Source organism: Ochotona princeps, chromosome 30 (genome assembly GCF_030435755.1).
Source record: "Ochotona princeps isolate mOchPri1 chromosome 30, mOchPri1.hap1, whole genome shotgun sequence".
Taxonomy (NCBI): domain Eukaryota; kingdom Metazoa; phylum Chordata; class Mammalia; order Lagomorpha; family Ochotonidae; genus Ochotona; species Ochotona princeps.
This window is the reverse complement of record NC_080861.1, coordinates 7684107-7828285: the sequence shown is the minus strand read 5'-3', so window position 1 is coordinate 7828285 and position 144179 is coordinate 7684107. Positions and strand designations below refer to the sequence as shown.

The 144179-nt window shown below is 39.9% G+C and overlaps 1 protein-coding gene across 6 annotated transcripts; it reads left to right on the top strand.

Moving 5' to 3' along the window:
- The first annotated feature begins 35664 nt into the window (after positions 1 to 35664).
- SATB1 (SATB homeobox 1) lies at positions 35665 to 130903 on the top strand. Of its 6 annotated transcripts, none has more exons than XM_058657041.1 (12): positions 35665 to 35856; positions 58902 to 59136; positions 62781 to 62957; positions 63707 to 63833; positions 64577 to 64700; positions 82226 to 82337; positions 84344 to 84385; positions 84536 to 84990; positions 91705 to 91917; positions 100020 to 100175; positions 126848 to 127051; positions 129193 to 130903. In XM_058657041.1, the coding sequence occupies exons 2-12, from the start codon at positions 58926 to 58928 to the stop codon at positions 129688 to 129690; spliced, it is 2319 nt and encodes a 772-aa protein (XP_058513024.1). In that variant the 5' UTR covers positions 35665 to 35856; positions 58902 to 58925; the 3' UTR covers positions 129691 to 130903. The 6 variants fall into 6 exon arrangements, with proteins under 6 accessions (XP_058513024.1, XP_058513023.1, XP_058513025.1 ...); XM_058657040.1 differs by lacking the exon at positions 35665 to 35856 and adding an exon at positions 55831 to 56347; XM_058657043.1 differs by lacking the exons at positions 35665 to 35856; positions 129193 to 130903 and adding exons at positions 55833 to 56347; positions 127627 to 127861.
- The last annotated feature ends 13276 nt before the right edge of the window (positions 130904 to 144179 follow it).

Here is a 144179-nt window from a genome sequence, read left to right as displayed (position 1 = left end):
AGCTGAAAAGAAAGATTCATCTGTTGTTGATGCAACCGAAGTGATCTTAATTACTGTTTGTGACTTTGGTCTCATCTATAGATTTGGAGAACTATTTTACTTATCTCAATGGATTCTTACATTTCAAGAATTCTCCCTCTCTCTCTCTCTTTCTCTCTCTCTCTCATTCTTTCTGTGTGTTTCTCTCTCTCTCTCTCAAAGTTATGCATGAATCCTGAGGCCTAACCTGATGCAATAAACTTCTACTTAAGAATTCAAATGATGTATTCCTTCCACTATCATTAGTAAACATTGTTTTGGAGCAGGCACAATAGCAAGCAGCCTCTCGCTCAGTCAAGGAGTGTCAGGACACCCTTTGCCATAAGGTAAGACACCTGCGATCACACACCTGCAGGAGGAACAGATGGGGTGTGTTGGGGCGAGAAAGGTGAATAAGCGCGACTTGGTGACCATCCAAGCCCAAAGGAACTCACTCAGGAATTGGAACGGGGATTGAGACAGGACTATCAAGCAAAGCCAGTTTGTCCCATTGCCGTCTCCCTAAGTCCTATTTAGAAACAATAGAGAAGCTGTCCAGAGAGCCCTCTCTTAGCACTTGGTGTTTCATTTTTGTTTTTTTTTTCCCCCAAAGATCTATCAATATTCTTTTGGAAAGGCAAATTTACAGAGAAATAGAAAGCAAGATCCTCCATCCACTGGCCCACTCCCCAACGGCCAAAGCAGAGCCAATCCAAAGCCAGGAGCCAGGATCCAGGAGCCTCCTCTGGGTCTCCCACACGGACACAGGATCTCAAGGCCCTAGGCCACCCTCTACTGCCCACTCCAGGCCATCAGCAGAGAGTTGGACAGGAAGCAGAGCAGTTGGGACATGAACCAGCACCCACATCAGGTCCCTGATGGCTGCAAGAGGATTCATTTCACTAGGTTACTGCACCAGGCCCATTTGGTGTTTTCTGTTCCCCCAAGGAAATCTAATTTTTATTGCATATAATTCTGGTTTGGTTTTTGTTACCATCAGTTTATCCCAATTTCTTTTGAATTATACTGTTTTGTTCTAAAGGGGAACCTTGAAAATTTCAGCTGCTGCTAAGGTTAATACGACAGAGAATCCATCAAAGATCTCATAACCTCCATCAGAACTGTGTCCAATAATGCAACAAGAGAAATCACAGGATTCTGCAGAACATGCTGTAGTTCTCATATATATTCTCATGATAAGAATATAACTTCAACCAGTTAATATATATTTATCAGCTGTAAAACAAGGTGGGCAAGTCCCTAAAATATTTGTGACCATAACAGTTAAAACCGAATGTTCCTGGGCACCTTCGCACTCGTACCCAGGCACATGCGGGCACATCCCCTAGGTCTGAGTAAGAAGGCAGAATGAGAGTTGAAAATTAAAACTAATAGGCAACGTCTCAACAATATAAGTGTTGCTTTTGGTTTGAATCTTAAAGCAGGTTTGAGTGGTTCCTTCTCTGTTGAAAGTGGTTTGCTCATAAATAATGAAGAATAGAACACAGCTCCCATAGCTAAAGTCCCTTTCCATCCAAAACAAAATTTATGCTGACTTCAAAACTCTAAATCATTTCTAACTGTGCAAAGAAAAATATCTTTACAAGTTTTTCTTGATCAAAATTCCCCTCAGCTGGTAGAAGCACATTCCCTGTGAGGAAGGGCTACTCCTCCCCAGCATGTTTTCAATCAGATAATTTGTATTGAAAGGGCCTGCCCCATAAATGACAGGACATGGAGTACCATTCCTGACTTCTGTCCACTGCTCCAGCAGCCCCCGCAATGGAGGTTCAAAAATGTACCCAGGGGCCAGTGCCATGGCCTCTAGGCTTCCAACTGCAGCACCGCCATCCATATGGGTGCCAGTTCAAATCCCCGCTTCCAGTCCAGCTCCCTGCTAATGATCTGGGAAAGCAGCAGAGGATGGCTCAAGTCCTTGGGTCCCTGCACCCGTGTAGGAGACCAGGAAGAAGCTCCTGGCTTCATATCTGGAGACTGAATCAGCAGATGAAAGACCCCTCTCTCTGTCTCTCCTTCTCTCAGTAACTCTGCCTTTAAGATGAAAAGAAACATAAATATTTAGTGACAACTGCCCTTTGATGGAGAAGGAAACAGCCCACCTCTTCTGATCTAAGAGTTTAATTGTGGTGCGTGTATTAGGGAATGATAAGAGAGGGGATGGTAGAGTTTCTTGCTAGTGCAACCTAATTTAAAGGCAATTTCACCTTTAAGATGTCATTGTACGGGGGAGGGAGTGGGGGACAATGTCACAACCTTGAGCTTCTATCACAAGGAGTGAAGTATATTTCCCCTCCTGACAAATCCTGGTGCTGGGAAGAACTGTAACACACAGGATATGTGTTAGTGATGGCTACAGTGGGACGAAGCAAACGGCTATGGCTGGAGTCATGAAAATAGGCTTACTAGTGTCCCAAGAGATTCCACAGAGCATCCCAAGAGATTCCACAGAGCATCCCAAGAGATTCCACAGAGTGGTGGAGTCCAGCTCTGGCCTGGGGTTCAGAACTCGTGAAGTGTGCGTGGAGTCGGCGCAAAGAGAGAAAGAAAGAGACGGACCACTAGGATTCCATGATGATAGTGGACTATGCAATAATGCCGTCCACTTTATTTAAGCAGAATCAGTCAAACTCTGGCTCAGACTTTCCACGTCATGGTCAAGTGGGTGTTTCTAAGGACAACCCTGCCACCTGCTTTACCCAAAAACAATAGAAGTTCCTGCTACAATTCTTATTCTACAACTTAATCTTGTATCACAAAGAAAAGGAGAACCTAAAGATTAAGGAAAGAGGGCCCGGCGGCGTGGCCTAGCGGCTAAAGTCCTCGCCCTGAAAGCCCCGGGATCCCATATGGGCGCCAGTTCTAATCCTGGCGGCTCCACTTCCATCCAGCTCCCTGCTTGTGGCCTGGGAAAGCAGTCGAGGACGGCCCAGTGCATTGGGACACTGCACCCGCGTGGGAGACCCGGAAGAGGTTCCTGGTTCCCGGCTTCGGATCGGCGCGCATCGGCCCGATGCAGCTCACTTGGGGAGTGAATCATCGGATGGAAGATCTTCCTCTCTGTCTCTCCTCCTCTGTGTATATCTGGCTGTAATAAAATGAATAAATCTTTAAAAAAAAAAAAAAAAAAAAAAAAAAAAAAAAAAAAAGATTAAGGAAAGAATGAAACCGTAAATACAGGTCCCTTGATTAGCATAAGGTCAATGGGGACAGCCAAGACAGTAGGAATAATAGAAGGCCCTTTTGTAAGACATTATTATTGACATTAACCTCCAAGCTCACATTGTGTAAAAAGCCAGTCTCATAGTAGCAAAAATGCCTGGACAGATTAGAATTCTTCCGCAGGGTGGTCCGGTATCCATGCAAAGGAAGGTGGAGCTGCATCCAGGTGGCTGTAGATATCCCCCGGCCCTGCCTCAGCGGCAGGTTCCTTGTGGCCCTGCCAGCAATGGAACAATGTCTTCACACCCTCGTGTCCCCCACATCCACTGCACGGACCCCAACAACAGAGCATCCCAAGAGATTCCACAGAGCATCCCAAGAGATTCCACAGAGCATCCCAAGCATATATTTGCAAATAAGATGAGTTCTTAGGATCTCATTCAGCTCAAATAAAAAAGCAAAGCATTTAGAGAGTAGCCACAGTATATGAATTACAAAAGGGGAGAAGAGAGGGCTATAGGTCTCTACCTGCTTTTCTTAAAATTATTTTTATTATTTTCCATGATACATTTTTGTAGGTTAGGGATTCCCCCACTTTTCTTCCTTGCTCCCACATAACCCCCCCCCCCCCACTCTGCTCTCTATGTTATTACTGCCATGTAGCCCTCCAGCAACAGTTACAAGTTCAGCATTCTTCTACCCACGTGCGCCATGGCACTATTCTACCTGTTTTTAAAGCAGGTTAGAACAAAATCTTGCCTATTGTCAAAAGAAACAAAACATGGTGCCCTAGAAAATACAGAAATATGGGCCCACCACGATAGCATAGCAGCTGAAATCCTCGCCTTGAACGCCCTGGGATCCCATATGGGCGCCGGTTCTAATCCCGGCAGCTCCACTTCCCATCCAGCTCCCTGCTTGTGGCCTGGGAAAGCAGTCGAGGACGGCCCAAAGCTTTGGGACCCTGCACCCTCGTGGGAGACCTGAAGGAAGCTCCTGGCTCCTGGCTTCAGATTGGCTCAGCTCTGGCCGTTGGCCACTTGGGGCGTGAATCATAGGATGGAAGATCTTCCTCTCTGTCTCCTCCTCTCTGTGTATCTGCCTTTCCAATAAAAATAAATAAATAAATCTTTAAAAAACAGAGAAATATAGAAGGAAATATCCTTACATTTTTAGAAGTGTGTGTACAAGACACATTCAATCTGTTAAAAAAAAATTAAAAATTGAAATATTTGAGAAAAAAAGAACTATGTGTGATAAACTGATAAAAAAAACTTGTGGAAGTTTTATATTAATAACTTTTGACTTGGCTATTGGAAGAATTTCCCCCAAATTTCCTACCACTTACAGTTCCAGATTAGAGTTGATCAAAGGGGGATTTCCCATGAGGTACTTGACAGGTAGATGTGAAACCACAGCCATTCTGCTCTGAAGATAGTTGGTTTGTGTCCTCCCCACCCCACCTTTGCTCAGGTTTGCTTCCCAGCGGCTTAGTGGCTAACCAATGGCCACCCCAGGCCCAACAGCTCAGGCCAAGACAACAGCTTTTCATGGCCATCTCTGCCAGCTCTCCTTGCTTGTGCAACTTCAGCCCCTGGCTGTGTTCAGGCGTCATGTCAATACTGTAGGCTATTGCTTCTATCAGTAGGTCGGAGGATGGTTCAGTTTCTCATTCTGACCTTTCTGTAACTTCTCCCACATTTGTGCAAGCACTTTCTAGGGTGGGTTATGGAGATCATGATACTCAGTGTGGTGTTTCTTCTCACTTGAACTCTGAAGGACACCAGGACACAGCAGTTCAGCAAGGTGAAGTGCAGAGCAGGTGTTCTGTGAAATCACGATGACTTTTGAGCATCTTGCCTCCTTTGATTGTCTAGAGTCAATGATGATGGAAGAGCTCTTCCATGGCAGCATACACACAGCACACTCATTCCGCATCGAGTCACAAGGCATAGAAAGCCGTGGTGATCAGTCCTCCCCCTGGCTAACTGCCACTGTGAATGTAGACTTCAGAAGATACATGTTACAATGACAAACAAGGAGAATTAAGACACTTTCTGAAGAGATAAACATCTCATAGATCATATCAATATTAAAGAACAATAGCCAGCAACTTTTTTATCAGAAGTAGAGAAAAGGTAACAGTGAACATTGTGCTGAAAATGTTTATGACATTTGAAAGAAAATACATCTTGGCAATAATTTAAATACGTTTCCATGCTTGTCATAAATGTCAAAATGCCGCAAGAAAAATCTATAGGCAAATGTAACCTTGAGAGGTATAAATCAGTAAAGAGTAGAGAACTTTCTATAAGACGAATTGAAATGTGTCAGGGAGAAATAGATGCTGTGTTGTTCCATACTTGATAAAACTGGGCTTTGGACTTCTCAAAGTAGTATGCATGTAAAACTTATTATATCCATGGTATACTCCATAATGATTATAAGGAGGTCTGAAGTTATAAAAATGAGGGTGCATACCTGATTTTGAACTGTAAAAAAAGTTAACCTCAATGGAACAAGTCAAGCAAATGTAGGCTACTGATGTTCACTTACTGTTGTCTCTAAATGATTAACCCTGAGTCAAAGCAGAAGCTACAAGCAGAAGTTAAGACCTACCCCAGTGATTTTCAAATGTTAGAGTGTACTAGAAATCTCTCGGAAGAGCCCGGCGCCCTGGCTCAGTGGCTAAAGTCCTTGCCTTGCACACACTGGGATCTCCTATGGTGCTAATTTGAGTTCCAGCTGCTCCACTTCCCATCCAGCTCCCTGCTTGTGGCCTGGAAAAACAGTCAAGGACGGCCCAAAGCCTTGGGACCCTGCACTGCATGGGAGACCCAGAAGAAGCTTCTGACTCCTGGCTTCGAATCAGCTCAGCTCCGGCCGTTGCGGCCACTTGGGGAGTGAACTAGCAGATGGAAGATCTTTCTGCCTATCCTCTCTGTAAACCTGCCTTTCTGATAAAAATAAAAAATGTTAAAGAAAGAAGAAATCTTCCGGGAACTGGCTGAAAACACACTCTCTGAAACTGGCTGAACTGTCTGAAAACACACCGAGATCCTGATCAAACAGATCTGGAGCAGAACCAGACCATGTTTGTGTTTTAGAAATGCTCTAGGTTATTCTGCTATAAACAATCAAGATCATACCTTAGCAATTTTCTAGACCTACAGTGTGAGCTTCTCTCTGCTTTGCGAACATCAAATTAAAATATGTAAATTTTAAAGCGTAACATGCTGCACTTTGCTGAGGAACTGTTTGTGTTTCCCCCCAAGGAAAATGCAGGTACATTCATTGCAAGGATGCACACACATGTACATGTGTGTACGTGTGTGTGTGAGAGACAGAGAACACCCTGTACTGGCTTCAAATATACTCTCTGGCCTCCTGGCCTTGGGGGCTTTGTTTTCCCTGCATGAAAAGTCTTCCCATACCTTCTTCCATGAGTTCAATCCTGCTCTCCCTGGAGACTCGGCTCGCCTTCTGTCTCATCCAGAGGGATCTTTCTGAAGTGCCACACTCCCAACTCCGACTCTGCAATTTGCCATTTCTTCCTGTATGACCTTAGGGTGTTGGGCATTCTTCTCCCTCAGTACACTCTGACACGGATCTCTGCAGCCCCTCTGCCCCCACCAATAATGTGAGAGTTCAGTGAGGTCAAATGCCTCCCCCTGCCTGATTCTATGCATTTCTGCAGCTGAGCAAATAATAGGGGTAAGACATATCTACGTAATGAGTGGACTTTAAAAACTGAATGTTGTTTATCATGCAGTAAATTCTACTACAGCATAACATTAGTGATTAAGTTAGTTTCATGTATTTTTTTTAAAAAGCCATCAGTTGTAAGCTATGGATCCATGTCAAGAAAAGCAAACATCCTAATATTTTACACAATCATAGCAGCAAATGCGGACATCAGCTCATCACTAAGAGAGACGAGTTATATATAGTCAGTTGTGGCGAACTCATAATGTGATTAGATGTTTTTCCCATTATACTATAAGGTTCACACACACACACACACACACACACACACGTACACACACATACAAACAGCAACGTCTTCTGACCCTTTTGTTGGCTCCTTACAGGACCGAGCACGGAGTTAAACATCATCTTGATATTTCTCTTTGTATTATTAATAGGCACAATCTAGCACTATTCTTTGAGATAAGTGTACAGATTCTCCAAACTAAAATAAAAACCCAAATAAGTGCTTGATTTCCAAAGATAAGGCAAAAATGTTTTCTTTCATTGACTCATGTATTTAAAATACATCTCCACTCCTTAATCAGCACTGCTTTTTGGGGGCTACATTTGGTTTTTCTGCTTAAAACTTTTTCTAATTGTCTAATTTTTTTCAAAAGATGTATTTGTTTATTTGAAAGTCAGAGGCACACACAGGGAGAGGAGGAGACTGAGAGTAAAAGAGAGATCTTCCATCTACTGGTTTACTCCCCAATGGCTACACTGGGCCAGATTGAAGCCAGAAGCTTCTTTCAGGTCTCCAGTGTAAGTAAAGGGGCCCAGACACCTGGGCCATCGTCTGCTGCTTTCCCAGGCACAACAGCAGGGAGCTGGATTAAAAGTAGAGCAGCCAGGTTTTGAAGCCAGATACAGGCAATGGCTTTATCCACTACAGTACAATGCCAGAGCCTTAGATTGTTTTTCGTTTGTTTAGATTGCTTGTTTGTTTAATATTCCTTTCTCCCACTGCAGGTTGAGCTGTGCCACACCAATCAGACTATGATTACGAACACGAGTTTTTAACCCAGATGCCCCTCAAAAGAGAAATTAATAAAGAAACTGTGGTACATCTGCTCTATGGAATTCTACACAGCCATAAAAAGAATGAGCTATCATTTGCAACCAAATGATCCCAACTGGAGATCAATATGCTCAGTGAAAAAAGCCAGCCCAAAAAGGATAAGTAGCATAGCATATCCTCCTTGGTATAAGACAACATTCATGTGAAACACAAAGCAAATAAATACATAGGTGACCAAGTGCATACATATGTTCCCATCAATGAACTGTGTGTAATGGAGACTAGCACGCTGGGAAGTGAAGACACATTGCAGTATGCACCCCTACTCCCCAGTAAAAGGAAGACTCCTATTGAAGGTTAAATATACCTTGACTGTATGATTCTAGATTTTCTACTATTGCCTATACCTACAATGCCATGATACACTTAAATAGTAGGATATTAAATTTGTAAGTGTTGCTAAAGGACTAAACTCCTGTGATAAGATGGGGGAGAAGAGTGGAGGGGGCAAATGAGGCGGGAAGGAGAGAAAGGAGGTGGGAGGAATCCCTATATATAAAAACCGCTATCATAATGATAATAATAAAAATTTTAAAGTGGAACTGGAAAAAAAATAAAGAACTTGAGTTTCGCTTTTAGCTGACTTAAAACTCAGAAATTGGCTCAGGAAACTTGTACCTTCCTAAAAAAATGACCAAATAATGACAAAGTAGTAGTATTCTTAACACAGTGAGACAATAACCAGAAGTAATAAAAACAGATATGTTTAAATAATTAAGTGAAAAATTATGTATTGTGTGGGGAGGGCTTATTCCAATAACTCCCAAATGAATATCCTAGGAAAGAGAGAATACAAGATATTGTGCCTTGTTCGGTGCAATCAGACTGAGTCTGTCATCCGTCTATGTAACATTGAAGCTGCATTTATACCTTCAGAAAATAAATAAATAAATAAAAGGAACACATACAGAAAGGAAATGCATGTCTACGTTTCAAATGAAAAAAAAAGTTCATTAAGCAAAAAAAAATAAGGATTTCAAAAATATTGAACCCCACATTCATTAAGGAATCCCAGTCGCGGTTGAGAGCTAAGTGAATGCATTTAATCTTTCTGGAGGCATAATATCTGATTTGCTGGGATACATACAAGAAAACTTTTTTGGAAAGAGGAATACCCACACCACAGACTCTCAAATAAGTATGAACTAATATGTCAATATAAATTATTCATAAACAAGTAGCTAGACTGATGTGACAAGAAGTTCAGACTATTTCAGGGAAGGTGCTGGAATAATGTTCATTTCGGACTTTGACTAATAAAAATGATTTGCTAATTTAAGTAGGAGATACAATCAAATTTTCCTGTGAAAACAAACATCTTTTAGTAGACTACTTGGGGCAATATTGTATAATCCCACTCCATTAATTTGCCTTCCTCATGTCTTCACTCAACTGTTTCTTGCTCAATGAGGCCCATTCTAAAAACCTGCTTAAAATTTAAAATTGAAATATCCTCCCATCACCTCTGAGTCCTTTTATCTTGGTTTCTTTTTTCTCCACTGTTTTTCTTAATATTTCTTTCTATTTAAGTATATCCAATGCTTACTGCTTAGCCTGTCTTCCCATACAAGAATGCAAGTTCCTTAAGACTAGCATGTTGTACCTGATCTGTTCAGTATTTTATCACAAGTGTCCAAAGGAGAGGTTGGCACAGTTGGAAGATGAAAGATAAGTTTTAGTAAAGTCTTCTTTCTCAATTTATAAAGATGAACTTGAATATTGTTTGGCATCCATTCTGACACAAGTTTCAAACACTTGCTAAATGGTATTGTAAATAGAATACTATTTTGAAATACATTTTTGTTAATATAAGTATTCCTGAAACTTCCCTACATTAATCTGTGGAGCTACTTTGTCAGCTTACAGACTTACACATATGCACTGATGAGAAAAACTGTTTTTGCAAGAATAGCTTAACATCACATACAAGTATGAGAAGACTGAAGTCAGAGGTTCCCTTTAGAGTCAGAATTTTTAATCCCAAATACTTTATATTAAACGTGGCATTAGGAAATTCCTAAAGAAAATAACTGAAAAAGTGTTTTCCATAATACATTGTTTTACACCCACTTCCTTGATAATCTAATCTATCCCCCTAAGGATCTGCCTTTGCAGTATTTATTCATTCAGTAAATTCCAACAGCTGCTCCAATATGTCTTGCCAGGATACACTCAATACTTTGTCATACATAAGAGTACGACCAGAGCAAGAATTTTTATTAGTCCTGAGTGTTCACTTCCAATACAGCTCATGAGGCTGGGAAAACAGCAGAAGATGGCCTAAGTCCTTGAGTTCCTGCCACACACACACACACTCACACACCTACCCAAAGACCAATCCCAAACTGCTGTTAAAAAAGAAATCCAATCTTTCCTGTTTCGTAAATTTTTATGTGCCCAGAGAAAGAAAAAGCCAACCAACCAACAAAATGAAGTTGGTGAATTGTTCTGCCTGCCCATCAGAATAATCAGGGTATCAAGACTAAAGCATGATGCGTACAGGGAAACTATTGATGTTATAGATAAATATGTGTGCGATTTTAAAATAACATAACAAGAAAGCTAATAAATTCCATCCAGGGTAGCAGGATGAAAGAAGATGAAATACTATGACTCAGTTTGTAGTGAGAAAGCATGACAATTTTTACTTCTTTTTTCTGTGGTTTGAGGTTTCTACATCTATGTTTCTGATTTTAAATATATTTTTTTTAAAGATTTATTTTATTTTTATTACAAAGTCAGATATACTGAGAGGAGGAGAGATAGAGAGGAAGTGGAGCTGCCGGGATCAGAACCAGCGGCCATATGGGATCAAGGCGAGGACCTTAGCCACCAGGCCACGCTGCCAAGCCCTAAATATATTTTTAAAGGGGACCAGCATGTGGCACAAAGGATTAAGCCACCACTTGTGAGGCCAGCATCCCATAGTGGGGATGTACAGTCGCATCTGCTCCACTGCTGATGTGGAGTCTTGCTAATGTGCGTGAAAAGTCAAACAGTGACAGCCCAAGCACATGAGCCCCTAGCACACATGGGAGTCTCTGGGGTAAAGTTCCTGAATCCTGGCTTCAGTTTGGACAAAATCTGGCTACTCTGGCCAATTTGAGAGTGAACCAGCAGATGGAATAGCGCCGTATCTCCCTCACTCTCCCTTTCTCTGTTTAACTTTCAAATAAAGAAATGTTTCCAAATTAAAAATTTAAAGCTATTTTCTTACAAAAGAAAAGATTTATCTTATTTACTTAAGAGGTAGATAGGGAGAGGCAAAGGCAGAGAAAGAGAGATCTTCCAGCCACTGATTCACTCCACAGATGGTCACAATGGCCAACAGTTGTCCGCTTGAAAGCCAGGAGCCAGGAGCTTCTTCTGGGACTCCCGTGTGGGTCTGGCGGCCGAAACACTTGGGCCATCATCTGCCACTTTCTGGGATACATCAGCAGAAAACTGAATAGGAAGTTGAACAGCTGGCACTTGAACTGATGCCCATATGGGATGCTGGCATGGCAGGCAGGGATTTAATCGGCTATACCTCAGCACGGGCCCCCAAAGCTATTTTGATATTGCAAAAACAATACCATGCATAATTTCATTATATAGATTCTGTTAACTTTTTTATCTGATTTTTTCCAGTATTTTTTATACGAATGCTTTTTTTGTAGAAAGAGAATCACCGCGTTTTTAATCAGTTTCTCCCACCTTTTCTATGGCATTAAGTATTTCTCTAGTACCACTTCTATGAGTAAATATAGCATAGACTTATTTTTATTCCCTTCTTGTCTCTACCAAAAACATTTCCACCAGAATCTTACAGTTATAATTTTGCAAATTGTCAATGACTGTTTTTTATAGCATGAATTCCCCCAAAGTAAAAATGCTGATTTTAAGGGTTTATGCAAAATTTTGAGGCATTCGATAGATAAGACCAAACTGCCTTCCAGAGTGATTTCTAACATTTACAGTCTCAACAACAGCATATGACTGTGCCACTCTCCTTACCATTTGGCCAACACAAAATATACTTTTTTGCTCTTAAAAAAATTAGTTTTCTAGATATCAGGTCTCTAAAACTAGATTTAACACGAAGCTAAGAATTTTTCCATTTTACCTACCTATTCATTTATGTTTGCGGACTCAAGTACGGTGGTGATAAATACCTAAAAGCAGTCAGTTTGACTCCGTGAGAGGTAGAAATCAGAAAAATATTTATCTTCCTACTGAAGATTTTTTTTTCCCAAAGCTTTCCTTCTTTGCAAATCAGTTGCACTAAGAGAGAATTGTGTTTTGAAAATCTTGTTCCTACTGCCTCCAATGAGTCAGATTATTAAAATTTAAATATAACTAAAAATTGTGCATTGGACCTTTGTGCCATGGAGGAAGGTCAAGTTCAAGCCCCTTATTTAAAAAGACCTCTTCCTAAGAGATCACAAAAGGAAACCTATTAACATTACATCTTGCCCCTTCCTTATTTTCTTTGTTCCTTTTAAAACACAGCTAATACTAACTGGAAGCGAAAATTGTAGAAAACAACATCATGGCTTATGATATGTTGATGTTACATCCAAATTGAATGTACTGCTAGTAAATTCACTTGACACAATTGTTAGTGGAAATCCTTGATAAATTCTCCTTTCAACAAAGCCTCGCTGTGCTATTTTCTAAACAATACAGGAAAGGCCCCACTAAATATTGCTAACTTGGGCGTTTTGTGGTTTTGTTTTCAAATGAGAAACTTAAGAGTTTGGCATATAGCTGGAATTTAGTTACTCAATCTTCTATTATTCTTATAAAAGACAATGATAGATTTTCCAACAGGAATGCAGTTTGAAATGCTTTAGCACTCAACTCTACACCTACGAAATGGTCTAAAGTTAAAAAAAAAAGATATTTCTTGTGGAAAGACAAGAAGATGTTTGTTTGCCTTCATTACAGTTGTGTAGTATACATGCAAATAAAATAATAATCTACCGAGGCAAAAGATGAAGATGCTGGTTGCAAATGGCTTTGCTGTGTAAACACAGCCATACTCTTCAAATTAATTATAGTGACAGTGTTAACTTTCATTGTTCATTCGCATATAAAAATTTCAAAAATGTTACAATGCTAAAAAAAGGAGCTGAGCGAGATCAAAGAGGATCAAAAACAATTGAAACCTCTGGTGTCTTAGCAGTTATCAAAGGAAATCACGCTACTCTCAACACATCCAATACTTCTTCATTTCATTAAAAACACACCACTGCAAGAAGAAACAAGAAAATAAGGCACCATGGTTAACATACTACCTTTTTTTTTTTTTTTTTTTGCTCTGTAGTTTCATCCAGGATCTTTTCAAGTATGTAGAGACCTACCTATGATATTTGAAAAATAATTTTAATCTCTGAAACTAAATGTATATATTTTTCTACTATTTACCTGGACACTGAGCTCCAGTTACAAAAACTCCACATCAACTGTATCTGCTTCATTCTGTTTCCAGATCAGCTCTGTCAAAATAAGATGATGTTGGTAGCTTCACGTGAGCGTAACTCCTTGGAGTAACGCCACGTGACAAAGCAGATGATCAGCCATACGGAAATGTACAAAGGAAACGTGCAGCATCCTGATGAGAGATGTCCTGGACCCCCTCACCCGTCACAAAGAGATGCAAGCGTCAAGTTTGGGAGATGAAAGAGGTATGTGTGAACAGCATGGCTTTAAAGAGAACTGCACTCAAGTCCAGTTCCCAGGAGGGAGGGAGAGACACCTCTACCTCTTTGCCCAAACCTGGGCAGACAGACTTACCTAGGACACATCTCCCTTGCCTGGGCTGGGAGACAGGACTCCTGAGCACTTTCCTACCTGGGAAAAGGAACATGCCAATGAAGCAGGGTGGGAGGGTGCATTGCTGCTCTGGGAGCTCATGGTGCTTTCTCCTGACAGCAGGAAAAAGGCACCTGAATCCCAGAGTAGCAAGGTCACATCAGAGTAAATTTCAAATTCTTCCCCAAAGGACCTCAAAGCGAACCTGGGGACCTTGAGGGCGGAACACACCACCAGAGAGCCTGGGCGGAGGGGGAGTTGCTGCCCTTGGAGATGCCACCACATCAAAGGAGTTTCAGTCAGGGCGGCCCAGGGGAGGAAATACAGCTCCCCACCCAAGTGTCTGCAAGAGAAAGTGTCACAGCTACATGTCTGCTAGAGGTAGAAAGGGCATCACACTGATAGCATGGTGCCTGTTAAGCAGGTTTTGTGGGTCCCCTCTGCTTCTCTGCTCCAACCCTGGATAAGAGGAGTAAGGACCTTTACTACCTTAGCAGGTGTAAAGTCAGAATAGGGACAGGGAACAGATACAAAGTTGCTGGTAGCAATTGCATCCCAAGAGTCCCCGAGGCTGCACTGATCTAGTGAGCCTACTTTCCCAACAACTGCCAGTAATTTTTAGGGCAGTGAGAAAATGAATGGAGTTGTAACCTCGGGATCTGAAACTCAATTCAGAATTCACACTAACTAGTTGAGTCACATCTCTTAAGTCCTTAAAACTCTTTGAATCTGTTTTTTATCTAGAAACTTAAGGAGCTAGAATAGTTGATTTCTAAAACTCCTTCCTGTTCTTAATCTTATTTTTCTTGTTTGGGTTCTGCAGAAACAACATCTGAGAAAAGGATGCTAATGCAAACATGGAGGTGATCACAGCAAACTTAATAGAGAAGGTATAGGAGCCAATAAAGAACGTGCTTTCAAACTAGTTACCAGAGGGCAACAGGAGCCCAGAACTACAGGAACTCAGGGAGACAGCGTTAAGACAGGGCTGTCCAGAGGCTGGATGGAAGCCTACCTAACCGACAGCATTAAATCTTCAGTAGCCACACTTAAAATGGTTAAGAGGAACAGACCAAACTAATTTTAAGGCTGTACTTAACTCCTTAAATCCAATATCTCACATTTCAACATACAGTGAATGTAGAAATCATTCACGAGCTTCGTAAAAACATCTTAGTCATCCAAATCAGGTGTGCTTTGTGCTTATAATACAACTTACGTGGACACTCAATTTTTTATTAGTTTGTATTTATAGTTCATAAAATTGCAACTAAAAAAATTTACATTTACACAGCCAAGTTTTCCCCAAACATGTTTAAAAGTTTTCTGATAACCATCATTTAAAAATTTTGGATCGAAGTGACTTTCATTTAAAAATTTTGGATCGATTAAAGTCAAATAAAATGTAAACAATTCACTCCATCATCACACTGGTTACATACAACAGCCTTAAAAGCCTCACGTAGGTAGCGATTACCGTATCGCACAACACAGATGCAGAAACAGTTTGGAGGAGGCCCGACCGAGGGGCAAAGAAAAAAAAACCTGGGGTGTTTATGCCTTTATGGACCATCCCAGGCTAACGACACTGCTGGCAGCTGTGTGTGTGAACATGCTTGCTAACCACACAAAGCCGCACGCAGTTGGCACAGGTGTTCAGAGCCGAGAGCCTTCTGCACACACACATGAACAGAGGTAGAGCCCTGGCTGTGGCTGCTGGAGTGCATGACCTCTGCCTTGTTCCACCGTCTCCTTTTATCCAGTCCCTTCTCCTGGTCTCTTGAAAGCATGGGGCAAGTCAATTTCTTTTTTAAACACCTCTCATAATTAACATTCTCTCTTTGTTTCCATGAGGATGTTCTATCCGAGGTCCTGCCTTCTGATAGAACACACATGTACGCAATTTACCACATTTACGACAATTGCCCTATCATTTTTGTCCAATCGTTTTGGCATGCTGTCACATTTAGGGGGCTGTCGTATTTGTGGTGTAGGCACCCTTTTCCTATTATCTAGAACCAAATCTGATTTTAGGAAGAAAGTACTAAGCTCCCACTTGAATTCTGTAGGACTTGACATTGAAGCAACTCTGCACCAGCTCAGCTCGGAGTTTGATCCTCACATCCTTATGCCCTTGAGATGCATTGAAACTTGCTCAAGTGCCATAATTCATCTCATTCTCTGGTCTCTTCCTCTGAACCCCAGCTTTAGTATTATTATCTGTTTCCTAGTCATATGCAGAACACAGTCCAGGCAGCTGACTCGCCGGTCACTGAGCCTATACTGCTTGTTCCAGAGCGTTCAGTTGCCGTGGGGTCCTCCCCCCTCCCTTTTTCCTCAGTGTCCCTAGGGATTTATTGCCCACTGCCTTGGAATCATAGCAAGCTGAACTCTTAAATATTATGTTTTGTCTGCCAGAATAAACCTCCTCCTATCTTCTCCCACCTGCCTTTTGCCATCTAACTGGGAAGATATTTTCCTTGTTCTTTGCGTCTGTCACCCTACTCTATACCACTGCACTTAACCAGACCACATAATATCACAGCCTCAAAATAGGCTAGCATTTGCCTTTAAGACAAAATTAATGCACACAAGCTATTATCATTCCTCTTTCTAATCCATTCTGCACTATGTAGTCAGATTCATTTCTTCCAATCCTGTACTTGACATGTCAAAATTTGCTAAGGAAATAATTCATAACTGTCCTAGATGGAGTCAGGTGCCAGGGAGACAAAAGACGTATATGACAATGTTCCCAGCTTCAAGTAGTTTTCGAGCAAATTTGAGAGGCAAGATTCATATGCATGCTGGAGTTCACAAATTATACGGCGTGAAGATCAGTGAACTTCTCCTGTAAAGGGCCAGTTAGTAAATATTTTAATCACTCTTGTTCCAATTGTTTAACCCTGCTGTTGTAGCACAAAAGTAGCTATAGACGCTATAGAAGCCAATAAGCAGGGATTTGTTTCAATAAAATAAATATACGTGGCACTGTCAGGGCATCAAAATTTGAATTTCACACAATTTTCAATGTCATAAAATGTTATTCTTCTTTTGATCTTTTTCAACCACTTAAAAATATAAGTATTCTCCACTTCTTGGTCATAAAAAAAAAACAAGCAGTGGGCACTATTTGCCTGATTTTCACAGTTTCACAGCTCTTGTTGCAGAACAAAATTTATTACTTAGTGGAACAGACCTAATAATATAGAAGAGAAAGGAAGGGACAAACCATTGAAATCCTTCAGGGAGAAGTCAAAACTCAACACAGAAGACTTCAAAGGAATGTGGGAACTGTGGAAATGAATGGGAAAAAGAAGGTTACCAACCCACCAACCACATAATCCAAGAGAGGTGAGTGGAAGGTGGTGGCTAACTAGTGATACAATTACAAATGAAATGAAATTGCAAAGTTGCAAGGCAAACATTATTTCTCTTCTCTATTCTACCCTACAGGGTTTTTTTAAAGCTTTATTTATTTTTATTGGAAATTCAGATTTACAGAGAAAAAGAGAGACAGAAAGATCCTCCATGCAATGGTTCACTTTCCAAGTGGCCATATGGCCCAGGGTTGAGCCAATCCGAAACCTGCAAGCACATGAAATAAATAACTAAATATTAAACTCACCAGCTTTTCCCACTTCTAACTAAGACAGCATTTTTTTCACTACTAACTTTCCAAAATAACACCTCCTCTCTAGAGACTCTGATTTCCATTAGAAATAATCAATACTTGAGTATCACTTTTGTTTCCTGATCCACCTTTCTTATAGGCCTGTAGAGAAATGAATGAAAGAATAAAACATGAAAAAATAAGAATTTCATGTCTTTTCTGAGCCAATAGTTTTGCTCGTGTGATGATTAATGAAGGATTATTTGGAGATAAACGTGGAGTTGTGTGTTAATCTTTTTCTCTATAAATAGGGGTGCATTAAGTGCTCGCTGGGTATCGAGTGCTTGATATTTTGACATTTTGCTCTCATAGCCAATACATAAATACCATTATTAGGTTTCTCAAGTGGAGGTACTGGAGCCAGAGCTGTTTCGAAGCTCAAACACTGAAGGTTTTTTATAGAGGTTAAAATCCTATTTAACCTCATGTGGCAACATAAAATACATAAATCCACACCTAATTATACTATGACAAGAAGACACTGTCAAGTATCTACATAACAAAGTAATTCATGTATAATAAGAATGATCTTAAGATCACCTTTTGGTAATACTGTTTTGCACTTTGTTCCTTTTGGTCATTGATTCACTACTTGCTAAGTCAATCTTTGATCCATTATTTCAAGAGGGAGGAGGGATTTCATATTACCATTTGTTTTTCTCATTCTTCAAGTGATCAATTATGACTGGGATTTACGTGGTAGATCTGTTTTAACAGGTCGAATTGTGCAAGCATATGCCTGTTAGAAATGATTGGAGCGGGGCAGTTTCCTGGTACATTGGCTCAACTGGCTAATCGTCCACTTCCAAGTGCCAGGATTCCCTATGGGCTTCGGTTTGTGTCCCAGCTGCTCCACTTCCCACCTAGCTCCGTATTTATGACCTGAGAAAGTAGTAGATAGAGGATGGCCCAAAGACTTGGCCCCTAGTACCCCTATGGGAGACCCAGAGGAAACTCCTGGTTCTCAACTTCATATAGACTCAGCTCTGGTTGTTGTGGCCATTTGGGGAGTGAACTAGTGCATAGAAGGTCTCTTTCTGTCTTTCCTTAACTATGAAAATCTGCCTTTCTAATAAAAATAAATAAATTAAAAATAAATAAATAAATGATTGTGTGGGGACCAGTGCTATAGCTCAACTGGCTAATCCTCTGCCTGCAAGTGCCAGCATTCCATATGGGCACTGGTTTGAGTTCAGGCTGCTCTAGTTTCCATCCAGCTCCCTGCTCGTGGCCTGGAGAAGCATTAGAGGATGACCCAAAGCCTTGGGACCCTGCACCATATGAGAGAAATGCTCTTGGCTTGTTGCTTCGGATCAGCTCAGATCTGGCCGTTGCAGCCATTTGTGGAGTAAACAAGTAGATGGCAGATCTCTTTCTTTGTCTCTCCTTCTCTCTGTAACATCTATCTTTCCATTAAAAATAAATAAATCATTTGAAAAATGACGATGGAAGGTCGGAATAAAATCTTGTACTGGTTCATGGGGAGAAGTGGTTGATGACCAGAAACCCTGCCATGAGTAAGCCTGAAAGGGATAATAACTTCAACAAAAAGGGAAAACTCAAACATTGAAGCAATGTGTTGAACATTTAAGGAATCATAGAGCTGATACTTAGGGAGTTCAATCTGAGGATTTTGTCAATTCGTGTTGGGTAGTCTCAACACAGGCAGCTAAGGGGCAGATAGCATTGATGAAATGGTGGACTCACTGCTGACTATTCACAGGTGAGATCCACAGCTAAACTCCAACAACAGCTGAGAGCAGCAATGTCCTGAAAACAAAGTAGATACATCAACGATGATTGTTCCCGTAAATATATGATCTACCAACGTGCACTCCTTATCTTACGGCTATTACGTTATTTTCCCCCATTAACACCTGTCAATTTAGTTGGTGGGGGTTGTCATAAGATCTTATTTTATTAACCATTAAACAGCTAATTTTAAAATGTGTCACTTAAAATATTTATTTATTTGAGAGGGAGAGAGAGAGACAGTATGTGTGTTAGTTTCCATCTGGTTGTTCTCTCGCCAAATGACTGCAATAGCCACAGCCAAATGGGGGCTGAATTCAGAAGCCAGGGACTCAAGTCAGGCCTCCGGAACAGGTCAAGTAGTCAAGTAGCTGGTTCGATGCCATCCATGTAAGATGCCTGAACTGAGTCACAGGTTCGTGGCTTTGGCTTGGCGCATTTGTGAAGCAAACATGCAAATAGGAGATCTTTGTCTCTCTGCTTTTCATATAAGTTGAACAAACGAATTAAAGAATTTTCCCTTGTTCAGTGTTGATGATGTTAATGGCTTCAGTGGGCAGTTTTAATCACTCTTGTATGTGTGACCAGAGATTGACACAGCAGGAAACTAAACTCCTTGAAAATGACGAACATACCAGATATTTTATTTTCGTTACGACATTCTAGAAAGAGTTCAGAAATATTCACCCAACCTATTACATACAGGTGGGTTCCTAGAAACCCCTGTACTAGGGAACTCTTAATTCCTATACAGAAATAAAACTTACTGCTCCTCAATGTGTCTATCCGCACCAGCCAAGGGAAAGGGTCATTTGTCCTGGTTGCTGAGGGGCTCTCAAGCCAGCAAGTTTGGTTGTTAAATAGCTTAACAACAGGGTAACTTAAGCTTGCATGTTTTGAAGTTGTAGATATTTTTTAAAGTTAAGATTTTGAAGGGGTTTTTTTTCGTAAATTAATTTTATTTCCAAGGCAGAATGAAAGAGCGAGAGAGACACAGAGAGAGAGGTCTCCATTGGTTAACTCCTCAAGGAGTCACAACAACCAGGGTAATACAGGCTGAAATCAGGAGCCTGGAACACCATCAGGGCCTTCCACATGTGTGGCAGGGGCCCAAGTAGTTGACCCGCTTTTGCTGCTTTCCCAAGCATATCAGCAGCGAGCTGGAGCGAAAACAGAGCTACTGGGACTGGAACTGGGACTCCAGTATAGGGTGTTGTAAATTGGCAGCAGTGGCTCAAGGGGCTGAGCCGCACCACCAGTCCTTGCACTGCATTTTCACTCCTCATAATTACCTTATTAGCTGCCATTGTTATCTTCATTTTACGGGATAAACTGATAAATAGAATCAAAATGTCAATAGCTTGCCCAAAGTCACATGCCTATTAAGGGGTAATAAAAACTCTATTTCTTTTGAGATCACAGTCTTACCCAATTATACTCCACTACTTCTTAAATCTATAGATAGTGATATATTTTTTCAATTTAACAAACACATATTACTAAAATTTTGAGCAATGAGAAAAGAAACTATAGTTACTAACTTATACTTGCTTCTATCCTTTTGGGATATTTTATTTCAATGATGTTTTATGTATATTTTTCATTTTGCTGTACTTCTATGGCTTTTATTTTTTTTTCTTCACACATTATAGAACAAATATCTCCCAACTTGCAAAAAGTGTCCAGAATGCTCATTTTTAGTACCTGTAAAACATTATACATTTTGCTTATTTGGAAAAAAATCTCAACTTGTTAGATATTCGGTTTGCTTCTTAAAGGCTAGAGTAGATTGTAAGTGGATGTGCAATGTCAGGCAATATGGCACAGTAGGCTAGGCTACCGTTTGGGATAATCAGACCTCATAGTAGAGTGTCTGTGCTTGAGTCCCAGTTCTGCTTCCAATCCAAATTCCTGCTTGGATGAACGCTGGAAGATACCAGATGATGGCTCAAGTACCTGGGTCCCTGCCACCCACGGGGGAGACCTGGGAGGATGGAGTTCCTGGATCTTGGTTTTGCCTGCTGCAGCTCTGCCTACTGTAGACATTTAGATTGATCTCTCTCCTTTTCTATTTCTTTCTCCCTATCGTCCCCTCTTTCAAATAAATCAAATTAAGCAGAAAAAACTTAAAAATAGTTCTTTACATACCCTTTTATTTGAAAAAAAGAAAAAAGTGAACACAGAACCAGAAAGCCTGGTTCATATCCTTGTTTCTACACTTACTAGCTTTGTAATCCTTAGGAAGTTACTTGATCCCTTGGTAACCTTGGGTTGTTATGAGAAATACAAACATTAATTGAAATAAAGCATTTGAAACATTGCCTGCAAGGAGTTTATTAATGTCATAAATGAGTCTGTTAAGACTGTTTGTATGTTAGGCGATGTGCATTTAAAAAAAATCACCTTCTCATGATCCATTCCTGGAGGTAAGATACAGATACACTTCTTTTTTTGTTTAAATTATTGATTCACATTGCCAAAATGCTTCCCAAAGGTATAATATAGATTTATATAGCACAAGTTAATTAAGAGAGAAACATTTTTCAATGCCCATCCTGACTTCAGGGATTAACCTTAAATTCTTATTGCTTTGTTTTTCAGTTCATCAATATGTTCTTCAACTATCTCTAATCCACTCCTACAGCCAAGAACAATGCTCTTAACTTCCGTCAGTTTCTCAGTTCTGCAATTTCCATTTGACACTTTTCAAAGTGGTCAGCGATTTGCTGACATTTTCTATCTTCTCATGCAAACTTTTTTAATGATCACAGATATTTTAATGTCCATTACCCCCATACATTGATCTCCTCTAGGTATGTTTTTGGTCATTGTACCTAGTCTATTGGAATGACCGGTACTCCTACTGAATGCCAGACATCATATACGAAAAATTGCAGAGATAATTTGAGCGTCTGGAAGATTCTATCTTTGCCAAGTGATGGTTTATTTTAGTTTCTGATGGGCAGTTAGGAAGTAAGATCTCTCTGGCACTCTTGCTCTTGGGATTTTTGACCTCTCAAATTGTCTCCAAAATGCCTTTGAAGAAGCAATGAGTAGGTTTTATCCAGCTTTCCTGCTTGTCCTTGGAGAGTGAGTTGATCTAATTCCAACTGAAGTGTAAGTCTTTGACATTAATTTTAAATTATGAATTATTATAAATTATTTTCATTTCAGTGTACATTTATTTGAGTACTAACACTGGGTATTCTTACATATGTGAATGTGCTACAGTTTGGCATTTGTAAAAAGTAATTTTGTGATTACCTCAGGTATTAGATGTGTTTCTATTTTTATCTTAGGTATTGCTATTGTGAAATGATCGTATTAGCATTATATTAGTTATTAAATTCAAATAATTGCACCTAGGCTATTGTTTGCTAGTTACATAGTTGTCTTAATATAATTGAATCTATTTTAGTGTTCAATTTGCAATTTATTACAATATTCTAAGTCAATAAAACAAAATCCTATTAGACTTTGAATGATTTGAATTTTCATCATTAATTATACATGTATGATAAGTGTAAAAGTTAATTTTTTTCCAAACTGTTAAACAGCTCATGTATTATAAAATGTTTTTCTTTGCCAATGATTTGTGCTCTGCCATTATTAGATATTTCATTCTAATATATAATTTATTTTGGTCACATATTTTGCCTCATTAATCTATCTATTTTGGTGCCAGTATCACATGGTTTTAATTATTATAACTTTATAATATATTTTAATATTTGATAAGACTAGTCTTTCCTCATTACTCTTCTTCTTCAAAACTCAGTTTCGCTACTCTTGCCTACTTTCTATTACAGATTTCTTATGTCAGAATCACGTTTCCTTCACCGCTATCTGAAAAATCTAAAAAGAGAAAGACTGCTGTTAGAGTTCCACTAAATCTGTTTTCTGGACGAATTAATGATATAAAAATGTTATCTTGTTGCATTAGCTTCTCATCACTATAGCTTGAGGCAGCTAACTTTTGTTTCCATGGGAAAGCAAAGAAATAGAGACAGATGGAAATAGATCCCCTATTTGTGGAATCACCCCTGAATAGCTCAGAACAGACACTGCTAGGCTAGACCCAGACCCAACAGGTCTATGCATGAGGGCATTCATTGACTCACTGGGGGAACATCAGCAGGAAGATGCATCACAATTAGAATATCGTGTCTCCCAAGAGCACTATAACAAGGCATGCAAGCATCCAGAGTGGTAACTTGAACCACTGCACCAAACACCTGCCCTGCAACTAACTTCATAAAGAGGAAAATGTCATTTGGTTCGCCTTGTTGGAGCCAAGTCCAAGATCATGCATTTGATGGAATGCGATAGGGTGGGACCTCTTGGCAAAGTCACAGTATGTGGAAGAGCTTACGTCACCAAACAGAAAGAGACCCTGCGATCCCTTTCTGCCAGCACGCCCCTCAGGGACCAAGGATCTCCCATTAGGCTTTTACAGACCGAGGGTTCTACCAGTCCCAATTATACCACCCTGAAAAACCCTTAATCTTGGACTTTTAGGGGATATCCAAATGACAGCATTAAAACAAAAAATTAAGTCAGTCTGAGCCCAGCATGGTGACTCAGTCGGCTAACACTCCCCCTGTGAGCACTGGGATTGTCTGGTGCCAGTTTGTGCTGTGGCTGTTCCACTTCCCGTCCAGTTTCCTGCTGTGACATAGGAGAGCAGCAGAAGGTAGCCCAAAGCCTGGGGATCCTGCACCCAAGTGGGAGACTTGGAAGAAGCTCCTGACTCCTGGCTTCAATGGGCTAAGCTCTGGCCATTGTGGCCATTTCAGGAGTGAATCAGTGGATGGAAGAACTTTTTTTTCTGTCTCTTCTTAATTCTGTAATGCTGTCTTTCCAATAAAAACAAACCTTTTTTTAAAAAAATAGCAAACCTTGAAGTCTAAGTTTATAGATTGTAATTTGTCTAATTTCCTCCTTCAGGAGTTTAGATTAATTGTGAAGCTTTTCCTCTCTAATCTGATATTTCTTTCTAAAAAATACAAACTTTTGTTATTATATTTTTTCACTTAGCCATGATCTCTTAGGTTTGTCTATTCTAGCTTTATAAAAACAATATCATCTCTCCTGCTGTATAGTTATAACTGCATCCTAAGGAGGAATATTATAAGACAAGGTTTTTAAAAATACAATTACTTCAGGGAAAATTTGATAGGGGCTAAGGCGTTTCAAATGCATAATACTAAGAAACTTTTTACTGTAGTAATCTTAATAATAAGTATGTTTTTATATATCTAAATGTTTTTAATTTAAATTAAAAATAAATTGGTCTATCAGGAGCAAGCACTTAGATTAGGGATTGAAACAGCTACATTCTATATCCTATGAAAGGGTACCTGGTTTTGATTTTTTACTCCAGTTTCTAGTCAAGGCAGAGACTATGAATCAGTGGGGGTGGCTGAAGCTGCTGTATTCCTTCCATCCACATGGCAGACTCAGATTGAGTTCCTGGCAACTGGCTCCAACCCAGGCCCAGTGTTATCTATTGAAGGCTTCTAAAGAGTGAGTAAACAGAGTGCACACCCTCCTTCTCCGTCTACCTCCCTACTTTGCTACCTCTCAGATACATCTTTTTAAGTGTACTTTAAAAATTCATCCATGAATGAGCCAGCACCTGAACTAAGCCACTGCCTGAAGCCCCAGCATCCCAGAGGGCATGAGTTTGTGTACCTGCTGGTCCACTTTTGGTTCAGCTCCCTGCTTGGGAAAGCAGCAGAGGATGGCTCAAGGCCTGGGACCCCTGTGCCCCTGTGGGTGACTTAGTGGAAGAAGCTCCTGGCTCTGGGCTTCGGATGGGCTCAGCTGCAGCCATTGTGGCCATTTGGGGAATGAACCAGCAGATGGAAGACTTCTCTCCTTGTCTGTCTTTATCTCTGCAACTCTTTATTTCAAATAAATCAAAATCTTACAGAAAATTTCATTCATGAAAACCAGTATATACTACGCTACATGTTACTGACAAACGAATGCAATATTGACAGGATCATAAATAAGGAGTTTCTAGGACCGTAAAACAAATTGAATTACAGTTTAAAACTATCTATGGTAAAGAAAAGACTATCATGCTAATTGAACAACCAGCCATTGAAACAAATCCATTTTAAGATTTTTTATGAAATAAGTTGATTTTATATAAATAGATCCAGTTCTAAATAACCCATCATGTTAAAACTAATAAGAACATTGCAATGCAAATGAAGTATCTTCATGTATTATGTTATTATCTCCAATTGTATTCATAAAACTTCAGGAAGTAGGAGACATGATTGAACTCTCCTGTGGACGCAAGCAGATGCTCCAGTGCACTTTATGCAATAGGGGATTCCAAAAGCTGCAAGGAGACCCAGCTAATCAGAAGCCCAATAGGAAAAGCAACTGTTTTCTTGTGTGTGCTTCCACAAAATTTACTTTTCTGAAAGCCTACAAAGTCAGCTCCTGGTACTCACAATTAGCAAGGGGAAAACAAACAAACAACAAGTCCACAAAGAACATCTTTGTGAGGAAAATGTATTTCAAGTCACCAGTGCACAAGGCTCAAAATGGCTTTAGAAAAGGAGCTTTATGTGTTTGAGGAAGTGTGGAAAACGGTTCAGATCTAGAATAACTTTCGCTCTGCTGGCACAGGAAATAGCCAAGCCTGGCCAGGGCCAGCACAGCTCAGAAGACTACAGGAGTTAGAGACGCAATGGTTAGACAAGCACAGCTCAGAAGACTACTTCCATGGCCACAATGTATTTTCTTCTTGTGTTTTCACTGTTGAACCTAAAATTCTTCCTCAAATGGTTCTGAAGATTTAAAAAAATAAAAATAAAACAATTCAGTGGAATGATGTTCTTAGACTACAACTCATTTGGTGTCTTTCCAGCAGTCCCTTAAATTGGAATCTTAAAATATGCTTATTGGGATGAAAACCAGCCTAAAAACGGTTTCTTCTTTTCTGAGAGTCTTTTTTTAATTCAATGAATGATTTTAAAAATTAACTTCATTGTTTTTTAATTTACCATCTGCTAACTCAATAAATACGAGTTCTTAAAGTTAACCTAATTGTCTTGGAATTTGCTGTTTTTGAAGTTGATTAAAGTTATTTAAATTAATTTTATTGTACATCCATACTAGAACAAAGCATGTTTGCATTTGGATAGATCTTGGCTAATAATTTTCAAATGAATGTGCCCATCTGTAAAATGAACCACTTTCGTTTATGGTCTTTTTTATTATTTTTATTATTACTCACAATGTAAATAGAGAAGAGATACTGATATTGGACAAAGAACTAGCATACAATACACCAAAACTTATAGCCATCAAAAACAGTGACCAAGAAAAAAGAAATTCACAAATTTTATTTCATGCCTTATGAAAAGAAAACATAGGCATTAATTGTAATGCAATTTCTTTTCACTCCAAATTCCCATGGATGAAAGGAACAAGTATGTTTCTGTGAATGTTGCTCTTTGGTCAGTTCACTGAACACAGTATGGTCACAGGACTCAAGCAGGCCAATCAGGTTCTTCTCTGAGAATAGTGAAAGACAGACAAACATCCCTAGTTTGTTCTCTGGGCGGCTTGCCTGGAACATCCTGAGATGCCGGAACAATGGACAGCTGGAATTCGCTGTGCAATCTGAGAAGAGAAAGAACAAAACCATCATGAGGAAGAAGAATGCAGAGGAGCTCTGGAGAGAAACGACTGAGCAGGTTCCTAAGGCACTTCAGTGCTTTGGTTCTTCAGGCCCTAGTACATCTCTTTATTATTGAATTTATTTTTAAGATTGACTTTTTGATCTGAAAGACAGAGTTACAGAGAGAGAGATGGAGAGATCTTCCATCTATTGGTTCACTACCCCAGATGGCCACAAAAATCTAGGACTGGCCCAGGCTGAAGCTAGGAGCCAGGAACTCCATCTGGATCACTCAGGTGGATGGCAGAATCCCAGTCACGTGGGTCACCTCGTACTGGCTTCGGAGGCACATTAGTAGAGGACTGGAGCTGAAGCTAAGCAGTGAAGACTCACAATCAAGCTCATATGATGACATTACGGGAAGAAGCTTACACCACTGCAGCACATCGTGTATTAGTTGGGGAAGGGGAACTGGGAAGTCATCTGAAACTAATAACTTGATACAAAAATAAAGAAATTTATTTTACTAATGAGTTTAAGGAAATGACAGACGACAGTAGCTTCTTCACATGACCAAAAAAAGAAAAAAATTAGTAATTCGCCCATCAGAATGTACTTCTCTGAACTCAAATGTAATGTACCTAAGATATTATCTGGTAACCAATAGCAATTGAATTTTGTTCAACATTTTTGCCTGCTTACTCTTTCATTGTCAACAGAATGCGCATTCATTTATGCTCTGAACACTTAAAGAGATCAGTCAGCCTGAAATCTAGGCCGGAGCTTCCATCCATTCAACAGACTAGCCTACATTTGCTCAAGATTATTAAATAAGTCCAGACTGACAACCAGGTTGAGAAGTCAACTGATCACCTAGCTGTATAACCAAGTCAACGGTTGGTCTTGTCCGTTTATCCCACTTTTTTTGGTACCAAATCTGGAAATTGTGTATGTGTGCGTGTTTTTTTTTTTTTTTTTTTTCAAATGTATAAAGCAACCCTCAGGTTATCTTATGAAGTTCCGTTGGGGAAGAGGAATGCTTTTTTGTGCATTTGGAATTTCTACGGCAGATGAAGCCTAAGAAGGAAGTTCTGAAAGGGGAAGTCAGATTAAGAGCGAAGTGAAAACAGAAGGCAGCACAGAATCAAACAGAATCCAGAGCGGACTGGTGATGTCACTGGGCAGCTAGATCTAAGCACGCCTGAAGCAGTCCTTTCGCTGCATTTTCCAATGTATGTGGGTGAAGAGAAGGGGAGGGACAATAAATGAAACAAAACCAAAAATAAAGTCTTCCTTTGTGAGCTGGATTTCTGACTCTGCCAAAATTGAATTTCTGGGCACACAGTCAAGGAATCTGCATTTTAAACAAGTACTACTTTTAATACCCATACACACTAAAGATTGAGATCTACTGATCCAACCTCTTCAGTTTGTTGCTGAGGAAACCGAGACTTACAAAGATTAAGTGTCTTTCCCAAGATCATTCAACAACACCTATTCATTCTAGCTTTACGGGAATTATTACTGAAAACAAAAAAAGATCCCTACCCTCATGGACATTAACTAACCACTTGATTAGTAGCAGGACAAGAACCAGAATTCATTTTAGTTTTTTATGCCTTCGTGATTTGATTTCCCCAACGTCATGGCTTAATACCTTTTTCTTTATTCCAACACATTTTTGGTTTAAAATGTGAGCATTCACTAACAGCCAAGATCTAGGTAGGCCTCATAGTATATAAAAATAAGAGTTGTTTTCAAAATATTAAGGCAAATGTTATGGGTCTGCCTACTTTGCTTTTGCAAGCATTTCGACTGGTGACAGAGAAGGCAGAGGCGGTCGACACAGTACCCACTCCTACCCCAAAGTGGCAACCAGCGCAAGGTCTTCAATAAGTTTTTTTTTCTCAAAAATTCAAAGTGTTTCATTCAATGCCATTATACGTGTAGCTAATTCAATAGAAAAGCTGCTTCTAACATTTTTAAGAAAAAATAGCCAGAAATAACTATTTTAAAGGGCCACGATTATTGTTCAGCTTATATAATCCTGCACACCATAAAGTCATCCAAGAAGTTCTTACTCAAATCCTACTTCTTAGTGAATTCAATTTTTTATTCTTGTTTATATCCTAAGATTTCTTTTCTACTAGCATCACAATGACAGAGATACCATTGACAATAAGAATCAAAGCCGTTGAACACCTAAGGCTGCTTTACTTACACAAATTCATTTCCTCCAAAGTCCACTTCAATTTGCTCATACTTCTTCACTGTGTTGAAAACTCATAAAACACATCAACGAATTTTATTGTATGTATAACAGACAGTATGTCAAGAAAGTTGACTTTTAAAAAAGTTGATTTTAAAAATTAGTTTTTAATGCAGAATTACAAAACAAAGACGAGTGACAGAAAGCTCTTACACTTGTTGCTTGACTCCACCAGTGGCTGGATAGCAGGTGGACAGGGCCAGGCAGCAGCAACAGTGCATGGCTTCCTCAGGGACTCCCGTGTGGGTGCAGCAGCCCTAGAACTGGAGTAAGCTCTCCTTACTTTCCCAACTGCATCATCGGGGAGTTGGGTGGGAAGAGGGACATCCGGAACAGGCACCAGCACCCATATGCGATTCAACCTGCTGTGCTACAATGTTGGCCCCAGGTTGACTGCTTTTAGTCAAGAAAGTTGAATTTTAAAAAATAATCGTGGGACCAAAATGGTCAAGAAACTGAATGGTCTTAAAAATACGGATATGCCCATGGCAGCAAGTCTTAAAGAAACAAGATTCCAAGGTTTGGGAACGGACATTCGGTGCTCCACATTTTAAAGTTTATTGAAAGTGTTTGGGTGGGGTGGAGATACGAGTTGCTGCATTTCCAACTTTTGAGTGGCGAACAATGGCTTTAAAAGCAAGAGAGGACCTAGGGGAAAAAAGTGATGAATGAACAGAAATTTTAAAATAATAAAAATCAAGTAGTCTCAAGACAGTATCAGGCATTGGACTATGGGATAGATTGGGCTAAAATACACTCCGGTGGCTTTTAATAAGCAGCCCTTTCTTGACTAAAACAAACATCTAATAAGCTACACAAAAGCTAGGTGCAGGTCAAAACAGTGCATCACCAAAGCACTCTAAAACATAAGTAAGTTGTCAGCATTTAGTATTTCCGATTTCCAGCTTGAGAAACTGGAAGATTTGCTGTTTGGCACCCTTGGTCCATACTATCCCATTTACACAGAGAGCATAGCTGTCCTCTTCTCAATGTCTCCACTCTCATTCACGGGTTAACCTTGATCTGTTTTGCTCACCTACCTCCACATTCTGCTGCATCAGATATCAGGACTCACAATATCTGATATACAGAACAGCGTCCAAACCTGGAGGACATGTGCAAAGTCCATCACAAGTTAGAGCTGTTTGGTTTCAGTCTTCACAAAAGCTCCATGTTACTAAACTCCTGTCTCATTAAATTCCTTCTCTTTCCCCAGCTTGTTTGGTCTTCCTCGGTGTCTCTGTACAGGCTAGTCCCTCTTGGAGCAGCCTGCAACTTCCACTGCTGCCTAGAATTCTCATTTTTCCTCGAAACTAGGTTCAAGTGCCAATTCTTCTATGGAACTTTTATAAATCCTGCCAACTAGTAATCCGCTTCTTCCTCAATGTTCTCCTAACACTTTGTGCCTTTATGAGTACTGCAGTAGATTTTTGTCTGTGTGTCCAATTGGAAAATGCACATTTTGAAAAGGAAAATTCTCGATCATCTCTACATCTCCATTCCTTAACAAAGCTCCCGACCTCTAATCCCCTAGCTGTGCAATGGATATTTCTTGAATGAACAAAAAGTGGGATAAATGAATGAATCAGCAAACACTTGCACAAGAACTCTTTCTTTGCAGCATCGTCACAGGAAGCATCTGTCATTTACAATAAGAGAACTAACAAACTCAGGACCAAGGTGTGGATTTTTGTTAGAAGACTAATTTTATTGGGAAAGGTAAAGTGATACTGAGAGAGGGAGAGAAGAAGGGCAGCACGAGTGAATAGAGAGTTCTATTGATTCACTCCCCAAATGACTGCGACAGCCAGAGGCAGGTCAAGCCAAAAGCAGGTGACAGCAGTTCCATCTGTGTCTTCCGTTGAGTGTGTCAGGATCACAAGTACTCGGACTACCACCTGCTGCCTCTCGGGCACATTAACGGGAAGCTGAATCCAAAGTGTGAAACAGCTGACTTGAACCATCACCCTGACATAATATGCGCAGGTTCCAAGTGACAGTTTAAGAGCGTGCACCGCATGTCTGCCCCCAAATTTTTGAATTTTGATAATGATCACGACCTTTTCAGACAACAATTGTAAAAAAGTTCCTGTTTATTGTTACCCTTGCCAGGAAAAACAAGTTTTGAAAAAATTAAATGTCTTTGTAAGTAAAAAAAAAAAAGATGGACTTAAATTGGTAGGATGCCAAAGTTTGGTGGAGGCTGAGAGTGGTTGTAGCTCATCCAAAGAATAGTGGTAAACCAGTTTGCAACTTTTCTCCCTATAAGCTGATGGCCTGTTTGGCAGTATTTACCCTGAACAATGGAGGACTTGGGCCACAAAGCAGCAGGAACGGATGTTTAGCCAGGGTTCCTACCTCTATGGTAGTTTTTAGAGCTATGCACCCCTGGTTCTCTGCTCTTGGGCACAAGAGAAGTCGTTCTATCTGGACTCCTTGCAACGATCATATGGAACCATGCAACTAGTTCTGGTTAATTAGTTGTGAGGCCAAATGATATATGTCATTTATGGGTCTTAGCACTTAAGTGTCTGTAAAATTGCTTACAGCGGTCTTAAGTTTTGCCATAGCAACATGTAACATTCAAGACATTGACTGTTCCTTGGTCTGGGAGTGAAAAACAAAAACAAAAACACAGAGCCGATCAGCTGATCTGCAACAGACTCCTGGTACAACCAAAAAAACAACCCACACTGTCATGAACCACTGAAGACTAGAATTATTTGTTACTCCAGCGGAACATAACCTACTCTGATTGAACACAACAGGTTTGTTCAGTTTTGCTGCAGACTAACAGTTGGAAGTTTCATAAAGACCAATTCCATGCAACACAAGAAAAAAATCTATAAGATGCAGTACAGAAAGATGCAATGAACTAATTTAGAAATTATGGTAAGTAATGTATAGCTAAAATCCTATCCACAGAAAAACTGTGAGTTCCCCCTTGCCTAACATATTGGTATTTTGGGTCCCAAAGATTTGATTGAATAAATTAACCCAGAGTTTTAGGAGTTTTCCTTTGTCTAAACAACACAAAATAAACCCGGAATCTATTTTGTCACGGATTCCTTGGAGTCAACCTGTCACTGCTGCACTGAGTCATCCTAGTTTTTAATGTGGTTTCCCAGCTAAGGGGTTCCTTGAAGGCCAACACCATTCCGTCTCTCCTTGCCTCTTTCTCATATCACTTAGCAGGCAACAGTTTATGTCTTACTCTTCTAAGGAAATACTTTCTATAGTTTGTTTGATACTAACTGACATCATTTGTCTTTGGTGTTTCAGATTTACATGACGACTTGATTCAGATTTGGACTTGTGATTTATAAACAACAGACATCCATTGCTCTCAGTTCTGAAGGCTGGGAGGGCCACAGTGAGGGTGCCAGGGGGGTCAGTGTCAGCCAGTTGACGCCTGCCTCCTGGGTGGCACCAGCTGCTGTGACCTCATAGCCAAGGACACAAGGGTGCTCCCTGTGCCTTTCTACAAGGGAAGTAATCCCATTTGTGAGGGTGAGATCTGCATGAGCTGATCACTTCCCAAACCTTTAACAGGGTCACACCCAGTAGGAGGTTCCAACAACTGTAACAATTAACCTGATAAGTTTCAGCCAGAATGCCTTATGCTTCTGAAAAAAAAAAAGGCATTGGCCTTCTGCTATTGAACTTGTAGCCAATCTTATTATCTCATTAAGATCTTAACTGAGCAGCTATTTAAGGAATCCCTACTATGTGTCAGATGAAGACTTTTACAAGCGCTTATGAAACTGTGTTCCTTACTGCACTTTGCCTAGAATTACCTAATTCTGTATTGTAGTGGAGTTTATAATCTCTGTACTAGACCAAAATTCATGACAGGAAGCAAAGCACTCCCTCTGCGTAACTCAGGGGCATGTTACCCCTTCAATCCTAGAAGCTTTGTCGATGATTGAAGCAGTCAGATGAATTCTGAAGTGTTAAAGATAGAAAAAAAAAAACCCTTTATAAAAATTTCCAATGTCTGTTATGCTTCATTTTAGGCGTCCAGGAAGTGGAATCTGGTGCCTGCTATGATAAACTACTACTTAGGGTTAAAGGTTTGGAACATACATTTTTTCCCCCCTAACCATGACAGACTTTCAAGTATTGCATTTGTTAGGCAACTAAGCATTTTGGTAAATTAAGGCAGAAGGATTTGAGCTCTTTTGCAATCTGTAGGGAAACAAGTGGTCCAGGAGGGAAAATACAATTTTTTTTTTGTCAACTTCATTCTTTCGACTTTACAGAACTAGGTGTTGAGGTGATGCTATCTTAAAGGGGGGGTGTGTATGACTATTTCCTCAAAGGACACTAATGCATGAAATTTTCATATTCCCTGGTATTGTCTCTGCACAAACTGACAACGAGTAACTGAAAAAATTGGATACACATTCTGATGAATTCAATATCCATTGACAGAAAAAAAGGGGGGGGGAATATCAGGAAGCAGCATGAATACACGAGCTACTCTGCTTTATTTAGAAAAACACACAGAATTAGAGCACAGTTGATGTGTTTGTCACTAGGTCTTGGAAGTAGAATCAACCACTACGTACAAGATAAAATCAGACTGCTCGGAGATCAGGATTTTCCCAGCGTGCTTTATTCACAGGCATCTGACAGCAGACCCAGCAGAGCTTTTAGGAAACACTGACTTAGCCCACAGTCACTTTCCAGGAATTTCCCTGTGCACAGTGCTCCGAGCTGGCGGCGTGGAAGTCTGAGCACTCGCCCTCTTGCTTCCACTGCTGCATTCTCTCCAAACACAATTATTTATGAGGACTTGATGAGAGATCAAGCCTGTGTGAAGGGAACTGAACAGAGTGCAGCTTCCAAAACTACACCCAGGCAGCTCTCCAGTCCCTATTGTTACAGTCCGACCGTTCGGCAGCGCGTGTCGGGAATCCAACAACTCCACTCCTTGCCCGACACTCAGGTAGAAAGAAAAGTGGAAACTATTTCACTTTCCCCCGCAATCCCCTTAACTTTGAGTAAACAGTGGTAACGTTCTGCCGTCCTCCTCAATGCAAATTTCCCAAAGACGACACACAGGAAAAACAAAAGACTTGCTAGTTGCCTTAAAGCTAGGGGTGAGAGGTGGGGTGAGGGGGGAAGGAATGCCCGCAGAAGGAGGGAAAAGTTGCTGTAATTCCAGTTTTTCCTTAGCCCCGGGGTCCTGAGCCTCCAGGCACTCTGATTTCGCCCAGCGCTTAAAGCTGTTAGAGTTTCCGCCTCCCTCTGGAAAGGCTGCTTCGTCTCTTCTAGACCCAGCCCCCAGTTCGTGAAATCTTCATCCCTGCCCTCTTTGCCCCCACATCTTTGGAGGGACTCGAACCTCAGTTTAGGCGTCTTATTCTAGGGGGCTGAAAACTACAGGTGCTGACACAAGGTCAAATATTGAAACACTCGGGGCACACGGTGGTGGTGGGTGTCCTGTAAGACAACCCCTCCCCACGCGCCTCCTCCCGCCACGTGCTCCTCACTCGGGGTGCAGCGCTCCAGGATGGGGGGTTGAGTGGGACGAGGGTGGGAAAAAGAAAAATGCACAGGCCAGGCTGTAAGGGAAAGAGACCCTATAGAAAAGATAATCTCGAATGAACACTGACGGGGAAAAAAAGGAAAAGAAAAGAAAAAATCGGCCCACAAGCCTCTAGTGGGGACCGAGCCACCCCACGTAGGCTGGAGGGGGCTGCGTCGGGGCCTCTCACCTGACTTCCTCCTCCACCGGCACCCACACCACTGACACCCCCCTCTGTACCCTCCCAAAAGCCCAGGCAAACAACGAACAAGAGGAAGCCGCAGGCGGCAGAGGAGGGGTGCGCGTGGTGGGGCCCGGAGAGGTGAGGGGGTAGGGGTGGCGGGCGTCGGGATTCGTGCCGCGCACCCCGCGGCGCCCACTTACCCTCGCGGCCGAGGGTCCGGTCTTCGCCGCCCACCCCGGTCCTCCAGCCCCCGCCCCCACCCGGGCCGGCGTGCTGGGAGGGGGGCCGGGAGCCGTGCGCCGCGGTGGCGGTGGCGCTGGTGGCGGCGGCTCGGGCTCGGGCTCGGGCTCGGCTCGGCTCGGGCTCCCGTGCCACCGGGGACTGGCAAGCGGCGGCCGCCGAGGCTCCCCAGTCGCCGCCAGGGGGAGAAGCCGGGGCGGCTGCTGGGGAGGCGGGCCGGCACCCCCAACCCCGGCCGCCCCGCCGGGCAGCTCCGGAGCGGCGCGGGGTCCGCCGAGCGCCCCGGGGCGCAGCGCCAGCGGGCCGAGGCGCCGCGGCTGGGTGCGCGCCGGGGTGGCGGTGGCCTCCCGCGGGGGCGCCCGGCCGCCGTGCTGTGCCTGCAGGCTGCGGGCGCGGCGACCGCCGGCCCCTTCCCCCGCCCGCCCCCGCCACCCCCTCCCCCTCCCCCGTTAACATCTTCTCCCTCCCCCCCCTTCCTTCCCTCGGCCCCGCGCGCTCGCTCGCTCGCTCTTTCCTCGCCTCGCTCTCTCCTTTAAACGCCCACTTCGGAGGTGGGGGGGGGGGCGGGAAAGAAGGCAACTTGAAGTCAAGTTGCAATTAACTTCCGCGGCAGCCGCAGCTCGGCGGCGGAGGAGGTAGAGCCGCCGCCTCGGAGTCGGACGCGGGCGCGCCCGCCCGGAGCCGTTCCTGCGCTCGGCCGCACTCGACGCCACCGCCGCCCCCAGCACCCATGCCTGAGTGAGTTCTGCCCCTTTGCCTCTCTACCCCGTCACTCCTGCTCCTTCACGCCGGTGCCTGCTCTCTCTTTCCGGCAGCGACCCAAACTTCTCGGTAGCACGCACCCCCCACACCCCCCGCGCGCCCTTGGCCGGGCGGCTCCACTCACTCACTGCTCGCGGCCGGCGGCCGGTCGGGGTCTGGCGAGCGCCTTCTCTCGAACGGACCCCCGGAGGGGTGGGCCGCCCAGGGGAGGGAGGGAAAAGAGGGAGGGCGGCGGGCTGGGCACTGGCAGTGGCCGTTTGTTCTTCTCCCGGGGTGTGGACACGCGCACACACCTGCCCGGCAAACTCCTTCAGGTCCTCGGCACAAGCCCCTGGAACAAGAAGACGCGGTCATGGAAGAGACTAAAGGACGCACACGGGGAAAGGTGGTGGCTCTCCGTGCGCCCCGGGCTGGCCGGGCAGAGCGCGCTGGGGAGAGGAAGTGTCCCCCGCCGGCCCGCGCAGCATCCCTTGCCGGTCCATCCCTGCCTCCCCAGCTCCGGCCGGCGCGACTGGCCAGGAGCGGCGGCAGCGAGGGGCCTGCGAAGTTTGTAGCAACTTCTCCAGCCCGGGAGCCGCTCGGGCGGCCCGGCGCTCGCCTCGGGGTCGGGAGTTTGAAAGCCGCCACACTCCGCACGTCCCGAGCCTTCGCGGGCTGTGGCGAGGCCAGTCCCCTGGGGCTGCGGCATGGATGTAGGTTAGAAGTTCGCTTGGATACAAGCGAGGAAGTGCTGCCCTCAGAGCGGAGAGCGGAAAGGCACAGGTGCGTCCCCCTTCTGCGGCCAGGACGTGAGAGAGGCTGCCTTCTCGGATGCACCCCTGCAGAGACCCCCGGAGCGGAGGACCCCGGGCTTGGGAAACCCGGATGATGAGAGGCGACAAACAGGCAGGTGGCCGGCCCGAGCAGTGACACACGTGCGTGCGGGAAAGTGGGGTGGGGAACATGGAGTGGAACTCCTTTGAGGTGACCCCAGAAGACCGGGAGGGTTAGAAGCGCCTGGTGTCCAGGATGGTGGCCTTGGTTCTGGGGTCTACTAAGGCTTCGCAGATTTCCCCGTTGAGGTTCGCGAATGTCAACCACTTGGTCATGTCTTAGAGTGCTCTAGTGGGTGGCAACTCTGACCCCTGCGTGCATCCTGGGAGAACTTTGTCAGCCACATTCCGGGTTTCCGGGCAAACATTCCAGCTGGAACTCCGCAGAAGAGTTTAAAAAGACAAAATCAGGGAAAACGGGAAGATCCCCTGAGGCTGGGAGAGAGAGAACCTTTCTGACCTGACTCACTGGGCTAACAGGCTTGCATCCTTGGAGGCCTAGAAACCAGACATTCCCCAGGGGACAGAGCAGAGGGTAAGAAGTCACCAACGGCCGCGGGTGGGCAGGTTCTATCCTTAGCAGTCCCTGAAGTTGGCAGTATTTGTGCTGCTGACAGAGTAACTGGTCCCGTGAAACTTTATTGACATTTATTCCCTATCAGAAGTGGATTCTTTTCTGAGATGTCAGGAGTGTGATGTTTATTGTATATTCAAAGGTAGCTGCAAGATACAAATAAATAAGTGAACCCAAGCTTTAACTCAGGAGAAAGCCGAGGCTGAAGTATATGCTCTTAAAAACCTTTAGTCCCCTACGTGGTATTGGTGTTATGATTAAGCAGCCGTCCTTTAGTTCTATTGCATATTATTTTAGTGAAGCAGTAGTACATTTATATACTGGCTGCTCCAGCCTGCTGGCAAACATTAGCATTCAAGCTTACATTTTTGACAAATGTGCAGACAGGAATAGCATGAATAGGCATCTTAAATATTAACAAGCTAAGCATCTGTTGTGAAACAAATTTAATATATTTACTCTGTTTTTCTCACATTGTTAGGAAAGGTTATAATAAGTGCAGAATTTCAACTTTAGTTAGCAGAAGTAACTGGCTGTATCTTTCACTACCTCTCCAAGTGTTTAATACAATCACCAGACATAAATACTTTAATTAACTTGGCTAAGCACCTTATTAAATACACTTTAGACAATGTGCATGTCATGTATAATGTAACTGTAGCAAAATATGTATCCTATTTGTGCACATTTTAAATGACTAGACATTTTATAAATATACTTAAATATGTTTCTTTTTCATCTCTATTTGACACATTACTTCATATTTTTCTAATGGAAACAATATTTTAAATGTAGAGTTGTTCAGTCCTATGCAATTCATAATATGTAAATAGTAGCTACAAAGTCCAAAGCATTGTTAAATTTGAATATGGCTACATATAACAAGATTATACAAGAGAAACAAAATCATTGCTCAATTTTGTATTCCTTTCTGAATAATAAATACAAATGATGGATGAAAAAAGAAAAGAGGCTTCCCTCCTAAAGTACAAACTCCTTAAAATGTGTGTGCTGTGGGAGTGGGGGAGGGAAGGAAAAGAGATAAAGACCTAAAGAACTTCCAAAAGCCTGAATAGTTATTTCAGAACCAATGCATTCCTCACTTTCCCACAAGCTGAAATATGTAATAAATAATAGTTCTTTGTATGGAGAAGTATTCGAAAGGAATGCTTTTTGTCCAGTTGTTGTAATAAATTAATATATTCCTTGGTTGATAATCTACAAAACTAGCTCTTTTGTCTCCCTCCTAGCATCTTAAGCAAGAGCCAGCAACACAACGATTCCTGGCTTATGTTTGCAAAGAAGTGTGTTGTCAGCTGTGTGAACCTCTGTGTGACTATGACACGAGGTGCTGAGTGATGACTGGGAACTCATACATTGCATTAGCAAAGACTGAGCTATCTGGAGGAGAATTTCAGTTATTTTTTTTAATGTGACAGGTTGTGGATTATAAATTAGGCCTGAAAGGTCAGGTGACAGGCACCTGTTCCTCATTATTGTAAAAATCTTTTGGTTACAAACACTATTAAGCTAAACACAACATGGATATACAGCAGGGACTCTGCAAGGCACGCTAGTGATTTTTCATCTGCTCTGTAAATTTCCATAAGGGCCATATATAGATATGCCCTTTACGCAAATATGTCGCTTCTTCCATACATGTTGTCTTGGATGACTGTAATTAATGTTATATTAGTACTTAGAATTGATGAAGTATATAAAATAAATGCACATGACTGAATCAATCTTCGGATTATGTCTAGGCATAGTAAAAAAGCATGTTTTAAAACTCCCCCTCCTTTTTTTTTTTTACAAGATATTGATTAATTATAAGCATTTTTGTTCTTGTTTTACATAAGAACCTCCCCAAATTGTCTGTTGTACTTTTTAGGTGAGATGTGTTCCTGTTTTTGCTGGGTACTCACACTTAAGGATGAAATCAATTACTCTGTATCTTCATAGCTTTGTGGCACACACAGGAAAACAGCCACATTTTACATGAAAGCTGCTAGAAAGGGTATCATCATTGTATCTTCAAACCCCTGCCTCAGTCAGGGGTGTTTGGCAACATTTCCACTGGAATCAAGGAGAGTGGTTGGATTTTCATGAATGGTTTGCCCTTAGACATTTCAGAGAGTATAGTTAGCAATGCATGTTGGAAAGACCAGAGTAGCATAAGGTTGCCAAATATTCAAGGTGCCAGTTGCTTTTAATTAGTAAAGGAGAAGAATTCGGAGTGAATTAGATCACTTGGGTTATTAAACTCGGTGTTATTTAAATATGTTCTTTGTCTTTCTTGGTTTTGTGAGTTTATGGTTATTATGTGAAGCATTAACTTTTAGCATTTGTGATCAGATTACAGAGCATTCATTACTCTTGCTGTTGAAATTGATTCCGTTTTCAAACTCCAAAACTCTGTGATGATTTTTGCAAATTGGTTTACATTCTGACAGAACAGAGTTAAGTTAATTAATAGATCAGGCACGAAGAATCATCCACGGTGGGGTATATGTTCTGGTAAAATGAAAGTTACGTTTCAGCATGATGAGCATCAGGCTTCAGTAATCTGTTCTTCGGGTGGAATGAACACTTCCTCCTTCGAGCTAGCAGGCACCTACTGTTTATTTACGCTGCATTAAACTGACAGCTCAGCAATCAGAGGAAAAATATTACTTACCTTCCTGAAGTAAATACCAGTTTATAGGTTAGTACATGTATTTATATTCCTGTCACCACTAAATAACGGCTCTGTCTATGTTTTAATATCTACCTGTGCTGTAATCCAGGGCTTCAGGCTCTTCCTGGTTGGGGGTAGGAATCCAGAGGAGTTCTGAGCATTTTCCAGTAGCAGAATTTTAAAGGAGAATAATCTCATCTTGTTTCTGTCATGTGAGAACCAGTTGAGAGAAATGCTATGCACGTTTACTGTGCATACCTCAAGTATAGCATCAAACCCTGAGAGCATCTAGATACCACTTAAAAATAGTCCTCTTCAAGCAACCTCAGGACACATATGTTCAGACTCATTCAAGTGTGTGTGTGTGTGTTCAGTTAACTTTCTGCAAAGTTCCAGATAGGTGAAGCTATTTGATTTCTTAGGTAATAACTTTGACAAAAAGTGCCTTCCTTGCCAGGTCTTGCATGGGTTGTTTCAGTGTCTAATGGAGGTTTGCACAGAGGAATGGCGTGTGAAGTGGGGCTCAAGGATTGATTCCTCCTCTCGTTTTTCCACAGAAAATACACCTGCCCCTCTCCATGACTTGCCTGCTTATTAATCTGTCGTCCTTGAGATTTCTGATGTCTAAATGCATTTGTCACTTTGTTTTATCCTGAAAGTCCTTTCTCTTTCAAGATCCCCCCCCCGAACATCAAAATACTGATAAGGCTGAATTTCAGAAATCAGGATTAACTTGAGAAAATGACTATTTTCCTTTGGATTATCTGGGAAGCTCTTACATGCATTGTCTACACACGCTTGTCAATCTCTAATCACATATTCTGCTGACATCAGAGTGGAATATGGTTTTAATACAGCATAGAAATCGAATCTGTTACACAAGGTTCTTCACTATACCAAAGGAAAAGTGTCTACTATGGCAATTTACATATCGCTCCTAACTGCTGTTCTCAATGGTAAGTCTATTTAAACTTGATGTCTTCATAGAGCATGATCAGCACATTAATACACATTAGTTCATACTTTTGAACTTATGCCAACCGTACCTTTTGCTGTTTATTTTTTAAAGTCTTTTTTAAGATTGGATATTTCATCTCAGAGTAAATAGATACAGATTGTGTGTATATATATATTCAGGGTGAGAGTTAGTAGTGAAGCGTTTTTGCAGCATATTGGCCTATTTTTACTCCTTCAAGTTGCACTGTGTCACTTGCATAGTTGTTGCTGTCTGGGGTTTTGTAAGAGATTCTAATCTCTCCTTTCAATGGACGTTCAAGGATGCATTTCTGTCTATATGGTAGTGATCTAGTGAAGAGAGAAGAGAAGGAGTTAACTGGTACCCCCCAAGGATTTATGTCCCTAGTTTCTGCTGAAATTTATTCATTCCAGTGATTTGACAATTGGTGGAGATGGAAAGTGTCTTGTAATCAAAAATTAAAAGTTGATTCAGCTCTCAGTGAAGGAAGGCTCTTGTGGGATTAAACATTTAACTGTACAATATTTTATTACACTCGTCACTCATTCTAGAGCTGGCTTATTGTTGTATGCATTTTTTGAGTACATGGGGGTGCAGGTCCCCAAAACAAGGCTCACAGAAGCTGATGCCAGGCTACACCTGGTTGAACCCTAGTTTGATTGTCTGTAGACCTAAGTTGGCCCCCTCCTCTGCACCCCTTTCCCCCACCCCCAGGTGTGCAGGAAGTGGAGGGCGGTGTACCCGGTGAAGTGGGTGGACTCAACCCAGAGCTGTGACCTGATTTGTCACGCACCCTCCGAATTGCAGTAATGGTCCAGCTGCTTCACAGGCAACTGGTTACCACCTCATTTGGTGATGCTTCTGCCTTGCTAGCAGTGCCAGAGAGCACTTCATCACTGTCACCTCATCAGAGGCTACTGTTACCCTAGCCCTCTGCGGTAGGGCTAGATTCCACGATCGCCTTTGGTGTTTGGAGGGTAAGTGCCAGGGAAGTTCCTATAGTAAGCTGCAGATGGAGAATTGGGACTACAGCCACAGTGAGAGACAATTTAGTGGCCGGGGGAGGTCCCTGTTGGGATTTGACTTTTTCTCAGGGATAGCTGATTTGGGATTTGATAACCAATGGAAAGTCTTCAGTGGACATTGCTTTTTGAGGGGTGAAATGCAGGCTCCTAGGAGGGGAATTATTAGACATTGTTTCTTTGAGATGTTCAGAAAGAAGGCAGCCAGCCATCTGTGTGATGGGGAATTCTCTAGATGTGATTTTCCTGGAAGCTAGGCATGTAGTAGAGTTGATTGCTAGAGATTTCTCTCTAGTCTTACTCATTGGTTTCTGATATTCTGTTAAGAGCATGTACATGACAAGTTTGCCTTTTATTGTTTATAATATTAAGGACTGTAACATAAAAGAGGTTTTATGTTATAAACATTTTATTGTAATAATTATGATAAATAAAATGAAACCTAGTGTGGGCAGATGCCTTCTCAAATGGAGATAGACTTGAATATAGTATACCCATAATTAGCTGTTTGATGTTGAATGTAATGAGTTTTCCTGTTCCAGTGTTCCAGACAATGGAAATCATTTGGGATTAACAATAGGCCGATGGAATTCTTGATATAACAAGTCTTTCTTCTAGAAGACTTTTCACCAGCAAATGGAGATCTAACATAAAATACTTGGAGTTTTAAATTTTCAAAGTATTTATGGAGTTGATAAGATCATCTTAATTGCTTTCTATTGTATTTTTACCAACTGACATGCTATTGAGATGTGTTGAATGTTAGAGCGATTTCTGCAGACAGTGAGGAAGGAACGGTATTTTAATAACTGTGCTTTAAAGAAAAAAAAATCTTGTAGGTGGGATCCCTTTTGGGTGGTTTAAGAAGACTCAAAAACAATTTAGAGCGTTCTCTTAAAAGTTTAAAAATGACAGCTTTAGTTTGTATGGAGTCATTGTATTTTAATAATACTGTACGCTTATTAGTGTTATTAGAGCAGTAGACAGTTAATTACAGCCTTTTCTGAGACATGTTAACTGTATATTAACAATCATGCGAAAGAAGAATGATGTATACTGTTACCTGCAAGCTGATACTTGCTAAGTTCTTAAAAAAAATTCTTTTAGAATGCATACAGTTTTTTTTTTTTTTTTTTTTTGGGTCCAGAATCATCAAAGGTGTTTTACTAAAACATCTCAATTTAAATACTTTTCACTGACTTATACAGTTTCTCTCTCCTGCGTTTCTCTTGCTTTTATTTTTCTCTCTACAATTCATGTTGGCATGACAGCTTTTGCCAGTGGCATGAGGAATTGTTACCCCTCTCCATTTGAGATTTCTCATGTTATATTTTGAGACACCCACATTTTCTCCATGTTGACTACTTGGGCCAATATAAATGGCTCAAAGCTTATTGAGTACTGCTTTTTAAAGCACCTCTTGCTACTACTTTTGCAGAAACCTGTCAGTTACAGTATAGAGACACGTTAGCCAAATTGTTTTCTTAGAATTCTCTATAACCAATTATTTAAAATACATTTGAGCATTTGTTCACAGTGGTAGTTCTAAGATTGTTTCATTGTCCAAATCTCAAGCCTGGTTTTAGCATTGGCTTCTGGCATGGCAAAACAGCAGGGGATGGAACTAGCGGAGTTTGAGGCTGGACCTACCCCTACTTAGAAAATTCTATCAAATTGCCTGAGTCCCTTGGCTAATTTGAATTTGTAGACCTTGTAACCTTGTAATATGGCATTTAAAATATACTAGTACTCCCATTTTATGAAGGATATAGGTGCTGCTATTTATTTCTGCTAAACAAGAAACTATGAAAAAAAATTCATAGTTTCATATTTGTGTTACATGAACTGGGAGGGACTACACAGGTAGCATTCTGTGCCTTGTGCAGTATTGATTAAAGAACTGCTAAATTAATAGTAAAATATTGAATGTAGTTTGTGCTGATAAAGATTTAGAGGCAAAAGAGAATTGAACTGTCTGTTTTTAGTGGGGTTATCTGAATACTTACTCTACACATTCACCTGTTTGATGAATAATTTCACGTCTTTCTCCACTAACTCCCCGCTTTCACTTTTTTCCCCTCAGAGTACCTCCAGGGTCTCTGTTTTATCTTCATTGTCTGACCTTCAGATTTAGGCTGAGTATCTCTACTAAGATTCATGGTTCTTTGGGTTTGGTTGTGGTAACAAACCATCCTGGAGTCAATACAGAGCACGCCCCTGAATTCTTGGCAGGTAGGCTGCCATGCAGTGGTCTTCCATATTCCAGTACCAAAAACACTGGGCAAGTGGCCCAATTCTGGTTGACTTTTACCTGTTCTTTCCTGCAGTGATTTCTTTTTTCAGTATGCTATTAGGTAAATAAAGACATTTTTTTTTAGTGTAGCTCTCTATATTTTACAGTATTCTTCAGTTGGGGTTATGTATATTAACGAAGATTTCATTGCATTTCTTAAAACTAATAGAGTTTCAGTGAGGTGGTTTGTGCAGCATACTGCATCACATTTTGGAAAGTTAACCATCCTTTGCTTTAAAATTTGTTTTCTGTTAAAAATGTGTGCAAGCCTATTTCAAGGCAGTCCTATTTCATTACACAAAAGAAGTCTTCCCCAAGTGGTGTACTGCTGTGTGACCTATTACATTATCATGCACATTCTGTCTCTTTAAAAACAGTCTCCTCTATTTGCCCTATTAATTGTTGATATGTTGCCATCCACGAGACAAAAATTAGAGCTGTAATTAAATAATCATGTGATGCTCCTTAGTGCCAGTGAGAGCAAACTCATTTTTCCAGGCCCTGATGGTCACTGATTATTGTATTACTACTGGCTGGCTTTATTTTTTCAAATGGTTTTCTATCTGTAGATTACCTCACTACTGTCGTTTTTAAAATGAAAGAAAATAGAGAACATTCAGCCAGTTAATTGGTTGAAAGTCCTCAGGGACTTAAGGTAGACATACCTTTTTTGCTTTTGGTCACCTGGTAGGCTCTTTGGGGGTGCTACAACAGTGGTGTGGTTGCCTGCCATTTAATTTACACTGGTGTTTTGGCTGGGATGGAGGCATATGGGGAATGCCAGGAGAATTACAAAAGGAGCTGGGTATTAAAATTCAGAAATGATTAAAATTGAAATAAAAGGATGCTGCTTCTTTGCCAGTCCTCTGGCAGTCATAATGACACCCAGAGATTAGTTTCCACCTTCATCTTTTCCTTCTTTCTCATTTCCTCTTGTTTATTGTTGACACATTTTCCTTGTGTCTGTCTCCTGTCTCTGTATCTTTCTGCACCATTATGCATGCCTACTTCTCTTTCCTTAAGCTTGGAGAAGCATACTTAACCTTATTATAACAATAACAGAATAGGTTATTAATATTTAATATGCACATGATTAAAATTTCTCTCTCTTAAACATAGGTCAGCTGTATTATTATTAACCGGCATGTAATTTTTCATTTAAAATATTCTCATTCTGCCCCTCGCTGTTTCTGAAATGCAGTGTACTTTACTAGTGATTTAATATGTAATGTTTAGAAAACTGTGGTCGGCTAGTGAGAAAAGAACTTACCAGTCATGGATAATCAATTATGCATGAATTCAAATGTAACAGATGGAATCCGGTGAGTTAAAGTTTCTCTTTGCCTTAGTGGTTTTTTTTTTTTTAATTTGTTTGTTTGACACCTGTCTCTTATATATAGATAAACATCTAGCATAGCATGTGAGAAATGTTCTTCTGTGTTTTCTCTTTAAAGTGGACTTTGTATTTAAATTAAATTTAAAAAGCAGAAGATTTTTTTTTTTTAATCTGGTCTAAAGATACTGAGATTCTGTCCCATCCCGTGATAGATGTGGAACTCAAGGCTGCCTCTCTGATGAAGGCTCATTCAACATGACAAGTAGGGAAAGGGCAAAATTCAAATCCAGTTTATCCTTTCTTTTCCTACTATGTGATTTATCCTCATTTATTTAGTTGTTTATTTTGGGGGGTGGGAGTTGCTTAATAAGGGGAGTTACACCTTTATTAAGGTGTATGACTCTGTAACTGAATCCTTTAAAGGATTTCTGATGAAAATTGTCAAAGACTAATTAAAATTTTATCATATTCCCTTGCATAGCATGTAAATTTTACCTTTGTGTGTGTATCATGCTGTGCTCTGTGCATATTGCATACACATTTATTCATACTTGGCTATTGGCCAAACAATTCCAAATCTCAAATCTATTGGTAATGCCACAATTTTTTGGTTTTATATCCTGAATTGTGGCACATGCCAGTCTTAAAGATTCATTTACACTCGCTTACGGTGTCATAAATTTTTGGTGACAAGAAAACCTTTGTGCAAAGTGAAATAAAATTTATTTTTGAGAACCTTGTTACTTTCTAGAAGAGATACAAAGTTTAATCTTGATTAGATATAATAAGAATATGTACTATGTCTTCAATCCTAGGAGTAAGAGGAGAACAGGGGATATTGACTATGTTTAAGGCAATACAGTCTCACAACAGTTATAAGCTGGTCCCAGTCAAAATTTACTATAAATATGTTTGTTTCTTTCCCAAATATATTTCTGTATGTGTATGTATATGACTATTTTAATTTGTATTATATCTATATTAATATACATACAAATTAAAAAATATATTATATATTTATATATAAAATATTTTAAAAATATATGTAAAATACAAATTAAAATAGTCTTTACAGAATGAATAACAATAAATGATTAAAATATAGCATCTAGGCTCACTAGTTCTTTTTTTAAAAGTTACACTATAGCATTTTTCATCAACTTTTTGCTTCCTATCAGATGAAATTTGCATGCATATTTGTAGGTCATGTTAGTTACCTACTGAATTACATTTCACAATAGACACAGTAATAAAGACGACACCTGCAAGAAGGTAACATGACATGCTTTGGCTACAACTGTCCCAGGAAGCTGTTGTTTAATTCTGTATATAATGCTTTCCCACACAGTAAATATGTTTTTTTTAGTTTGCTTCACTTTGTAATAATAATCTGTAGTCTGGCTTATCAGAAACAGTATATTTGACTATATAGATATGAATATGAGTAATAGAATTTGTATATGAATTTTTAAGACATTAAAAACTCCATCATTAACATAAAATAAATTAATATAAAATTAGAAACAGATGATATGAAACAAATTGGACAGTATTTTATAGGCAAGGAAGATATTTCCAATTGTATGCAGAAATAAATGGTCCTTGTTAAGTAACTTAAATATGAAAGCCTTTAGTATTTTTCTAAAAACACATTTTCTTTTGTCTAAAAAAGATTCTAAAGGTTGTTTCATGAAGATAGCTAATCTTTACTCTTTTAAAAAGCATTTCAAACTATTTGCAAGTTTTCAGATTTCTTGTTTCTGTTTATGCTGTTGTCTCTCTTGCTAAGATATTGAATTGACCATAAACTAAAAGAGAACCAGCTTCTTATACTGGAGGAGCCTCAAATTGGGTGAGATGTTGGTCTCTAAGTATTAATTCATATTCATTATTCTATGCCAAGCATTCATCATATGAACTAATTATCTGGCATAGACTGGGCTGTGGTGGTTTTTGAGTATGTTCTAGCTTATTATTTTTGTGACTTTTACCATGATATTTTCATTATATGTATCTACTGATGTGAGGAATACATTACAGAATCATTTCATGTTAGATTTTTTAAAAAATAATCTTTATTCCAGTAAATACATATAGCACAAAATGTACCATTTTGATGATTTTTAAGTTTCTAATTCAGTGACATTATTGATACTCTAATTGTTTTGCATCCATTCACCACAATCTAGTCCTAGCTCTTTCCCACTAACCCAAATAGGGTATGCCTGGGTTCTGCATTAAATCCCTTCATTTCAGTAAATTTGAAGCATTATGGTAGTGTGATGACATTTTCCAGGAGTGGAATATTTGTTGCTGTTGGTGGCTTTCCTTCCTACTGGGTAATTGCTGGTCCAGCACCCGTGACAGTGGACACAGCAGTGCCATATCAGATACTCCTTTTGGCTGGATTCAGGCCCATTGTAACCTCAGTCTCTTTCTTCCTCCTTGATAGCTGGAAAGAAAGACTAGCAAGAAGATTTTCATACTAAGGGAATTCGGTTGGGATCACAGATTGATCGGGAATGGTTGTTGAACTTGATGGGAATAAGAATCCCTGTGCTTCCTGAGGTGATCAAAGGAGAAGCAGGTGTGGCTGAGATGCTCCCTTCCTGGTGGCGCCCTCGGAAAGTACAACTAAAATACTTGGGTTCTGGTCAAGTGCCATGTCCTAGCTGAAAATAAGTTGAATAGTTTCAACCTATTAATGGAGAAACCTACTTAAAGCTGAACTTTTTTTTAGGGAGAGAAAACTCACATTCAATTATGCTGCAAAAAAAAATTAGAGGAAGCTTGGATGGTTCTGGCTCCAGTAAATAATAGACTGGTTTCAGAACTATGCTGCCATGTGTAATTTGTGGTTAGTTGCATGGCTGTGATGATAAATCATGTTCCTGCGCAGGATCTCTGGCACCCTAGTAAATCTCAAGCAAGTGCCCAAATGCTAATTTATCATGGCTCCTCAGATTCACCAAATCAATGATTTAATAGTTTGCCTCTCCCTTTTTGAAACTCTTTCCTTCTTTCTTCTTTTTGGTTTTGTCACATTTTACTTGTTTGAAACAGGTGACTTGTCTGCAGCATTTTAAAATTTAGGACTACTGCTGGTCCCTAGAATAGTCTTAACTTTGACCCCAGGAATGGGTTAACGACCTCAACATGGGATATCCTAACAGGAATATTAGGAATATCCTAATAGGAAATCCTATTTGATTTCCTCTCTCCTAAACATTACCCAGTTCAATAGATGCCAAACCTGGCTGTACATTAGCGTCACCTCAGGAGTTCTTCCAAGTGGAGTGCCTAGTGGCCAGCCTCAGCCATTCTGCGTTAATTGCAGTGGGCACAGTCTGGACACCTGGCTTTGCTTGCTCGGTTTGCCAAGCAGTGTTCCTACAAGGACACACTCATACTCCCGGTTTTGTGATTCCTTCCCTGTGGTGGCAGGCACAGTGAGTCTGTAGGAGTATGTACTTCAGTGATCCCTCTGGATGCTTACAGTCTTGAAATTGGGAGGGACAGACACATTACCAGGGGAGGCCACATTGCTGGCAGAACATAACATGTGGTGAAGCATTGGGAAGCAGGCTGGAAGAGGTTTTTGGATAGAAGTACAGTCAAAGTGTAGGTACATGGGATGGGCAGAAAGGAGATCTGTGCCCTCCCCACCACCTCCGCCAGCTCTAGCGGGGACTCTAGGTGCCTTGGGAAACAGTGAGGCATCCTAGAACTATGTTGGTGCGTTCTTTGCATCATAGATGCGGCAACGGCAGGAATCCTTCCGGTTTGTCCTCCTACTCAGTTTCGGGTCTAGGCCAGGGGTGCCACTTGTCATTGAAATGATGTGTACTGACACCTGTGCAGGAAAGATCACTTTTTAAAACTTTTTGTCCAGTATTTTTTTTTTAAGTCCCAGATACTTTGTCAGTTCCCAGATGCCAACTACAGTGGCTACTCTATGGCAGATCTGGAAAGTCCACTGGAGTAATGGCCTTTGGCTGTGAATATCATGTCCTAAATTACCAATGGGTATTTATATCCACCCCAAAGTAATTAGGAAACCATTGTGATGACCAGCATCCTGACTATAACTGAAACCTAACTTATTAGGGGAAAAACAAACCAGATAAAACCCCTTTAAACTTTGTACTTAGCGTTCATTATCACCACTCCGTTATCTCCCCTGCAATATTTTCAAACTTGTTGCCATATTTATCCACAGTTCACTGTTGTTTCGTACTTGGATGCTTCCCACTTGGCCTAGGGATGAGAGGACTTCAAAAAGTTCACGGGAAAATCGAACTAAGGGTTAAAAACAAGGTCAGGCACAGCTTTTTTTTTGTAATTTATGTTATATTTTTCATGAAATTTTTCAAGACCCCTCACCTGTACATGCAAGCCTCCAAAAGAGCCATTCATATGGACAGCTACGCCTGTTAAGTCTGGAAGCCAAGAGTGTGGGGATGACGCTATAGGATACTTAGGTGCTCATGGAAAGAAGTGTTTGTTGTAAATGCATATTACTTCAAATGTGTTATGGGACTCTTTCAAGATTACATATGTCCAGAAATTTGTCTTAAATTTGTGTCCAGCAGTTACAGAAATCAGTCCGCGCAGCCTTACATTAGAGTGTCTTCCCATCTAGGTCCTGCCAGCACTCAATCACTTTTTACAGGAGTTCTCTAGGTGGGAGCTGTCCAGAGAACTCTGCAAAGAGTAAGTTTTAAGAGTTCGCACTGTGACTAAGTCAATTGTAAATTTAATTTTAGTCAAATTGAAATTCTGTAACTACCCTGTCTACTCTTCCCTCTTCCTTTGGCAATCGCTAAAAAGAATTGTCAATGATTAGTACTGGAAATCAGCTGTGACCCTGTGAACTTTTTGCTCTTATTTGTACATTCATTAATGTAAATATCATAAAGACACTACAGACGTTTCACGTAATACAACAGCAAGCAAGACAGTCTCTGTTCTCGAAGGACCTACAGGCTAGTGAGGCGAACACTTATTAAATCAGTAACTATCCAAGTTGTTAGCATTGTGATGACTGAAACTAAAGGCAAAGGTGAGATGCTGTGACAGTTGCAAAAGAGAATGCAGGATGCTGTAAGAGTACATAATGGGGGCCAGGACTCTTGCAGGATAGGATTAGTCATAGAGTTGCAACAGTATTCTAATTATTAACTAAAAAAGACAGAATGCAGTCTCCCTGCTGTAGGGCCGGCTGGGTCAGACTGGTAGCAGGACTCAGACCTCTCCAAGGGGGGAGCTAGCATGGACATGGCGTGACCTCCAAAGATATGGGATCTGTCAGATTAAGCTACACGTAAATATAACTGCAGATTTCTGGTCTTGAGCAAGTACCAATAAGCTCTTTACTGAAGGATACATGCAGCTGTGATGCTGGTCACAGATAGGATGTGATGAGATGAGTGCAAATGTTTACAGGATATTGCATTTCCTCTCCAGTGTGCGTTCTCACAAAGTTGTTTGGCCTGCAGCCCTGGCTTTTCCTCCCTGTTCTTAGAAATTGGTATTTCGTCCATTGACGAAACTGTGGAAATCAGCTCTGACATCCCAGACAGACAAAATGACAAAAAAAATATGGCTCCAATAGACATCCTTATATGGCCAACACAGACCTTATTTCCAGAAATTCATATAAGGAAAACGCCACCTGCAGCTAAAGCCAAAAACAAAAGAGTTGACATGACAAAAAGAGCAATATGCTACATAAATTGTGCTGAGTGCAGAGGTAGCCAACTCTTATTTGAAATTTAAAAAGAAAAGAAAAAAAAGCATGTCCTTAGAAAGTGATATGATGGTAGGCATTGCTTTGCTAATACTGTCACTGGCACAGACTTGGTACGTCTTAAAAGCATTCGGATTCTAAATGCTTTCTCTGTTACAAATGTATGTGTTATTCAGAATTCTGAATGTGCTTTAAGGCTTTCGGGTACCTGCCTGCATATTTATCTTAACACGTGGCCATCTGAACATGCAGCAGTCCTTTCGTTAAGTTTTTAAAAATCTTACGTATCTGTTACAGTGTTTTGTCTTTGCTTCTTTTGTGCAGCAGGTAGGAAAGCCTTCTCATAGGAAAGAAAATTGATTTTAACCCTACATCCACATGGTAAATAGTTCCTGTGTGTTGGTTGCAATATTTCATGCTCCTGGGATTTTGTATTTTAATAGATGTACGAAGTTTACCTTTTTCACCTCTGGCCTTCATCTCTGTGGCTAACTATAAGATGCCTGGATAGAATCAGTCAATATTTGTCACCCATCACGATAATTTAAACTCACAACTCGTATATGCCTAGGAAGCTGATGATATTCTCCTGCTTTGTTTTTCTTTTTTTGATATGGATTTATAAAATGGGTAATGTGCGTGGTTATAATGCATACTCCAGAGAGGTATGAATTATATATAAATACATATAGCACTTTACGTTAATAAGTCCAGTATACCACTAAGACACAAAGCTCTGTGCCATTTTATAATTCACTAATTTCTTACATAGAATTCTGGAATAAAGAATGTCTTGAGGGAAAATTAGTAAGTAGGTATGATTAATACATTTGTTGTACTATATGTTAACTTGCTAATAAAGTCATTGTTACATGTCTGTATGTTCACTTACTCTGTCATTTTCCAAGCTATATCCTTAGATGTTTTCATGTTTTGTATTTATGAATATAGCTTTGTGATTTCTGGGTAAAAGGTGCTATTCACATTTAAAACCTACCGTTTCAGTTCCCATGTTAATATGACCATTGACCAGGTCATTAAGAATCTAAGACAGCCAGGAACCATTCTTATTTATAGCCATATAAAAGGATGAGATAAATATATTTACAGGATTTTGTTAAAGTGTGTTTCTAATTCTGTTGTTCTCACTAACCTTTGTTAGTTTTTCTCTTAAATTGAAGCTATTTTGCCCAATAGCTTTCTGTCCTAAGATAGTCACAGAGGAGTTGCACGGGCAAATTCCATGCTCTTCTGCAGTCCACTGAATTTTCCTTTTATACTTTGCTGTTTAAATTTGTCCAGTATGAGACTAGAATACACTCTCCTTACTTAAATCAAGTTTCAAAGAAAAACATCATGCAATCCCAGTTTGCAGTAACTACGAAATAACCCTTATCAGAAAATTTAAATGTAAGAACCAACATTTCAAATGTAACTTAATATTGCCAAGTCTCAATCATTATATAGGCGATTATTGCTTTTAAAATCAAATCATTTTTTGTGAATTTGTCCCTTCACAATGAAAACTGCCAAAGTATTACATTCTGTGACTATTTCCATATTCTTACTGATTACATTTTGTATACGTTACTTCAACTGGCTTCCTTCCTAGGTCCCCACACTTCCCCCTTTTTAAAAAACGTGGTATCGGTTGTGCTTTTAAGACAAGATTGCCTGAAATTTCTTGCTTTTGATGGGTGTTTTATTGTCACAGATTCTTTGTTTTGCTCAAGGCATGGGTTTCTGTGTGCCAAGATTCATGGTTGCCTTCCTCGATTTTGACTAACCTTTCCGGTTTGTGGGTGAAACTTGGGTGCTATTAGAGTGACAAATTTTCACTGTGTTTCTCCTAAACTTGTCTTCCCCCAGGAGGCCATCATTTCCTACACACTTCAACTTCCCCTTTGCCTTCTGCTTTTCTTAGGTTTCTAATGTAAACAGTGTGTGTGACGGGACTGGTGGCTTTAAGGAGCTCGATTTGCATATTTCCCTCTTAATTTCAGTACTTGTGCTAACTTGTTGCTTTTTAAAAATGTGTAACAAAATGTTTGATTTTTCTGTTTCCTACCAGTGTATTCTGAGAATCATTGTAACATTTTTTTTTTTGCTTAATAATTAGCTGTCTTCAGGGTGCTAGGGTGTTGCTACTGAAACCCAGGCGAGAAATGATGCATTTGTATTTTGTTCGAGATTGTAACATTCTTCGTCTTCATAGAAACCATATTTAATAGATTCTCCAAGTTAAGGGGATTATCCTTACGTGATAACGACTGTTTACCAAATTCGGGGAATTTACCCTGGATTACAGCACAAGGATTTCTTGCCATAGCAGATGTAGCAACCCAAACTTTTCTGTCTGGCGCCCCGATTTTTAACACGATGGCCATCTTAATAAGTCAAATGTCTTTTTGGTGACCCAGTTTTAATTCGGACACTTACGGGCCACGTATTTTCTTCCTACAAAGCGGCGAGAAAGTTTTGAGCCACCCTCCGACCTGTGTCCAAAGCTCTGAGTCCTCTATCACGGTGTCTCCTGACAGTGAAGGGGCCACCCTGTTTGCGAACAGACTTGGGACGGAGCGACTCGAGACTGGTGGCCCTAGGGCTCTGCAAACCTTCAGCCACTTCCTGAAGTGTCTCCAACTTTCAGTGCCCTGTGCGCCCGTCGCCTGCACCCCCGGGTCCCGGGCGTCTCCCCCACCCCTCGGCCCCACCAGCCCCAGCGCCCCAAGTCCCCTGGAGCCCGGCCGCGACGCTCCCCGGCGTATTCCTTGCTGTGGCTTTTGCGGCGTGTGGGTGGTTCGTCTTCTGGCCGGCCCCCGCCCCCGGGCCGCCCGCCCCTCCTCCCGGCCCGCGCTCCCTCGCACACCTGCCCGCCCTCGCGCGCGCTCTCTCCCGCCGGGCGGCCCGGGAGGCTCCCTCCCCTGCCGCCGCCGCCGCCGGCCGGCGCTCCCCTCGCGCGCGGCGCCCTGTTATTCCGGGTATTGTGTGTAATAAATGTCGGGCCGCCTCACTCTAATCAAGCTCATTACAAATTCCTGCGCGCCCGGGGCCGGAAATGGTGCGCTCCCTCCCCACCCCCCCCCCCGCCCGCCCGCTCACTCACTCACTCATTCACTAGTTACTTGTCTTCAGGCTTTTTTTTTTTTTCTGCTCGCCGCCCCCGCCCCCTCCCCCAGTCCCGGCCCTCCAGCCCGGGTTTTAATCCCCATCCCTTTTCCGCCTTCTCCGTGCACCCTGCCCCCGCCGCCTTCCTCCTCCCCCCCTCCGCCCGCCGCTCGTCGCTCGCTCCCGCTCTCCGGACGCGGCGGAGGAGCCGGCCCCGCTGGGGAAGGCTGCGGGCGGCCGGGAGGAGGCTGCGTGCTCGGGGCTGGGGCAGCGAGCGGGTGCCGTGTATTAAAATGAGGAGGAGGAAGAGGAGGCAGCCACAGCGGCGGCGGTGGCGGCGGCGGCAGCGAGCGGCGGCGGCGGCGGCGGCGGCGGCGTGGAGGGCTGCAGCCCGGGCGGACGCGCGGGGCCGAGCTGGGCACGGCGGCGGCGGCGGCGGCCGGGATGAGTCACTCCTGATCGTTTAATGGGGGCAGAGACGGCAGCGAGGGGGAGAGCGAACAAGCGAGCGAGCGCGAGCGAGGAGCGGCCCCGTCCGGGGGCTCGACTCACACGCACACAAACACGCGCGCACGCCTCCCCTGGGCCGCCCGGCGAGCCGCGGCCTCGCCACCTCGGCGGCCGCCCTCGGACCCGGAGCCGAGCGCCCGGCCGGGCGACCCCGGAGCCGCCCCCCACCCAGGCCGGAGCAGCTCGGGAAACTCCTCCTCAGTTTTGTTGCGGCTCCTGGGCTGCTTCTCTCCCCCCCCACCTCACCCCTTCTCCTCCCCCCCCCCAAGTCCTAGTCCATTGTGGTGCTCGTTGTTTACCTCAGACTCTGGCTGAGTGAGGGCTCGGAGACTTTCGGGGAGGGGGCGGGGAGTTGGTGGCTGCCGAGACGGTGAGGTGGTGGGGGGTGCCCTCAGAGCCCCCCTTCCCCTGCTCTTCCCCCTCTCTACCTCTCTCCCCCTCCCCTCCGTTGCTGACTCCGGGCTCCCCTGACGCTCCAGCCTCCCCCTCACCCCACTCTCCCCCTGTGTCCATGGGCAGGGACGGCGGGGTCCGCGGGGCTGCGGTCGGCGAGGGCTGAATCAAAAGTGGCCTTCTGGTGCCTTTGGGGAGGGGGCTGCGCTTGCGACCCCTCTGGCCACCCCCACCCCCACCGCCGCTGTCCCCTGGCGGCTGCCCTGGGCTGGGCGTGCGAGGCTGTGGGGAAAAGTTTGGCGTTCGTTCCTCTCAGTCGCAGTTGTTGGGGGCGGGGGCGAGGGGCCTCCCTCGGCGTCCTCGGGGCTGGGGAGGACAGCCCTGCCAGTGACAGCCCCGAGTGGCCCTGGGCTCCCGCCGGCCGCCCCAGCGCAGGAGGGAGGCGCGCGGCCGCCTGGGGACCTCTCCCCGAGCCCGTGTCCGCAGCCACCCCCCAGCCTGGTTTTTCCGGAGAATCCCGTCACCAGCTCGCCTCCCCAGTACCACGGCGCGGTGTGCGGCTCCAAACGGATTTTGCTTTGTTTTTTACGATTTCCCCCCAACGAATCACTTGTCAGATCAATTTTATCTTCTCCCTCCTCCCTCTTTCCCACTTTCCCCTCCTCCCTTTTCGGAAACCCCGTTCTCTGAGGTTAGACATTTTACAAACCATATATGTTGTTTTTCGAATTGTGATTTTTCTTTTTAGCCACCCCCCTCCTCCCATGGCTACTCTTCTAGACGTTTTTTCCTGCCCTTCCCCCGCTTAGGGGGGCGGGGGTAGGGGAAGAGAAAATAATACAATTTCAGGGGAAGTCGCCTTCAGGTCTGCTGCTGGTTTTTTTTTATTTTTTATTTTTTTTGTAATAAAAAAAAAGGACATAGAAAACATCAGTCTAGAACTTCTCTTCAAGAAACCAGGCTGCAAAGGAAATCTCCTTTGTTTTTCTTATTTATATGCTGTCAAGTTTTGAAGTGGTGAGTTTCAGGTCGGTTTTGCTAATTTCACTCAGTAAAACTGCAGTGTTTCTGTTTCTAGAGAGTACTTTGCTTCTTTGTCTCTTTAAAAGGCCACAGTGAAAGCTTGGCCTGGATCGTGCTGGCCCTATGGAATGGATAAGGGCATAATCTCTTAAAATGTGATCCTGGGGTTCTGTGGGGGGCAAGGGAGGTGATCCAGTCAGGAGGTGATGGAAAAGGAGCCTACCTTGCAAAAGAAAAAGACTCTTACAAGCAGAACCCCGGATTTCTCATCCTTTTCAAAGGGAAATAATTGCTGTACTTGAGTTCACTGTTTTCTTCAGATTTGGTGTGAGTTCCTGCGCAGGGACGTGGGATTTGGAGAAAGCAGTTTGATTTCTGTGTGCCAACTAGCCGTTACAATAAGATGGGCCTGAAAATGCCTAACTCAAGAGAAACTCTTGAGCCTGGCATCTGTTGAGACTGAAGTTTTTAGTCCGGCAGCTGACAGTGGAGCCAGGCCTGCTGGAGGTTGTTCTTTTCCATTCTAAGCTGAGGTCTGGTGAACTTTAGCCTTGGGCATAGAGTTTAAAGGAGTAAATTGGGTGTTTTATGTGCATATAATTTTGCTTTACAATATAAGACTTTTTACAGGATGGCAGCATTTAATAGACACTTATATGTGGGTATTCAAAAGATAGTTTTGCATGACCTATATGATGTTTTCATTGTCACTACATTAACTAAATTATAATGTATCACTTTCATTTGCTGTAAGTTTAAAGTGCTGCTAAGCCTCATGATTACTTAATATGTTTTGGGGCATTAACTTTTGATACTGTTGTCTACCCCCCATTTTTTCCTGCTCTTAGATTGCCCCAGGGTTCAAAGATTTTCTTTTTAAATAGTATTTTAAAATTTGTCTTCTGCTGTAGGGTAAGGCAGCCAGTTTCAGAAAAGGCAGATCTACATTATTACCCATATGAAACATTAAAATCAAGAGTTTTTAAAGTGAGTAAATATTGTTAACTCTGGTTTTAGACTGCAGTTTAATATAATGGAGAGGAGTAATCTTGATAGAAAAAAAAGTGGTTGAGAACTGCACATTTATTGTTAATGAACCTAATAACCAAAACCAGATGGGACCTCGATCAACGGTAAACCATAGTTCTCAGCTTGCCACCCTGGAGCACAAAGATAAATAGCCTTTATTATTTTTCAAACTTTATATTTCTGCAATTGTCCTTCTTAAGGTTGCTTTTAAACCTCTAGTTTAACAGTTACCTCCCCCCCATATGCAGAATGAAGCAGCAGTCTAATCAAACAGAAGAATAACATGTTTATAGAAAAGTCATACTTTAAACAATCACTTTAGACCGGCTTTCCAATCCAGGTCTGAGTTAGTATAATGCATTTTTTGAAAAATACAGTGTTTGTCAAATTACTAGACACTGGCATGAGCTTTTAATCATCTTGGTCTGTATCTTCCCAACTATGATCTCCTTCATTGCTGGTAGCCACAATAGTTTCAAGTACTCTACAAGTTCATAAAATAATTCCACTCACCTGTTCTTATCAGTTCTAGTTAAAGTTATATTTTGAAAGTAACTGATAATGTAGTCATTTATTATAAATAGTATGACACTGATGTCTAATATATAACTGAAGATGATTATATTTTCTGAAGTTAATTATGATGTTAATTCCATTACATATTGAGATTACATTTGAATATTGGAGCTTGTGTTTTATCAATATCAAGATTTTTTAAAGTGAGCCTGGCACGTGAATATAGTGTGAAAATCAGCTTTTTGCTGCTTAAACCATCTTCCATTGCGAGTGTTCACAGACTAATTCTGAAGCGTGAGTTCGAATGGTTTAGTATGGAATGTTTGAAGAGCTCCTCGAGTTTTCTTGTTTGCTTAGGGATGAAATGATCCTGTCACCTGTTTGACACGAAGCTGGACAGGATATGTGACAGGTCATATAACTCTTGAAACTTTGATCGTAGAAAACTTTCTCTACCCGTTAGTTTCTAACCCCAGTGTGGAGTTTAAATAGCAGATGTGCCATCTCCTTCTGAAATGTATTATTTCTTTCATGGAACAAAAATATATGTAAAGTATAAAAACTTATTTAACTGATATTTTAGTCTGTCACCATTGCATCATTTTAAAATGCTGTTTTTGATTCTGTAATGAGTTTCTAATTTTTAAAAGTTACAAAGACATAATCACAATTTGCTGTTTTCTTTTTGGCTACATTTGTCGTGATTCTTACTGTAAAAGAAAACCCATTTTCCCCCATTTAGTTTTGTTTGTAGATGACAAATCACCTTTTTATTCATGTGTGTTGATACAGTTTCCGCAGATTATTCTGTTAATTTGAATGGAAACGTAATGCTGTTATCTAGACATGCAGTAATGTCTGTATTATGTTATATCTAGGTAAGCAGTTCTCCAAATGTGTTTGTGGAGAGAAATATTTAGCAGTAACCTTTAACATGGGGCACATGCAGATATAGACCCCCCCTCCCAATTATAACATATCTTCTTTTTTTAAATTCTGGCAGGTGATCTTTAGACAGTGACTGAGTATGGATCATTTGAACGAGGCAACTCAGGGGAAAGAACATTCAGAAATGTCTAACAATGTGACTGATCCGAAGGGCCCACCAGCCAAGATTGCCCGCCTGGAGCAGAACGGGAGCCCGCTAGGAAGAGGAAGGCTTGGGAGTACAGGTGCAAAAATGCAGGGAGTGCCTTTAAAACACTCGGGCCATCTGATGAAAACCAACCTCAGAAAAGGTAAATCCTGGAAAGCCACGAGCTCTGGTGTGTACCCAAGTCCTCCTTGTGTGGGGGTGGGGTGCCTGAACATGTTTGGTCTCTTTTCTTTGATTCCCGTTCTGATATGAAATAGCTGCATTCTGAATTGTAATGTCAGTCTGGTTTGAAAGTGTAGGCTCTGTGGCTTGGGTGGATTATCTTACCTGGCTATAGAATCATGGAACATTGAGGTGGTCAAGACTGAGTTGGGTTACTGTGGTCTTAGTTTACACGAGGGACATTCCGGAAGGTCATTGTAGCAGAGGGTGTGTAGGTGGCTGTTGCTTCACTGACTCTGATCAAGAAGAGGAGATTTAGCTTGTTTGACAGCCACCCTAGCGTTTTCATAAGATTGTCAGTGGGTTAGGCAGTTTCAGAGAGCATAGAAATCTTAGGTAAAACAATGTCAAAGTTTTATGATATCATTTTTTGGTGATTTATTAAAACCAAGTGTATTATTGAGTAGTGAAAAACCCGATTACTTGATTTTAATTTTTGCTAACATGAGTATATTTTTGGTAAGGACAAAATCGGGTAGGTTTGTAAGCGGAGGATATGTAATAGTGTTGACTCTTTGCTGCTGGTATTGAAGTGCTCAAGTTCAGCAGCTCAGGCTGTGTGTGGTACTGCTGTTACTGGAATGCTGTGCCTGTGCTGGTATAATATATGTGCGTCACAAGGGTCTTTATTTTGTGTTTGAATAGGATGCACAAGAATCAGATTTTCCTTATATTTACTAGGCAAAGGGTAAAAATGCCATCTTTAGCAACCAAGAATATTAAGTAGGTAAAGTTAGAAGGCAGAGGAATTTCATTGTGTTTGATGCATAGCATTTATCATACAATCATTTATTTTTTCCTTGGTTTGGCGAAAACAAAGAATATATTGATCCTGAAATGAACAGACACAGCAGTCCGTATTGTTAGATCTTTATCTATTAAAAATGGAAAAACGGCACTTCAGCAAATTCTTTGGCCTCTACTTGTGATTACCCTATTTATTGATTGTTTGCCAAGAATGTATGCATCTTAAGAAAGCCAGGGTAAGAGCATTAAAAATATAATTTATTACAGCTTTTCAAACAGAGTGCATTAATATTGTACTGTGAAGCAGTGGGGCTGTATAAAAAAGACTTTCTGACGCCTGCAAACATATAAGTTCCATAAATTCCTAAATAGGAGATTTCAGCTGTCTCTGGTATTATGTGATATTTGCACAGCAAACTTTAATGCCAGGACAGTTTTAGACAAGGATTCTACAGACTGCACTGCTCCTTGCAGCAGACGTGCTGTTTACACAGGCTCATAAACCTTCAGCAAAAGCTTCTCAGACTGCCTTCAGGTTTAAATCATGTGGTATTTTTAGCCTTGAGCAGTGACCAGCGCTCTCCCCTGTGAGTGCAGGGAGGTTCTCAAGTTGCTGCACTTGCAGTTGGAAGTCTTGCAAACACTAGCACGAAGAATCAGTTCGGAGAAGGCTGCTGTGCAGCGTTACTCCCCAGTAATAGGAGATCACCGAGACAGTGTGCTGCCAGATTCAGCAGCTAGATTTGTATGTAGGTGAGCCTGCTGCTACTTTGTTTATAACCACGGTTCTTCTACGTGGAACTACGTGGAACACCTCCGAATCGGCTCCGGAAGTCTGAAGTGGATCCAGTGTTTTCTGTTCATTTAGAAAGCCTGCAGCATGCGGTGGGTGTGCGGAGCAGTGTTGCAGGTGTGAGAAGTGGCATCAGTCCTGCACATGCTTCATCCTCTAGGAGGGAGAACGCATGTTTTTGTTGTAGTAACACAACTCTTTGAAGACCTGAGGACAGGAGGAGGAGAAACCAAAGCATAGTAATTTCACTTCCGTTTTTCTTTCTTTTTTTTTTTTTTTTTTGATAACATTGCATTCATAATGTCATTTTAAAAATGTGGTTTAAATGGAGAAGGATCTCTGTTTACTCCAGACAACAAATTACTGAAGCCTTTTGGTGGATTTTTTTTTTTTTTATCTTTTTCTTCCATGTACATAGTTTCTGTTTGACAGGTGCTAGATAAAAATTGTGGCTGAGATGAGAAAGCGCGCCTAAGAAAAAAGGGGCTGAATGTTTTTGTTTGTTTAGGAGATTTTGCCAAAATACCTTCAAGCCAAGGAAGAAATCACCAGTTTGCATATTGCTGTTTTTGCTGTGGTCTCCCCAAGTCCGCCTCAGATCCCTGACGCTTCTCTCTGGTATAGAACAGCTGAATGAATGACAGGAATATTGGCAAGCTCAGCAGCTTGCTTTTCCTGCCTCGCCTATTGGTGCTTCCGAATGAGTTTATGCGCTTCTCCAAGTAAACCTGAAGGGGTTTATTTGTCAGGGCTAGGATCCCCTGTGAACAGTTCGCTAAAGCTTTGGTGAAGACGCACATGTAGAAAATGTAGCTCTTTTCCTGCCAGCTTTTGTTCAGCAGCAACAAGCAAATAGAGACTTTTTAAAGGGCCTCTCTGGTGTCAGTAGGAAATCCTGAATTTTAGTCATGGTTACGATTGCACCAGGCATCTTTGGAACTTGGTAGAATTCAGTAAGTCCGGAGAAAAGAGCATTTAGAGGCAATAATGATGTAGGACTAATTGGGGATCCTCGGTGCCCTGTTAGAGTAACCCTTGTCATCATTTATGCTGAAGATGGTACCCTCTTGGCATTTTGCCATGGCGGAGTTCAGATGCTTTTGCTTTTAACCCTTCTCTGTTGTCATCGGAAGTCTGGCAGGATAGTATGTAAACACCTAGAGAATCACAACATTTCATTCAGTTTCTAGAAGCAGCTTCTCTCTGATAGTAGTGTGTCCTGTGCTGCTTGGTCATCGGACTCATGGGTTTTTATATTGGGTTAAAGAGAGACTGTGAAATGTGTGTAGGTTCCGTTATCCCAGTGTATCTTGGTGAGGTCACTTTCCTGTTCGCTTTCTCTCTCTTTTTTATCATATTTACTGTAACAAAGATTGTTTATTCTAAAGACTTGCGGTTACCGTGTTATCTTTATAATCAGGTTGATTAAATGAGTAGTCATAAAAATAAACGTTATTTATTATGCACATATTGAAATTGTGTGTATTATGTAGCTTCAGTTTTGTGTTTTTCCTATGGAACCCGTTAGGATAAATGTCTAAAACAGGGAGAAAAATCATGGTTTTGCAGTTAAAGATCATTTGTTTGGACACAAACAGGGAGTTTATTATTACTAGAAGCTTGTGGGCAGCTGGAAGGTGGGCTCCCTGAAGACAGCTGCAGCGAGTTACGTTCGAGGCTGTGTTCCCCTCACAGACCAGAGGGCACGTGCTGATGGTCAGCATTGCTTTTGCAAAATGCACTGTTCAGATTACAAGAGCCCAGATTACCTTAGGACCAAGTTCACATTCTGTGTATTTCTCTAAAAACTTTAGAAAACAAAAGAATATGTATTTGTGTGTGTGTGTGTGTGTGTGTGTGTGTGTTTGCGCGTGCACCTGTGTTTCTGTACTCAGTCTGCTGTGGAAGCAGTCTTCCATTCTCTCACTGATGTATGGATTTATTTTCATGATTGAGTTTTCCCTTCCCCACGTCTGTATTTCTGAAGATTGTTGGTTTTCTGTCTTTTTTCCGTCCCTCGATAGGAACCATGCTTCCAGTTTTCTGTGTAGTAGAACATTATGAAAACGCCATTGAATATGATTGCAAGGAGGAGCATGCGGAATTTGTGTTGGTGAGAAAGGACATGCTTTTCAACCAGCTGATAGAAATGGCATTGCTGTCTCTAGGTTATTCGCATAGCTCTGCTGCCCAGGCCAAAGGTAAACAAGGCGTGTGTGGGATTGGAAAAATTGCTTGGCATCCTTTGTTTACCTCGTGGAGAGAGCACTGAATATTTTTGTTCAAAGAACTGTATTACATTGGTTCCTTATAGACTGTGGCTTTAAAAAATTGACTTAATTCAGTTTGGTTTAGTTAACACACATTTTGCTCATGTGGAATGTCGAGGTAGATTTTTTTTTTAAATTACTTCAGCTGAATCATTAGTATGCTTATTGACCTTAATAATCTGCTCCACTGAGGACCCACAAGGAAGTGAGGAGCGTATTTGAGCAGATGGACTGTTGAGAGTCAATTTGCATTTATGACTGAATATCTAGTTCTGTTTCTTTTATTCTGTTTCTGATGGTTTTATGGGCTGTAAAGTATTTTTCAATGCTGATTCCCACTGCAATAGAGAGTCTTATCTAAATCGTAAAGCCATTTAGAACTGGTTCAGCTATGTCTTATTAGAACTTCCTGTAACTTAGGAAAATGTGGCCTTATGCAGAGATTTTATTGATGGGGTTTTATTTCCAAAATAATAAACAACCCTACAGTCATTTACATAATTTCACAATTTGGAAAGCTAAGCTGTGAATATTTTCATTGACCTGCCTTTTAGAGGGAAGGAAATCATTCAAACAGAAATAACAATATTGTTTGTGGTGGGGGTAAGGAGGAAAAATCTACTAGGTATATTATCGGAGGGGTGAAGGATTTAGTCACATGTTCCGTTTATCTGCACTAGGGCTCATCCAGGTTGGAAAGTGGAATCCGGTTCCACTGTCTTATGTGACAGACGCCCCTGATGCGACAGTGGCAGATATGCTTCAAGACGTGTATCATGTGGTCACGTTGAAAATTCAGTTACACAGGTGAGTCAAGATAGCAGGTCCAGGGAGCAAGCTGCTTAGCTTGTGTTTCGAAACCTTCAGTGTTTCTTCAGTGTGTGTTTCAGAACAATTAACCCAGATCGATTTTGCTACCTTATCCCTTCTGCTTTTTCTCCCTGACTTCAGTGTATAATTCAAAAGCAGCTCCACCCCCCCTCAAATTTGTGGCTTTGTGCAGGTCATCAGAAAACAAGATGTTATGTTTAGTCGATTATGTGATGCTCTGTAAGAAGGCATTTTACATAAAGTTTACTTAAGAAAAAAATATTTTTGCATATCGTGAACAGTGCCATCTGTGTACATTTGTGAAAGATGCCTTTCTTGCTATTACTGCAATCTTATTTGGTTATATATACATATATTTTTTACCATTTTCGTTCATATGAACAGAGTAATGAGAGGAAATCAGTTAATAAGTTAACGCTTTTCACGGTGGCTCATGAGAAAGCAGTACACCTTAAATTGTCTTCCCGAGCGCATCAGAGCAGGAAGGTAGAAGTAACATGAAAAAATAGCCACCACAGGCAGCTGATGTATAATTCATGCATCGATACAGCAGATGTGTTGTATAAAGTAATTAACTAATCGGAACAATCAGGAGACCGAGAGCAATCTCCAGATGCATCTGTTTGATGCGCAAAATGAAATCTGTCTGTCTTAAAGGAATGTTCTGCAGCGGGATGCAATCTTGTAATAATCCCCTTTCTAATCTATGTCTCAAATAGTTGCCCCAAACTAGAAGACTTGCCTCCTGAACAATGGTCGCACACCACAGTAAGGAATGCTCTGAAGGACTTACTGAAAGATATGAATCAGAGTTCGTTGGCCAAGGAGTGTCCCCTTTCACAGGTACTTAGCATAGCATGTAAGCAATACGAAGACATCCTGGGCAGCCCCTTTCTGAGATCTGATTGGGCTTCAAAGCAACTGGTATCTGAAGCAAGAATCTGCAAAATGCAAAGTGGCTTGACCACTGGTGACCTTTTCAAATATGCCTGATTCATTCTGAACTGAGCCTTTACACTTTTTCTCCCTTGGGGAAAGGAACGAATGACTGTTTACAGGAAAAACAGATTAGCAGAGGGCTGTTGGGCTTGGTTTTTAGGTGTCTTCAGCATGCTCTGAGCACACTGTTGTATCTCCTGTGTACCCTTTTGGGGGAAGTGTCTGGGGGCACAGCGTCCACAGAGCTCTGTTGAGTGGCAATGGCAGTGTCGGAGTTAATGCGCGAAACTTCAGCCTGTTTCCTGAGTAAGAGAACAGTCTAGTACTTGGACGCTTTGCTCAGACTGAAAAATCAAAAAGAAAACGTTTAGTAAAAATAACTTTAAAAGTAGGAACAGAAATCTTTCCCCCATAGCTGACAGCTGAACAGTGGTTAGGATTTTGTAACCAGTTTTGTGGGATTACTTTGCTTTTTTTTTCTAAGATCTTTCTTTCTCTTCTGAGAGATGCTTGTTTAAACCATTGAAGTGAGAGATAGATTCATTATTACTGCATTTCAACTTTTACAATGAACACTGAAAGAGGACAGCTAAAACTCTATAGACTGCCTTTCTCCGTAGATTGAATACAAAATGTCATTTTTGGGTAGTACCTAGTTGGTTTCAAATAAGAAAGGAAAAAGAATGTTGTGAGCCTGCTGCTACTGGACTGCCCCTGTGGTCACTACATTAATGTGTTATAATACTCTCTCAGTACCAGCCCCATGTTGGGATTATTCCATGGCACAGTATCATTAAAGTGCTGCTCTAACTAGATTTTCACTAAGCTTTTCAGGTTTTCTTTTATTGCGTGTTTACAATGTTAAGTCTTGTTGTTAGTCTGCTGGTTGTTTGAACTTGAACTGTAGAACTCTGCTGTATGCCTGTGTGAGATCGAGAGATTCTTAAAGTGTTAGTTCTACTGTTTTCTGAGTGGTCCACGTTTTACAGTACAGAGCAAACTTTTTGTCAATTCAGTTATACCTTCAGCTAATCTCTCTTACCTCTCATCCTTGGAATTGAGATGATCTAAGTGTATAATCTTTGGATAAAAGTTATTTAAAATAATTAACCAGTGCAGTCAATAGGATGACATCATAAAGCAGGAATTGTCTATATTTGTAGACAATTCCAGGTCATATATCATTTGATCAGTAGCATTTGAAAATTTGAAATAATCTTAAAGTTGTCATAGAAAATGAATTGAGTACAGACTGTTAAAAGATTAAATAGAATGAGGGAATGAAATTCAGGACTTGGTTTTGTAGTCATACATTGAAGAATTTCTGTAGTAAGGTCTGGTGTGACTGGATATCCCACCGTAGTTGCTAGCTAATGATGGACTATAATACCACCTTCAGTTATAATCTCTATTTATTTTTAAAAATACTTTTGAAAAAAATTTTTGGGTAGCCTAGCAGTGTTAGCAGATATTTGAAAATCAATTTAGTTTTGATAGTTTGAAAAAATGTAACTGGTTCTCAACGTGAGGCTGTTATTTTATATTTGGCTGTCATCCTTTCTCTAGCACGAATCCATAAATCTTGATACTGAACTCAAAATGCTTTGAGGATAAACTACTTTTCGCTTTATTTCTTTCTCGTTAAAGTTATTAAAACGAAGAGATGTACTCTCCCTAAGTTAGGCCTTTGTCCACAATGCATGCTCTGTGAAGGCTTTCCTTCTCCAGTGAAGTTTTCATTTGTTTCTGTAAGAACTTTAGCCTGCAGTTTGATAGACACATTTTCCTGTACATGAAAGGTTTCTGTGCTTTATAATATATTCAGGTTTCAGGTGTGGCCTCTGTCCTTGTCTATTCTGCGGGCAAGTACACCTCTGTGTAGCTTAGAGGTTAGGAGGAAATGGGAAGCCACCATGAATTTGCCAGAGATGTTTGATAATGCCTACTTTTACACTAATCAGATGTGCACTTAGACTTGGATTCTTAGAAGGGATTTTTCCCAGTTTCCTCCTTTGACAGAAAAGGAACCCGTGTCCCTAGAGATTAAATTCAAGGTTAATGACTGATCCAAAAGTTCTGATGGACTAAGCCTCTGTTGTTGGCCAATGATAAGTTTAAAGTAAGTTTTGGTTTAAAACTGAAAGCTAAAATCTGGGGGCAATAATGTTTTACTTGTTATTTGCCAAGTTTTCTTCAGCTGCAGAAATTTCCATAGGTGGTCCTGTGATTTGATTTACAGCTCCTATCTTTATTTCTGTTACTGCATTCCTGTCATAAACTTGGCTAAGTATTTTGTTTGTTTTTGCAAAATGTTGTATGTTCTACTTAGGTCATACTAGATCTGAGGTTTAGTGTTTTGTTGTTGGCTTTTGTTTTTTTCAGTGGATGTGGTTAGATAAGTTGGGTATTGCATTCTAAACTGCAACCAAAAAGGAAAGAATAAAACCAGGCCTGGGTATAAGAAGGCCTACAGGCTTGAGACTTTTGAGGTTGAGGATTTGGGAGAAAAATTGGAAATTAAAAGGGTGAACATTTTGATGTACAATAAAATACTGGATTTTTATGCTAGTTTTCCCTGAAGCTTTAAAAAATTCATTTCCCTCACTTCCCCATTTATTTGAAAGTCAAAGATACAGTACATCTCATACCTGTACTCCCTAACTGCCTGCACGTGTGCAGCTGCTCTTGCCTTGGAGCCAGGAGCAGGATGGCAGCTCAGGTCTGCTCTGTGGGTGCAGGCGTTCCATTGGAGCCATCCTCACTGTCTCCTGGGTCTGCGAAAAAGGAAATGGAATTGGTACTTGAACCAGGTATTAGAGGCAGATGCTTAGAGGTGAGATGCAGGCGTTATAACCAGTGTGTTCTCCACTGTTGGGTCAAGTGTTTATTCCAGAAGTTGAATATAAACACTGGATAAACATATGCGTTCTGATACATGGATACATTCACCTTCTTAAAAGGCCAAATGCTGTCCTAGTGATCCTGGGAGATTTTCCTGTGCTGTGTGTGTTTACCCTCCCTCCTCCACCATAGCCATGGATGTATGCACATGTGCACGCATCACACCTGTCATATTTTTTGTTTTCTATTTCGTTTCTTACCTGGGGAAAAGGTATCTGCAAGCCAAGTTCTACATAAAGTGAGTGAGAATCGTCGTTTTTATTTTAATGTAGCAAAAATACATATGTAATAAACTTAAGCTTGTACATGTTGAAAGTAGTGGTGAAGAAGATAATTTCTTACTTTTTATTTGCCTGAAACATCTGAGACTCTAACATTTGTTGAAGTTGTTATTATTGGAGAAAGAGATAAGCCCTGCACTGCTGCAGCCTCGCCTTTGATAACCAGGCTAATTCTGAACCTTCACAGTCATTTCCGTAGATGCTTGCTAAGGTGAAATATTCAGTTTAGTATTTAACGCTCAGGATAAGTATTTCAGTATGCTGTATCATTGACACTGGACTATCAATTAAAAAAATCTGTGTTACAGAATTTCTCTAAAAAACATTTTTACATGAATTTTAAAGTAAAATGACATCTTGAGATTTTTAATAAATCAGTGTTCCTATATTTTATGTGGAAGAATATCCTATTAAATTGATTCACATGTTCAGGTATTTACTCGTTGAACTGACAGGTTGTTAGGTGCCAGGTCAGCCAGTTTCTGTGTAGTACCTCTTAATGGTTGAAAAAAAATAATAGTTGACTCTCATTTAGAGCTTTTGTTGTATGAAGAAGAGTAGTTCAGTCACCATAAGCAGTAGATGTTTATTTTCAAATTAGGAGCCTGAGGCACAGAATTTGTAGATGAGTGCCGTGAAAGTGTAGCCGCTGTGGGAAAGGCAGCCTTTCCTGTCCTGGGAGTTGTACTAGGTACTGTTCTCAGTTGCATTTGCAGATAAAAGAAGCTTAACAAGAATATTTTCTCAGATTAATTTAATGTATATTTCTCTTAAGTACTTGTAGATTTCCAATTATCTTTGTGTTTTCCTACATTTAACATGTATTTTACTTCTGTGTCTTTTGTTGTTTACATGTTGACTTGGTTTTAAAGTGTCTGTTGCATGGCTCTAATTTAGAACAGGAGGGTGTGATTTACACCACTGGGACTGACTTCTGGGATAATCTGGCATTTGGGAACTTTCAGAAGATTTGAATAGGTAGCTCTGTGCAGTCATTTCTTTTCTACATCCTCAAGATCAGTAGATATAATTGAGCTAATAGTCCTTTGTTTTAGGCCCTAAGGTAATGTTAGGTACTTTTATTAGAATTAGCAGGCAGTTGGGTTTCTTAGGTCTACTTGAAAGTAGAGACCTTGGTCATCAGACTGGCCTGCTCTGATGAACAAGAGTGTAACTGGGAGCTCCATTTAAAAATAGAAGTTTATCATTTGAAATGTGCTTGGAGGATTCTGTACGTGCCACTTTCCAACATGAAATTAACACATCTTGTGCCTAAACATGATACATTTTAAGGAAAATTTCGATGAAGGATTCTTACCCTACTGACCTTGGAAATTCAAGGTAATGAATATCTGCTTTGTCAGACAGTGAAGTACTTTGTGCAAACTGGATGATGTTATGATTTTCAGCAGTTGTGTTAATGGCAGATCTATAAAGAAAATGGCAAGCCTAACTTTTCTACAAGTAGTTAATGTGAATTATAAAACCTACACCAGATAATTTCTTTGCCTCCTTTTTAACCAATCATGACATCATTTTTGTTCCTGGTGAAACTTAGTCTGTTCTGTGTTAATATTATGATATATCTAATCTACAGTAGAAGTGTCCTCCAAATTGCAAGTTTTCCTGTTTGAATCTAATATATCAGGCTCATTTTTAGCTGATTTAGATACTTAAGGGTTTTACAGTAGTTGGATATGAGCTCTCTGTAACCTTTCAGATATATTAATCAAAAAAAGCCAAACTTAATGCATCTAACTTAAAATGGATTGAACTCAAATATTTTATAGCTACCATATTTTCACAATAATAAAACATAAGAGTTTAAACCATGCCAATTTAAAGAGTGCTTAGCAATGTATAAGTACTCATTTTCACTTAATAGATTTTTGCCTTTGCCTTATTTTAGATCTGAACAGGTTTCCTTTGACCTCAAAATCATTAACTCAAGGAAAATTACCATATTGTGAGAGCCTTTCCTTTTTCTTTCTTTCTCTCTTTCTCTTTTTTTTTGTCAGATGCATGGAATAATAAATATGCCCAAGATTTAGGAGTGGACATGGTCTGAAAGAAAGCCTATTAAATGCCGATTTCTAGTTTTGTAAAGAAACTCGATCAGATAATCCTAATCAAACTAATTTTTATTTATTTATTTATTTACTTATTTATTTATTTATTTATTTATTTATTTTTGCTAAAGCAGAGCTGGTTTTAGAGTGTTTGAGATCTTTTTTTTCAGTTACCACTTAAATTTAAAGTTAGACTCTGCTTTTTTAAAAATTTGTTTTATTTCATGCCAGATACGGGCCCTATAACTAACTCATAAACACCCCCCCCATAAGAATCCTAAATTCAGAATAATTCAAAATGGATACATACATCCAGTTTTTCCTTCTTTCATTGGAAACTGCTTGATTATAACATGCTCTGAGTGTGAAAAACATAAGAGAGCCTTTAGCATAACAGGGGAGAGTCCCAGTCTTGGTTCTGCAGCTCATTGTCAATTCAAGTACGGAATGCTCTGGCTGTTGGGACTGTTAAATCTAGACTTAAAAGTTATTTGTTCTGTTTAGCATTTTTAAAATGATTCTATTAGGAATTGTATGTGCTTCAGTTTTAATTTTAACTCATAATGATTGTAAAGCACCCGGGGATGCTTGCATGAAGGGCGCTATAGAAATATAAGATTGTATTGTGTTCTAATATGTGGTATTATTACGGGGTGCTGGGTTCCATCATGGAGAGTTCATAAGCTTGCAGGATTCTGCTTTGTGGAGAAGGTGGCTAACTTGAAGTCTTTATTTTGCCCTTCCCTCATTCTTTTTTCCTCATCAGTCACCATCTTTTTCTTTAAAAAAAAATATTGATTGTTTTGCATTATAACATTTTACCGTAGAAATGCTAATGCGAGTTAGTTTACCCAGAAGGGTTAAAGATGCAAACCAGATGATACATTGGAAGTTAAGAAGAGATTAAAGCTTTAATTGCGAGTACCATTTGAGATCACATTCTTATAAGGATAACAAGACATGGTACTTCATTATTGGTTACCTCTGACAGTGCCAAGCTTGTCACATCTCACTATAATATCAGTATTTATTCCTAGGTAGGTAAGAAATACAGAATTAACTGGAAATGAATGTTAATGGGAATTTTTCCCGTGTTGGAACCCCTGAGTTGTGTTAACACTTGATAGAACTTTGCTTTTACTTTCTAAGGGCTGTGTATCTTCAGGGACTTCACTTTGCCACTCTCTTGTCTTTCTGTGTCCTTGGATGTTACCACCATTGTAATTAGTAAGCTCCTAACGTCGTGTGAGCCAGGAGTGTGAGCTCTGCCATGAACTGCCTGTCTTTACGTCAATTTTGTCATCTGTACTGTAGGAAGATATCGGTACTGATTTCTTAGTGTTGTGAAAATTACATGAGTAATACTTAAAAGCATCTAGCGTGGGATGCGATAACTTCAGTCGCTTTCTAAAATGTGGACATTGAGGATTTCAAATCTTTCGTGTGCCACGTGATCCGAGAAATTGTGTTGCTGCATAGGAGCTTTTAATCCAGTCTTCATTTTTAGTGGAAATTAAAAAAAATTGTGAAAGAATGAAAGGATTGTGTTTTAAATTATTCTCACCTTTATGGGATTGTTTTCGTACCATTCATAGAGTCATTAAAAGTTGTGTTACATTGTTTAAAAGTAGAGGGAAATTCAAGGCTTTTGCTTTAAATAAGTCAATTGGCAAGTTAATCAAATCTGACTGCATAGACTAGCGAATGTCCAGGAACCTAAAGATGCTTCATGCAGCTGTCATCAGGATAGAAACTTTTTCTTGACCTTCACCTCCTGCTCGTAGTACCTGATGAGCCATCCCCCCATCTGCACCCGTAATGGACACCGTTTTCCATGTTGCTTTCAGATTCTCCGTGTGGTAACTAGACAGGTGCACTGTAATTGTTGTCCCAAAGTGATAACATTTTGTTCATTGTCACACATAAAGATCCTAGAATGTAAAAGGAACTCAGGAGTATTTGTTACATGGAGACAACTTTGTCAGATTTACACCATGCTGGTTTCATGAACCCAGTGTCAGCCTTTGTGCTAGTATGGCTTTATGGATACTTGTTTTAGCATCTTCCCTTACTTAATACTTTTCTATTAACACTTAATGCTGCGGTTTTTGGTTTCCCTAGGCAAGAGAAAATTCTGTTTTTTTTTTTTTCTCCAAGAAAACCATAAGAACCAAACTTTCTCGTGCTTTTGCATATTTTATAATGTTTTTGGATACATTTTGAAAACTCACATTTGTAAACAGAACAGACTGGGACCAAACATTTGAAAATTGATAGCAAAGACCGAATTTTATGTCACGGTTAAATGCCAGCTTTAATTATCCACTTATGGCCTTTCTATGCATGTTGTATTAACTTTTTTTTCTGCTATTAAACATGTATTTCAGCCTGGCTATTGATTTTTATTTTATTTCAATTCTACTAAATTTGAGACCTACAGTTTTTGACTATCACTTCAGCTTTCCCGTTTTGTTTCTCATTTAAGAGAAAAATAAAGAGGGAACATTTCGGAAACAGCGTCGAATGTTTATAGACCAAGATCCTGATATTGTCAGCATCCCAAGCTCGCTCAGCTCGCTTGTAATGTCCGTTCCTCAGTTTCTGTTCTAAAAGCCACGTTGACATTGGATGCTCCATCTGGAGCTATCAACTGTGGTATTTTATATCTGCTGTGTATAAAGGTCCTGAGTCACTTGAATCAGAGAGAGTGGCAAGTGTAGGTAACTGTCCAGCTCTTCCGGAGCAGGCTTTTTTTTTTTTTTTTTTTTTTTTAAAGATTTATTTTATTTTTATTACAAAGTCAGATATACTGAGAGGAGGAGAGATAGAGAGGAAGTGGAGCTGCCGGGATTAGAACCAGCGGCCATATGGGATCAAGGCGAGGACCTTAGCCACTAGGCCACGCTGTTTGAGGACTCTGTTTGGGTACTCTGCCCCCACCTGCCCGTCACATGCATCCACGGCTGGACCGGCTCTTCAGGAAGGACATTCTTGTCATTCCACTCTAACTTCTAAAGGGCTGGTTCCCAGAGGATGATATTTTCCTGGGCTGTGAAGGATTTTCATGATGCTAATTGAGATGAAGACAGATGCATATGTTTTTCCTTAGAACTCAAGCTGCAGGTGACATTATTTTACGTACAGTTTTCTAGTATACTTGGAATTCTTGGCCAGAAGGTAACAGTGGCAGTATCACAGAAATCAAGGATAGGAGTTAGCTCAGGACTTCCATGAAATCTTGGAACAGATCTGAGAGTAGTCCATGGACCCTATGCTGGGCTTGCTAAGATTATGTAGACCCTGGAGGTGTGTGCCAGCCGCTCAATGGAGTACATCAGACCACAGCCTGCATGGGTTCCTGAGGTCTCCTGTGCCATTGTATAAAGCCACGAACCAACACCTTACTTCTCTTGTGTACCACACTCCCCTGATTTTAGGCAACATCGTTAAAACCTGATAGTGTTCATTCACACAGAGGTAGCAAAATGGGAATAAGTGGCTACTGTTCAGAGTTGTGGAGCCTACTTCTAGTATTTGCTTTAGGAAAATTGAATTTTCAGTATGGCGTAGTTCTGGTTTTTAACCCTGGCATAAAATTTATTCAAAATGCTATTCTCAGGACATCTACAATGTCATACAAATTTAGTATCCTTTTTTCTTCTACTACTTCTATGCAGATACAAGAAATGTTAGACTCTATAGAAATGAGAGATGTAACTACACAAGGGCATCTGAGAGTTAGCATTCCTCAGATGTCTAAGTTGGAACAGTGCGTAACATATTCTTTGGAAATATTCTTGCTATAAAATCAAATGAAGACCATGTAATTCAGATTTATAGGATGAGCAACTTCTCAAATGTTTATATTAGCATGTTTAACTTAAGTATATTTTTAATAATCATATTTATAAACAAGGTAGCTAAGGACTGTCACCTAAAAGTGCCTGCACAGTGTCTGGAGGGGAATGATATGTGTATATTATAATTGAATCTCCATTAGTTAATTTCATCGAATCTAAAGCTGCTGAAAAAGTTGGTGGGGCTCAATCATGTAGTTGCATTCCCTTCGAGTGTTATATTACAGCCTTTGTTTGCAATTGTTAACAAGTTTCTACGAACGTTTATTTGTTTGAATTTGTGAGAAGAGATTTACGTGTAGAAAAATCTAGATAGCTATTTACAAATGACAAAGCATTCTGGTCAAAAAATACTATGAGGACATTAGATAAAATTACCTTAGAGAACCAACGTGTCCTTTAGAAGTTATGAATTGGATATTTAATAAAAATAAAAATAAAAATCTGTGCTTTGAAGGCATTTTTTCTCGACTTCCCCTCTTCCCCCCACATTTCATATTTAGGAAATATAGCAGAAAAATTAAAAGAGTTGGAAATGTCTCTTTGTACTTCCTTTTGTATTCCTTTATAGGGCTTTGTACTGAGTTTCCATCTTAGTGGTGTGCCAGGGTTATTTGGTGTAAAAAACCCCTTTTCAGGCCCTGGGATTGATCAAGATGGCCAGTCATAGCTAGGACAGCTGGAGTTTAAGTAGAATTCAGAAATGATTAGTCTGTTCTCAGCAAATTGAGATTCAGAGTATGCTGCAATTGTATTTCCCAAGAGAATAGCTTAGAAAACAGTCGGAGTCCAGAGGGAAAGACTTGGGGAGCAGAAGCTGACAGGAGCAAACGGAGTGTTACACTTCGAAACCCGCCACGCACTTGTATCAGTTGACGCCCATTCCCATGCTTCCTACCTGTTAATTTTCAACCTCAAATGCAGTATTTGATGTCTTTCAGTATCTCATATGTAATAACTGATGTCTTTGGGGATTAAAAGAGCGCTCCACTTATGGAGAATCTATTAAAACTGTATTTGAATGGGGGGGGTTGCTCAGTTGTATTTGAATCTGAAGTTGATTGAAAGTTAAACTTTGACTGGACTTTCCTTGCAGCCTATGAAAAACTGCCAGAAAAAGTCAGGTCTTACGCAAACAGGTCTTGCATAGAGGTGAAAGAGGTCAAAGTGTGTGATGTTGTACTCCTCAAAAAATCAAGATACAAAATGAAAAAAGCCAGTCATTTGACAGATTGCTCAGTAAATGCTTATTTTATTGAAAATCATTCAAAAGTACTTAACGCTTCTGTGCCATTTAATAGAGTACATGAGAAGGGAACAGGTGAGGTTACTTTTAGCGCTGGATCTGAACTGGGGAGCTTCCTAGGTCAGGTAGCAGCAACTGAGAAGTTAAACGTTTTCCATTTTGTGTGTGCAGGCATTTGTTTCAAAGTACAGTTTATTTTAGATTTTATGCCAGTGACATTTGCAGCAATACACTTTTGCTTAAAACATGGACATCATAGGTATGCAAACATACCCCAAACAGGTAGAATCATGACATTTGCCTTATAGACTTAAACCTGTGTGAGATGATTCCCTTTGCTGCCTTAGGGTGTTTGAATTCAAAACATACATTCCTTCCTACAGGAAAAGATATTCAGATTCCTTAGTTGAAATTAATTAGCATTCAGAAACCGGATAGCATGTTTTTGGGTATTCATGAGATCTCTGTTTGAAAAAAAATGTTTTTAACTTGTAGAAATGTGTTGCAACACACAGATGGGAAGAAAAAGAAAAAAAAAATCTCTTTAGCAAGCACTGTGTGTAAAAGGAATATTACATTTTGCACGCTCCTGATTGCTCTGTGTAAACAGTTTTTGACATCTGTCTTTATAGTTTTCGAGGAGAGGAAGACTTTGTTAAAAGAATCATTTTTATACAGCAGTCACCATTTCAGTCTTGCTTTACCTGTATTATGAAAGCAGATGGTCTGCATGTCTTTTGAATATTTATAACTATCAAAAACAATCTCTTGCTATTCACCCTTAGGCTTATGAGATGTCAGGACTGTTCTGGTTGAAAAAAAAATCATCTTGGGTGTTTACAGAAAGAGGATTACATTAAGCTGAAATGACTATACATTTTCCAGTTTAATATTTGTCCATCAGCTGTTTAATCGTATTTAGATAATTGTGTAAATAAGATGTTGTAGCTCTTGCCCTCTCTGCTGAGGGAGTCTGCGGGCTTTGAATATGGGTGAGCCACCATTTTGTAGATGCTCTTCCTACCTGCTCCTGCTTGAAGTTCCCCTGCCAGCAAGGCCTTAGCAAGTTGGACCATGGTACTACAGTTCTGTTTTTCAAAACAATCAAAAATAAAAATAATGCGCAAAAAGCCAGCGCAGTGATTACATGAAATGCCAGGGAGCTGCTGGCTTCTCGTGCAGGCTGTTTAGTTTACTGGAGTATATTGTAATATGCAAATAGAGTGTGGCACTCCAGTCATCCTTCAAAGATGGCATGGCTTTCCCTTTATTCTCTGTGAGCATGCAAAGCTCTGAGGGCATTTTGGAAAACTTTTGGTATAGTGGGGGTTAACTGGTTTTTGACTGGAAGCTGAGCAATCAGAGATAACAGATTTTGCTGTGGTTGGTTGATTTGGCAGAAAAGCATGAACAGTTTTGGTTTAAATGATTGAATAACCTGATTAGCATTGTTTTGGGGTGGGTTTTTTTTTTTGGTTGTTTTTAAAGGCACAACAAAGCAATTTTAAGAGTAATCAGATCAATGCCTTTTCCCAGTGAAAGAATTCATTTTGAGATAGTATCGCCCCTCCCAAAACCTGTGTATTCATTGGTTAGAGATGACCAGCTTAAAAAAACCCAAACTATCTCATTTTCTAAATATGTTATGATTGTATATCTCCACTGTATATGATATTCCATCAGGAGTCTGAAAGAATATAACATTTAAAAAATTATATAACTTAACCAATTCCTGGTATTTTTTGTTTGTTTTTTCATATTTAGAGACTTGGCAGATTTTAGAGCAAAGATTCAGAATGTTCTAACTATATCTAAGTCAGGCTTTAGGAAGAAAAACCTACCCTTACCTTTTTGCAATTAGAAAGGTTATAAATAATGTATCTGGCTGAGAAGGAAGCTCAGCCTGTGGCAGATGGTATCACTCTGGAGTACTGGGGTTGCTGCGAAGATGGCGTTGGTTCAGATCGGAACTTCAGCAGACTCTCAGAAAGAACTGACGCTCCTCCCAGGGAGGAGACACTTGCTTTATGCATCTTAGAAGCGCTTACAACTTGGCTCCTAGGATGAGAATATTGTGTCACACCGGGGTTAAGAGATCCACAGCCAATTTCTGCCTACTTTCCAATTGTAGTTCCCAACATGGAAAGCCATGGCCTTGTTGATTGGTGGGTGTGCTGTACAGTATTTGAACTTGGGATTTCAGCCACTTGAGTTTTGTCAGTTTGATTATTTTATCCCTGAACATTGATTTTTGTACAGACCGACCACTGAATAGGAAACTCACCATACAAGTTGTGTCTTTTTTGAAGTGCTTTGAAGAGCCCGTATAAATAGACACAGAGAGAACTAGAATAACAAGCCAAGAGTGCTGCAGCTTGAGACATCTGCGTGGATATATTTTGAAAAACCTGGGAAGGGAACTCTAGCAAATTACTGAACACAGGTTCTTGAAACTGGTTTCTGTCATTATGACATCCAAAAGTGTTGAGTTTTAAAGATTCATGTGACAATTAAAATGCCATTACCCTTCACCTTTAAAGAAAAAAAGAGGTGTATATTCTGGCCTACAGTGATTTTCACTGCGGCTATATGCATCACCTGACCTATGTGCTGCCCTGTGGAGAGTCCAGTCTGGTGAGAAAGCTTGACAGATGCTATGGTGGCTCTGTCTGCAGGTGTTGAGGAAGTTAGCAAAGGCATGGCAGAAGCAAGGCTCCCAGGGAGGCACTCTGAGGGATAGGCAGCTGCTGGTGAGAAAGCGCTCGGCAGCCTAGCCTCCACATTAGAGGCGTGGTACATGCCTTCCTGGTGTCAGACGCACGCAGAGGCCGGCCTCAGAGAATGCCACTTCCTTGGAATATCAGAACAAATGGGGATATTTTCCCTTGGTAGTTTCTGTTGTCATCCCTTGACTCGACTTGTGACTTAATAATTTAATTAGCACCCTCTTCATTTGGAAATTTGTGACTTAAAGCATAATATTTTAAAATGTTATTTGCTATTCTTATTTGAAACATAGTTGACTGATCTGAAATGTGATCATACAGCGAAAAGCCCATGAAGAGGAGGCAGAGGGTTGTCATAGTAATTAACATCCTTGAAGTTTATATTTGATAGATTCCAGGTCTGTGCTAATTGCATCACATCCATTATTATTGTCTGTCCAAGGATAGATAGTGTGTCTCTTCAAGTCATTATTTTCCTTCTGACTTGTCCAGTGCTTAGTGCATAGTAGGAGTTCAATGAATGTATATTGAATTAATTTTTAGAAAAGCTTAAATGAATAGATCTCCAAAACAACCCTATGAGGCAAATACTGTTGTCTTTCCCATACAGCATAGTGAATTGTTATCAACTGATGTGTCACAAAGTGACCCTTTCAGTGTGTGACGCATCATGCACCTTTAATACGGATTTATTTGTACTCTGTTTTGATTCTCGAGATAAACATTTGGTGTGTGTTTATATATGGCAGGCGTTGGGCTGGGAAATAACGCAAGCTCCAGACCTGCATGAAATGGTGCCGCTTGTCACTGGCCTAAGAATCACAAGGCTGTCTTTCCCTCTTTTTAAAGAGTTTTTTTTCTTGGAAAGGCAGATTTATGGAGGAGAGACAGAAAGATCTTCTGTCCATTTGTTCACTCCCCAAGTGGCCACAACAGCCAGAGCTGAGCTGATCCGAAGCCAGGAGCTTCCAGGTCTCCCGCATGGGTGCAGGGTCCCAAGGCTTTGGGCCGTCCTCGACTGCTTTCCCAGGCACAAGCAGGGAGCTGGAAGGGAAGCGGGAGCAGCTGGGATATGAACCAGCGCCCATAAGGGATCCCAGCCAATGCAAGGCGAGGACTTTAGACACCAGACTACCATGCTGGGCCCCAAGCCTTTCTCTTTTAAAATACAGAAATTGGTCTACCCTTTCTACATGCATCGCCTTAACAAAAATTAGCAAATCTTCTCTTTGTCCTTCTTGTAGTAGCAACATCATGAGTTTTTCTCAAATTTATGATTGCAATATATAATGTGATTTTTCCAAGCTGTGTGCACTACAGGATTCAAGAATGCATCTTCACTGTTGTACACTAGTATGCCTGGTTGCCATGCGCAAGCCTTCAGTAGAAGCTGCAGCACAAAGATGCGTGAAGGACTGTGTGAGCAATGCCATTTGCATACTACTGAGTATTCCAATAGAAATACAGGTGATCCCAGGTTACCTGAATTGTGGGAATGTATCCCAGTCTCCCGAAGCATAAGAAAATAGGGAACCCAGAAAGTTAGTTTGGAGATTCCTAACTACATAATGCTTGACAGAGTGGAAGGTATTCAAAAAACTCAGGGGGCAAGAGCCTATCAATTTAGGTTTAAGCAAGGGCAGGGTAATAATGAACTATAGATAGCACTATTACATATGGGCTCTAGTTTTATAAAAATATTTCAGGTGTTTTGTTCACACAAACTTTGAGTCCCCTAGCCCACGTGCTCGTGGCATTGGGAAGCACACTTATGGCAATGATCTGTGCAGGTTAACTGTCCTCCAGATAAGTAGCAAACTTCCTTTAGGCAAAGGTGGTCTAACCATCCTTGTGTCCTTTATACCAGTGAGTCCTGTAGTACATGTGGAATAAAAAGCAAATGATAGCTCATATAGCTGTGGGCAGACTGAAGTAACTGAATACTTGTCACAAAATCTCAATAAAATTTAGGTAGTCTGCATGCTTCTAAGAAGGAGGGCCTATACTGTGAAGAAATCTTACATAAAGGTGTATCAAAAGGTCCATGGAGCATTAAATTAAAAATAATCATTGTGTTCCAAAAAAATTGAAATTCATGCAGTGAATCTTCAAAAAGTTTAAGGAAAAGTGCATATTAAGAAAAATATGTGAAATATTTTAGTATATATTAAATACATTGAAATAGATACACAAATTAGGTGGATTTCAAAATATTTGGGAACCAATAAGCTCAACTTGTATTTTCCTTTTCTTTAAGCTTTTTGAAGTGCCCTGATATATGCTTTTATATTAACATTTAAGAAACTGTCAGAAAGTCTAGCTAAAGATGAATAATTTTTTAAAAATTGGACCAAAGTGGAAGAATACCAACTGTCATCCATTTGCAGAATCACCATTATCCATCAGCAATCTTAGTAGTTTTATTAGTGTCTACTTTATTGATCCATTATTACAGTACGGTAAGTGAGATTGGAGCTGAAGGATTGTTAACTGGATCAAGTAATCTCACTCTGGTTTTGGCAACCTTGCTGAGTATCTTTTTGCACTGTGGACTGGGAGGCTCTTAGTGAAATTGCAAGCTATTGGATTAATGGCAGAGTCAGGAACACATTAAGAATGTCTTTTTAGGGAAATAAAAGGTGAAAATGAGTATAAAGATGAAAGTGTCAAAGTGTTTTCGCCACAGTACCTTCTAGGAAAGATAGCTGTGTTTCCCATAAATAACACGGTTCCAGCTATCGTCCACTGGAATTCCTTTAGCGAGCCCTCAGATGTATGTTTTACAGAAAGGGGTACATGATAACCAAAAAGAGCTCTGTATCAGAAGATATAAAATTACTCCTGCCTCCATACTGGCTATTCTGGGTTTTAGCGTTTCCCCTACAAATTCAACCTTTTATAAACTCTCCCCAAAGAGCACCTGAGGCCTGAAATGAAAGATTGCTTATTTTTACATGTAAGATGATGGGTGGATTGGTGTTATAATGTCTGGTTATTTCTAAGATTCTATAGGAAAATATTTAACTATTAGAGAGTATGGGTATTATGATTTTAAAAAAGTGCCAAAAATAATGTCATTGAAATTACCCACAACCAAAATTTATTGGGAATAAAATATTTCCTGTTGAAATGACTTTGAAAAAAACTTTTCTCCTAGTAATGCACTGAAATCATTTTTTTCATTTTTGTATGTCAAATGCATCAGTGTTTTCAAGGCTAGAATAAAGAAAAGTGACAATGTGTTATTTTCTGTGGTATTCTGGAAATATTTAGTAGGCATGAAATGTATATATTTAAAATTTGTATGATCCATTTAATATTCAGAACTTAAGCTTTACTGTAGAAGAAGCCAAGAGTAAGGTTTTAGAGTGTTTTTCTTGCAGTGAAACAACTGTGTGAATAAGTTTTTTCTTATCACATGTGGAGATGTGTAACCTTTGAATGGTGTTTGCACACCTCTGTTGAAGTCCAGATAGATTGGAAAGTGCCAGTGATATTTCTTAAACTTTCATGTACATATGGCTGCCTCAGGAATCTTGGTAAAATCTAGACACCTAGGTTTGGGCTCAGACCTAAGATTCTGTTTCTTTTCTTTTAAAAGATTTATTTGTTTGGAAGAGTCAGAAAGAGAGAGAGGGAGGGAGAGAGAGAGATATGGACATCTTTTGTCTGCACTGCTTGCTGTCCAGGCCGCAGTGACCAGGACCTGCATGCCAGTCTCTGTTCTGCTCCTTTCCCTAGGCCATTAACAGGGAGCTGGATGGGGGGAGTATGGCATCTGGGACATGAACCAGTGCCCAAATGGCGTGCTTGTGTCACAGGCGGCTTTGCTGGCTATGCCACAGCACTGGCCCCGGTGTCCAGTGTTTCTATCAAGTGTCTAGGTAATGCCCATGTTACTAATCCCTGGAGCATACTTTGGGCAGCAAGGTTGTAGAGTTCAGTCACCAAACCAGGAAGTAGCAGGTATTTTTAACTTACATCATAAAGTCATCTTCAGAAATCTGGATTTATTGGAATTAGTGAAAGTTTGTCAGCCTCGGAATCGATAACATTGATGGAGATTTGATAAATGGTTAGCACAAAATTTGTGGCTTGATAGCTTTTACTGGTCTCAGTGGGCTATTAGCTCTTAAGTCAGTGACTCGTGGTCTGTGTAATGAGTTTTAAGAAGTCAAAAGTTTAGGCTAAAGAGTGAAACAGATGTGTTAGTATTCACTTGATTCCAAAAATCTATGGTTTGATTTAAAGAAAACACAATGTATGATTCTGTGTTCCATCTTGTGTTTCTAAGCATTACAAATGTTCTCCCTTCCTCCCTCTCTCCCCCACCCCCTGCCTTCATGCAGAGTATGATTTCGTCCATTGTGAACAGTACGTACTATGCAAATGTCTCAGCAGCAAAATGTCAAGAATTTGGAAGGTGGTACAAACATTTCAAGAAGACAAAAGATATGATGGGTAAGCAAAAAACTGTTGCACTGGTGGCTACATACCAGTACATGTCATTTGGGGTTTTATCAAAGTCACATCTAAAGCCAGGTCTTTTGATTGCCCAATTAGAGATCAATTTAGAATGTTTCTTTGGGGGTGGGGAGTGGGTATGAGCATAATGAGATAATTAAATTCAATAAATGTTTGTGTTTAAATCAGCCAAACTGACTTGGTTGTCAGACATGCAGGAAACCGAGGCGTGAGGAGGGGAGCTGTCATATTTGAACATCTCAGTGAAGACCTAACCAAGCCTTGAATAACTAATATTAGCTGTGATTTCTCTCAGAGATAAATCATGCTTTTAAGCTTTCTGTTTTCATTTGAGAGAAGTAGAATCTATTTTTATATACAATTTTTAAGGAAATTAACTGTGTTTATAGTTTGCATAGTTGATCAAGTGATTTTGATACCTTTAGCCTCTGGTCTCTATCCAAGAGAGACACTTGATGGGCATACTTCACTAGGAAAAATCATTGCATCATTTCTAAATTTCTAACTCCAAAATAACATTCCATATTAACATATAATTTTAGGTCAATATTTTTTGTTCCATAGGATGTTCATTAAAATTACCTGCTATGTAAAATGACAGTTTAAAGCTGTATATTGGATGTGAGCATTTTGCAATACAGCATTTTATTCCTGTTGAGTTTGTTAGTAAAAGCAAATACCGTGATTAAGGTTGATGTTTTAATTTCTATTAATGTTTTCTCTCACATACTTATACCTCCAAATAATGTATTTTACAATAACGTAGGAATGGTATGTTTAAAATGCATAGCTTTTTGCCTTGCTTTGCCTTTTTCTGGTTAACTCCATTACATTCATTTAATAACAATAGCAATAACTTTTCCTAAAAAATTTTAAGAGCCAAGAGAACCCAAATTTTGAACATGTTTTAGCTTTTAATATTTGAAGAAAAGCCATTCATCTACAAAACAGATTCTTAGCCTTTTATAGCTTACGACTATAATGAAGGCCATGTATCATTTTTGGAATAATTGCTTGAATTACAATTGTCTGTGAATGGCCCACTTGGGCTGATATCATGGTAGAAAGTGAAGGTTTCTTCCCTTAGTTATGTTTTACATAGATTAGTGACGATAGCAATATGGTAAGTTCCTCTAAATATAAAACCTGCATATTTAATGAAAGGAGAAATGATGACTCAAATCAAACTAGAGTCTATGCATGAGAAGGGTTGCGTGGTAATGCAATTTGGAAGGACGACTGTTTGCATCTGACTCCATACTCCCGGGTGAAGAGCATCCAACCAGGCTCCTGCTTGTAGCAGCAAAGCACTTGATGCTCTTAGAAGCAGACTCTGAGCCAACCTACCTGAGGGATCTAGTCAGGGGAGAAGCATTCATTCTGGGGGGGTGAGAATAAATAATAATATCATCACAGTATTGCTGTGTGCTACATGACTCCACTCTTTCCTCACCAAATTAATCTTTGGCTTGTGATGCTAGCAATTCATTCTGAAAAAAACAAACACAAAAAATTGGATTTCAGCAACACTGGCCATACAGTCCTTTACTGTCTTCTTAATGGTATTTGCAGAAATACTTCCTGCCCATGATGGGTAAAAGTATATACTATACTTAGCACAGTATACTTTGTTACTATCAGTTACTGTTATGTCCATTTTTATTTATTGCTTTATATTCATTGGTTCATTGTTATATAAAAATTGAACATTGGAGATGTTTTCTGTCATCTTTGATAGTTTTTGCCTACAATATAAAAGTAATAGAAAATATTTGTAAATTTTCTTTAGTTTATTACCATAAGTTTATTTTCTAGAAGTCATTTGAAAATACTGTGTAAAAGTGTATTGTTGGGGTGAAATATAAAATGAATAATAGCTGACCCTAAAACTAGTTGCAAAGAATTTGTGTATATTTCATTTAATGCCTTAAACCCTAACATTTTTAAAAAAATGAGATCAAGGTGTTCTTCTAATTTTAAAGTTCATGGAATTGTTCAGAAGAGGAAAACACACATGCAGCCTGGTGAGTTCCACCTTGAGATAGTTTTCATTTCCTTGGTTCATTGGTATGCTCTGTGCCTACTGTCTCCTCTTATCAATCAAAATTATGAAGAATCCGTATCATTGTCCACTGTTGTTCACTGACCATGATTTTACTTTTTCTCCACTTTAGTCGAAATGGATAGTCTTTCTGAACTATCCCAGCAAGGTGCCAACCACGTGAACTTTGGCCAGCAGCCGGTGCCAGGGAACACAGCCGAGCAGCCTCCGTCCCCCGCGCAGCTTTCGCATGGCAGCCAACCCTCTGTCCGGACCCCTCTTCCAAACCTGCATCCTGGGCTTGTTTCCACTCCTATCAGTCCTCAGTTGGTCAACCAGCAGCTGGTGATGGCTCAGCTGCTGAACCAGCAGTATGCAGTGAATAGACTCCTAGCCCAGCAGTCCTTAAACCAACAATACTTGAACCACCCTCCCCCTGTCAGTAGATCCATGAATAAGCCTTTAGAACAGCAGGTTTCGACCAACACAGAGGTGTCTTCCGAGATCTACCAGTGGGTGCGTGATGAACTGAAACGCGCAGGAATCTCCCAGGCAGTATTTGCACGTGTGGCTTTTAACAGAACTCAGGTTAGTTTCCTTATTATTGTAAATCTTTCAACTCCCTCTCGTTTCTGTTTGTGAGTCCAGTTTATGCTGTCTTGTCTTGCTCTCCGTGTGATCATGCTGCCTGTTGCTGGCGTCACTGACGATTGTTTGCGTCTTTCCCTCTCGTGTCTTTATCTGCGATGTGCGGGTCGGTCCTTCTGCATAGGCCTTGAAAGGATAAATTAAATAGGAAATGTATTTCACACTGACACCACCTTGTGCTGTCATAAAAAGAAATCATAAACTTAGCAATAACAACATCTTTGACCTCTGGAGTAAATTCCTGTGAAGATGTTGAGAAGGACAGGGGAAAATGGAGGATTGATGTGTAAGAGTCATGAGATAATCACCCTGGAGCCCTAACAAAATTGATTGTATTAAACCGTGAATGAGGGTTTTTTGTTTGTTTCTTGTTTTACAGAGCAGAATGCTGTATTTGATATTTTCTTTTTGGCCAAGGCATACTAAAGCGCTAGAATATCGCTTAACTGTACTTAGAATGACATTGCATTGTCTCTTAGCTTTCTTAACACTGTTCTTTGTTTTCTCAATTTATTATTATTATTATTTTTTTTGGCCTGACCCATGCTTTCCCTCTCATATTTAGGTTGTTTTGTTTGTTAGTTGATTATAAGAGTGAAAATCTGGTACAAAAATAATCTAGTAATAATTCCTTGTTGGCAGAATTTCCGTACCTAAGAGAATCCCAGCTCTGATTGATTTTTGGCTTGCCTTAACTAGATTGGGAGTTAGGGGACCCATCAAAGCCTCTAATTTAGTGTTTGTTTTTAGTTTTCTTTTTTTGTTGTTGTTGTTGCTATGTCACTTGTTTTTACAAGAATGGTTGAAGAAGGTTACTGAAGTTAAAATCGTATGGTTTTACCCAGTTATGTATTTTTTTTGGCTGAAAAACTCTTCATTATCAGCTAGTAAATGTAATACGAAACCTGTATTCAGTTGGGGAATAATTCCTAAAAATATGAAATTAGTGAATCCAAAGGAAAATCCATAGAAATCCTATAGAATCCTTTCTTTTTTGGCAGTTTGCTTTATTTTTGTGATTGTAGTAACTAGTAATACTTATCAGTACTAGGCAAACAGATAAGTCTATGCATCATAGCCCAGCAGTGCTTGTCGAATTACAAGCCCACTTATCAAGACGACAGTAACGTGGACCAAACGACAGCTCATTACAGATGCATTTTCTTTAACTGAGCAAATAGTTCTTTTTCATAGCATTCAGGACAGTGTACTGTGTTAGATGAAAAATGCCCAGAGAGTCCTTACTGACCAGTCTTGCGGTTTTTCTTGCTTTGGATTGTGTTGATACAGCTATTACTTTGAAGGGTTGACCATGTGTTCTGCCTGCAGTTTGTACATAAACAAATTACGTGAATATCTGTAGGATTTTTCATGGAAAAAAAAAAGCTTTTCCCTTATTTTTAATGCTGTGTTTGTTTCTGTAGGAAGATGGTTATTTCTGTAGTGAACATCAACAGCAGTGACTTCATTTTTCTGAGAATGACAATCTGGTATAGCTAGATACGGAGAGCTCCTTAAGTAACGACAGTCCCTTTGGGGAAAACAAAAAAATCACTACCAAGCATTCTTCTGAGTCCTGGCTTGTAAGAGGGATTGGTTTTAAACCTTTATGTTGACCATTGCTGCTTCTCAGTAGCTGCAATGCAATACTTGAAAGCTGTTTGATCTTACATGTCTATTTAAGTGTTCACTCTTTGAGAACAAGTATTTGCACACACAAGCATGCATGTAAAAACCACACAGACATGCACACACATACACAGCTGCATTTATTTTAATGATTAAACATTCATAGGAATGCATGTAGTGTGTTTATTTCAAAGTATATGCATTTCAATAAAAGCAGGTGCAGAGTGAGTATGTGTGAGTGTGGAGTACGAAAATACACACGCTAATGCATATGCATAGGCAGAAAGCTCTGCAGAGTTCAGTTGCACATCACACATTTGTGTGCACGGATTACAATGTGCTTTTCCAACTCCTACTTAAAAAAATTAATGTAAAATATGTACATACAAATGCAAAGTTATATGATATGATTGCATAAATATATTGTACCCTATAAACAGTACGTTAAGAAATTAATATGAGAGATGGCAGTGTTATGAATTATTTTAGTCATTGATAGCTCTTTAGAACTTTAAAATTCTGGATTTCATGTTTCAAATCTTAATTCAGGATTTTCTTATGTGACTAGGGTTTCCTAGTCAAGACTTTCACATGTTACTATTTCTTGAAATCTACCTTTTCTGGAAATTTATGGTGAAATTTATGCAATGACTTGTTTTAAGGAATTTTCCTCCTTCTGAATTGATGGGCATATGTTCTTTAATTGCTGTTGAACACATCAGCTTTTAGCATATGTCATTCATTCAAAATGCCTACTTGATGTCTTTTTAATGGAAACCTATGGCGAAAAGTAATTGCCAAAGCTTCCAGATTTATATTTTTTCAATTTACCTCTCTGTAAAACTGCTATTTAAAGGTTATGGAACAAGAAAATACATTCTTTAATCCCCTTTGCTTTTTTTTTTTTTTTTTTTTTTTTAATAAAATCCAGAGTTTAATTCTGTTTCCACTCTGGCATTTTCCCCTTCTTCTCCCCCTTCCTCTGGTCTTTGGCACACTTTATTTTCCAGTAAAATAAAGAATGAAGATGGATTATTCAAAACTGATAACGGTAATGGTCCATCATGTAATGTTTTATTGAATTTGAGTTCTGTAAATTATGTGGTGGAGAGAAATTTGCCTGCTTAAGTCTAACAGAAATTGCTACTGTGTTCCTCTAATTCTTCACAGTGTAATTTAAGAAAAGTCCACTCTCCATAACACTATTGAATAAAAGGTAAAAAGGTGCTGTTACCCCCACGTGACAGCTCTCGGTGGTGAGCTAACCCCAAGACAGAGATAAATGGGGTTGACGTGGAACTTTCCTGGCATGAGGCCAGCCGAGCCTAGAAGGGAGAATTTGAAAGGAGTCTTTCACCTTGACATGTGATTAAAAATTCACGAAACAACAGAAGCAGGCCAACTTAAAGCATATTCTACCAATTTTCTTTTGAAGAGGGAGGTTTTATCAAATCATATTTTCTTGCTGAGGGCTTTGAAGTTCCATGAGGCTGATAAAAATCTATTTGAATCACTGATTATGTTCAAAGAGGAGACAAATAGAAGGCCAGACAGGCTTTTTGTTCAGATTGGCAGTCTCTTTTTGCTTATCTGCTGTTTTAAAGAATTCATAATTAGCTTTTGGGAGTACTGATAATATTTATTGAAGAATTCTTCTTTTACAGTTACTAATGAATTTTACTTGTAATAACTTGTAAACTGTTTCTGGAGTATGAGGAAAAAAAGGTTTAGGAATTTGTCAGGAAATTCATTCTTTAATTGAAGGAAAATTATTCTCACTTAACCATGATGTAACAACAATGTGAATTAATTTTGTCTTTCTGTGTACACCACACATCTAATTATTTTTAACATTTGAAGTCCTAAGGAAAGGCAGCTTCTCATTTCCAACAAAATTCATATTTATGAGATGGTGGTAACTTCCTATGAGTCACACAAGTTCTCAGATTTTTTTTTGAGAAGCAAAAATGACTGATGACTTTGCTAAATTCACTCAACGGGTTAATTGAGCAGCTATTAGGCGTGCTATTGATGTTACGTTTTAATCCTGGTGTATCAGTGTATTTTATCACATAGCAAGTAGGACACATGTCTGCCATGACATAACTATTTTTCAGTGTGAGAAACAGTTTGTGATAAGAGATCTTTCCCACTACCCACCATGGAGGGTTATGACAAATTACCATAACCTGTATTTTCATCTTTCGGAAACAGGAACCGAGCTGCGTACATCTTGAACCCCTAAGTACGGCCATGCAGTTAGCGGCATGAATGGAATCAGAACTTGCATTCTTCGGTTGTGGGAACAGTCATTTTGCACACAGAATCACTCTGAAGTGTCATGATATGTTTTGTTTTGTAATTAACACTAATCAAAACTTTTTTAAACATTTTTTTTTTCAAGCATTTCCACAAGGGGGCACTCCCCTCATTGAAAGCTCTGGGCCAAGAAAAAAAAAATCCACAAAAACCCCAAAGGTTTGTAAAATGCAAGGGACAGTCTACACGGGCTGCTTCACGCTGTTGGAGGAGCCCCAGTGAGTGAGGTGTCTCCAGCTGTCAGCATTACTCCAGGCAGATCAATTGCCTTTGCATCCAATAGTTAAAATAGTTGAAGTGGAAACAGGCTCTGCCCGTGGATCATTGGGATGCTCAAATGGGATGTCATGCCAGTGTTGAAAGATGGCTGGAGAGCTTTCTACATTCTCCTCAGGCCTCCCGATGTCTTCTCTTCACCTATACATGAATGACTTCATGTCACTTTACCAAGACTTAATATTACTAGGCATTTTTCGTGTGTGTGTGTGTGTGTGTGTTGCTGTGTATTTCATCTCTGCTGCCTCAGGAAACATTTGATACAGAACAGTGTGATCTAATACCTCATGATTCTCAAATGTTTCATTTCAAATTTCCAAGATATATCTCAGTTATTCATAGGATATCTTTTACCTTCATCTGTTTTTTTCTAACTTATTGTACAATTATTGTAATAAAGCTCACAAAGTATAACTTTACATTGAAGGCCCTCCTGGGTACTACAATCACTGACTGTCTGTATCCATGTGTTGCCTATCTTGGTCTGAGGTTTCTATTACCTAGCTGCCAATTTTTTTCCCTCTTTGGGTCGTATATTCAGTGATATACAGCAATAATAAGTGTACTCGAGGAAATTATAGCACTGTTTATATTTACCAAGGGTTAGCATCTATTTCCGTGTTGTCAATTCTCATATTACTTTGGCAAGCACATTTTTAAATATGACATTTGCTGGCACGGAGTGGAGAGCATTAGATCTATTTTTAAGCTTTTTTGGGAGACCTGTGTGATTTTGATTTCAGTATGTCCCATCAGGAACACAGTCACGTTGACTAGTTGGTCTTATACAAATGAAATAGCTGGATGGATGACTGACTGCCTGTTGAACTGAATTTTAGTTGGATTGACAAGCTTTATCTTGCATAGACACGGTTATAGTATTTCTTGTTATCATGAATGAAAGAATGTGACTTCATTCTTCAGTCACATTTCTTGCAGTGAATCCAGAATTTTAGGTTCAACTTCCAGCCTTTGGTTACAGTAGGCCAAGCAAGAGACTTCCTTCAAATGGACTCCTAACCTCTTGCTGTGTAGGTGGTTCTATCTTAATACTAGCTCATAAGTCATTTTTAAAAAGAACGAAACTTTTAAATTGCTTGCACTCAATTGTTAGACAAGATGATACGTTATCCTTGGAAAATCGAAAACAAAACCAGGTTGGGCTTCTAGGAATCTATGAAAAACTTCAAATGTTGGAACTTTGGGCTCCATTGCTTTAACAAGACACTGAACTTTCGCTGAAATATACCCTATAGCCATCGCTATAGGGTTATTGGAAAGCAACTTTGCAAATTAAATAGAAACCTTGGCAGAATTTATTTTGAGGTATGTTAAAGGAAGCTGTTACCTAGCTAAGTGAAGAAGGCAAATTTATCTTGGCATTCCAAAGCATTATTTCATATATGAGATTGCAGGGAAAAAGGTTACTTAGTCCCTATAAAATAGAAAAAATTTTTCAGGTACTTCTATTTCATATTATAGCTCATTGGGAAAAACCATCTGCTTTTGAAAGCACTCTGCTAAATATTAAAATAGTAGAAAATTTAATGCTGTAGTTTTTAGGGAAGAAAGGCACATCAAAGGAGTCGTATTATGGGTTTATACATTTCCTCTACCCCTACTAATGTTTTTATTCCCCAAGAAATTTTATAATTGCAGAGTTTAATATTTATTCCTTGACATGCTGTGATAGATTTTTGCAATGTGGAAGAGTGGTTATATATTTAGGATTTTATGCAGTTTTAAGTTCAAAATTTCAGCCTGGTATTTAGTGGAGTAGTAAAGCAGGAGTGCATTCAGAAATATTTGGGGTGATCTGTGTGGTTACCTTTAAATGCAAAAGTTGAGTCACCCGGTGTCATTTAACGCATAATTTGAAGATCAAAGCATAATTTAAATATTGACTGTGAAAATAGAACATAAATCCGAAGTGATGCTTTAGTAAAATGATTTTTTAATATTTTTTATTTGCTGCAATTTGTTAATGATTCATTTTTTCATACTTTGTGTGAAAGTTCTACTTACTCTCTGGTAATGACTGTCTTCACAGATCAGGCTGTTTGTGTTCCACTGCCTTTGTCTAGGCAGCCTGTGAACTGTACAGCTCAGTGCTGTTGTTTTATTGAGAATTTCATTTATTCTGAACCTCCCCAGATCCCCTGTGAAAGAATTCATGGCAAATCAAGCTACTCAAAGGAAGGAGATCAATTAAGCAGTTTATCTTATATGTAAAGCAGATGCTTAATAAAATGAAGAATACAATTGTGGCTCTCTCCTCCACCGCTTCATCTGTAACTATATATTGATGCAGGATCAATGCCTCTGGCTGTTCATTTTCTAAAAAGTGAAGAAGCACAAGGGAAGGTCCACGGTCAGCCAGGCCAGGCCTGGGCACAAGCTCACCCACCCTGTGCTTTTCCTCCCCTGCAGGGCTTGCTTTCAGAAATCCTCCGGAAGGAAGAGGACCCCAAGACTGCATCCCAGTCTTTGCTGGTTAACCTTCGGGCTATGCAGAACTTCTTGCAGTTACCGGAAGCTGAAAGAGACCGAATTTACCAGGATGAAAGGGAAAGGAGTTTGAACGCAGCCTCTGCCATGGGTCCTGCCCCTCTGATAAGCACGCCGCCCAGCCGTCCTCCGCAGGTGCAGTCTATTATACTTCATAGTAGGGGGAAGAATTTCAACCAGATATTTGTTAAACATATGTTTTTGTTGTTGTTGTTGTTTCTTTTTATAATTAGGAGTCATCTGTGTAGATACTGGTCCCGAATCAGTCATTTTTTGTAAAAACATAGTATGGTATTAAATAGAGGAAAGAACATAGCTTTTGGGCTGCTTTATACTGTGGGTGTAAAAATAGTCCCTAAATGAGATACTTGGGTCTATTGTGATTATTAAATAAAGACATATTTTAAACTCAATAGGAAAAAATAAAAGGACAAAAAAATACATATTTTGTCCCTACTAGTTTTGGAACCATCATTTGAATAGTAAATAAATAAAAATAAGTAATTCCATTTGTATTTATGGTTTCCAATACGGACTGCAGCTGGTACCAATTACATATCTCATTAGTAATCTTTCATAATTAAGTTTAATACAGTCCTGGAAGGCAGGTTTTAAATGGGGCTGATAAAGAATTCCTTTCATAGTCCCAGAAATGGGCACTTACTTGTTTCTCCAAATTTTCACACCTTATAGCAAGATAAAAAGTCTCCTTCTGGATATTAATGTGTTTCTGTAGTGTCCCTTTTTAAAATGAAGTTTTAAAATAGTTGCGTAACTATTGTGAAAATTCAGTAAATTTATTTTCAGAATGAACTAATGGCTAAGAGTGTGATAGTGGATTAAACTCATTCCACATGTATTTTCTAACATTTAGTTGGTGGTCTGCACAACTTTTCAAAATAGCTAAAACTGGATGAAAGTTGAATATGGAATACAGGTCAGGTTTTGATCGAATAATATCATGATTAGTACCCTTATGTTAATTTCTTTTAATTAATTTCATTAAGTTCTTTTCATTAATAGTAAAAATTGTCATATGATCCCAAATATTGATGAAATCTTAAAAAACCTTGTTGAACCCTGAAGAGTGAGGCTGCTCTAGATCCTTTATAAACAAGGAAGAAATATAATAGCCAACTGCTTTTTGAGAGCTTTAAACCGTTCATCATGTTCTAGAATTAATTTTTTCAGAAATGTCACAAAAATCAGTCTCCATTTTATCTAATGGGAGTGGATCAGGTCTTTATGGCTACAAGAACAAGACTATAAGTGGTTAATTGCTGTAATTCAGGACAAAAAACAGTCGTTCAGGAGAGGAGAATGGCATCTATATGTGTATATACACGGTTATTGACTTTGCTCTCTAAAGCTCTCTCTAAAAAATTTCCATGATACAGAATGAAGAGGTCTTACATACAAAGAACTTTGTAAGGCTAAGTGATTTAACACTGGTATGATGTTCAGCGTTAACACATACACATTATTAGAATAAGTACAGACACGGTCCGCAGTTGCCTTTGCTTCTTTAATCACTACGTAGGGGCATGTAGCTGAGTTACTTCTCATTTAATCTGCACGCTAGTAAACGAGTATCTTAAGACCAATATGAACTTCAATATGGAGCTTTTTTTTTAATCTACCCTAATATTTGACTTAATGGTTCCATAATATACCTTTTGTAATCTTATATTTCAAAGATTTTGTTTTCCAAATATCATCTTGCTTTCCTTATTTAAAGTGTTTTCTTTAGCCAAAGGTATATTAACTCCTACTAAATTTTTCTTTTCGCATAGTATTGGGTAGTGTTCCTATAGGTAAGTGTTTTAAGATCTTGTCTGCTGTGATAAGTTGAGTTAGAAGACAATATGTAGTTTATTTTACCTGAATTACTGGGTAGCTGGTTCAGCTACCTTTTGCTGCACATATTTGTTCTCAAGATAAATTGAGACCAAGCCTTTAGCTGCAGCATCGGCTTACTGAAATATGAAGTATGTACAACTCTTTCAAAGGAAATGTTTCCTATTAATGCAGTTTTCCTATCTAACCAAATACTGAAATGATTATGTGATATGTGTATAAGTAATTTTATTTTACTGCTGTAAAATAAATCTTAACTTATCTTGTTTACCTCATAGGAGAATCCCTTTGCATTGCCTTATATTATTATAATAGAGCTTACTTCCAATTAGATCACATTTTATCTTTTGACAATGGCCCATTAAATTAAATTTCAAGAGTTTTTCAATGTAGGTGTATTTTAGATTTAGAAAAATAGGCTATAGAATAATTGGCTCAGCACTGTTCTGTATTAGTTGAAATCACATCTCTAAACTGGAACCAGTATACTGCATAAATGATTTTCTGATGTTGCTGGTTTTGCAGTTTTTAAAAACTATTAATTTTTATCTACCTGAAAACCAGAGAAGGAGACACAAAGGCATCTCCCGTCATCTGGGTCACTCTCCAAATACTCACACCAGAGAAGGCTGCGCAGGCAAAAGCCAGGACCTGGAATTCTACGTTGGAATGCAGGTCTCCCAAGCAGCATGTCAATTGTTGGGTAAAATGCTACACCCACAAAATGTACTTATTACAAATGAGAAAATGGAAATTTAAAAAAATGGAGAAAATCATGATGCAGAGGTTTTAGCTTTGTGCTTCGCCACGGAGAAGTGTGTGAAGTCTTGCTGCGTTTCTTTTGCCGCTGAATGAAGAGACGGGAAACACTCTGAGACAAGCCTTGTGCTTGGGCCCCGAGCCTTGTGTTCTTCCTAAGGGCTCACGTGTGAAAGGCAGAGGCACTGTGCTGGGTTTCTTGGTGCCTGAGGTTAGACCTATGCCTGGAGAGCCTGGGATTGAGAATCTTAGCCACATCGCACTCGGGGTTGCTGCCAGAACTGCCCTTGGATGCCTGGACTAGTCTCAGGCAGTGCCATAGCTCTTGACTGGCCCAGCCTCCTGAGGTGCCTGCCACACAGAGGTGTCCCTTGGGCTCACATGCCACTGTGCCACCTTGTATGCTGTTCGTCCTCTGCCTCTGACAGTGGGGTCTGCCCACAACCTGTTTGCTGGTTGTGTGTTTCAACATCTTAGATGCTGTCATTAAAGAAATAAGAACACCTAGCACTTAATAGTGATTGACAATTTTCTGAACATCTTCACATATATTAATTTGTTGAATCCTCATCCCAGACTTTTGCTGGGAGGAAACTAAGAGAGCAGATGTAAGTTTAATCAGTTTTTAAATCATTATTAAGTCTATTACTCTTTTCTGTACCTCAAGCTATCTCGTCAAAATAGAAGACTTATTTTAGAAATGGCATAGCAAAACTAGGAGAATTCTTCTATTTTCCATAGAGGGGAATTCTGTTTGGTTGAGAAGAGGGAAGTGTGGTCAGATGGGCTAAATCAAGTGTTTGACAGGTGATCCACCAAAGGAGGCTTTGCCGTGATTTTCTGAATTTATGGAGAAACTAGCACTTTTGAAACTTCTAAGAAAGTTTCTTATAAGAAACCATTCTCTTCAAAGTTCCCTGGTCTATAAGATTTTTTTAAGGTTTATTTTACTTATTTGTTTTTTCTTTTCTTTTTTTTTTTTTTAAAGATTTATTCATTTTATTACAGTCAGATATACAGAGAGGAGAGACAGAGGGGAAGATCTTCCGTCCGATGATTCACTCCCCAAGTGAGTCGCAACAGGGCGGTGCGCGCCAATCCGAAGCCGGGAACCAGGAACCTCTTCCAGGTCTCCCACGCGGGTGCAGGGTCCCAAAGCTTTGGGCGGTCCTCGACTGCCCTCCCAGGCCACAAGCAGGGAGCTGGATGGGAAGTGGAGCCACTGGGATTAGAACCGGCGCCCATATGGGATCCCGGGGCTTTCAAGGCGAGGACTTTAGCCGCAAGGCCACGCTGCCGGGCCCCTATTTTACTTATTTGAAAGGCAGAATAATAGAGACACTTCTTCCATCTGCTGGTTCACACCCCAGTGACCAGGTGCTGGTCCACTTCCAAACCAAGAATCTGGAATTTCATCCGAGTCTCAGGTGGGTGGCAAGGTCCCTCTGCTTGGACCACTTTCTGCTGCCTCTCCAGGAACGTTAGCGGGGAGCTGGAGTGAAAGTGAGGCAGGCTGAACTCAAGTCTGCGTTCTGATAATGGCGTGCCAGTGTCCCCCAAAAGTTTCCTATCTAAATATGCTTTGCAGGTTTTTCTGTTGAGTTTATTAGAGAAATTCTAGTCATGATAAATTATGATCAATTACTCAGGGTTTGTTCAATATGACAAACCAGTTTGAAGATTGCTTCTACCTTAGGTGTGTGCTTTCAGTTTCCATGTCTACTTTTGAATGTGTAACTTGTGTAACTAACTGATAAAACTCAGGTTCCGTAAGAACAGCTTCAAGGTATATAATTACCAAATTCCACCTTTTACAAGAATTGTCTTTTCCTTCGTTTTTTGTATCTTTATATAATTCTCTAGTTTCTTCTAAAGTAATATGTGTTATTTCATAATAGTGGTTTGGAGAATATGCAGAGATCAAATAAGGAAAATTAATCTGGTAGCTGCACCATTCTGTCTGTCTGTAACATTTTCCTTGGTAGTATGAGACATAGATTCATTTTGATTTTGGGTTCAGGTACAGTCAGGAACTTAATGTACTTTATACAAGTTTTATTTGTTGTAGATGCTGTGAACAACATCGCTAAAATCTCACTTTATATGCCTGTAATACGCTTCCAGTTAATTGTCATCTGTTATGCGTAGATTTGGAAAATAATAAATATTGCTTGTAGAAAAAGATCAAACATTGGTATGATAGTGTTAATTGTAGAGTTTTCAGAGTGGGAATTACTTGCCATCCCCATTAAGCATGCCACAGAGGGTGCATTTCATATACAACATTACCAGGAAAGCATTTGTGATTTACATGGCTTGCAAAAGCAAACTCAGGTAGAACTTTTACTATTAATTATTAAGAGTTCAGCTACTAAAGATTAGACATTAGTAAGAGTTAGCAAAGGGCTTAATCTGAAACTGGTCTGGCACATTTTTAGAAGAATGTTTTCCAGAAGACCCATATAACATCACGAGCTCCTTATAGCTCCAGTGTTCCTAAGACAACAACTAGCATCAAACTTCAGTTCCCATCAGCCTTGCCCAAAGACAAATTATGTAACATCTTTGTTTCCACAGTTCTCTCAGCTTTAATATGGGGTGATAATAGACACAGAGCTGCGGCCGATGGTAACACACACCAAACACAACGCCCAGCACACAATAAACAACTAATAAATGTAAGCTTTTATTATCTTAGTTTTTAAAACTAGGTAAAACTTTAATTTTGTACATGTGAGAGCCTTGTACTTGCATGCAGTTCCTCTTGCATTGAAGAGTAGCACATTCATCAACGAAAACCAAAGTTCAGATTTCACTTTGTTTAACCTGAAAGTGTGATCTGTGAATTTAGCAATCCATGTAGAACCAAAACGAAATGTTCGTGGAAAAGTTTAGTTTTCTCCCCACTATCTTACTGAAGTGTTTTGTTTCCTGTGCCCTAACCCCACATGGGAGGTAAACAGTGGAGGCTTCAGTCTTGACTCCTTCCCTGGCGCCGCTGTAATAATGGAGTAGAACAGCCTACCTTGATAAAAGCTCCTCGGAAAGCAACTGCATTTATTTTACCTCCTGTGCTATTTGCTGAGAAGAGCTGAAGAGTAGTTTGTTTTGCCTGGAATGAACTACTTTATGAATTTTAATGTGTGATATAATATTAAAAGCTAAACCAGGATTAAAGAAGATTTTTTTTGGACTAAGCTAAAATAGTACTTAGTAGAGTGAGGTATAAAAGATTTTTGTTTCCATTTTTACCTGGGGAAAAATTCAGCTTTCATAGTTTTGAAAAGCTGTCCAAGTCAGTTCCCCTTAAGCAATAGCTTGTGTTGAGGAAAAAAATGTGATTCAAGAATTCTAATAGCTTATCTATGATAAGATACATTATCTGAGCCAACTAGATGATAAAGAAGATCTTTTCTAAATATTTTGAAAATGAGTAATACAGCAACATACTCTTTGTGTTTTTTAACTCTTTGCCACTTCTTGCTGTTAAAATTTGTTTTGCTCTTCCGTGTTTACCACTATTGTCTTGATCGTGTTGGTTCCTAGGAAATGTTTTGTATTTTTCTTTTGTAATTTAGAATTATATTGTTTTAGTTCAAGTAGTAATTGCTTTGTATAAAATATTTAGCAAGTGGATTTTAGAAGCAATCATGGGGTTTAACAATTGTGACCCACCTCAAAGATAAATTCTTAAGCATACTTTTTTACAAAGGAATGAAAATCGCTTTAAAGATAGACCAAAACGACAAGTTTCCAAAACCTACTCTTTTTAGCAATTTCTAAGCACTTTGCCACCAAGGAACTGTTTCTTCCAGTGAAGTGGACTTTGTGCCCCCATTTCCATAACATTCAATTTTCAGAGTGACTCAAAAGGCTTTTCTTTCTCTTTCATTTAAGCGGTAAGAAAAATAGGCATTAAAGTAGACCCCCTGGCATGGTCACATCTATCCCTCTTCCGCAAAGCAAGACCACCTCAGAGCAAAGTTTTGAATCTCACCAAAGCAACTTTGTAGACAATTTATGGAACTATGTGGTGTTAACTCTTTTGGCTCCTAATGTGTTTATCGCTCCTTCTTAGTGGCCCCTGATTCCCATACCTCAGTGAATGACTTCTGGAGATTTGTCCATCCCCATCTGGCTGGTAGCTTAGCAGAGGGGGCCTGGCACCGGATTGCCTCTTGGTCCTGCCTTCTTCACGCCTTGACCTTTCACAGCTGAATTCTTTTCTTGCTTGCAAGGTTTCCTCTGAGGAGTGATCTGCCTACCTCCTCAGAAAAACGAAGATTCATTGTCTTGCCAACTGGCTAAATGCAACAGGGTTTGCACAGTACATCTTTAAAAACTCAGTGATTCTTAAAGTACAAGAAAAAAAAAAGGATTGTTTCAAGTAGCTTTTTTTCCTCTCTTCAATTCAGAAGAAGCAAGCCTGGAAAGACCTGCAGTGTGTGTGGAGTTGTATCTATGTCATTTAATGCTAGAACAATACTCAGCTGCACTAAACATTTTTGTTGTTTATACTTTATGTGAGAGAACACAATATAATGAGTCCCAGCACATTATGAAACTTTATGAAGTGTTGTGCTGGAGGAATCATGGTCCTGTATGGATAGTAATTTTTCATTTATATTTTCCTTACATTCTCCCGTAAAAATTAAAAGGCGCTACATTGTTCATACATGAATTTTCCAGGCTGGTTCATACAACTAGACAATAAAATTAGAGTTTTAAACATTAATAATTGAGTGAATACTTTTTGAGGTTCCCCCAAAACTGTTTATCATTTTCTACTTTGCAACTGCTTAACATTAATATCAAAATCATTATTGCTAAATTTTCTGTTAAGATTATATATCTTGAATATGTTTGGAGAGTCGCTGGTTATACATTTTCTGTAGCTTACAGGGATGTTCTGTTAAATATTGTGAAATATTTCCTTATTGTCTGGTCCCACAAGTCAAAAGGAAATCGTTATACAGGGGTGCCAGGAAAAGATGAAATAATTACACAGAACAGCTTGGACGTGCAACCAGCCTTTATGATAATTAAGCAAGGCACTCTACCTGTTTCATGGATGGATAGAAGATTTAAATATGCAGTTCTGCAAATGGCTTTGTTATGGAAGATTTTTTAAATGAAACATAAGAGGGAAAGGAATAAAAAAGAATCTAAAATTAAAAAGGCCATAGTATATAACAGCTATTAGTGATGCAGTTGTCTATTAGGCATCATGCATCCAGAGAAGATACAGCACTGCGCATTATGATTTTAATTGTGAATTTCCTTTGTTAGCGATGCAATGGAAGGTAATTGGGAGACAATTAGTTTAGGGTTTTCAAGTCTTTGAAACTATTTCGTTTTCCAGAAAACTTATTTTATGGCATGATAATTCCTGGTTGTCAGCTGGCAGTGGCTGTCATATTACAGATGCAATCACCTGTGACAATGTGACTTCCTTAACGTAAGCAGTCTGATCTCAGAGTAATAACTAATGTTGAATGACTTCACTGTTGACCACCTTGGTCATAAAAGGAGCAACAGTGTCCAGTTTGGATGCTGAGCCTGAAAAGCTTCAAAACAATTTTGCCAATGAAAAATGACAGCCATGTTCAAAATGTTTGTAGGTGAAAACAGCTACTATTTCTGCGGAGAGGAATGGGAAGCCAGAGAACAATACCATGAACATTAATGCTTCCATTTATGATGAGATTCAGCAGGAAATGAAGCGTGCTAAAGTGTCCCAAGCACTGTTTGCAAAGGTTGCAGCAACAAAGAGCCAGGTAAGAGCCTCTGCTAGGCTTGAGGTGTTCATCTCTGATGCCTGTAGAACTTGCGTTGAAAGTGATGTCTGTTTTCAACATGGATTTGCATCACTGTGCAGTTAAAATTTCTAGGATTCTGTAGAGCTCTAGATTGAAACAACATAGACGTTCGCTTTTTCCTGCAGCAGACACACTCCAAATCAAGGATTTTTTTTGTAAATCCCTAAGTTAGTTAATAGTTGTTTTCGGAAGAACATTCTACATCATGGAAGGTTTCTCAGTGTAGTCTACTGTGGTAGAATAAACATCTTGAATTACTGTTGTTCATTATCACTTAGATGACTTTGATTTCCATCCTAAAATACTACAAACATTACAGTGTCTCTTCCAACTTGGCTACCTACAACTATTTAGCGCACCTGTTAAAGCAATCTGATACATACAGGAACAGATATTTTGCCCTGTCAATGATTTTCATTTATACATGTATAAAGGTCACACTAATTGAGTCACAAGTAGGAAACTTGTCCACCTGCTGAAATACCGGTGAATACACGTGAACTGGACAAGTTGAAGATCTCTGCCAAATAAGATTAAAAACAAAGAATAAGTAGTGCAGCCTTTTATCAGTGTAATTCTATTAAAGCAGTCATTTCTACTCATCAAAAATAGATTCATCCAAATAAACATACTGACGATTTCCTCTAGTCCTCTTTCACTTTGCAACAGGACTTGCTAACACTCTCAAGGTAAGATTTCGAAGGTGTGCAAGGGCTCCAGGTAGGATTCTCAGAGCTTGAAACTGCATCGTGGTCTATGTCCATGATCATCAAAGTAAACTTTTGTAAAATAGCAGACTCATATCAACCTCTGATAAAATGGGCAACCTTGGAAGTATAAATACCTTTTTAGTTTCTCAAACTCTTACTCTGTGGACATTAATAGTGGTACTTGATGGGGCTTTGCTTTAGAAAATACTGTTCTTGTTTAAGTTATAGGCTAGATGAAATACTTAAGGGATATCTTGCAAATGTTACATAAAAATAATTAAACTCAAGCTGTGGAGAGTAAAAATTATAGCTTTATAGGCCACATGCCTGCCTACCCTTCAATCACTGTCAAAGTGATAATTTCTACAATAACATGTTTCTTTTATTGTGAAATTCTAAACATCAAGTGCTGTTTAAACATTAAACTGAATTGTTTATGTTAGTGCTGTGCTCAGCGTGTCATACATCGGGCCACCGTAATCTCCCATGGAATGTAAAATTCTGTCATGAATCATGGCTTGTATATCGGAAATTACTGTAATTTTGATTGGAAATTACAGGGCTCTTGAAATGTTTCTAATTATGATAGAATGTTAGAGCTGCTTCAAACCTGTGTGCTTCTTCAGATGTCTTCATTTACACGCCAAGACTGTGCATGAAGGAGAGGTGTCCTCTCCGTTACCCACCCTCCCACCCCGTGTGTTCTCATTTTGACTGTTTAGTCTAATTATCATGAAGATCTCATATTTAAGTAAATATTATCTCACCTTTCTTCCCAATCCTGCATCTTTTTTTCCTAACCTGTCCAATTATCAAGAATAACAGACTGCATTCCTATAAGGGCCAATCCTTTTCCCCAAATTCTGGAAATGGAGAAATTTAGAGATACATTTATCGTAAGGATCAGCTTTAAAATGCAGTTTCTATTAAAACGTCACTGACTGCGGTTTGGTTGCCTGTTACTGTCAGCCAGTTCTATGTAGCTGCACACGCCAGTGCCCTTCCTTTGTGAATGGAGTGTAGCACTGTGTGTTTAACAGCCACTGTGTCGCCTTTGACTGTTCCTAGGTAGTACCCCGGACGGTCCCCATCTGATTTGGGCTACTAGTTTGGGAATTGTTTAGAAAGTAGCAGCAATTAGCTAATGATACATTCCAAGGATAATTCTGGAAATTTTTAAGCATTCTTGTTCATTGTATCCTATGTAGCTTTTAACCTAATTTCCTCGTTTTGGTTGAGACAAAATTCAGGTGGCTAGTTGTGTGTAGACTGTGGGATAGAGCAAACTTTAATTCCCTTGAATATTATTCCTAATTTCTATTTTATTTTTGACTTTCTGGCAGATTCTTTTTGTAGTGTTGTCCTACTTGTTCAATTAGATGTGTGACTACCCATTTTATGAAAATGTGCTAAATATAAAGGTTGATCATTATTAAAAAAACAAACGTTCAAAACCAAATGTGTATAGCACAACAGCAGATCTGACTTAGGTTTTGTTCTTCTACCATGGTAGTATGAAAAAAAAGAAAAGAAACAAAAACTGGTAAATAAGGAAAAAAAAAATTCAAATTGGCCTTTTCTCCTGGTCACAATTCTGAAATGGTTCTTTCTGCCTCAGATACGCCTGGCAAGGTGGGTCAGGATGAGGCAGTACTCTTCCCAAGTTGAAGTGTAGTAAAACTGGAAAACCCAGATCCACTTTCTCTCACCACTCTCTCTCAGCTGCTCTGCCTCCATCTGCACTGCTGCTTCTCCCCGGTTGTCTTGGTTATTGTAACATGAATCACCTTTTTCATGCTGTTTCCTATCATGCATTTATTCTCTAGATTTAATTTAGTAACCCTGTGATATGACATTATGTTCCTTATTTTACACATGAGGGTTATTCAATTAATAAATGTTAGCACCAACTCTAGATTCTCCGCATCTCTTCTGCTATGTTACTATCTCTTCAGAGTTCAAGACAGTATCAGTCTTTTTCAAGGAAAGAGGGATAGGGGTATTGGACTAATTGATAGCAATAAGAGCTTTTCCTTCTTCATCGACGTGTTTGTGACACTTAGGTTCTTGCATACAGATTCCAAAGCCTCAGAATCCCAGCCTTCTGAAGCCTGATGCCAATGGAAGGGGGTATCCATGATTTAGGAATCAAAGCAGCTAGCTGTGGCCCAGGCTTTGTCACTGGCATTATGATAAATGGACGTTTTTTTCAACTTTTTGGGTCTAAGATTTTTTTAAACATGAGAAGTCACATGCTATAATGTATGCAGAAGGGCTTTAAAATGATGTATCATGATTCAAAAATGGATAAAATTTTATGGTGGCTAATGCAAGAGATTCAGTTCTCCACATGGGATAAGAAGGATTAATTATATCTTTATAAATTGCTAGAATCTTCCTTTGTAAAAGGTAAAGGATGTTCTGTAGGGCTAATGCAAAAAGTATTTTCAGTTTAAAAATCAACTTGTAGTTTCCACCATTCTGCATGTATTATATTATTTCTTCTCTCCTTTCAATAATAGAAATGAGGTTGAGGTTTAGCTAATAGAGATGTCTGAGTAAAACATGTAAGTAAAAACTGAAGTCAGGTTACTTGTTGTGCTTGGTTAGCCTAATGCAAACTTCAAAATGACAATGTGTTTTAAACATAACGTGTATTGCTAAAAATCAGTGCCCTTTCTATTCTGAGTAGTCAAATAAGCAGAAGTTTTTCCATGTGAATCATATTGGAATTTTATCAAACGTTTAGTCTGATAATATTGAAATAATTATGAGAGCAGAATTTGCTAATTTTACTGTTTTAAAAAAAATAGTTGATTTGGGTAATAACCATTACAGTATCAAGGTTCAGTTACTGTTCATTGGTTATAGTGTTTTCATATGGGAGATGGAAATGGAATTTTTTTCTTAATAGTGGCAGATGTTGAAATCTAATTTTACTCTGCAGCAAACCCCTGGAGAGCTTTGAGACTTAAGGTGTGTGTCCAGCAAGGGGACATTAGCGGCGCCGCAGGCCTTGCCACGTACAGCAAGTTGTTGGATTGTTTTGCACACTTGCAGAGGGGGTTGCTCAGAGGCACAGCAATGCGAGAGTAAAGGCCGCTCACCTGGAAGCCCTGCGTCGTCACTGTCTTCAGAATATTAGTCTCCCGTGCCTTGTTGAACAGTCTATTTCTTTTGGGTAAACTTGTTCACCGTACTTTTTAGTATAATATCTTCTGTTAGGTCTCCACATGTCGTAGAATCCTTCCACCACTCTGGCTTCAGTTCATTGATAGGTTATTATTTTGACACTTAAAAAACATTTCAAGTATGCAAAAATATTTAGTAGAAGATGAAAGACATTTGCTTTCTCCACTTTTGTTGGAATTTAGGGCCTGTAGGATGAAAGAGGAGATAAGGAGAAAGAAAAAGAGTTTCAGTGCTCCTTGGTGAAAAAAACAAAACAAAAAACCATCATTCTAACCTTTGGAACTACTCAGATGGTGATCAAAATGTCTTAAGTGTAGGTGTGATATCATCACACGTCAGATGGCCTAAAGTCTAATATTTTGTTGGTGGTAGTTGAAATCTGTAGTTGCAAGATGCAGGAATAAAGAAATCATAAAACCAGTGATATCTTATGTGTGTTCCAAGCAGGTTTGTGAAGGCATTTTTTAAAAATTTGTGAAAGCTGTTACACATCGTAGAATTTGCAGTTTGAATCCGTGCTGAATCACTCTTTTGAAATGCTCGTGAACAGACTTTGCTGCAACACGAATTCACCTGTGCAGCCTCCTATTTAAAGCTGCCAGGAGGCTCTGCAGATGGGATAGTCATGGCTTCTGTCCTAATGGTGCCATATCCTTTGGTAGCAGCGTGTGAGAAGATCCTCACCCTGTGTCCTCAGAGCCCCTTGGGTCTCTCAGGCAGATGACGTTTTCTTAGCCAGAGTCTGAAAACCACCCCTGGAGAGATACGACTTAGATTTCTCTGGATGCTTAAGCCTTGGAGTAGAGGGGACAAGGAAACTTTTGGGGAGAAAAAGGAGAGAAATAAGACACCCTGTATCATACCAGCCTACATCTCAGCAGCCTCTTAGTCTAACGAGTGCTTTTGGAGGCCCTATGTGCTGTGTTCTTAAGAAAAATGCCATTCACTGTTCAAGGTGTTGACGTTGATAACTGCTCGCGCACATCTCTCATGTCTCAACGTTGGGCATTCATTCATGTTGGATTCAGTAATCTAGTCAGATGCCAAGCAACTACTGAAATCAATGGCTTGAAATATTAATATACTCTGATAGTTTGAAGGTATATATCATTGTAAGTTATAGGATTTTTCAAAGATAAAATGCATAGATCTGAATATGGTATTTCCAGATTTGTCCATTCTAAAAATGTAAGTGTACATTTTAGTAAAACTGGAGTTGGTCAAGGAAATACAGAATTACTAAATAAAGTCATAGTTTTGGTTGAAAGTCATGTAAAAGTGGTAAATATACCCCTGGACTCTTGGTGTTATCTGTGTTAACAGATTAACTTCAGTTATCTTTGTATTGGCTCTCAAATAACTTTCCCTTTGAATATAAGATTGATTATTGAGTAGGTGAAAATTATAAATACATTTTCTCTTCAATATATTGAGCAAGTTTAACTGTAAAAATATAGTCATTAATCTTCCTGAGCCCATCTCTTCATCCTCAAAAATTGGCATGATCCATTTTATACACGATTTGAAGAGAAGGATCACTCGCAGGAGTGGTCACACCAGAGCAGTGCCGTGTGTATGTTCTGAAGCATGGGCGTGCCATTTACATATTTATAGAACTTGCTTTAGTTGTCCTAAAATGTTAACATAGACTGAAAAGCACAGACTAAGAATATTCTGTGAAAGTTCCTCTGTTTTAGAATTGATTCTACATTCAGATGTTGTAGTTCGAGTTAGTTTCTCCAGGACAGGATTAGGTAGCTAAAAAGTAGCATGAAAAAGAGCAAACTAATGGGGTTTAATTCATGATAGGAATCGATCATAAAACTGAATCGCATTCACTTAAAATTAGCATACAGCTTCAGCACTGATAGAATTTTTTTTTAGCAAACTCAAGCTGGAACACGAAGTGTTTTCTCAGATTTCTCCATAATTATCTGTTTTTTGATAATAAAAGTAGGTTTTGTTTTAACTTCTTTTTTTCTCACATGAGAAATGGAAATAAAAACCCTGTGAAATGAATGAGCAATGAAAATGTATTTCTGCAAATTGACGATAGAAAAATAGCTTTGAAAGAAACTGTACATTAAAATTTCACATCGAAGAAAGACGCTGTGAGAAATGGAAGAACGTACGTTGGCGATGCTCTAGTCGCTCCAGCACAGACTCTGCTTTGAGAGGAGAACCTTCCGTCTTCAGAAGTAACCTCAGAAATCACTCCTCCTCAGACTTCTGTGCCTTTACTCATGGCCTTCTCTTGCTTAGTGAAATGATAAAATTGAATTACAGATCACTCATTGAAAAACATGTCTATATTTTAGGAATGAGTAGAAATTAAACCATCGTACAGCTTATTGTCAAGTACCTTGCAGAAAGTACACGCCCCAAACTGTGAAGTTGACATACTGTCGTCAAATGGATACAAGTTTTCTTTCTACATCTTGATCTTTTTTTCTGCTCTATGTTAATAGAAAAGTATTATTTGATTTCTTGACTCAACAATTCTCATTGCCTCTGTATTTTTTTAAAAAACACTTTCCTTTCAGCCAGTATGCTCTAGGAATTGGGTTTAAACACACTGTTTCATAAACTGCCAGCCTCCTCGGCCGCCTCGGTGCTTCTGATTCGGTAAATCAGATCATAGGCAGCATGCTGTCATATAATAAGGTGTCTGATCCTTATTACCAGTTTGTTGATGCACAGACTCCTTCAAATTGACCATTGCAACACATGGTTTCCCCTGAAACTAGCTGTGATAATTAGCGTGGTTCTAATGAGACAGAATGTCACTGATCTTGTGCTGAACTGTCGAGTATTGACGCTACGGATGGGAACTGTCAGAGCCTGCCATCTGTGACAGCGCTTGGCATATTCCAGTGGCAAGGTAGAGCATGCTCAATAGAGTATTTCCAAACAAATGGCCCATTTCTTGGCGATTGCTCTGTGTTCTGTTCAACTGGAAAGAGTATATGCCCCAACTTTGTCCTACACTAGACACATTGTGAGATCCAACTAAGTGCAAAATTTTAAATCTGTGAATGTGTTATTTAAGAGGGGACTCTTTTGTTTAGCAGGTGAATTTTAAGTGGCATTCCCTCCCCTGTTATTTTTTTTTCCTCCCAGTTGTCCCATATAGTCAGTTAACAGTAGAGCAGTCATTTAAGATACTTTTCCCCAAACTTAAAATTGCCTTGTTTAGAAGAGATTTGTTGGGGAGCTGGGGATGGCTCCTCCTTGTAAAGTGCTCTGCTTTAACAGAGGGAAGGATGAACTGCAAGGAATCACTTAGGAAACGTGTAGGAATGCACAAGTTGAACAGAAGGATTAAAATGGACAGGGAAGTTAGATATGTGGGCTCCAGAGAGAAGTGGAGATTTCGTGCTGGAGTAAAAGTCCAGCACTGCTTATCATTCCAAAATATGCTTTGTTGCTTTTTATTTCCTCCTCTCTGGCAGACCACACAGGGCTTGTTCTGAAGAACATTTTCGCTAATCTGATCAGGCAGCCAAATACGCCGGGAAAACTGCTTTAATGATCCCACTAATTACCTCAAGTCAATATGAACTGTATTATTAGACTGAGGGAAAATATTCCATTAGGTCTCCCCCTTGGGAGTCTCTCCGCTTTGTGATGTCACTGAAGCCTTCACCCTCTCGCTTGTAATTAATTTTATTTACACACGCAGGCACGCACAAGGTCACACCTGCACAACCGGCGCTGGCCAGGGAGCTTGTGGCACTCCGGCTTAATCAGATCTGTCATAATTACCATTCTGCATGTTTCTGACACACGCTGTGAAATATTTCAATTTAACTGCCGCTACCAGCACAACCAGATGTAGTGCGAGTGTGGCTGCATTGGAAATATTATTCCTCAGGATAAACTCTCTCCTCCTCCTCTTTCCTCCCACCCCCTCCCCTTTTACAGCTAATGTGGCACAGAAGCCGATGTATCCTGTAAATCTTGAATGCAGCGCTAGATTGATAACAGGCGATTAGACAGTTTAACCACAAACAGCTTGTTCATTTTTCACAAATGAAAACCACATGTGGTGTAACTAAAATTTTCAGCCCCCCCCCCCCCTTTTTTTAAGGGTTGGGATATGTATGTGTTTAAGATGTGCTTAAATAAAAATAAACTACAGTCACAAGAAGTTAAGTGACTAGAAAAATGAAGACATTGCTTAGTGTTTTTCAGGATATTTGGTCAAAATTGTCAAATTCTTTTTTTGCTGTTTTACCAAAACTCAAATGAGCCAAGGGTTGCATTTTGTATTGGGCTTTCCGTTTTGTTTCTTTGAAGTTTTTGGCTGTTTTTCTTGAATGAGGCGTATCAGGGGGATTCTATGCTTTTTTTTTTTTTTTCAGAGTTAAGACTTTTATTTGAACATAAATTCTAAAAGGATTTCTGAAACTAGGCATATGCAGTTTTTCTTTTTCTTTTTAAATGATAACTGGTTACTATAGATTTTATAGCTAAATACCAGACAATCCAAAGACATAAATGGCACCAAACAGGAAATGTATTTCATGAAGACATGTGTTGATTTGCGGGATCATTTTTAAAGGTACAGTTGAAAACCAGTAAATTGTGTTTTTGTAGAAGCGTTGGAGATGAAGGCACAGGCGCAGTAGGCAACCGTATAAGGCCAAAGTTATCACCAGTCTCAAAAGAATTTAGCCATAAAAATTAAATTATTGGAGCCATAAGAAGGCAAATAAACTGGTGGAAAACCAACTCTAACGGCGGAGAGAAAAAAATAGGACTTGTGGTGATTTAGAATCGTACCTCTGGAGAAGCTTCGGAACAGTCGACATCAGAAAACTTTTAAAACATAGATATAGCATAGTTAAAATTCTCTTAATGCCAAATAAAATACACTCCTTTTTCTTTTTATCTTTGCTTACTACTTCATTTATGAGTTTAGGTTAGAAGCTTTCTAGGGTTCTGCCATGATTCCTTGTCTCTGACACGATGCACTCTTTCCCCAATAATAACAAGGTTCTTTCTTTGTTCTCTTCATTTTTCCTCCTGCTTAGGAAGTGTCTCGCATTTTTTTGGGCCTGAATATCAGTGTAAAGGGAAGACAAACTGTTTGCCTTTCAAGTAAAGCCCTTCTTCTAAGTTGCTATGAAATTCAGATGGTTAATATGGGTCATTGTTTTCTACACAGTCTTAATCTCCCTTTGTGGGTTCATTAGATGTTTAAAGAATGTTACTTTTGCAATCATTTTGCAAGATGCCGTTGTATCAAGCTCATCTATACCATCTATTTGCCTCCTGAGTACAGATACCACCTCTGTACTTTTTTTTTAAAGATTTATTTTTATTTTTATTGCAAAGTCAGATATATAGAGAAAAGAGGAGAGACAGAGAGAAATATACTCTGTCCGATGATTCATTCCCCGAGTGACCACAATGGCTGGTGCTGCTCCGATCCGAAGCCAGGAGCCAGGAGCTCCTCCAGGTCTCCCACATGGGTGCAGGGTCCTAAGGCCATCCTCGACTGCTTTCCCAGGCCACAAGCAGGCAGCTGGATGGGAAGCGGGGCTGCCGGGATTAGAACCGGCGCCCATATGGGATCCTGGCGCGTTCAAGGTGAGGACTTGAGCAGCTAGCCCACGACGCCGGGCCCAGCCTCTGTGCTTCTAAATACAAAAGTTGAAAGCACTCATTGGTATTTGGCTGTATGAATGCATACTGGTTGTAGTCACCTGTATGTTTGCTATCCATGGCATTTTTTGTAGGGATAAATCCAAGAATTAGGAAAAAATGGAAGTGAATAAAATCTAAGACTGCATTATTGCTCTGCTTACTAGCCCTAAAGTTTCTAGTAGTTACTGCAAAGGAAGAGATAAATCTTGCCTGCAGGTTGAGTCATGTTTTGTAATCACTGGTGGAGATTTCCATGTAAAGCAGCACTGAATTGTTCCTTCCAAGTGCAAGACTGCACTTTCAACGGGGAAAAAATCACCCTGCTTACCCACGCCCCAGCTGTCCTGTTTCCACACTTTGGGTTTTGTGTATTAGACTTTAGTGCCCATCGCATGAATTTCTACAAAGGAAAAGGAAGAGCCAAAGGAGGATTGCTGTTCAGTGACGCTGGGAGTGTGAAGGTGTTTGTGGATATTCACAAGGCAAGAGCACTTCTTTTAAGTTTGGAAACTATAAGAATCTACTTTCTGAAGGAAATATTCGAGTTTTCTTTAAGGACCAGCTTAGATTTCTCACTTAATAAAGTGATAGTTTCCATGTGTGTGTTAACAGGTCACAGGCGAAGATGAATGGACGTGTAGTTTACAGACCTCATCGTGCCCAGCTCTGCTCACCCCTGAGCCCCCCTGCAGGCATTCTTTCTCCAGGATGACAGACCCTTAGAAGATACAGGGAGGGAAACTGGCTGCTTATATTCTGCTATTTTTGGGGCCCATTATCTTCATTTTTTTTGCCATTGAAGTAATCAATATTGTTTGAAGTGTGGCTTGTTTTAGTCGAAGCTGCAAAAGAATTAGAGGGCAGTGGCTTCTGAGCATCTACAACCTATGCTGGCTAACTTACAAGCTTACAGATGTTTTAATGTAACCACTAGTATATGAACATCATCTTTTAAGATTTATTTTTTTATTCCTTATTGGAAAGTCAGACAGATAGAGAGGAAGATATTCCATCTGTTCATTCACTCCCCAAGTGGCTGCAACAGCTGGAGCTGAGCCAATCTGAAGCCAGGAGCCAGGAGCCAGGAGCTTCCTCTGGGTCTCCCAAGCAGATTCATGGTCCCAAGGCCTTGGGCTGTCTTTGACTGCTTTCCCAGGCTGCAAGTGGGGAGTTGGATGGGAAGAGGGGCAGCTGGGATTAGAACCGGTGCCCATGTGGGATCCTGGCACGTGCAAGGTGAGGACTTCAGCCGTTAGGTCACCGTGCCAGGCACTGAACAGCATCTTTCAGAGAGAGAACAGTGAAAGTTGCAGATTGGTGGTTCAGTGGTAGAATTCTCGCCTCCCACGCAGATTGGTGGGCTTGCATCCACTGCTGACATGTTGTGTGACCCCAACTTAAATCTCAGGCTTTGAGCTTCACAGGAGGAGGGTGGAATAACTTGGGTTATATTCTGTCTAGTATCCCCTGCAGATCCAGGTGCTGCGAGTCTGGCTGAGACAGGTGTACAAGTGTGACAGATAAAGCCATTTGGGTCGAGGGTACTGTCAGCAGTCTAGGATTGCATCAGTGGGGAGATAGGTTTCAGGAATGGAACCAGCTTTATTATTGCGTCTGTAGCCAGAAGGTTGTTTATGGGTGGTGTATGAAGAGTGGAATTGGTTTTAGGATTCAGTATATGAACTCTGTGTTCCATTGTATGAGCTGAATTCAAGATTGATGTAGACTTCAAATTGGACTTGTTGATGGCTGATTGGAGCATGGCCCTTTTATTTTATGGGAGTTAGTACACTGTAGACTGTGAGATGAGCTGAATTCACTTGACGAGTAGACTTGACTTAACATGCAGTAGAGCAGTGATTGACAGTGTGGTATTTGATTTGAAGTCTCTACCTTAAGTGTGTCTCTTTCTGTTTTTCAAATGATGCCTGAGGACCCACCCTTGATGCTTTTTTCTCTCCTTGAATGGATAGAAATTTTCTGAGATAACAGACACATCAAAGACGGAGGAAGAGGGCCATGTGAGAACATTGAGCCTTTGAGAAATTCCAAGTTTGGAAGAAGTTAGGGAGACGGGGAGTAACTACTCATTTGGTTAAGTATATTTAAACTCGTATTTGCAAGTTCATAAATTGGTGACTGTGGTATTTTAAAACTGTAGAGAAGTATCTATTCCCAAATATCTCCATGAAACCCTTACTCATTTTACTTACAGTTCCAACTGTTTATCATGGGTGCTACTTGGCTGATTCTTTGATGGAGTATTTGGTAGTTTAAATGAAATGCAGATTAAATAAAAGTAAATTACTTTCAATAAGGTCAAGGAAGTGAAGGCTGTAAATAAAATATACATTCAAAAACAGACAAATGCTATTAGGAAATCCAGCTTGGTCCATGCCAAACCGTTACTGCTGTCTAAACTGCTTTCTTTCTTCCTGGCTTACAATTAATTTTGGAGTTTGGGGGAAGGGTAATAACCTAGTGAGTACTGGCTTTCTTTTAGTATTTTGATTAAAGAGACTAACTAATTTAGATCCTGGATAACCATGAGGACTCAGTCCTACCCATCAAGGTTAATTTCCAGATAGAAGTTTGTATTACTGGATGGATATATTTAGCATTGAGCTATACATAATATGAACTAATAAAATGAGTATATGCTGTTATTTTCTACCTGTATTCTCTCCTTACCATCTTTCCTATTTTCCTCCTTTCATCCTTCGTCTGGCTAGCTGCCCACTGACTTGTTCTTTATCATGAAAGGCAAATGCTTTAGTAGCAGTTTTCTCTCTCTGAAGTGGTAAGAAGAGCAAGCTCCAGTATTTGATAACTGCTGTTTTCCATTATTGAGCTAGCCACTGCCCTATCTCCACCCACTACATTATAGCAAATGCTCATGCTACTGTCTTACTTCTTACCCGGCCTCCACCTTGGATCTTCCCTGCAACCCTTCTGTCTGAGAAATCTGTTTGTCTTTGGGAAAATTTCTCACAAGATACTCTGTGTGAGTATCAACAAGTAAATTTTGTGTTTAATTTCTGAGTTTTGAATGGCATGGTATTAGCCAAATCAGAATGGGAGTGCTTTATTTAAAGGTCACAAACCCATTTTAATCCAGAATCAGAAAATAGGTATATATGTGCTAATGCAATTGTCAGTCAAAAAATTTAAGTCATAGAACCATTGTTTTATAAGTGACATCTAGAATTGCAAAAAGCAAGTCAGATAAATGTCTCCTATTTTGATTGACCTGAGGTTTGGGTGGGCTGGGAACCTTCTGATCTGCTCCTACCCTCCCCGTTCTTATCTTACTACACATACTGCAACAGGGGTGGTACTGAAATATCTCTGATGGGATCCTGGGACTGCTCAGGACACATCTAGGCATTGTCCTAGTGGTTAACTTTTTCTCTAACCCATCTCTGGTAGGACAGAATCTTTATTGATAATTATGATAAGGAAATTTGTTTCATCAAGTCAGAAATGCCAGGTTATTCTGTCAACAAAGCCTTATTTGAAATAGTTCTAGAAAAGTGGTTAATGTTTATGTGCATTTGGTATATGTGATGATATATGCACACTCAAAGAAGCATGCCCTTTTAGGTGTTTTTTGTTTTGTTTTGAATTATTTGTTTTATCTGAAAGGCAGAGTTACAGAGAGAGGGGAGAGACAGAAAGATGGAGAAATCTTCATTTACTGGTTCACTCCCAAAGTGACTGCAGCACCACAGCTGAGCCAGTCCAAAACCAGGAGTAAGGACCCAAGCACCTGGACCATCTTACGCTGCTTTCCCAGGCTATCGGCAGAGAGTTGGACCAGAAGTGGAACAGCGGGAACTCAGCCATTAGCTTGCTATGACATGGTTGTGGTCCCAACTTTTTTTTTTTTTAAGATTTATTTATTTTTATTGGAAAGGCAGATTTTACAGAGAGAAGGAGAGACAAAGAGATCTTCCATCCACTGGTTCACTCCCCGAGTGGCTGCAGCTGCCATAGCTGAGCCAATCTGAAGCCAGCAGCCAGGAGCCTCTTCTGGGTTTCCTATGCGGGTACAAGGTCCCAAGGCTTTGGGCCATCTTCGACTGCTTTCCCAGGCCACAAACAGGGAGCCGGATGGGAAGTGCAACAGCTGGGACACAAGCTGGTGTCCAAATAGGATCCTAGCATGTGCCAGGTGAGGATTTAGCACCGAGCCATCGCGCTAGGCCCTCTTCTTGTATGATCTGTTTCCAAACAGCAAATCAGGTTTCTCCTTCCTGAACTGCAATTGACACTAATAAAAATTAGCTTCTCATATCGCAGTTGTTACATAAACCTTAAAAATCAGTTTTGCTTGTCACTGTAGAAGTCTAATAGCACTGGTTCTGTTACTAAATCTTGCTATTAAGTGTGTTAATAACGCACATACATTATTCTTTCACCAATTGCTGATAGCTACATTTCAGTGTAATTGGTTTTCCTTGTAATATTATCTACTATATTTCAGGCATAAAACATCATTCTGAAAAGGCATCCATGAGTTCCACCAGACTACTAGAAGGTTCTGTGGCTCTGGAGAGATGATGTAATTTAGATAAAATAATTGGACTGCAATGGAGGGATTATACTTTAAAATATCAGTGAAGAAATCCTTAAGTTTTACTGGAAAATCTTAAAATTATTTTATTTTTAAAGTGCTTATCCTTTACCCTAAAGTCGAGGTGAGGAATGTATGGCCATGGACTGGATCAGACCCGTGAAATTATTTGGTCTGACCCTGCTGAGGGTCTACAGAATGATTTTATAAATATCCAAATGAACCTTGGCGGAAAAAAATGTACCCCACTCCTGCTGTAAGGCATTTAAGCAGGGATTATAATAATATATAAAACAACCAAAGCAGAAACTTTGTGGGTGGCCTTCTCAACCTTCATAGATTCATGTATAGTGCTGGACTGTGAAACCGTGCCTTTGCTTATGGAGTACAAATTCTTTACCAGTTGAACTTTACCTTTAATATCAACTTAAATATGAACCTTAAGTGATTCTTACCTTATTGGACCAAAAGTGCTGCAAGAAATGAATTGCTGTTGCGACTTTCACATCTCTGTCTCCATTTGCGTTGTAGCTAGCTTCCTATATAGGTTTCAGTAATTATTTGTGGGAGGATGGAGAGACTTAGGAGCAGATGTCATCAACTCCTGGTGTTCTCACAAAAGCCGGTAGGTCTCTGAAGGAACCACCCTGGGACAGAGTAGGGTCACACAGTACTCCTGCTCTTCTCCTCCCACTGGACCCCTTGGGAGCTTGCTTTCCCCAGACATCAAACGCAATCTGTAGTACGAAGAGTAACTGAGACAGCCTGCGCAGAAGCCCAGCCTTCCCAAAGCCTGCGTTTTCATTGGTGAAATTGTAATCCAACCCTTGGCACTTGGAATCCACGTGATGCTTCTAGAAATATTAACGCTTTCTTCCAATGCCTACTTATGACTCAACAAGATTTGGGCTTCTAAGATTAAGCCAAATTCTGATTAGCAGGTTTACATAATGGATAAAATGATATGGTTTTGACCACAGAATGGGTGTTGTTTTACCAGCAAAATCACAAGCAAGTAGGGAATCTGTCACGACCCTGCTTGATTGTTCCTCTTAGGATAGGATTCCCATAACTTTTACAATCCCTAATTGCCTTCCCCTGGTTTCAGAAAGTCTTTGTTATTTCTCCTAGAACATCATAGAGGGGAAGATTTAAATTTTTAATTCCAAGCCCCTAAATATGCAAAGTGGGGAGAATAGTTCCTTTTAGGAAATATCTGCACTGTTTCTGAAACTTTTACATAAATAACTAAAAATGCAGTTGCAGAAACGCTTGGTGTAGCCAATCAGGTAATACATTTGCTACCTCTCAGGTAAATTGTTTCCTAAAAATAACTCATTTTTAATTTATGTGTATAGCATGTTATGGATATTAACCAGCTTGGTAAAAATTTCTTGAAGATTTAGTTTTATTTATTTGACAGGTAGAATTAGAGAGAGAGGAGGAGGGGTGATAGAGTGATAATAAGAGAATCTTCCATCAGCTTGTTCACTCTCCAAATTTCCACAATGGCCAATGCCAGGACCTTTGTCCAGGAGTTCCACACATATCCAGGAGCCCAGGCACTTGGGCCATCTTCTGCTACTTTCCTAAGCATGTTAGAAGGGAGCTGAACAGCAGAGTTCGATAACTATCATGAAAAACCTGATTAACATTAGCTTATGTAAGAAATATTGAAGAACTGAACTTGAGTGATAGGAATAGAAAGAAGGATCAAATTCAAGAGATTCTAAGGGAGTAGAATGAACAGAAATCCATGATGGTTTGGTTATGGAGGAAGCAGATAAGATAAATTAGGTTTTAATCATTGGCTATGTGTATTTTTTAATTACAAAAGCAGTACAAAGCCATTGTAGACAAAAATGAGAAAATATAAGGAATATAAAAATATTCATAATCTCAATCTGGAGAGAAACAGCTTTAATATTTTGGCTTATTCATATGTATCTCTGTATATAAATATATCAGTACTTTAGAGGGTTCATGAAGAAATTGAATCAAAAGACAAGCTTATTTTGATAAGAACATCTTTGAAATCCATGCATAGTTTTTTCGTAATGCTCATTTTATATGAACCTTTTGAAGAGTTTCTTGTGTATGTATGCATGCACTTATGTGTTAGGCTCACTTTAGTAGTATACAGACCATATAATTGTGTATAGAAGTGTTTAAGTTATATTCAGGTTATATTCCAGTTCTATTGCAAATGGTGCCAACATAAGCACTTTTTCAGTTAAAGCTATACACATCTTTAATGTATCATCTTATTAAGATCACCTTTGAAGTGAAATCTTTGGAACAAAATGTTTATTGTTAGGTATTTACCTGTATGTTCCTCATTGTCCTGCATGAAGTTACCAGTTTATACTTTGACACAGCAGCCTTGCAGCTTTGGTGATTGGGTTGGTAGTTATGCTGTTAATTGAGCTAAGTATTTAGTAGATGAACCTGGTTGGAGAGCAGTATACTGAATTCAGATTGGAATGTGACAACTGAATTATATTCATTAACTCTTATATATTTAGATCCATTTGGAATGAAGCAAGTATGATAATGACAACAATAATAAACATAATAATAGCTAACATTCATCATACTGTTATACTGTATGCCAAGCCCCTCCATGAATTATCGTATTTAATTCTCTTGGTACAGTGAATTAGGTGGTAAAATTAGATCCCATTTTGTAGAGGAGACAGTTGAGGGCCAGAAAACTTGCATAGCCTGCCCGGGGTTACAGGACTGATGAGTGATGGAGAACCTATTCAAATCAGAAATAAGTCTTGGAATAGATTGGGCTTAATAAATAGATCTCGCAAAGTACGGTATAAAGTGATGAGATCACAGCAACAGTTGTATTCTCAAGAAACTATGGTAAGGAGTTAGCAATAGCAAAAGAGAGATGTTAGGCATAATCAATTCAAAAGTAGCTGCTGTACCATTTTTTCCCCAGCACTCAGCTCTTCTATTCATTTCTCTCCCTCCAGTTAAATTCTCCTCAGTTCTCAAAGCCTGTCCAACACCAGTGAGGACTTGTTTGAACTACCCTGGCCCTCTTCTCTTCCTGCCTGCTCATCAGTGCCTTGCCTCACATGCTTCCTTTTGCTTAGTCCTTTTTGAATGTCAGGTCTTTCCAAACAGAGCATAAGCCATTTAGAGTATTTTGGAATGCCTTTGGTAGTTACGCACCAAGTGTAGGGCTCGGGGTGTTTCATTAACGTCAGTGTGTCCTGTGAGAGTGAACACCGTTGTCACCTAGGCCTCATACAATGGAAATCTGAGGCTTGGAAATGTCATTTGCTTAAGTTCACATACAGAAATGCCCATGCATGGTAAGACCCTTTGTTGATATACAGAGGACTTTGACCATACTTAAAAGAATTTGGATGGGTAGGAAAAAAGGAGGAAAAAGCTTTCTTGTTAAAAATATATGATGAATGGAGAATTGAATCCAAGCAGTGTTGGGCAGTAGCTCATGAAAAGTCCAGTGAATTAGGACGTTGAGTGACAATACGGCTCTGGAAAGTTTAGCTTCTTCTCCATATTGGGAAGCCATTGGAGGGGTTTTTGACTAATAGAATAACTGGACTAATTTTGACTAATATTGTTGACTAATAGAATAACTGGACAGCTTGAAAGTGGAAAACGAATGCTAGATTCCATCCCCTGATGCCTTTGCCAAGGCTGTTTCTAAGCTAGTTCATGGGATTCAAGAAAACGTACAGTTGTTTATTTACCTATTAGAAGCTTGCATAGACGGAATTAAACACCAAATCAGTTTGCTTTCTGTAGGAATCACTTGACTTCTGTGTGAGAACAGTGGCTTACTGTTCTTCAGCAAAGCTGTAATCATCATGGCTGTGCTGTTCACCCCAAGTCACGAGAGGAAAAGGAATGGTTACCCAAAAGCATTTTTGTTCTGAAATCAAAACACTTGCTCACGGCGGTAGTTGGAGTGTGTGGTGTCTGAGAGGGTCGTTCCAGGAGGAGGTGCCCCCGTTCTGGCCCCTCCGTGACTGGCAGTGGAGAGACTGTTCCTCACCAGGGAGGTACAGGCTAGTGCTGATGCACCTGATGGCATGAGGCCGGGAAGGTTGGATTTTGTGTGTGTTGCTTTTTTTTTAATGATACCAACTATGACAAGTGAGGAAATTAATATTTAGGACTTGAAGGCAAAGTGCATAAATGTTAATCACTGATATTTATGTAGTATCAAAAATATATGTCGGTCCGGGGGAAGAAGAGCAGCAAGACATTGTTTTTAAGAATCTCTTCAAACGTCAGTCATCTGGGCCACAATTGGATTTTGTTTCAGCTTGAAAGAAATTATCCACTAAATAGGCTCAAAAAACTTGAGTGTGAAAAAGCAAGCTTTGTTTTCCAAATGTTTTAAAATCCAAAGTTTCATTCAAAATTCTGTATTTCAGTTGAATTAAATTATCCACTTGCTTGACACTTCACTATGTTGTCTAGAATTTTATAATTTTATCTTCCTGTTTCTTCACCTTGTCAAATTCCCCTGAAAGTGTTTTTTAATGTGAGGTTCCTTGCCTGACAGTGTTCTTCAGGAAGAACCAGTTTTCTCTACTCTGGATTGGTTGGTCATGTGATAATCTTGTTATGGAATAAACCAATTTGTAGCAATAGAAAAACCACCCTCCTTGTGCCATAGAGTCAGTGTCCTGAAGAAAGCAGAGCAGAAGTGAACGTAAAAAAAGTAGAGAACAAATGACTTTATCTGATTAAATTTTAAGCAAAATTGAGAAACATCATGTACTAGTGATTCTAAGTATTCCCTCTAAACTCACTAAGTCTTAAAACTTTTACACAAGTGGCATAAATATAACTTCTTTGGCTATTTACAGATGTAAGGAGCTCTGCTACAAGTATCCAAACTCTTAATGACAAAGTGGTAAAATTTACTGATGAGAAATTTCTGGATAGCCGTTTTGTGTCCTCCTACTCACAGTATGAAAATCCATAAATTCTGGGGAAAAATTTTTTGATGTTCTTAAATAAACTGCAGGATTTGAAGGGAGTTTTTAAGAAGTAACAGTTGATGAGTTTAAAAATAGGAATTTTTAAAACAAAAGATTACTACGTATTCTCTTTGCCTTTCAGCAAACAAAGTGTCAGAAACCACACTTTAAAAATAAATATTTGGGGGAATACATTCTCATATTTGTCTTTTGAAATATGTTCCTTTGTAAAACCAATCTTGGAATAAAATGGTTGTAAAAATGCTACTTTTAAAATGGGAAATACAGTTACTGCTATGTCTGTTTTCATGTTTATTTCTCATGTTTTCCTTAGACCAATGTTAACAGGAAGTGCCTGCTGAGATCCTCTATACGAAATACATGTTACTAAACTGGAAAGAAAGACGAATGCATCTTCGACTAATTCCGTAGAGGAGACACATGTGTCTTTATTAATGTTAATGGTGGGGGCCTCTCATTACGTTCTAGAATAATCTGCTTTAGCAAAGGTTCTCCTAAAGAATTTCATAACATCTAAAGGTTAATATGTTAGGTAAAGAACAGCATCTTAAGCGTTTTTATTACAGGACATGATGGGATGGTTTCTATTAAATTATGTGATGATTTAAATGAGGAAAAAGAGAAAGTACATCACTTTTTGCCCTCAACTTTAATGCCTTTAATCAAATAATGGCCTTCTGGAAAATAGTTAATTTTAAGCATTTGGAAAGATCAATTCCACTTTGCCACCAAAAAATGACCTAAATGATGAAGTTTGATGTATTTAAAGTATCATTTCACCCTTTTAACCTAGTAAATAATTTAAAGTGCCTTCAGTGTTGCTTTGCCACTGTTGTGTTTCTCACCGTTCAAAGGGTTATGATTGTTTTTGAAAAGCGGCTGGAGTTTGGTACCTGAAGAAAGCATCAAGCCTCATGGCCAGAACTGGGGTGCTTCCTCCATTAGGTTTTTGGCATCTTTGTCCCAAGTGTCCCCCACAGTATCTTCACCAAAAAAAAAAAAAAGAAAAGTATATCTAAGCACTCGTTTGAAGCAGGCTGTACATAAAGCAGAAAGATGTGAAAATGAGATCCTTCTGTGATGTTGAAGGGGTGGTTTAAAACATCATTAGTCACTTTGCATCTTTTGTGATATCTTTAAACCTTTATACGAAAGGTGAAGGAATCAGTAGCTGACAATTATAACCCATTTTCCCTCAGCTTACAGAACACTGATATGAAATTACCCTTGAGTGCCGACAGCTTTGTAAATAAAAAAAAAATTGCCCTCTATTAGCATGTTTGTGGGCAGATTAAAAACTGTCTTCATTAGCATAAGTAACACTTACAGATTCTTTTAAAAGTAGAAAATTATTTGCTGAATGATAAATTGCTGGCTTTATAGTTAGTTGTTGTTGAAAATGTACTCATTCAAAATGCCTCATGTAGTTTAGTCTACAATGCCGAATTTTTTGTTAGAAGTACAATTTAATGGATTATGTACTTAATTCTTATTCCTACTACTTGCTAAAATGTAATTCATGCTTTCCACTAAAATGTTTGTATCAAATACTTTCCTATTTAGATTGATTTCTTTTAATATCATATATTATTGTACTCCATGCCCCAGAGATTAGAACAAAATACTCCCGCAAATAACACATAAAAGATGAGGGTGAAAGGGAATAAATAGAGACTATAAAATGTTGTGCTTTTTAGAACTCCAATTACCATCCTATTTTTTAAAATGTGTTTTTCCCTCTTAGTCGCAACCAGGATTGCCATTTTCCTTTTTATAACTCTAAGTTTTAAAATGTATATGTACATACTGGTAATATATGCATATTGTATTGAATTGCTTTTTTTTCTCAGAGAATGCTGAGGTCTGTTGTATTAAATACACTCAAAAAAAAGTCACAGAGACCAGGCCCTTACAGGTACAATAATTCCATTAAAATCCATGCGCTGCGCCCCCTTTTCATGGAGATGTTAGAAGTGAATTGACTGTTCTAAAAGAGCCGAGTGAAATCAGAGATATCGTTTGGTGGAAATTAGCAGCTGAGAGAGGAAGGTGCCAGGATTTGTATTTGAGTGTGGTACAACAAGATCGTGTCAGTAAAGCACAGCAGTAGAATATTGAGTTTAGAACTGCTAATTTTTCCTTTAAAATGAGCATACAGTCATGTGTTTCATGGACCATAATAAATTGCCATTGTGTTGTCATTGAGTTTGTTTTGCTTTTTTGCCGTGCTGGTTTGGCAGGCATTCTGTATTTTCTCTTTGGCTCTTTTTTTTTTTCCTCCCAATTTTACATTTCTTTAATAGATCTCTAACCAGAACCAGTGAAAGCGATGTTATTTATTTCCTTCTTAGGTTTAGCGTCTTTTGCACTGTTTTCTTGCTTACGGTAGCAAGACATTTGCAGATGGTTCTTGGTTACTATAAAGTACATAACAGTATTTCCTTTGTGGCAGATGGATTTAAGACTTTTAGTTCTCATAAAATGTAGGTTTACAATACATAACTTTACAGGATTTGTGTTGTATATAACAGGTTTGAACATATTATCCCAGAATTCATCTGCATGGCATTTTCAGCTTATTCAGGGTCCATGCCAGTTTTTTTAAGTAATAGGGGGAATGCTGTGATTGATAGCAACAGCTCAAGGCGTGATTTTGAATAGAAACAAAGGGTTTAGAACAGAAGGTGTCAAATTAAACTTTGTCGGTTTGAAAAGTAGTAACATCCTGAAAGTTTTACTAATGTTATTTACATGTGGCCACTGTTTATATTTTGCCCTCTTTATATGCAGCGTCATGTTGGTTGGCGAATTTACTACATTTAAAGTTTAGATTATTCCTAGTACCATTTTAGTTTTCTGAGAATGCATTGGTCTCAGGATTCTTACTTCCCTGTCTTTTCTCCTGTTCAAAACAATTGCGATCAATTTAATTTTGAGAGGAAGTCCCTACTTCTGCCTGTAGTCTTAACAGTAAATCAAGTCGCATATCCTTCTCTCTGAGATGTAATTATGTTCATTCACATTTGGAAAAAGGAAAAAAAAAACCAGCACTGCCTTTCATCCCCCATCTTTCATTTGAAGTAAATCTATACCATTGTCATTTAAAAACCAGTGCAGTACTTTGGGGAATGATTATTTTTATTTGTTAAATATTGCCTGTATTCTGACGCACTGTTTATTGCATTCCAAGTTCACTTGCTGTGACAATAGCACTTGTGCAAACTGACCTAGAAAAAAAGGCATCGAGAAATTAGAAAGCACTCGGCTTCCTCAGTCATCCTCTGTGAAACAGGTCGGATTGCTGTCAGCATTAATAGAGTCACGATTGATTGGATTTGAAGTAGGCAAACTACTCCAAGGTATGAAAGTAGTAATAGCAGGGTAAGCGTTACTTCTGCCAGTGTTGGTTGAGAGTGCCAGTCTGCTTCTACACCGACGAAGAACAAACACGTACAAATGTCTGTCGTTGGTTATGCTTAAGAAAGATATACTTCAAAAAATAGATTCACACACACGCACATCCACACGCCTTGTTTTTGGAGTGCCCTGGTGGAACTAACAGTCCCCAGACGCATGCTCAAATGTTTTTCTAGGAAGTATCTGATTTCAGTCTCTTGAAGTCAGTCATTTCTCTTGCGAGACTAGCGGAGACATGCTTCAACTTAAAATTCATCCAGTTATTTTTAGATAAGGAATTAGAAGTATTATTTAAGGGCAGAGGTTAATAGCTAACTACTGGAAATGTTATGTTAGTCATGGGCAATTAATAAAAGTAAGAATCTGTCTCCTAAGTATGGAGACACAGAAACGAGAATACAAGCAAAATATTTGTTGAACGAGTTAGGGCTCTTTTTCTGAAATATTTGTTAAACCAGCATGAATGTGATTGTTTGAGAATTAGCTATCATTATTAGCCGTTTTAAAAGAACTAATGATTTTCTTTTTCAAAGAACATCTGTGATCCACATGTTTTTTTCACATATATGTATACCCAGCAGCAGATCTGCATTACTTTAAAAAGTTTCTAAAGGATGTGAAAAATCACTGGGAATTTTTCAGCTCTCTCCAAGCTTTTCTTCCATAAATTATTCTTAATTTAACATTTTAGCAATTTTTAGTTACAAGCATTTTTTTTAATTTGTAGATGTTTACTGTTTAGTACTTTTTGCCATAGAATACCAGACAAGTTGAAACAAATTCTCTGTGGTTTATGAACCTTCTGACTTCTCTTGAAAAATAGATACAATTATATGCTTTGCTGTGTTGAGACATAGGAGCCTTCTCAATCCTGACTGCTGAAAGAAACAGAAAAGGTCAGGCAGGGTGGCAGTCACTAATCCCGTATCCCGGCTTACAGAAAGATCCCTGCCTAACACCCATTCAGTAAGGAAACAGAGTGAAAGTGCTAGAACAGAGTAACTTAGATAAAGGAAATACATACGACACTTCCATGGTTTAATCCAGGTAGTAAATATTTAGTTGTAAAAGGAAAAAAAAAAACTAAACGTCTCCACGGCACCGTAAGTGTGAGTCTGAACACTTACGCTTAGTTGTTCTGGAGCTGACCTCTGTCAGGTTATTTTCTGAAGATAAGCATGGATGCGTCATGCTTAGAAGATTCTCGTTGATTATTTGCGATCGTGATTTTCTCTTTAGCTAACGTCGCTTGACCTAAGTTTTCATTTTACTGCTTGTCTTTTTTTTTTTTTAATGTTGCTTACATAGTTAACAGGTGGATTAACTATATTTGGTTCCCCCCATCCCCAATAAGTGTGGGAAGGGTTGAGTTATGGAGAAAGGTAGATGGAATACATGTTTCAGTTTTTTTCTTCTGTGTCCACAGTGGGGAAAGGGGCCATTTCTTGCTCTCAGACTACATCACCTGAGGATGTGGGGGCAGTGTGCTGAGTATTCCTTGAGTGATTTCGATGATTATGAGACATCCTCAGCTTTGTGGCACCAAGGCCAAGAAAATCCTTCCAAGGTCTGTTGGCTGACCAAGTCCACCTTAGTGCATCCACAGTCCCTGGAACATGTTGCAAAGCTTGACCAAGAGAGTAGTCCAACCTTTAGTTAAGCTTTTCATCCTCTGATGAGGTGCTCAGAATCCTCTGCTGGCCTAGACGAGGTGGCCATCATGCTGACCATTGCACAGGCATCAGCAACGGGGGAGACCAAGTCCCAACCCATGCACTGTAAGGCTTTACCACATATATTATGATTTTTTTTTCCTATGGCCAGGATTTGAGTCCTGCTATTTTGTTGGGGGAATACTCTTAAGAAACATCACCTGGACTGACCTCAAACTTTATTTTTGTGTGCACCAGCCAGTGCAGGATCTGGTACAATCTGATCTGTCACCTACACCAGCCAATGCACATACCCATAGATGCAGCTGCCTGGCCAGTTCTACCCCCAGCCCCATCACTCATGAGCTGATGGGTACTGCAGCCTAGCCCATGGTATACACCAGCAGATGCCTAACTTTTAGGAGTGACACCCAGTAACCCCTCAAAGGTTCGCACCCAGCCTTGGAGGCAGCATGTACTACAGACTAGCCTGGTTTATCCCATCTGGCTCTCATGTGCACCAAAGAGTACAGCAGCCTAGCCCAGCCTGGCTTGCCCCCAGACCAGCCTGCCTCCAGTCCTAGCTCTCACACTCACCAGTGGAAGCAGTGGTCCAGCAAGGGAGTCCCTGAAGTTCCCCTACCAAACCTGCACCCAGCCCTTGGTCTTACTTGTGTCAGAGAATACTGTGACCCGGTCTGAGCTCTTGCTGGTGGGTTCAGCAGCCTGTTCTAGCCTGGCCTGGTCCACTCCTGACCCTCATGTGAACTGGTGGGTATTGCAGTGTAACTTGGCCCACACATATGCCAATGCATGCTGCAGCCCCAAGTCCCTGCTCTTGTACTCGCCAGCGTGAATACTGCCTGTTTGATAACTGTGGATTTTGTATCATGTGGCAGTGAATGAATATATCAGACCATCCTTTTATATATATTTGTCTAATTAAAAGATGCTGAGAAAAAAGTTGAAACTCCTAGAAAAATTCAATCTCAAGAGATTAGCAACAGTTAGCCATTTGCTAGGAGGTGGACCTTGGGAAGTTCATATGTCAGTTTTTCATCCTGAGAATCTCTGAAAGAAGCAATATTGAGGAAAACGCCCTGTGTTTCTTTGGACTATATACTGCATTCAGAAGAAGCCTTTATCGGGTAAAGAAACCTGTGCTATTCTCTGCTTTCACCCCTAATAACATAAAAGCTTTCTCAACCAAGTATAACAATCATATAATAAACTGGGTAAATTTTTTTCTTGTTGGGCTGAAGTACTTAATTCCCAAGAAACCCCATTGTCTTAGGATACTGCAAAAGCAGAGCCTGGAACTGAGATGCATATCTGATAGAGATCCTGGAAGAAATGAGGGGATTGGGAAGAGTCCAGTGAGAAAGTGGTCTCAACTCAAATCCAACTTCATAGAGAAGGGAGCAGCAGGAAGAGTGGTGTGGTGACCTCTGGAAGACCGAAGGGTAGAGTGAGTTGTCTATATTTTGAAGCAGGGATCAGGGATTTCCTAACACTGATGACCACCCCGAGGGGAGGGATGAGTAAGGAAATAAAGGAACCTGCCCAACATCTCCAAGTAGTTGGTTCCACGATACTCTCGCAGAGCAGAGCACCACTGGGAACTGTTAGCAGGTTGCACAGTAGCTCGGAGGCACATGGTCAAAGTGGACAACCTACCCTTTATTAGTGTCTAGAGCATGACAGTCGAGATGAAGACACGAGATGGTGGATCAACAGTCATGCTATGTTGGGCTACTTGGCTCTTGATAGATAATCCCAGGAGAGGCATCAGAAAAGGTTTAGGTTTTGTTGTTCTTTGCACATGTTCTTCTCTGTTAACCTGGGAAGCCTGTTAAAATTCTGTTCTGATAAATCTTAACACTTGTAACATGGTAGAGGGAAATACAGGATTGCAAGGTCTCTTTCTGGATTATTCTTTGGAGAATTACCATGCTCACTCTCATTATACCTTGTACTGGACAATGATTTTGTCTGACACAAGCGCTACATGTCCTCTCTCCCCTACACAAATATATACATAGTCTGACTTTTAATACAAGGATTATGAGCTTAGGAAATACTTTTAGGGAAAAAACATCTAGTCTGTTCTACCATTCAGACATCTTCTCTTGTCACTCACCAGTCAAGAAGCACCCTAGACTGTTTTTTTGTTCTGTGTATTGCTGAGTCCATGACAAGTACTCTCCTTCATGATTCGATCTGAGCCTCTGTTCAATCAGCCTGCCCCCTTGGTAACAGTTATCCTTCCTCAGCATGCTAAGAGAAAAAAATGTAGCACAGATTGGAGTTTTTGAAGTTTTTGACCAAGGTTTATTCACATAGTCTTACCTTTTTAGCTTCTCGTGGGAGATGACAGCTCCTTCCTGCGGAACCCCTAACACAAACTAACCTGTTATGCCCTTGTCTTAAGGGATGGTTGTGTGAGCTGTTACGCTGGAAAGAAGATCCTTCTCCAGAAAATAGGACCCTGTGGGAGAACCTCTCCATGATCCGACGGTTCCTCAGTCTTCCTCAGCCAGAACGGGATGCCATTTACGAACAGGAGAGCAACGCAGTGCATCACCATGGTGACAGGCCTCCCCACATCATCCACGTTCCAACAGAGCAGATTCAGGTTCGTTCACCTTGGCCAGTTCCGTACAGCACCAACAAACAAAGCCGTAAACCTAGCAGGGAAGTCAATGTTTCTCTTTTTCTCACCAGTGTAAACCTAGGCCTTTTAACTAGAGAGAACAGTAGAAATGCATCGCCTTCTTGCTTGGGAGGAGAAGAGAAAAATTAACGCACTTTTTGCAGTTTGTGCATTCTCCCTCTTTCCCTCGCCTGCCGTCCCCGGAGTGATAGGATCCCCTTTTTACACTGCGGTTTAGGCAAGTATGTCTTAGCTCATACTGGGTTCTTGTGCGAGATCTTGGATTTTTGTGAATGTTTTTAAAAAATCAGACTTTTGAAACACCACCTTCTTCCTAACACCGTATTGTCCCTGAGGAAAGGAATTGCCGCTGTTTCTGTAAAGGAAGTTTGTGGAATCACAATTTTTATACCTGGATTCTGTCCAAAAACAGAATGGAGGGAAACCTAACCGAAATGCTGTGTACTCCCTGGCTCCTCCTTCACCTTGTAGCGTCTCCCCATACCCTGATGGAGTGTGGGTTAGGGGTGAGTCATTTCTGTTTGTCTTTCCTTTAGAGCCCCTCTCCCACCACCCTTGGCAAAGGAGAGTCTAGAGGCGGTTTCTTACCAGGCCTGCCGACCCCTGCACCGTGGCTCGGTGCTGCTCCCCAGGTGAGCGGGACAGGTTACCAGTGCCAGCAGGAAAGGGAGGCAGAGGGGTGGCATAAAACCTGCTCCCTTGGTCAGGATTTTCCAGCTTGCGAAGAACAGTGCTAACATGGGCGTGGACAAGGGCCACCTTGCCAACAGGTTCGGCCATGTGCTTGGTTTGCCGTGCCATGGGAGCTACTTCCGTCCTTCCAACTAGGGAACTCTCCTGTGCGTTGGCATGGAAAAGTCACGAGATTGGGCACTTTGTTGGCACTCGTAAGGCTTTGATTGCTGAGAAAATAGGTTGTAATTGAACTCGAGTTACGTTGATTTGTTTCTCTTTTAATGTTCTTAGATTTGTCTTTTAAGGGAAAATTCCATGGTCTTTCAGAGTCTTAATTTCCTATCTTGGTATAATCACCTACGTTATTTCTTGATGACTATGTGTGTAGGGGGAGGGAGGATTCCAGAATGTACTTGTAGCTAAAAACAATAATGGAGTGATCTATCTACCAGGAAAAAAAATCACTGCATGTTATTAAAGATAAAACAAATTGAAAAAAGAGAATCCCTGAGGGTAGCAGGCCCTAAAATAATGGAAAAAGCCTGAAAAACTTAACTATTTTAGGAAAACAAAAAAGAAACATACATTAATATTAAAATATGACTTGTTTGAAAATGTAAATTGTTTTTAATAAAGTTGCTTCTTAAGGGGATAAACAAAAATGCTTAGGCCCTGTACAAGCCTCCTTCTCTGCTATTACTAGGTCGATCTGGTTTGCTGGTAAGAATTATGGATATCAAGTGTATAGCATGTTCATGTGTCCCACATTGGTAAGTGGAAATTAAGCACATGCGTGGATACTAATTTTGAACAAATCACATCTGGGTTTGTTATAGACAGAAAAATTTAGTAACCATCATATGATTGATTATGCCTTTATTTGTTAAGAAAAAAAAACTTGGGGTGGCAACCTAGTGTAGTTTGGGGAGAAATCTCTCAAAAGCCGCTTGGCCTCAGGCGGGCTAATGTCAGAAAGAAGGGTTTCCTCTCTCCGTGCTCCATGTTTGAACCATTGAGTTTTAAGGGGTCGCACTCCAAGTTCTGTCCTCACAGCTCTGTACATCACCTTTCTAAAACGTCTTTGCTGCTCAATCTTCGTGATCAACCTTTGTCAGTCATTTCCGTCCTGGTTTGCATTGCCGTCTTTGCCTTTGCTGCGTATCCGCCTTTGCTGCGTATCCTTCTGACGACATCATGGCTGGCGATCTCTGCTCAGTGAGCACAGGAGGCCCCCAGAGCTGCAGGAATTCATCCCTGCCCACGGCGGATCTTCTTGTTTTCTAACTGCCCTGCCTTTTCATGGTGAATCTTTGTCCCCGCAAAAGAAGAGGTTGTATGTGGGATTCATAACCATGTATTTCCTAGTTCTAGATGGCTTTGTGTGAAACATGGAAAAGCAGAGCTCTCATTGCTCATTTCTCTTGCAGCAGCAGCAGCAGCAGCCACAGCAGCCGGCACCGCCGCCCCCGCAGCCACAGCAGCAGCCCCCAGCAGGCCCCCGGCTCCCACCTCGGCAGCCCACCGTGGCCTCACCTGCCGAGTCGGACGAGGAGAACCGGCAGAAGACACGGCCGCGGACGAAAATCTCAGTGGAAGCCTTGGGAATCCTGCAGAGTTTCATCCAAGACGTAGGCCTGTACCCCGACGAGGAGGCCATCCAGACCCTGTCTGCCCAGCTCGACCTTCCCAAGTACACCATCATCAAGTTCTTTCAGAACCAGCGCTATTATCTCAAGCACCATGGCAAACTGAAGGATAATTCCGGTTTAGAGGTGGATGTGGCAGAATATAAAGATGAGGAATTGCTTAAGGATTTAGAAGAGTGTGTCCAAGATAAAAATGCTAACACCCTTTTTTCAGTCAAACTAGAAGATGAGTTGTCGGTGGAAGGAAACACAGACATTAGTGCTGATTTAAAAGACTGAGATTACAGTATTATTTTCATTCAACAACGCCCCCGCTATTTACTGACAAGATGAAAAGTCCACCTTGCATTCTCAGAAAACCTTTGTTGGTCATTGTTTGCCCAGTGAATCTTCAGAAACTTGCACAAACAGGAAAGTTGGGACAGGCATAATGCAGACTGCACTAAATGTATTACAAACTGCTTGGCAGCCCCAGGTGAAGCATCAAGCATTGTTTGGTATGAAAATCTGTTCACGGAGCACACCACGGTGTGTCCCCGTAAGCATGAGACCCGCGCTTTTTATTTTTTAATTATTCTGGAGCCTCAAAACAAGCATTATAACTTCTGTGGTTATGCTCTCCTTTCCTTTAATTATTTCTGTAACACTCCACACTGATCTTTGGAAACTTACCCCTTATTTTGAAAAAAAAAAGGAAAAAAAAAAGAGTTTGTTACTCTATTGTATGTTACAGAAGAACTATAGACTGGAATGCAGCTGAAAGATGACATATGCCAACAAATGCCTTGTATTATATGGCACTGCCGTAATTCAAATTTGTTTTTATTTTGGAAATAAAAGTTCACTGTAATTTTTTCATTCACATTGTTACATGATTTTTTTAAAAAAAAAAAACAGAAAATGTGAAACACAGTTTAGTCCTCATTATTTATTTGTAGATCCTGCCGCATCATGTTGTAATTAATTTTTAGAAGTTTCCGTTAAATGTAATATTGCTTCTCTTGTTACCATACTGATTCTTTTCTATTTATAAATGTATTTTGATGGGCAGTAAAACAAAGTGTCTTAAAAGTTTTAAATAGAGAAAATGTGCTTTACACAGTTGCCTATAAAAAGTGCTCTATGTTATCCAAGCAGTTCATACTATAAGCTTCACTCTTATTGTTGTATGCAATTTTTACTATCATGCAAATAAGCTTAGGTAAATAAAACTAATAGATCACCTTAGAAAATTATGCAATTAATGTGAAACAATTGATGTTTGCAATGTGTCTTCCTTTGGTTTACAATCAATTTTAAAGCTACATCTGTATAAAATTTCTGTATAAAGGTGTATTTCTTTTTTATGAGTTTATGGCTATGAAAACACCAGCTATTTTGTTACAGCTGGCTGTTTTTATAAGTGTATCACAATTTTCTTTATGCAGAAATGTTCTGATTAGGAGTGGTTATTGACTGTAACTACACAATTAAAATTGTTTGTATGGTATGACACGGTAGGGTTTGTCTGCTTATGTAAACTCTCCTGGAAGAAGGAACCCGAAGCTGGTGTGCTTGAAGTGCATGTTAACTCTTACTTTCTTGGTGGTATTTGATTTTAAAAAAGAACAACAGAAAAAGTCACTTGAAACATTGTAAATTTGAGTCTCAAACACATGCTTCCTTTTAGAGTTACCAAATCTCATGATGAAGATAACCACGTTTTCTGGTTGACGTTTTGCTTAGTAAACAGGATGATGAGCAGGCTTCAACAAAAACAGACATCACTTTGCTAGTTACTGTTGAAGATGGGTTCATCTGTTTTTATTTCACAGTACTTCAATTATAGCAACATTTTTTTCTTAAGCTGAAGTGTTAGTATTTTGAAAGGGCATTAATAGTAGCAAAATGAGTAGATGAGGAAATGACCTCCTGAATAAAGACCCCATAGTTAGCACTGCTTTTTTTTTTTTTAAAGAGTCACTTAATTATTTTGAAAGATTTACAGAAAGAAGGAGAAATAGAAGTCTCCCTCCTTGGTTTCCCTCCCACGTGGCCACCTTGGCAGTGCCTAGGCCGAAGCTGAAAGCCAGGGGCTTCATACGGGTCTCCCACGTGGGTAAAAGGCACAGACACATATATGCCATCTTCCACAGAGCATCAACAGGAAGCTGAAAGGAGGTAGGGCAACAGGGATGTACATCAGCGGCCATATAGGACACTGGGATGTCAGGAGACCCCCCCCCCCATAATTTGCCACATCCCTCATCCCTTTCTGTTGAGATGTATGAGTGGAATAAGTTAATAACATCCCATTTGTTCCTGTCCTTACTATAAAAACTACGTGAACATTGAGTATCACACAACTTAACGCAGCCTTCAAAATTCTTGCAACACAAGACTTAGTGAACTTAGCCAGCATACTAAAGGAAGTGTGCCAGTGGTGCCAGGAGGACGGAGGCACGTGTGGGCAGCATTGGTGGAACTGTCTCTTGTTTTCCTCTCTCCCTCTTCATCTCTGTTCCTCTTGTTTTTCCGGATGTTAGTGGAGATCTCTGGGTTTCTTGAGCTCTGGCTCCCCGGTCACCATTCTCCTTTGCTTGCTGTTTCTGCCAGTTCCCGATGAGGGCAATTGGAGACAACCTGGGTTGCTTTAATGTTGAACTTTTACTTACGAAACAAATGGAATCATTGAAAACTCTCTCTAAAGCTTTAAGTGCTTGCTTACTTTAAAATAGGTGAGCTACTCTAAAGGCAGCTGGCATGCTTCCAAACTCTTTAAGATTTATGTTTTTATTGGAAAGATTTACAGAGAGAAAGATCTTCCATCTATCCACTGGTTCGCTCCTAAAGTGGCCCCAACAGCCAGCGGTAAGCCTTCCAGGAGCCCAGAGCCTCTTCCGGATCTCAAACGCAGATGCAGGGTCCCAAGTCTTTGGCTGTCCTCCGTACTTTCCCAGGCCACAAGCAGGGCCCCTGGGATTAGAACCAGGATTAAAAACGGGAATCCCATATGGGATCCCAGTGGAGGACTTTAGCCACTAAGCTACCACACTGGACCCTTCCCAACTTTTTCTTAATGAGAACAACTTGTTCAGAAGATTTCAGAAAATTATGAACCAAAGGTAAATAAGGAAAATAAAAACCAGATTTCGTATATTTAAAAAATAGATAATAAAATAGAAACACTTAGGGCTTTAAGTTTTTTCTTTGCCGAAGTTTAAGAAAAAAATGCTGCAGCAAAAAGTCTTTTTTTTAACCACCAGCCCAGTGTTGCCTAAGGTGTCAAATCAGTATGAATCTTTTGGTAATCTTAAGGGGACAAGAAGTTGGATTGCAAATAAAATTTTCCTATTCCTATAACTCCTCAAATTCTTTTAAAATAATGCTTTGGATGAAATGGTGGTTGTATGTTGAAAATCAGTTTTGCCAACAAATTTTCATTTAGCAGTTAGGGTCAGCATGATTTTGCTAATTTCCTATAAAGCACAAATGAATCACTTCTGTCACTGGTCCAGTGTCTGTCACTGCCCACGTCCTCCTTTTGCCTGTGGCTAGGGTAAAAGTTTTCTGACAAACTTTATGGTGTTCAAGTATTCCGGAAACAAAAGGCATGACATAGTGCTTCTTGCTGTTGCAACCTTAGCAGAGTCAGGCAGTTTACGGGTAATATTTGACCCTGAGCACCTGAATCTGTCATGGATTCCTTCACTCAGCACTTTCCCACTAATTTGTATTATGCGCTGTGGCCACAGAGTACTTGCACGTTATGCAAAAACTAATGTTGATAGTATCTACCTGCCACACATGCAGAGTTGACACATCACCTTTGAAAACCAAGGTGACGCATAAGTCTGCCCTAGTTGTGTGGCTCTTGGAAACAAAATCTGTACATATTATGCAATTAAACATGTATTAGCATTTAATACCAAGACATTCTGAGCTTAAATGGGAATACTCTATTGTAAAGTCGATAGAAATAGGATTATTGTGTTAAAACAGGCTGAGATTTTCATTATAGTGTCTAAAATTACTAATATCTGTCAGAGATGATACCAACATTATAGTCTTTAAGTAATTTTTTTTTTACCTTTTAGGGGACTATTATATGGCTTCAATGTTTCTCCTGAGGCAGTTCTTTTAATGTACATACTATTTGCATGTCTTTTGACAGAAACTAAATTACAATCTATTAACAGTGCACATTTTTGATAAAATATAAAGTACTCAACAAAGAAATGTGGTGGAAGGTGTATGTCCAGAATACCATACCTGTTTTAACATTAACAAATGTTAATAAAGTAGTTTGAAATTAATATTTAAAAGATGAGCAACATTTTTAAGCCGTTCTCATACTACCCAACTTACATGAAACATGTATGTCTCCAAACTGAATTTTACCAAAACTCAGCTGCTGCTTGTTACCTTGTACTCTTTTTCCAGCGATTGCTCTCAGCCACTAATACATGTTTTGTGATTAAAAGCATTCGACATGGCCCGTTCTCTACGATAACGGTTGGTGAAGTGGTGCATGAGGGAATACAGTGTATGTTATATTTATTGCTTCATGACAGCAAGACTCTTAACAGTGTTCTTTTCTCCTAGTTACAAGTTGAACAGTATTTCTTTCCTGTTAGTTGCCCTGGGAAGTTGCCTTTTTGGGTGCTGATAGGTTTCCCTGAATGTGACTGAGTCTCGCGCAGACCCCGGCCCCTCTGCCAAGGACACGTGCCCTGTGTGCTTGGTTGCCGCACTCAGCATCGGTCCAGGCGTACCTACTCAGTGAGGCTGTTGACCAAGGTTCAAATACTCAGAACTCTCCATCAGTCCATTAAGCCATTAGGAGCTGATGCAAAACAAAACATTTGTGTAGCACATAAACCTGTCAAACCACATCTTTTGTTTCCAATTCAATTTCCAGATATTTGTTTTGCTAGGTCAAGTACAAAGGCCTCTTAGCTATTGAATCTCCCTTCTTACTGTTACTTCCAACGTGTTTAAGATGGTAATAGCAGCATTTGTATGAAGCGCTGACAAACACTGCCTGCTTTAAACCTCTTCGTACAACTAAGAGCTGCTTAACGAGACAAGTTCCCACTTCTAAGAAAAGGAAAGAAATAGGTTAACTGGCTCGTTCAGCCTTTTTAAAAAAATTTTGATTAATTCTTGTTTCTTTGGAAGATACACACATAGAAAGGTGCACCTTCCTGTGGTTCACATTCCAACGTCTGCAATAGCCAGGGCTGGGGCCGGCCGGAACCGCGCAACAGGAATCCAATCTAGACCTGCCACATGGGTGGGAAGGCCCCAGCTGCTTGAGCTGTCGTCCCAATATGTGCATTAACAAGAAGCTGAATGGGCAGCTGAAATCCGGGCACTCTGATAGGAAACTGGCAGCTCAAGCAGTGGCTTCATTGCGGCACAAATGCCACCTCTCTCCAGCCGTAAGTGACCATAACCAAGACCCAAGGTGTCAAAACTGAAGGGTCTGGCTTCTTCTCAAAAGCGTCCTCAAATATGAGAAAAGCTAACTAAAATTCAGCTTTTAAGAAATGTAGCATATGTTTTCCTAATTTGAAACTGTTGGTCACTAATTAAACACGTGAAATGTTTCATTTTGAAATATTAACTGCAAAATTCTACTGTCCTGATATAGATTCTTATGCCCAAAATATTTTTTCAAAGAACAAGCTTTAATTACAGAAATTCTCGAACACAAAATGATAAGGAAAATGGACACCTGGTTACACAGTGCAGCATCTTCCCATTGCCAGGTGAAATTAATCGAATTGGGATGAAACTTCTGCAAAAATACACAAATTATTCCATGATTTTTTGCCCACAATCATGTTGTGATGTCACCTTACCTTTTACAAAGTGATGAGTTCTCTAACTTCTAGAGAAAATGTTAAAGTTTTCCTCAGAGATCGCTAAGGCTTTTCAAAAAGCCAAGTTTTAGAACCTGTGAGAATTCCACAAATATTTGTGACAAAGAAAAAGAGCCAAGCCCGCCTTTTTATTTATAAACAATACGCGCTTTCATATCATTGTTGAAACTAAAGTACATAATTTTCAGTTATGCATAATAAAATATGTAATTAAACAACATCCCATGGTGGATTAAAGAATTAAAAGCTTCAGGTGTGGAAAAGAATTTGTTGGCATTTTCTTTTTCAAGGTGGTATTTTGAGGTGTTACTTTTCATTTTCCTTTGACATCTTATACACAAATAAAAAGACACAAGCAGGTAAGAAGCAGAGAAAATGAAGAGTTGGCTTTAACACAATGGATTTGAGAGACACAGTAAGGCAGATTATTTGCGAAGTGAATTTAAAAGGACAGAAAGCTTACGCAGGGGAGGGAAAAAAAGGGAAAGAAACAGAGGTGCACTTCAAGACATAGAAATGAACATCAAAGAAAGTTACCTGGATTTGGTAATTCCTATATTTTATACAATAAGTCCACACACCAATTGGTAGAATCCAGTGAATCTCTTTTTTAAATTTAATTAATGATTCTGCACTATAGATATTGAAGTCTGGAGAGGCTTTTGGCATTTATCCTCATTTTGAAAGGGTAATACATCAAATAAAATCAAACTACTTAAATGTCAGAATGTGTCAGGATGATTCTGAAAACAAATTATTCTGAGTGTCTAAGAAAATAATGTGGTAGAGACGGAGTTCTGCATGAACATCACATGGACTTGTGACCTAGTGTTTCAAGTTTTTCATAGCGTGCTTAAACCGCCATTAGACTCACCCATATCGGACTGAATGAATCCAGTATCAGGTGCTTACAGTACTCAAATCTTGCCACAGAAATGTATTTGGTAAGTGAATGATTGGATCAGATGATTTAGAAGAAATGTTGGACAGATTGAAAGGAATGAAATCCCATCTCCCCTGGACAATCCTTTTAGCAGTGCATTTTAAATAAATATATGTAAAAGAAAAACCCGGCTCGTGTCTTTGAAGAGTAACGTTGGTGATGGCATAGAACCTAGCATTGGAACACCACTTGGGCTGCCTGTAATTTCGTGCTGGAGTGCTTGAGGTCTACTCCTCGCTTCACTGCTTGGTCCAGCCTTCTGCTGCGCTCCTGGGAGTTGAGCGGTTGAGTGGTTGGGTCTCTGCTGCCCTAGGGGTGCGCCCATAGTGCCGGCCTGGCTCCCTGTTTTGGCCAAGTCAGCCCCGGCTGTTTTGTTAGTGGCAGAAAACATCAGATGGGACATAAGTCTTTGTCTCCCCATCTTTTTTTTTTTTAATTATTTATTATTTAACTTCAGTAATTACATTGTATTATGTGACACAGTTACATAGATACTTGGGTTCTCCCCACCCCTCCCCAAACCCTCCCACCATGGTGGATTCCTCCACCTTGTTGCATAACCACAGCTCAAGTTCAGTTGAGATTTCCCCATTGCAAGCGTATACCAAACCTAGAGTCCAGCATCTTATTGTCCCGTCAAGTTCAACGGCTTCTTAGGTATACCCTCTCTGGTCTGATGACAGAGCCAGCAGAGTATCATCCCAGTCAATTGAAAGCTCCAACATACCATCAGCAAAAATTTATGTCTCCCCATCTTTTAAATAAATAGAGAAACACATGCATGAATACATTTTAAAAGAGAAAAAGAATAGTTTTAGGAAACCAATTTGCTAAGACTTTCATTTATGTTACAATAAACTAGGATAAAATTTATGCAGAATTTGGATGGAAGCTAATATAAATGAAAAGGGAAGCTTGATATGTTGTGAGATCCTGTACAATTTATTAGTGGGGTGCCCAAATTATTGAGTTTTAATGGACATACAATAAACTATATAGATTTAACATGCAAATTCAGACATGTATCAAAAATGTTTATGACATGTAATGTATGTACACACACAGAAACATCAAATAGCCATTATCCCAGCAATTTCTTGACTTTTTATAATAACCCCTCCCTCACACCTTTCCATTTTCATCTGTTACGATTGCCATCAAAGTGCTAACTTATTTCCGATCACTAGAGATTAGTTGGCATATTCTAGAATTTTCTTTCCATAGAATTATTCAGAATGTATCTACATTGGGCTGGCTTTTTTCACTCAGCATAAATATAATATCCAGCTATATGTCTTTCTTTTTGTGGTTTACTATTACTCCCTTTTGTGGATATAGTGTAAATTTTTTTTTACCCATTGAGTATCTAGTAGACATTTATTTGTATTTTGCCTTTTTTTGTCATTACAAATAGAGATGCTATGAACATTTCTATGCAAGCCTTTTTAAGAACATATACTTTCATTTCTCTTGAATAAGCTCCTAGGAGTACAATAACTTTTCACATCAGAGATATATGTTTTACATTTTTTAAAGAAAGATTTATTTTTTTTATTGGAAAGGCAGATTTACAGAGAGGACAGACAGAAGGATCTTTCATCCACTGCTTCACTCCCCAAATGGCCACAATGGCCAGAGCTGAGTCAATATGAAGCCAGGAACATAGAGCCCTATCTGAATCTCCCATGCAAGGTTCTAAGAATATAGCCCATCTTCGACTGCTTTCCCAGGCCACAAGCAGGGAGCTAGATGGAAAATGGAGCAGCCAAGACACAAACCCATATGGGATTCCAGTACTGGCAGGGAGAGGATTAGCCAGTTGAGCTATCGCAATGGCCCCATTTGTCTAACATCCTAAGAAACCGACAAACTTCTTTCCAAAGGGATTGTGTTTTCTATGTTGCCATCAAGAGTGTGTGAGCATCCATTGTGGCACATCTTCGTCAACACTTGATGTGGGCGTCTTTCTAGTTTTAAACGAGTGCGGGTGATACCTCATCAGCATTTTGAATTTCCCTAATGAGTCCCATTTTCGTAGTTGGGTACACGTAGGGTAGCAACCAATTTATGCAGAAATGGGTGTGTGTGTGTGTGTGTGTTCTGTAAACACCTGTTCTTTTTCCCACTTTCTACTAGGTTGCTTGTCATCTTAGAGATTTGGGAGCCCTTTACATAGTTTCAAGTCATTGATCACAAATGTGATTTATAGGTATTTCTAATCTGCAGTTTCCATTTTCATACTCTTAGTAATGTCTCTCGAACAACAGACGTCTTTGATTTTGGTGAGGTCCAATTTAAAGCCCAATTTTTTCCTTTTAAAAGTTCTTGTTTTCAATGTGATAATGTAAATAATGTTTGCCTAAGCTAACAAAGATTTCCTCATATTTCTTCTTGGAGAAGCTGTCTGATTTAAGGTTTACACTGAGCTTCAGCATCCATTTTGAGTTATTTTTTGGAAAAAGCTCTGTATCAAAATTCTTTTTTTATCACTCATTCTTCAGCTCTTTTCCTCCTCTCCCTCTCCCCTCTTTCTTCTCCACCTCTCATCCCTTCCCTTCCTCTTCCTCCTTGTATTGTTCCAGTACTTCTTGTTTAAAAGATTATTCTTTCTCCACTAAATTGTCTTTGCTTCTTTGTCAAAAATCAAGTTACCGTGTGTGTGTGTGTGTGTGTGTGTGTGTGTGTGTGTGTGTCAGCTGGACTCCGTGTTGATTTATAGCTCTTTATTTGCCTTTCTACCAAGACCACTCTGTCGTAACAACTGTAGCTTTGTAATAAATCTTTAAGCAAGGCAGTCCTAATTTTCTAAATTTATTACTGCTTTTTGGATGATTTCTCTATGAATATTGGAATAAACTTGTTAGTTTCTGTTGAAAATATCTGCCAATTTTGGTTGGGATTGTTTAATTCCATAGATCATTTTGGGGAGAATTTGCCTGTTAACAATATGAAACGTTGGATCCATGAACATAACACAATATTTTTTAGATCTTTTGTTTATCTCAACAACATTTGATAGTTTTCAGTTTGAAGTTTTATCACATCTTTGTCAGATTTATCAACACAGTATTATGCCTTTTATTTAATTGTATTTTTAAATGTGCTCTCCACTTGTTTATTCTTTTTTTAAAGAATTTTTTTTAAAAAAATTTTTATTGGAAAGTCAGATATACAGAGAGGAGCAGGGACTGAGAGGAACATCTGTCACTCCCCAAGCGGCCGCAAGGGCTGGAGCCTGGAGCCTCTTCCAGGTCTCTCACGCAGGGACAGGGTCCCAAGGCTTTGGACCATCCTCCAGTGCCGTTCCAGGCCACAGCAGGGATCTGAATGGCAAGTGGGGCTGCCAGGACCCGAACAGACGCATGCAAGAGGATGTCTTCAGCCACTAGGCTACCATGCCGGGCCCAGTTTATTTTTGCTATGTGTCTTGACCTTTTATCCTGAAGCTTTGTCTAACCGTTAACACTTTATTGTAGATTTCACCAGGTTTTCTGTCTAAACCATTTTGTCTTCTTCAAATAAAGACAATTTCTTTTCTTCTTTCCAATCTAAATGTCCATTATATTTTATTTTGTATGTTGTCCAGTGCTGAGTAGAAATGATGACAGCAAATGTCCTTGGTTTGTTTCTGAAATTGTGTGCTAGTACAATTCTAAGCCCTACAAGTTTGTAGCAAATTGAAACCACCATGTAAAGTAGACATGTTTGGCTACACTCTTAAAGCCTGTCTGACCTCCTGTGCTTTAACTTCACTTACCACTGGGGCTTAGTTGTTGGTCAGGTTTTTAGGCTAGCAACAAAGTACTCTCAGAACAAAATTGGAAATGTGGAAAATGGAGTGTGTGTGTGGGGGGGGAGGATTGTGTGAAAGAATAAAAAGGAAGGGAAGAAGATAAGAGAGCTAGGAAAAGAAAGTAGGATGCTGGAAGAAAAGGATGAAAGATGTTGGAAAGCAGAAAAGACAGACCGGTGATGGGGACTGGCCAACAGGAAAGCATGCTCTCTGCACATTTCTGTATTGTGAGTTAAAAAAAATCGTTGGAGCCTCACATGGGAAATTGATCTCCGAATTCTAGAAATGTTACTTATTTATAATTGTTGAGCTTCCAATAAATACCCTACTTTTGGATAAAGAACATATTTCTATATATGAGCTTACAGGGAACGGAGTAATAATGTCAGTGGCCTCCATCAGAAATCATGGTCCAGGACCAAAGCTGACCTGCCACCTGTTTTGTGAACAAAGTTTAACTGGAATATTGCCATGTTCATTCACTGACACGTTCTCTATGTCTGCTTGAAAATGTGCAGCCTCAGAGTTAAAGCTGCTGTGGAAGAGATCATATGGTCCACCTAACCTAAAACATTTACTCTCTAGTGATTTACAGAAAACACTTGTGGATGTCTGCCTTAGATAATGAAGCTGTGCCTAGGTTTGCAAAGGAAAGAATTTAAACAGTTTTCCGGGTAGATTACATCAAAACAAGTGAATCATTTCAGTGATTTTTTTTTTAAGAGTTGGAATATATATCAGCAAGAAAATCTTTGATTTTCATTTCTTTGTTTCTACTAATTACCTTCACCTACACAAGAGTCTAAGACCAGACACCCTACCCCCGTTGCTTATCTGTAAATATTCTATATATTTAGAAATTTTCTGAGTAGAAATTCCACCCCTTCTTCATGATTTCTCGAAGTGTTAACATTCTTGGCAAAATTGTTTTTTGCACTAATTGCCACATCCGTCTGCTCCGATGGGTTGATTAATGAGAGCATTTGCAACCAGTGCTTCCTGGTCCAGCAGAGAGCTGGAGTTCTCTTAATTCCATCCTGAGAAGAGCGTGCCACTGAAAACTGCTAGATTTTCCTTGGAGGATTTGAGATTAAATTGGCACTTGACTTGATGGCCCTTTGGGAAATAAGTCAGTCTAGAGAGAATTGCATTGAAGTAAAACCAGGAGGACTGGGGTTTACATGATTACTTCTGCACTGCTCCAGAAAGGCTGTTTCTGTAGACCTGGTGGTCGGGTGCCCTGCCCTGGTGGAACATTGCGCTGACTGCTGGGGTACGGAGGAGGAACAAAGGACACTGTCCTCATTTCCGCTAATTGTTTTGCTCAGGAAACCTACAGAGGTGGAGTAGTGCTGTCAGTGGATATAAGAGAGGAAGCTGTAGAGCCTCAATGTGTCTGGATGACACCCAATATTCATGTAAATTTCATTTACACATTCATTTGTTCAAATATTATCATGATAAATTTGTTCATCACAATAACCTCTGGAGGAAATAAATAGGGAAAAACATAAGGAAGACATGATAGAATTTTATCAAATATAGTAACAAACTTCTGCTATTACAGTCCTACTCCCAGACCCTCCCAAACGCCATGTTGGATGATCATACCTGGTATGTGCGGGTGCAGGTACTCCCCAGAGCAAGCCACTTGATTTAACAAAGCAAATGTGAAAAGGTTCTTGCAACCCCACAAAGTGGATGCATGGAACATTTCACTCAGCAAAACACTAAACTAGGAAAGTGGTCAAGGACAGCCCAAAGCTTTTGGGACATTGTACCCGCGTGGGAGACCAGAAAAGCCTTCTGGCTCCTGGCTTTGGACCAGCTTAGCCCTGGCTATTACAGCCACTTGCACTTGGGGAGTGAATCAACAGATGGAAGATCATCCTCTCTGCCTCTCCTCCTCTTTGCATATCTGACTTGCTAATAAAAATGATAAATCTTCAAAAAACGTATTTGTAAATATTTATTTGAAAGGCAGATTTTACAGAGAAACAGAACGAAAAAGAAGTCTTCCATCTGCTGGTTCACACCCTAAATGACCACAAGAGCCAGCGCTGAGCCTATCCAAAGCCAGGAACCAGCAACTTCTGGGGTATCCCTCACAGGTGCAGGGGCCCAAGGCCTTGGGCCATCCTCCACTTCTTTCCCAGGCCCTAAACAGGGAGCTGGATGGGAAGCGGAGCAGCCCGATGCCCGCGCTGCAGGTGAAGCACCAGTCTGTATGCCACCATGCCGACAGTATGGTTTCCAAATCACCTTTCCAGAAAGGTCAGCAGCAGCAGCAGCTCCGAGCGCTGCTTCCTCACAGGTGCTGAGGTAAAGCTCAGTTTCCACTGAATGGAAGAGATCTGAGAAAGAACGGTAACAGAGGCCAAATGCTATCACAGTAAATGTGAAAGACAGCCACTTCTGAGGTTTTATGAGGGGAACAATTGGTTTTCTACTGTCATTAATGAGGAAAACACAACCTGACTGAGGACACCTTCACAGCACTTCTATTTTATTTTGCATGTCTCTGAGCTGCAAAACCTAAGAATCCTTACAATTTGACCAACACTCCTCGAATCACTTGGCCTCAGAATTTCACTATATCCTTAAAGAGATGGAGAAGGGATTTTTTCTCATTCCTGGGAAAAGAGAATAGATACATTTTTTCACTCTTTTTTTTCTAAATACATCTAAAAACCCTGGACATTATACATAAAAGAAATGCCAAAAAACATTCTGGAAGTTGGAAAGAAGATGGCAGAATGGCAAGAAAGCTTAGGACTAAGGAGCCACAGTTTCACGTCTCCTGGGACATTTCATTTTTCTTGTATTTCTTCTCTTTGTTTATCTTTCTTAAACATCCTAAACTCAGAGCTGAAACAGCCATAAATGCAAATATACCAACAGATACAGAGACAAAAGAAATTCCCCCCCAAAGCCTGTCTTTTCTAATCTAAGAGAAGGGACAGTTTACCAAAACAAAAACTTTTAGACAATAATTACCCTATTCTGGCCAAACAATACAGAAAAAACAAAGTAGTCCTATTTCCACTCAAGCCAGAAAAGCTGAGCAGGGAGTATAGACTTTTACCTTGCAGGACTGAGACAAGCTGTGCCAATATTCCCAAGTTTTCTTGTGGTTGGTGTCCAAAAAGTATCTAGTAGGAGTGAAGACTTTCCTCACTGCCCAGCGGTGACCAGACCATCCCAGCCATGGTAGCAGTGGAGAGCCCTAGTAGTTCAGTCAGGAACTTCTCACTGGAGTCCTACTAGGGAGCTGGACTTCTACCCTCATTTCGTGGTAAAAAGGTGGCGTCCCCAAGTCTCTTGCCAGAGAGCTGTCAAGTGAAAGCCAGCTGAAACAGATGACTTAAGTAAGACACAGTCTCCTAACACAGTACCCGAAATACCCAGGTTTCAAAAAAAAAAAAAAAAAAGAAAACTATCGTACCAAAATGCAGGAAACTCGTAAAATCAATCAGGGTTCGAGAAGAGAGAAGGGCCAAAGAAGACACTTAGGGCAATGAAAAACAATACTGTACTGTTATTAGTAGATAAATAACTTGAAATATTTTTTCTGAACCTCTAATTATGCAATAGCTAGCATGAACCCTAATGTAAAGCTGTGCTTCAGTGACGCAGTCATCAACTGCGGTGTAGCTGCCGCTCGGTGAAGGTAAGGGTAATACGAGGCGACGCATGCGTGATACTAAGAGCAGAAAGCACGTGGGGAATCTCTGTACCTGCTGTTCAATTTTTCTATTAACTTACAACTGCTCTAAAAATAGTCTTAAAATTTTATTATAACATAATTATTCTCTAAGTTTTAATGGATCTATTTTGCCAACAGATCACATGTTAAAGGTTTTTTTTTTGTGACTGTGGGGAGCCATGGGGACCCTTGGGGGATAAGGAGATATTTTACTAATGGGCCTACTGCAGTGTTAAATTTTGCAGTTAAAAAAAATACAGGATATGTGCATCTACTTAACTCACATTTAGAAAAAGAGTTGGAATGGAAACAAATTTGTTAGCATTGCTTTATAAAAAGCTGCGTTTATAAAATAAAGCATTAAACATTTAAAAACATGGCATACAAATCTTGAGATTAGAGGACTGTCACAATTATCCAACAACAATTTTGATGCAATCATAAAAATACTTCACTGAA

What these genes read in the sequence shown, in the direction of transcription:
- SATB1 (XM_004588300.4), top strand. Translation starts at nt 58,926, where the DNA reads ATGGATCATTTGAACGAGGCAACTCAGGGGAAAGAACATTCAGAAATG. An exon ending in TTGAAAATTCAGTTACACAG is followed by an intron (nt 63,834 to 64,576) that starts GTGAGTCAAGAT and finishes TGTCTCAAATAG; the next exon opens with TTGCCCCAAACTAGAAGACT. An exon ending in CGCCCAGCCGTCCTCCGCAG is followed by an intron (nt 91,918 to 100,019) that starts GTGCAGTCTATT and finishes AAATGTTTGTAG; the next exon opens with GTGAAAACAGCTACTATTTC.